Here is a 119,226-nt window from a genome sequence, read left to right as displayed (position 1 = left end):
AGCCAAAAATACAGATCCACGTAAAAGTCTCCTTAGAAACTGAGGGAAAATGCCACAGGGAGAAGAGTGGAGGGTGGTTGCTCAGGCAACACCGACACTATGGGGAGGGTGGGGGATGAGCAGACTTCAAAGATGACTGAGAGGCAAAGGAGGGAGACAGAGAAAAACCTAAACTGATGTGAGGGAAGCCAAAAGATTTTGCAGAAAGGATAGGCAGGGTCAAAGGTCAATGGGTGAAGAAGGTGGTGCCCAGGGCTGTGCAATATGTGGGGGAGGCAGGTACCTGCAATGTCAGGGGCGGGGGTCATGCTTTGGGATGGGAAGGAAAAGGCTTGGCTGCGTCTCTAACCAGAGGAAAGGGTGCAGTGGGAAGAGGGGCGAGGTAGGCATTCAGGAGACAGGGAGAACAAAGGCAGGAGCTTCCCAATGGGAAGGGATTCAGGACACTGGTGGTCGGCAAGGTTATCCCTGGAGATGAAGACAAATCTCTTTCTTCTGACAGAGCAAACAAGGAAGGGTGACTGTGGTGGCAGTAAGCCCTTGAGTGTGGGTAGAAGGAACACAGGCAGTTTATGGGCAGGAGCCCAGACTCCCAAGGGGAAGCCATGTACTCCCGGAGGCAGCAAGCTGCTGGCTGAGCCTGGGATCCTGGTGGTGGGGCCTCCGCACTCTTCCATCTGTGTGCTGGCTCCAAGGATCAGACTCTGAGCACCCTGACCAGGCCTTTCCCGCGTGTTGGCCGCTTCTCCGGTTCTCTTGTGCCTGCTGCACCCCAGGGCCTTGTGCAGACCTCAGGGCCACCCCGCCCCCCTAGGCCTTTGGTAAACGTGCTGGACCTTTCTCTGAGTTTTCACTCTGCCCAGTCCCACTGGCCCCGTCTTCTCTCAGCTCCTGCACTGGGGGAGAGGCTGGTGTCTACCTGTCCCCCAGACCCCGGGGGGATTTCTAAGCACTTACTGGGCCCTCGAGTCCTCAGCTTCTCATCCCCTAGCCGCTCCCCTGTGAGATGGCCAGGCGGTGAGGCAAAGGGAGGGGAGGAGCGGAAGGGACTGGGGCAAGCCGCTGTATAGGTCTGGGTTTTGTCCCACATGCAAATTTGGCTACGTGCAAATCCGAGGGCAGATGTTTTAAATAACCACGCATCCTTAGGTTTCACGTTATGCAAACGTGACACAAAACGAGATCCGAGTGACACTGCACGCCAGCGGGCTCGCCTCCGCTCCGCTCTGCGAGGCGGGCGGGCCGCGGGGCGTAGGGCCAGCGTGCGCGGGGTTGAGGCCCGGCTGCGGTACCCGCGGGGGTGTCCCCGACCACACGGCGGCGGCAGCACCACGCCCGCGCTCCGCAAGGGCTGCGTCAACGTGCGGTAGGCGCGAGTGCCGGCCACGCCGCCCGCGGACATTCCGGCCTCACCTGGCGTGTTCCAGGCGCCGGGAAGGGGAGGCCGGCCTGGGGGGGAGGGGGCCACGGCCTCCGCCCCTCCCCCCGCCTCAGCGCCACCTCTGCGAAGTGGCCCACACGCCCTGCCCTCGGCTTACCTACGGCCGGGCGCCCGCCGCGAGCGGGCTGCTGAGGCTGCGAAGCCGGGCGCAGCTCTCCCGGCACTCCCAGGCCGGCCGTGCAGAACCGCCGCCCCCGCCCCCCGGCCCCTAGGACGCGGCAAAAGCCACTGGAAAGGCCCGGCAAAGTCTGAGGGGCCTTCATCTTCCGGGGCGCGCAAGAGCCACTTCCGGGAGCGACAGCCCGAGCCCACCCACCCTCAGGTGCGAACGTTTTCCCAGCCGCCGGCCAGCCCTCAGTGCGCAGGCGCCGGGGGGGGGGGGGAGGCCGGAAGCACCACCTCCTTGCCGGAAGTCCCGCCCTTCTCCCACCGTGACCGACCGTACTTTCCCTAGTTTACTGCTGTTAGTTGCAGGTGCTGTTTCGGGGTGGCCCGTGGTGGGTGACTAGGGGCACGGATATTAGCCCAGTGGGGTCAGACTGGACCTGGGTCCAGCAACCTCGGTACTTGAGTGCTGGCCAGGAAAAATTCAGAGCCAAGACTCAAAAGGGAACATTTATTTGGAAAATCAGGGAAGTAGTTTGTAGAAGAAATGGTTTAGGAAATAAGTCATAGAGGTAAAGGAAGGGCCCTTGGAGCTGGGGAGTGAGGAAGGTCATGGTAATGTGCCTGGAGGAAGGGGGAGGGGGCAGGAAAGGCGCCGGTGGGCTCTGGGAGGGAGAGCAGCCACTGGATCCTCAATCCTGAGCTTTTAAGGGTGGAGGTTTTAGGGGAGATCCCAGGGGAAGATCTCAGTAGAATATTAATGGTCTTCTAGGTGTGTCCTTTCAGGGTTGGGGCCTCCACTGATTGGTTGTTCCCAGGGCAGGGGGACATTATCCAGTGCAGGTGGTCCAGTCTGGTTTTGCTGCTTTTCTGGGCCTCGAGCTGAAACACAACTGAGGCCAAATGTTATCTCTAGGGAGGAAAGGTCAGGGGTTCAAACTGCCTGACCAGTGATATGCTAGGGGAGGAAAAGTCACACTGAGGACGGTCCCACCCTACATTTGTCCTTTCGGCCCTGGTGACCTTCTGTACCTGCCAAATGGTCCTTGCTCTGCTCATGTCTGTCCAGCTGCCTACCACAGAGATTAATAGCTGCATTTTGTAGTTGCTACTGCTGTGTAATGTCCACATAACTTTGAGTTCTCTTTTACCCCTTTTAGTAATTACTTTTTATTAGAACACAATTCTTCATATTAAATTTTCCCTTAAAATCACTAGTGTGGTATCTGTTTTCTGATTGAATTCTGACCAATACAAAACACATCTCTTATCTCTTAGTCCTATCAAAAAATGCACACCTAAATACAATCATGAAGAGACATCTGACAGACCCCCCAATAACAGACTTTCTACAAAATAAGTGACCCGTAGTTTTCAAAATTTCAAGGTCAAATAAGACTTTTTAAAATGACAACTCATGGCAATGTGTGACTCTGGGTTGGCTTCTTTGGTTGGAGAATGGGAGGTGATTGTAAAGAATATTTACTGGGACAACTGAGGAAATTTTGAATATGGACAATGAATTTGATAATAACATTGTATCAATACTATAGTTCCTAATCTTCATAATTATACTGGGATAATGTAAGAGAATGTCCTTATTCTTAGGAAATAATGTACTTATTGGTAACTAGGAACTTACTCTCAAATTGTTCAAAATAATTGTGTATGTGCACCCACACGCACCTACCACAGGTGGCCTTGAAGGAGGCAGTCACAGAGTTCTCTCTAAAATAAGCTACAAATCTAATTAAATCCCACTAAAAAGTCTAACTGCTTTTTAGAACAGACGAGGTGATTCCAAAGTTCAGAAGGAAAAATAAACAAGCGAGAATAGCTTAGGAAAATTTGAACGAAGAACAGTTATGGTTAGGGGTAAGTAGGAACAAATCCTACAACCTATAAAAAAATGTAACGCTACTACAGTTGAAACACTAGTGCTGCAATGTGTTGAGAACCACGTTCATGGAATGCAATAAGAGGTATCAAGACAAGCCCAGTGTATTAAATAAATTATAGTAATCCATATGACAATATTATGAATACATTTTTTTAATTAAAAATTTTTTTTCTTTATTGATTTTAGAGAAAGGGAGAGGGAGATGGAAACATCAATGAGAGAGAACATCAACTGGCCACCTCCTGCATGCCCCCAACTGGGGATCGGGCACACAACCTGGGCATGTGCCCTGACTGGGAGTCAAACCGGCAACCTCTTGGTGCATGGGTGGATGTTCAACCACTGAGCCACACCGGCCGGGCAGTTTTATCAGTTTTTGCCTCATATGTTTAGATGCCTCATTGTTAGGTACATGCATGTTAAGGATCGGTATGTCTTCTTGGAGAAATGGTCCCTTAATGGGTTTGCTTCTACATGCACAGAACATCCCTGGAAAGACAACAAGAACTGTAAGAGCAGCTCCGGGAGGGAGCTGGATTGTTAGGGGTCCAAGAGGAGACTCTTCACTGTAAACTCATTTATACCTTATGAAGTTCATTTCACAGGAATGTACAACTGTACCCACACTGCAATCTCGAAGTGTTTTCATGCGTATATTCCCTGAGAACTTTAGAGCCAACGTATCTATTCTGGTACCATCTCCTCCGCCCAGCATTCGTGTTTCCTATTGAGAATGGTTTCGACCACTACAGATTATGTTAAGAACATTTGACATGAAACAGAAATACAGATACATAAGCGGGCCCCAGGTATTTCTTCATGGCACTTATTTCCCAGGTCCTGTCGCACATGTCAAAGTACTCAGGGTGCTTGCCGCTTTTTTTTTATTTTTTTTAAACAAGTTGGATCTGTGTGGTGTCCATTTTGGGAACAAAAAAGGCAAAGGGCCCTGGCTGGTTTGGCTTGGCGGTTAGAGCATCAGCCCACGGACCAAAGTCTTGTAGGTTCGATTCCACTTGAGAGCATGCACCTCGGTTGTGGTTTATACCTGGCCCAGGTCCAGGTCGTGCAGGAGGCAACCAGTCGATGTGGCAGTATCACATCGATGTCTCTCTCTCTCTCTCTCTCTCTCTCTCTCTCTCTCTCTCCCCCCCCTCCCTCCCACCCTATCTGAAGATAAATGGAAAAATATCCACAGGTGAGGATTAAAAAAAGAAAAAGCAAAGGAAGCCAAGATCCTGGCAGAATAAGATGTGGCGTGGAACCGAAGAGTTAGCATGTAAACGTGTTGTGGTTACTAACTGGCACTCACTGACTAGCCAGGCACTTAAACCCATTCTCTCAGCTCACATTTGCATCTTCCATGAGGTAGGTAGGCATTATTATACCAAGTCAGCCTTAAAACTGAAGCTCAGAGAGATTACATAACTCTCACTTAACCACTAATCGGTGGAGCTGGAACTTGAAGCCAGGCAGCCCAATTCTCAATTCTGCACTCTCAGCCATGGAGCTGAGCTGCGCAGGCAAGGTGAACGACTTTGGGAGGCTGGGCAGAAAGGCTAGAGACAAATATGTTTGCCGAAACAACTGCTGTGGACCAAGAGCACGGCTGTTGCAGCTGGTATCACCACCGACGAAGGTGGCGGCCTCTGCAGCGGGCCATCGGGGCCCAGCACCCCGGCTGCGGAGACAGAAGGGGCAGGTGAAGAAAACCAGCACCCTCCTGTCTCCCAGGTCGTTGTCAGCAGGGAGGAAAAGCTGTGCTGCCATGAAGCCCTTGATCCTGAGGTTAGGAAGCTGAGGTGGGGGTTCTGTGGGTTTCTGAGAATATCCATCCCAACCATGCCCACCTCCTTTCCAGGGGAGATGCCTGCAGGGTAAGCTCAAGGTTCTGCTGGGCCAGGTGTGACGCCAGAGCTCCCTCCCTCACCTGGCCTCCAGTGAGCCTCCAGTGTGTTGCTGGACCACATGTTGCTGGGTTAGTCCATCTGGGCACCCAATAATCCCCTAAAGCTTGGGGCGTGGTCCAGGTCAGAAGCTGCAGGCCTACTGGGAAAGGCACACAGGGCACCCCGGCACTCAGGATACCAGCTTTCATCAAGGTTTCCCAGCCCGTTCTGCAGGGGCTCTGCTTTGATAAACTGAGTAAAATTTTATCAATCACTTGATGGGTCAAATCTAGAGTAGTGGGTCCCCATGTTGGGGGGGGCTCCCCCCCCCCAGGGAACACTTTTAAATGGCTGGAGACCTATATGGTTGTCACAATGGGGAGCAGGGAGAGGGGTTCTATTGGCACGTGGTGGGTAGAGGTCAGGGTGCTGCTGAACATCCTACAATGCACAGGGCAGTGCCCCTCGCCCCCCACAAAACATTATCCAGCCCAACTGTTGTAGTGCTGAGGCTGAGCAACCCTGTCTAGAGGGTTTCAGCTAGCATGAGAAACTCGGGAACCCTGCTTAAAATGCAAAATCTTATACACACACACACACACACATACAGAAGAAGGGGAGAAACACGCATGGATCAGCTGCCTCCTGCACACCCCACGGGGGATCAAGCCTGCAACCTGGGCATGTGCCTCAACTGGGAATTGGACCCACAACCCTTTGGTGCCCTGGGCAATGCCCAACCAACCACGCCACACCAGTCAGGGTGGAATGCAAAACCTGGAGCCCCAACTATCACATTCTCACCCAGCAGGGTCTGGCGTGGACCCCAGGAATCCGCATTTTCAAGCAGTCAGGTAATTCTAGCACAGGGGCATGTTCCACCTGGCGAAATGCCACTGCCTGATCCTAAAGCTCTGCTCCCTGGCCCTGTGTGGGCCTGATAGCACCCTGAGCGCTTATTAAAAGTCTGGGATCCTCGCTCTACCCCTGGCGATCCCGCCGGTCGACCTGGCCCCAGCACTCCGAGGGCTTGTTTGGCTGAGTGATTCTTATGCAGGTTAGTAACACAGCGTGGGCTGCGAGCGGAGACTTTGGTCATCTGCCCTCACTTTTCTGGTGGTGCTTGTCAACTGACTTTCTTCCTGGAAACCCCAAGGCTTACAAACAAAGGTCACTTTCCACACAGAGGTGATTGTCAGGAGCAGCTATAACCACTCGGCTGATTTCACCCCACTTTTCACGTTCCAGTTGTTATTAATGAATGATCCTATTTCTGTTCCAAACAACCACAGCCCATCAAGGGGCCTCGCTTTAGGGGCTTCATCAAGGAGGGTGCCGCTGCGGCATGCAGTCATCTGTGCGTGCCTCCCTCCCCATCGAGGATCTGGGCTGCTGGGCGGCCCTATGACTGGCTGGGACTGGTCAGACCTCAGGGTGTTGAGGTGGGAGAGGGAAGCCTGGCATCAGAGCATCAAGTTGGCAAGGCACCTGACCTCTTTGCCCTCGTGTCCCCAAGCAGCGCCTGGCACCTGGTTCAGTAAGCACCAGCTGTGGGGGTTGTTGTTCCATATCCTTGAAGGAAATGTCATCCAGGCTGTGGAGTCGTCCGGAGAACTGTCCCTGCTCCCCATAACAGCCACTCTCTAAGGCCACGCCCTGTAACACAACCCTCTCCTGGTGGCAAGGCACCCTGGTCTCGAGGTTCCCATCCTGCGTGCAGGTGCTGCCCTCTGCTGGCCACCCTGTGTGTGCAGCTTAGCTTACCGAACTGCATTGTCTTCTCCAGGGCCCCCGATCCAGAATGGGCTCCATGGATCCCCTCCTCCTCCTCTTCCACCGCCAAAACACTGGTCACCTTAGCTCCTAAGAAGACCTCAAGCCACCCATTGGTCCCCACCACCTCTCACCTGGGGCCCTGTCACCAGGTTCCTGTCCATGATGCATCCTGTAGAGATCATCCTAGAAATCAAATTAGGTCCAGTCCCTCCCAGACTTTCAAACCCTTTGTGGCTTCTCACTGCCCTTCAGATCGACCCATGTTCCGCAGTCAAGGTCAGGCCCTCAGTGGTCTGGTCCCTCCGCTATGCACTCCTCACCCCAAACTCTTGCACTGGCTCCCCTGGCCTTGGAGTGCCAGTTCCTTCTGCTCACTGTCCCCTGCCCCCTGCAGGACGGGGACCCTCACCCAGGCCCTGCATCAAGCAGGCAAATTTGGGCCCCCGGGCATTTGGGAATGAGGCAGGCTACACTCCAGAATTGTGGGGGAGCTCCTTTATTGCACAGCCCGGGAGCTGTTCACTCTGACTGGGGGGCGCAGGGAGGTGGTGGCCCACGTTCCACCTGGGCAAGTCCTTGCTTCCTCCTCCTGCTAGGCCTGCTTCGGGCCGAATCCGGGCCAGCTGCACTCCCTTCAGATCCCAGGGGAGTGTAGTTCTGTGTCCACGGCCCAGGGCTGCAGCTCCAAGCAGCTGCCAGTCTTCTTTCCTGTCCCCCACCCGAGAACATGGGGATCAGGGGCGAGCGGCCAGCAAACTTGACCTCAGCCAGGAATCTGCCACCAAACAGTGATTTCCCACCACTCATAAGTCACTAGACATGGATCGGGTTTTCTGTGCAACCTACACACAACACCCCCTCTCCAGGGGGGCCATGAGGGTTAGGCCAGGAAGGGAGTTTGAAAGGAGGAGGTGGGATGTCATGGGGAGGCCCCCGCCTGAGCTCTAAGCAACAGGCCAAGCCCAGACCAAGAAATCCAGATGAAACACCTCCCATTCTACTGCCGGTCCAAAAATGACACCCACGAAGTGGGAGGAAGTCCAATGAAATAAATAGTCAATAAATACTCGAGATTGGCTTCTCCCTCCAGGGAGGTGATGCAGCAGAGAGGGGACCCCAATTAGCTCTGAGACCGAGGGCAGGTGTCTGAGACCTCAGCCTCAGCTCTCCTGGGAGTGAGGGCATGGGCTGGGGGTCCAAGGAGCCTACTGGTCTGCAGCCTGCTCAGCCAGTAGAGCCGACACCCCTCCATCCCTCGCCCTTAGGAGCCCACAGTGCCTTGTCTACGCGTCTCTCTTCACCCTCCCCAGCTCAGGCGACCTGGATGCTGCTATGAGGGGCTCTGCCCTCTGCCCTCCCTGTGGCCGGGCCAGATGAGGCAGAGTCCAAACCGGGGGCAGAAGCTGCCCTGTTTCTGAGCCTCTGGGGAGGGGGCTTGTCCTGGGAGGGCTGGGCAGGTACGGGAGGAGAGGAGGAGAGTGGAGCAGGATATTCTGAGGAGGCACAACTTTCTGAGCAGGCCAATTAAGTGATGACAACCATAAAGGATGCTCAAACATACAAGTTTCCATCTGGACCCAAATTACTGGGGGTATTTGGTGTGAATGTTTTTTCATTTTCAGAAATTTCACATTTAATGTGTCAAAAAATTAAAGAATTCCAAGGAAGGCCTTTGCCACCCCCAGAGGAGCCCTCTCTGCACTTCGCCGTGAGGACGGCCTGGGGTCGCGCGGCAGGACCGGGGCGGAGCTGGTGGAGCTGGTACTCCGGCTTCCTCCCTGGCCTGGCCCTTCTCCACGGACACAGGCCTTCCCTGGGCTTCCCAGGAGCAGAGGCAGACACCACCGCCTCAGCTCCTGGCCTGGTCCTGCTCGGCGAGGGGCGGGGGGAGTGTGAGGGCGGGCTCTCTCCTGCTCCAGTCTGACTCCGCTCAGGCCAGTTCGGCTGGGGAAGGGGGTACCTCTGGGAACCAGGGTGGCCCTGGGGGAGGGAGCACAGAGGGACCAGGACACAGCTGTGGGGCTGGGGACAAAGGGGTCTTCAGGGACAGTTCCGCCAAGGTCATCCAGAGAGCTGGGGCACCTGAAACACATAGCACATGAAAGGGTCACGTCCTCACCATGGAGACTCCCTTTCTACCCCCCCTCCCTGCCTCTGCCCGTCACTCAGCTCATCCCATCTGTTCCTCTGTCCAGCTACTGCCTCGACACTCCTGGGCCCCAGGCCGTCCTCTCGCAGGGCAGATTCTGTATCCCCGGCCACAGCCTCTGGGAAGCTCCCTGAGGACCGTGGTTTACCATCCATCCTGGTGCCCAGCACAGTGCCAGGCAGGCATCTATCCTGGTGCCCACACTTTTTTTTTTTGGCTGACAAATGAACATCTGAAACCAAATGTGAACTCTTAAGAGAGTGGCCTGCCTGTCCTCTTCCTCCACGCCGGACCCCTTCCCCACCCCCAGCAGAGCCCCAGTACCTGGGCGAGCGGAGCGTTCATTCCCACAGGAAGCGCACGTACCAGATGGTCTCGTTCTTCAGCTGCGGCCCAAACAGGGGGTTTAGCTGGGCCAGGATGGCGATGAGCCAGCTGCCAGGGACAGCACAGTGAGGGTGAGCTCGGACACAGCAGGAATCTCTGGGTGTGCCTCATTCCAGGCTTGTGGCCATAGGACCAACCCAGCCACCAGCCACAGGGCCTGTGTTCCGGCAGGTGAGCTGGGCTTTGTGGGCTTTGGTTTAGGTTAGGTTTGATTTGATGGTCTGTAGGTTTATAAGATCCAGAATTGAGGCTGGACCCTGGGACGAGGGAAATGGTAAGACAGCCTCCCGGGGTGACTCCCAGCTGTGCCCCAGTACATCCCCGGCTGGGCCCCCGAGTCTGCACCTGGGAGCAGGACAGAGCTGTTCTGACGGGAGGCAGGTCAAAATCACTCACTTTTAGGAGCAAGAGGAAGGAACTATCCCATACGAGGAGGTGACGACCAGAACGCCCCACTCCCAGGCTTGCTGGGGATAGGACAGGGCCTGTTCTGCAGGCCAGGGAGCTCTCTAAGGACCCAGCAGGCTGCACATGTGGGGTGGGGGGTAGGGGGTGCCAGGCCCCAAAGAGCCTGGAGGTCCACGACTTGCATGCCTCCAATGACGGCACCAGTGGTGCTCGGCCTGGTTTTGCAGGAGGGACCCAGCTCTTCCCCTTCCGATTCCCCACCGCAGCCAGTCACCTGCCTGACGCCCAGGACGCCGTGGGAAACGGCTGCCTGCTTATCATCGGCATTACCCTGAGTTTATGTTCTGTAGATATAACTTCTAGGTGTGGCCTTTGCTTAAGTGGCCCCACCTTTCTGCCTGTGTGCGTCTGACCTGCAGCCCAGGCTCCCTTCCCATGCTGATCTGGTGTCTGAAATTCCCACATCCTGCCTGTAAGTGCTTGTCTCCCCCACATTCCCAGTCACCATCCTCTGAGCCTTCAAGCCCAGCCTCTCGAGGGCCCCCGCTAGGAGAGATGAAGACATCTGTCAAGCCCTGAAAGACTAAGAACAGTACAGAGAAAGGGCCTTAGAGATGCTCCGTCCAGAGAGAATTCTGAAAAAACGATGCCTCGTGTATTTAAAGTAATATTTGAGAGTTATGATTATTTTTAACAAGTTTTTTTGTTGTTGTTAATAGGAGGCAGAAATATTAACCATTAGGTAAGGTGAAATTAGAATTGACTAATAGGAATAGCTCATGATCTAATAAGATAAAACAGGTTTTAACTATGTAACAGGAACCAAATCTGAAATCAATCATGCACATTTTTAAAAATGTGGGTATTAGCCTATGTATTTGAAAAATGCAGCAGTCCTGAGAAATATTAGTTTCTTTCAAAAGAATCTGTTACCTTGTAAAGAATCAGCATTTCGTGTTACTTGTTCTATCTTGATTGTTCTGATTTCAAACACCCAGCGACACCAAACTTAACCCACAAAAATGGTATATGAGACCCAGGAGGATAGCATAGGCCTCACATGGGTTTAACTGATTATGAGAGAGGCCTCCCTAACACCAGAACATGGACTTACTCCTCGGTTTGGCAGCCAGGATGATTTAAACATGGAACAAGGAAACACGGAAGGACTGGGGATGGATGGAGGGGCGGGCTGTCTTTTTCTGTAGAGGGGAAGGGGCTATCTTGAATGGCAGTTTTAGAAAAAGACCATCTAGACACTGGGGACATAGATATTGATTCCTTCGCACTAACTAGTTTCTCTAATCCCTCACAATGTTTTCCTATGTCCCCTGGGCCCCTTTCCAAGTTTGGAGACTGCCCATGTGGTGGCTCTAACTGGTGGCGTCACAAGCATCCAGGGGCGTGCGTTACAAAGGTGGATTCCCCAGCGTGCAGACCTTGAGCTCTGTGATTTCGTGGGTCGAGGGTGGGCTGTATTTCAGCCTTTCCAGACTCTGATGCCGAGTCAGACATGAAAAATACTGAGCTGGCCCAGTTCGCTCACTTCTCACACATGAGAAAGCAACAGCCTGAGGACATTACAGAGCTTGTCCAGGTGACACATTTAGGACCGGAACCCAGAGTTCATGACTTCCGGCCGATCGCTCTCTGCCATTCCAAACGGACTCCTCTCCTGTGTTTCACAGACCCAGCCTTTCAAGACCTGCACCTGCCACTATGGGGACAGAGGGGAGGGCAGGGCGAGGGAGAGGAGTGGGGAGGGAGGAGAAGGGCACTTGCAGATCTTGAGCTGGGAGAGGTACTTACAAGAGGTAGCAGCAGACAGCCGTGGCTACCAGCATGGTGACGATCACCCTGCAATGGAAGAGGGTGTCAGGTCAGGGCCGTGGATGGCACCCTCAGCGGGCTGGGCCAGGGCTGGAGAAGGAGCTCCTGGTGTCAGCCCCGTTCCAGTTGGTCTTCCCAGTGCCACACAAACACAGAAGGCTGAGTTCTACTCGGATGGAAAATAAAAACGCTAAGTGTCACCTTAAAGGGAAGTCGACCTTGACCACATCCAAGTCACCTTACGATTCCTTCCCTTCATCTCCTTTCTTGGCCGCCCACACCATGCCTGCATCTCAATGCAGTCGTGTTGGGAAAAGTCACTCATCAAGCTGTATCTGCAGCAACCCACTAAGGACGAGTCCAAAATTCGCTGGGCAAGGGGAAGGGAAGCATAAGACCAGAAGACCAGGCAGGGAGCCAGGAGACTGTGAGCCACCTCTGAGGCAGCGTGAGTGGTTAGAAAGAGCACAGGGACTTGCTGCCTTGTGTCCACTCATGGCTGGAGTCAGAAGCTTACAATGCACCATGGGAAACGTCAAGAAAGAACTCCCCAAGGCTTGCAGGCGAGGTGAGACACTAAGAAGGGTTACAAGGTAAAGCTGTCGGTCCTCAGCCCTGTCGACCCTGAAGAACAGAGGCGATACCCGTATGTCCAAGAGGCCTCCGGCCAGACCTAAACCAAATCCAAACCAGGCCCTGTGACCTCTGACCCAAAGCGCCTGAAGTCTTTGCCAAAGAAATTAGCACTTGATCCATTCTTTCAACATTACCAAGCACGGTGGGCCCAGACCTGTGCTGGGCACTGGGGTCTACAGTGGCATCAAGGAACTTGTTGGCATCAAGGGGAGACAGCACTTTACCACTGACAATACCATGAAGCAGAAACTGGTGAATGGGATAACCAGTACAGAAATCTGCTGGGGGGGCCTCCACCGGAGGATACTGGATAAAACGTGCACTGCATAATCCAGTCATGCACCATCGGGAGTTGTATGTGTGTGATTTCGTGTGATCCTCACAGCAGCCTTAAAAGGCAGCCATTGCCCGGGCCAGGGCTCTTGGCTGGAGCATCCTCCTGTGCACAGAAAGGTTGCAGGTTCCACTCCCCATCAGGGCACATACCTAGGTTGCAGGTTCATCCCCAGGCAGGGCGCTATGGACACAATCTATCCCTGTTTCTCTCCCACATGGTGTTTCTTTCTCTCTCTCTCTCTCTCTCTCTCTCTTCCTCTCTCTAGAAATCAATGGAAACATATCCTCGGGTGAGGATTTAAAAACAACAAGGCAGCCATCATCATCATCATCATCATCTCTATTTCACCCATGGAGAAAGGGTGTTCTGAGCGGGTGACATTCGCTCAAGGTCACAGCGGGTGCGGTGGGAACAAACTGCAGCACCAGTGGGAGCCAGGGCGGGACTGGCCGGAGGGGTGGCCCTCGAGCATCTCCGCGTCCGTCGGCTCTCCGCCTTCCCAAGGCCGACCCTCTCCGCCCTGCCCGGCTGAGCGGGGCCGGCGCGGGGCCGGCAGGAGGACTGGGCGCCGGGCGGGCCTCGGGCTGCCGCTCGCGCGACTCGTCCCGGAGGGGTCGCAGGGAGGCTGGGCCCGCGCGCGTCCCTTACCCGCGGTTGGGTCCTTTCGGCACGAACCAGGGCCCGGCGATGCCGATGAGGCCCCAGAACGTGGTGAAGACGATGACCGGGAGGGCGAAGGAGTGCGCCGTCATGGCGGGGCGCGGGACGCCCAGACCGGTGCCGAGCCAGCTGCAGATGCTCGGGGCGCGCGGGCCGCGGCCGGGCAGTGGGCGCCGAGCATGCGCAGTAGGACCGGCCGCCCAGGGGCGCGCTCGGTGGGCCCGATCGGCGCAGGCGCGCGCGCGTCCTCGGCGGAGAGGGCCGGGGCCAGGGGCCGAGCGCGCCCTTTCCCGGGAGCCGGGTCTAGTTAGTTGGACGGGCGTCTCGCTTCCACTTCTGGCTAAGAGAACTTACGGGGCAGAGGCATGTGTGGAAATAAACTCTGCTTTATTCAGAGAAGAAACGCCGAGAATCAGTCGCGGTTTTATACACCGCACCTGCACATCTGCGAAACCAGAAGCGGAGAGGCCATCCCTGCGCCGCCCCCACCGCCCTCGCAGGGTCCTTGGCTGGCAGGCACCTGTGAGGGAGCTGGCCGGTCTTCACCTGGTCCTGCTGAACACGTGGCAGGCCGGGAACCCACCTGAGCTTGGCGAGCAGCAGTCTGGTGTACATCAAGCTCTCTGACGTGTCGGGGGGGGGGGGGGGGGGCGCCAGGGCTGAAGCCCCTTCCTCCCGCCCGGTTTCTATGGCTGTCACCTACATGTCACTTATAATGCTGGCTGCTCAGGTCAGTCACAGGGCGTGGTGGCTGGGGGAACGCCAGGATGGGGGCACGGAGCTGTCCTGAAGAGCACATGAATGAAGGGGGTCGGAGGCTTGGCGGAGCACTTGCTCCTTCTGTTCCCAGTGCCCTTCAGCTTGTTTGCTTGTGAGGCAAAGAGTAGGAAGCGTCTCCAAGGCAGGGGTAGCCAGGCCCTGGGGTCTGAAACAAGGAGCTCGCCCTGCCTGAGGTGCTCATATTTCCGCCCTGGGGTCAGCGTTTCTGGGGCCCAGTTCTCTCTCAGGCTGGCACTGGAGGCTTTCCCGGAGCACAGATGTGGCAAGGCAGGTGTGCGTCCCCACCTGGCCTCCACCTCAGCCACCCGCACCGGAAGTATGTGCATGGAACCCACACAGTGTTGTCCGCAGGACGAGTCTTGCGCTGAGGGTTCTGAGGCTGGAAGGGCCATGGGGAGAGTCCTTACAGGAAAGTCACCTCAATTTGGAGTCCCTATGGACAGGGTGGGGACTACGACCCCTACTTTAGAGACCAGCCCCTGGCCTAGGGCAGATTCCTGAACTCCACATGGAAACTCGTGTGAGCGGGCTCCATCTTGGCTGTGACATACACTACCAGAGCTCCAGGCCTCGGACCCTGACCGCAGGGTGGGGAGAGACATGCCCATGGGTTCAAGGCAGAAAGTGAGAGCAGAATTCCTGGTGCAAAGACTAAGTGCTAAGGGGTCAGAAACCCTGGGAACCAGGGGTTGGCCAGTGAGCCGCTCAGACACCAGCATGGCAGGGGCTCTCCCGAGCACCTCTGGGGGGTGGGAGGGGGAGTCGCAGACTTCTGGCTGAGGGCCAGACAGCCTGGACTTGCAGCACAGAGCAGGGACCGCAGCGGGGCCGGGCAGCAAGGCCCTTCCTGCCCGTCTGGAACAGGGAAAGGCAGGGGCGAGAAAGCCCTTCCCCCAGCCTCCCTGGTTCCCAGCAGGGTTAGGAGGGCAGGACCAGACACGCCATGCCCCGCCAGGGAAGCAGCGCAGGAGCCTGCTGGAAGGAAGCTGCCCTGGAAGGCAAGTGCTTTACTCGGGGACAGAAGGGGAGATGGGCAAGGGCACCGGGACCCTCACAGTGTGGGCCACCCTGTGCGCCTGCAGTGAACCAACGAAGTTCCTGGAGGACCTTGCTGGAAACAGCCAGGCACTGAGCCCCCGTCCTGGGGTCTGAGTGAGCAGGTCTGAGTGGAGCACATGTCACAAGCACCCTAGGGAGCCCCAGGCTGAGTCCCCAGAGCAATGCTGGGAAGAGCGGACTAGACCATCATGCCGATGGCACGTCTAGGCAGCACCTCTTCCCACAGTAAAGACATCGGTGGTGGGGGTGGGGTCGAGGACAAAGGCTGAAAGCCGCTGAGTCCCCTGTGTGCAGTCCGGGGTCTAGGCGGACGTGCTGCCTTTCGTCAGTCCTGTGGCAGGCTCTTGGACTCTGCTGCCCCTTCATGGAGGGGGAACTGAGGCACGGCGACACGGAGGGATTAACTGTGCTTGAATCACTCTGCAGTAGAGCAGGGACTGGACGCCAAGCTCCTGAGGGCCATTTGGTCCAGTTTGCTCCTTAGGAAGGCAGCTGAGCATGACGCGGCCACGCGACCACGTGGGATACATGGGCTGGCTCCAGGGAGACGCTGCCTTTCACTGGCCAGGCTGCAGGAGAAGCGCTCTGGAGCCCCCTGTGCACAGGCTCTGCTTGTCTTGCCCTGAAGAAAGGTCCTGGGAGGAGGCAGAGAGATTCTCTGATGCAAACTTCCCATTTGCAGTTGGGGTGTCCCTGCTTCTGCCATGGAGCCAGGGTGATATCCCAGTCAGGCCAGCTGTCCCTGGAGCCTGGTCATCCTCTGCCCCTCACCCAGTACCTTCCCCAGGCCACTGGGGCTGTGGGCAGCACCCCCCTCCCAGAACACTCCCCAACTTTCCAAGGGGCTGGGATGCCCCTTTAAGTTCCCACCCCTCACAGTCTCTCCCACTTCAGAAAAGTCCTCTTGCATCCAGAACAGGGGGTGAAATCTCTCACGGTGGGATCATTTCCAGAAGCACCTTAAACATGAACTTGAGGTAAGAACCTCTGTGTATTTCAGTGCTCAGTCCCCACGCTGCTCAGAGGGGAACAGGCTGTGCACCCCCTGGTGGCCCTGCCTCTCCGGGTGCGGGCCTTGTCAGTGCCCACTCCTGTGTGAGAGTCCCCAGCAAAGGAAGACCCCAGGGCACAGAGGCTGTCAGCGCAACCACGGGCCGGGCAACACGGGCCTCCAAGGAAATCCTAGGGTTCCTGCTCCTTCCGAGCCGGTGTCACGACAGCACGGCCCCCTGACGTGGGGGTACAGCAGCCTGCCGGGAGGGCCCGGGAGGCAGTCCTTCAGGGTCTCCACCGGTTCCCGCAGGGTGGAGGGGTGGCTTCTGGGTCACGGTCTCCTCCATGTAGAGCGCTCCCACCTTCTCCTTCCTGAGCACCGCCCCTCGGGGGGAGGAAAGAGAAGGCACCATCAGATTCCAGGAAAACAGATTACACGAGAATCCCCTTCCCACTGCCAACCGCACCCCGAGGTATATTTGGTGGCAAAACCATAGCAGCACAGCCTGGAGACAGGACTGGACGGCAGGCTGATCTGTGCCCACCCTGGGACACGGGATCTCGCCCGCGGGCCATTTGCCCTCAATGTCTGAAGACACTTGGTCGCTACAACCAGGAGAATGCTACTGGTATCCAGTGGGTAAAGGCCAGGGAAGCTGCACAGGATGGGCCCCAACAAAGATTTGGCCCAAATGTCAGCAGTGCTGAGGCTGAGGAGACCCGCCTGAGAAGGAGGCCGGGTCGCATTCGCTGTCTGCTTCAGGTGTGCGAGCCCCTTGTCCCCAGGAGAGCAACTGCAGAAGGGCACAGCTGGTAGCATCTGTCTCCTCCTCCCCACAGGGCTGGTGAAGGACTCTCCTCTGCCCAGCTAGAGGTCAGGGCCACCTGCTTCCTATGGAGCCTGTCAACCCCGAGACCATGCACGGTGACGACCCGGCTCAGAGGCAGAAGCGAGAGTGGGAGCGACAGGAAGGAGACCGCTGGGAGACACCAGGGAGCACGCATGGCGCTGTCTCTGGTGAGGAGACCACGAAGGGACTGGGGGACCTCCATGACCAGCATGTTTCCTTGGTTTTCAGTGACTGCCCACAAAGAGGGCACTTTCTGGCTTCAGATGGTCAGTAAGTTGCCTCCCATGTAATGTAACATCCCCCTTAAGCCTTGTCGCTGGCCCGGGCCCCCAGTCCAGGCCAGGGCCCTCAGGACTGCCCCCTGCCTGGACCACCCCGCCTTCTCCACCAGCACCCTCTTCACAGTCCTCTGCCCTGCACTGACCTCCTCCCTCTCCAACCTCCAGTCTGCACAGCCCACTCAGCATGGGATGTCACTGCCCAGCTGGTCCAGTGGTCTAGTTATCGCCAATAGAAGGCACTGTGTGACTGTCACTGTTCTAAGCACTTTACATGCATTAATTCACTTGGCAGATGACAACCAAAGCACAGGATGATTAACTCGCCCAAAGGCACACAGTGGTTGGCGGTCTGGGGGTCCGCGCCCTCAGCACTGCCCGGGCCTGCAGTGAGTGCCTCACCAGCTGGATCAGGAGCGCCCGGAGGACAGGTGTCCTGTCCTGAGCAGCCCCTGGGAGCAAATGGCTGGGCACACCACAGAAGCTCCACGGGTGCCTCGGGCCCGGCCCGCTGTGATGGTGACTGTATCAGACGCTCCCAGACTTCGAGCTCACACGGGACTGGGAAGACGAGATTCCCTCCCTTCGTTTCCCCACATCCAGGAACCCTGCCGTGTGGACTTACTTGTGTGGGCGTGGGGTGACACAGGGGCGCAGGTGTAGACGTGGCTGAAACGCCGGCCCGAGGAGGTTAGGTACCAGTGCTGGATGGCGGGCTGGGGGTCGAACTCGGCAACCGCCACGCCGTTCACCGCCGTCATCATGAGCGTGCTGAGCACCTCGCTGGACAGCTTGGTCCTCTCATCCGTCCTGATCCGGTTCATGGCCCTGAACCCGCGCTCACAGCAGGAGGTGGAGACGGGCACACAGACCGCCACTGCCACCAGCCTGCTCAGCAAGGGGAAGCGGCAGTGCTGGGCCAGGGTGTTCTTGCACAGCATGGACAATGGCAGGTTCCTGGCCATGGCCTTCAGGCCCAGCCACTCCTCCAGGAGGGCTTGCTCGCTATACCCTGGGGGCAGTGAGAGCTCAAAGTACCTGGCAAGGGCAAGGATATCCTTGTTCCCAAAACTGGCCAGCTCGATGCCACTTGGCCAGGTCACGGTGTCAAACACCTCCATGTTCTTGAGCTGTGGGGGACGGTCTGTGTCAAACCTCTGCTGGAGGTACTGAGTCCCCGTCAGGATCACACGCTCCCTGTCTGCCTGGAAACGCTGCTCCGCCATCTCCATTCTGTCCAAGGAGATGCCATGCAGCCGCCCATCCTTGAAGCTGGCGTTGAACTCTTCCTCTCTGGGCCCTGCCTGGTGACGGAGGGTCTCCAGAGCGACGTAGGCCCGTCGCAGTGTGGCGTTCACCTCTGTGATCAGCACCATCTCCTTCTGGCACACCTCAGACACCGGCCTGTAGATGCTCAGGAAGTCCAACAGGAAGTGGCAGAACTTGACGAAATGGAAGTTCTTCATGAGCTTCAGCATGCCTCTGGCCCTGTGCCCAACCTGGCCTCCGGCCTCCGCCACCTTCTGGAGGTGCCTAGCCAGGGCGGGCCAGCTCACGATGAGCGCGTTCAGCGTGCGCCTCCTGCTGGCCACCCACCTGACCGCATGCAAGTCCTTGAGGCAGCCGATTTCCCGCTCCAGGGCGGCTGCACCTTCCTGCAGCTCCGTCAGCCTTTTGTTTGAGGACTGATAGAACTTGAAAACGGTTCGGATGTGCCGGTCACACTTCTTCACCAGGTCGATGCTCCCGCAGGCATCCACCACAGCCAGGTGCAGCTGGTGGGCCACACAGTGGACAGGTAGCAGCTGGGGGATGAGCTCCTGGAACTTCTCCACAAGGCCTCCCCTGCAGCTCAGCACGGTCGAGCCGTCGGTGCCCAGGCCCACCACCCAGCCGGGCTTCCGGAAGGGGATGTCCAGCTCATCCAGGGCGGAGACGATGGTCTCGAAGTATCCATCCACTGTCTCGCTGTGGAGCGGGGCCAGCGTGATGTAAGACTCCTTCACCTCCATGCCCTTGAAGTAGCGGAGGTAGATGCCCACACAGGCCTGGCCGGGGGCGCTGGCGGCGCTGTCCAGCAGCACGCTCACACAGGGGGAGCTGCGGACGTCCGCCAGGATCCCCTGCCTCAGGGTCTCCGAGATGTGCCTGATGAACTGGGTGCACGCGGTGCGGTTCCGGTACTTGCCCAAAATCACGGTCCCGGTGCTCTGGAGGAGTTGCAGGATCTTCTCGAAGTCATTCAGGGGCCTGGAGTGGTAGGCGATGGAGTAGGCTGCGTTGAAGAAGTGCTCCATGTTGGCCATCAGGTCACTGGAAATCTCTGGGGCGAGGGCAGCCTGAGGGGTGTCCTCCTTGACTTCAATAGTGTTGACGCAGAGCTTGTGTGCTTTGCTGACTTCATGGTATTTTAAAGTCTCCACTTTGAAAGGCCCCGTGTAACCTCGGACTAAGCGCGACGACTTGTCATGGAGACTCGGTCTTTCTTTGCAAGCCGAGCAGAAGAGCTTGGTCTCTTCGGCGTCAATGACTAACCATGGGAACTGCCCAAACCATGCCCTCTGAATCGAGCGGGGTCTGTAAGTCCTCTTGCTTTTCCTCGGCCCACCTGCCTCCGGCCCACCTGCGTCCACGGCACAAAGGCTGGGCCCGCGGGAGGAGGCACACGTCTCTGCAGAAGCCGGAAGCAAGGCGGACGGGACAGCCGCGGCCTGCACACCTGCCTCTCCCGCAGCCACCGTCTTCTCCCCTGGGAGCAAATCACACTGTGCTTGGTCTTGCTGCCCCGAATCTGCAGTCTCCCATCAGCTAAGACTCCCAATGCAGTAAGCACCCTGATGCAAAGCAGAGAGGATGAATGCCACCCACCTTTCTAGAACGTCACTGGCCTCCTCATTATTATCTATGGAAGTCAGTCTGGCCCCCTAAGAGTTGTTTGCTAATCCCTGTGGGTTCTTTCGCCAGCTTCCCCCTCTCTATCCACACCGCAGCCCAGGATCACATGACACCAGCTGTTAATAAGCTTAGTTAACCACCTTGGCCATAGGTGCTACCGGATAGACAGGTGGCTTTAACCCCCTTCTGAGGCATCCCCAAGAAATGAGGTTAAACTTCCGTTAAGTCCTCGTGAGCCTTCGAAAGGAGGGAGGCACAGGAGTGTAAACAGCAGCTACTAGGCCTGACATGTGCAAGAGACTAACCCTCGAGACCAGCAGTGCTAGCCGGAGGAGGAGGGGGAAGGGGGCAGGGCTCACAGGCCGGTGGCACCTGGATCCTCAGAACCAGCATCCCCACACCCCTCCTCCCTCAGCTCTGCCACAGGTCCCTATAGCACTTTGCTCATCAGGGCTCCTATTGTTTGCACGCTGTCCTGGTTCCCCAGTATTCTACACTGAGGGCAGGGCTAATTTCTTACTCATCTCCGTCTACCCAGAGGCTCATACAGGGCCTGGTGCTCAGCAGGTTCACACTAAGTATGGCTGAACTCACACTGTGTGACTTGCCACAGCTACGTGGGCCCCTGGACATGCCCTGCAGAACTCAGTAGGTTAAGACTCACCTGAAGAACGACCTTTCCCCCACTTTGTCCCCTTTGGATCCTTGACCCAGGGCGCAGCTCTACGCTCCAGTTTTGAGATCAAGTCTGGTTTGGCAGCCGCAGGTCCTACTGCAAAGACAGAGAGTCATACTGATGTCACTGCTGTGGACCATCGGGTCAAGTAGCTTTTCGTGGTACCTGAAACAGTCGGGATGCCTCTGGGTCTCTCTTAATAGTCTATTCAGCCAGGGGCACGATGGACGCATCCCCACCTAGGTGCCAGTTTATGCTTAAACCCAACCAGCAGCCAAGTTAGGGTGTATCTGGGTAAATCCGGGGCCAGCCACGTGAGCCCCAAGTCAGCCACATGCATCCAGAGTGGAAAGCATGAGGACAGAGGACCTGGGGGGATAAAGTAGGAGAGAAGACAGGCGCGATCAAGAAAGCCAGACGAGAAGGGGCAGAGTGGCCCCAACAACTGCCCCATGCATGTGCCCCTCAGCGACGCCTCTGGTTGCATGGGTTATTTATTGGGGTACCTGAAAGGCCCCTTAAAAGTGGCTACCACCTGCCACGAAACCTGAAATCTGACTAGAAGAGGGTCATGTCTTTGGGTTAAGCAAAGTGCCCTTTATTTAAAATGTGAGTATTTCTCAGGGGTGTGCAAAGAAATCACTTTCTTGATCTAAATAAAGCCCGTTAGTCTCCACTTGCATGCCTGTGTGTCTGTGCGAATGCCTGCACAAACTTTCTCTGGAAGGACATACAGGCACTGGTGACAGTGGGGGCTCCCGGGAGGGACCAGAGAGCGAGGTCAAAGGGAGAAGACGTTCACTGTTCACCTTCTGGACCACTTGAATGTATGTATATTTACTATACGTGCATGTATGTATCCACACATTTACTACTAATAAAACATAACAAAGTATTAAAGTATGGTGGACTGAAGACATATCCTTCTTAAAACAAGGCATAAGTCCAAGAGAAACCCTGGACTAGAAATGTGAATACATTTTTTGAAGAAGGAAAGATAAAAGAGCAAGAAAACTAACAGAGCTGAACACCAAATGCCGGCAGAGGGGGTGCCGGAGAAGGATGTGAATTTGCCCCAGAATCCTTGGAAGGCTTGGGACCTGGGGGCCCAAGGGCAGCAGACAGGGCGGGAAGGGGCGGAGGGCAGGGGGCGGCTCAAAGTCTGCAGAGACCAGCTTCCCCCCAGGTCTCCTCACCTATTCCAGGAAACCACCCCAGGACGGAGAGAGAGAGAGTCTGCAGAAACATAACCAGACAGGCCTGGACCCTAGGATAGTGAGCAGAGTGAAAGAAAGATGAAGGGTCGCAATACAGATGAGAGACGAAGACAGTCCAGATTCTGGAAGGTGCGTCACTCGGCTCCCCGACCACTGGCTCGGCCTATAACCTCCAAGCAGGGGACAGGAAATTTCCTTTGGAGAAACCGAACTGCCCTCCGCACCTTCTCCTTCCCCACCAAAACCTATGCAGACTGATGTCCGTGGGCTCTTCAGTAAGACATCCAGGTTCACAGCCGGTCACCCCACAGTGAAACAACCCCTTACTGAGCCCCAGCCACACACACAGCTTTTCATCCAGTTTTCCAAAAGGCTTTACTCTTAAATATGTATGAACCTAACCGATGTTTATTTAAGACAACCTCTAACATAAAACAAGTAGGAAAAAGGACGGAAGGAAGTAGAGATAATGCAAGGAGCAAAACAGAACTTCAAAGAAAGCAAAGTAGAATAATCATCTCAGAGAGAAAATTTGTAACAGGCACCCACGAAGGAGCAATCAGGCCCAGAGATTTAAAATGTGACAGAAGAAATTTCTTTTACATGAAAAGGAATTGTTAGAAAATAAAATTGAGGAAACCACTAAGAAAGTACTAGAACAAAAAAAGAAGCAGAAAATAGGAGGGAAAAAAATAAAGACAAAATTAGAGGCTTAACTTAGGAAGTCTAGTATCGAACAAGTAGGACTTTTTGGAAGAAAGAAGAGAAAATAATAGGTGGAAAGAAATGATACAAAAACTGTTTTCCCCCAACTGGAAAAGGGAGTTTCCAGAATTCAGAATCCTGGAATAGATCTTAAAACCTTTCAGAGTAGAAAAACGGGCTGTGTTCAAAGACTTAGAAACAAAAAGGCACTTATACTTCTCAATGGCAACTACAAAACCTAAAAGCAATGCTTTCAAAAAATGATGAGGAAAATTACTTCCAACCTGGAATTCTATACCCACCCAAATTATCAATTGTAAGGGCATTTTCAGATATGTAAGAGTCTTAAAAACATTTCTTCCCATGAGCTCTTTCTTAGAAGGTCACTGGAAGATGTGCTCCAACAAAACAAAGATGTAGACCTGAAAGAGGAGGCAGACCCAGAAAACAGGGGCAAAACAAAGGGCAGTGCGGGGCCACAGCTGTGCAGCAGGCCTGAAGGGTCACTACTTCGGACAGAGGCAGAGGTAGACGGAAGACCCAGGTCGGAAGTCTCCAGACCAAGAGTGAAGCCGATAGGTCACCGGAGTTTGACCATGTGGAAAAGACTCTTCGGAGGACCTGTGGAATTTCACTGGAGAGTTTCAGAAGAACGGATGATAGGACAGAAAACTAGCAAAAGAAAAAAATAAGAAAATTCAGTTCCAGGAGAAAATCCTACAACACAGGAAATATCATAATATGCCACTTTGACCAGAAGTAAATCATACATAATCATAAACAGTTTACACTGAATTAACCAAAAAGTGTGGAGTACCTGTTCTGAGAGGATGGAGGGAAGAGAGTGGGGGCCGGGGGTGAGGTAAGAGGGCCACATCTTCATCTTCCACAGTAGGAATCAATAAATAACATCTAAAATCAATAAATCAGGAATAGCAATAAACATATACAACAGGATATTAAAGTGTGATTCTGTGAGGGTGTTTTGGCTGAAGGCCCCCCAAAACAGGAGCCAACTGTCCCTGTTCCAAAGCTAGACACAGAAGCCTGACGGGGAGGGAAGGGGACCCAACACTGGGCCGTAACCCCGGCCCTCGCCTCGACGTGGGAATCAAAGCACTGGGAGTAACGAGGCCAGGGAGCTGGAGGCCAGAGATGTCTCTGGAAAGAGCTGTGGAGTGCACCATAGCCCCTCCCACATACTGCCACGGGGAGGCTGGGGTGGGCTACTTTCCCTTGACCTTAAGCCTAGTGGGAACGCAACCTGACCTGTCTCTCCTGGGGCCGCGAGGCTGCTCATGAATCCAGGCCTGGAAAAGACTAAAGACAGAAGCTGGCTGGCGGGCTCCTCGGTGGTGGCCGTGCTGGGAAGAGCCCTCCCTGCCTTCCAGGGTTTGCTGGAGCAAAGGATGTGTTTCCCACGGTCCCAGCAGACATGGGCCCCACAGGGGGAGAGAAGAGACCTGGGCCACTTAAAGGGGCTCTGCCCGTGACTGTTCACATGAGAGCCAGGCAAAACCTTTCTTGTACCTCTCCTCCCCACCCACCCACCGCCATTCCCACCCCGGATGTGGCAGAAGTCCTGCAACGAGCTGGGGGGTAGGAGAACTCCTTTCTGCCCACTGCAGGATTCAGATTCTAGACCTGAAGCAGGTTCACATGGGAGAGGCAAGACACGTTAGCTTTGAATGAAAAGCACAGGAGGACCGGGCACACTAGTGCTGGCCCGAGGACGGAGGCCACATGGCAAGGACCTGAGAGCAGCCTCTGGGGGCTGAGAAGGACCCCTGGTCAACAGCCGGCAAGAAAACAGGAACCGCAGTCCCACAACCGCAAGGGACTGGATTCTCCGGCTGGAGACCCTAAGCGGAGCACCGGCTGAGCCCAGGTGACTTCTGACTGACACAAGTCTGGGACAATAAGTGGGTGTGTTTAGCCACTAACTTTGTGGTAACCTGTGGGGAACTGAAAACTAACACGTCTTATATAACCGGAGTATAATGATCAAAATCAGAAAATATAACATTGATATCATACTATTATCTAATCCACAGTCCACAACTAAGGGTTATCCAAATGTCCTGTACGGCTACCCCTCTGTCTCCTTTTCCCAGGCCAGCACCGAATCCAGGATCATAAGCTGTACTTAGTTGGCACGTCTCTCGGGTCCCTTTGCTTTGGAACCGTTGGCAGCCTTTCCTGTCTTCATTTACAGGGCACCCTTCTCCTCTGTTTTCCAGGTTTCAGCACACTGCAGAATTTCCTTCCTTTTAAAGGCTAAAATAATACCCATTGTAAGGACAGACCACACGATCTTATCGCTCACCCACTGATGGCTAGTGGCCATCCTGATGGATGTGCGGTGGTATGTTAGTGTAGTTTTTGTGTGTGTGTGTGTTTTTTTATCCTCACCCGAGGACATTTTTGCATTTATCCTCAGACAGAGCGGGAGGGAGAGAGCGGGGAAGACAGAGGGAAACATCGATGTGAGAGAGACACATCGAGTGGTTGCCACCCACATGACCCCAACCGGGGCCGGGGACAAACTGCAACCGAGATACGTGCCCTTAGCGGGAACCAAACCCAGGACTCTCTGGTCCATGGGCCGACACTCTAACCACTGAGCCAAACAGGCCAAGGCAAGCGAGTGTGGTTTTGATCTGCGTTTCCTTAGCAATCTCACTACCCTGAAAAGAATGCAAATTTCTAGCAACCAAGCAAACAAACTGCTTCTAAGCACCCCCCATGCCCCACAAACAGCTTTGACTGCTGAAAGCCCAGCTTTTGCCCGCACTTGGGTTTGAAGTCTCCCTCTCCTTGAATAGTTCCTTTCTTGCTCAGTAGAACGTTCCTATCAAAGGAAGCTCCCGGATTTTCTTTTGACAACCCAGAGGGTGAAAAGGAAAAGGCCCACACAGCTGATTGAAACAGGTGGTGAAGGAAAAGAATGAAACTGTTTTATGAGTACATCCTACAGAATTTCACTCTTTCAAAAATAACGTCTACACGTGGTTCTTAGAAATAACGAGGCAAATTACACTAGAAGAAACAGCGGAAAGGTGTGGGGAGGGCTCAGCAACAGAGAGGCGGGCCAGGGGACTGTAATGTTGTTTCTTACGTCTGACTAGAACTACTGGATTAGAAACACGCGAGTATGAAGAAATCCCTTCAGAAGTGACTGAGAGCACAGGACACTGGAAGCCCCTGGATCTGTCTGCCTCGGTTACGTCCTTGGGGTCGGCCACCTTCCAAGAGCCCCAGCACAGACACACGGGGCTCAGGAATGTGTACCCCGGTCGCACCTCCTTGAAGCCCTTGCTGAGATGTTGCCAGGAACCTTTTTCTTTTTGTTCCCTTCAGAACAAGTGAGACAGAAGGGAATTTCCAAACAGAGCTTTCTGTCTTAGCAATAGAAGAATGACCACGGGGACATAACTACAGTCACACGTCGCTTAACGATGGGGACATGCTCTGAGAACGCGTTGTTAGCGATTTCGGTCCCGTGTGCACCTATGCTCACAAGGCTCCTTACAATGCGTTTATGTTACAAGCATGGAAAATTGTTGAACTTGGAAGAGAATTAAAGGATAACAGCTGGAGACTTGACTAAAGTAACGAAAAGCAATCGTATACCTGCAATTCGGTTTCTAGACTCATGTACCTGTTTCAACATCACAGACACTGACGAGGACAGCCCTGTTCCCATAAAGCCTTCCCTGATTCCTGCCCCAACCCTCAAGCAAAACGAATTACCCTTGCCCTGGCCAGCTGCTCAGTGGTTAGAGCATCGGCCTGTGGACCAGAGAGTCCCGGGTTCGGATCCCGCTAAGGACACGTACCTCGGTTGTTGTTTGTCCCCGGCCCCGGTTGGGGCCGTGTGGGTGGCAACACTCGAGGTGTCTCTCTCACTTCGATGTTTCTCTCTCTCTCTTGCCCCCTCTCTCCCTCCCACTCTGTCTGATTACACTTTTTGTCCATCCAAAAAAAATTTAACCAAGACTGTCCCTTAGTTTCTCCCAGTTAGCTAAGATTTTTCAACCTTTTAATTTATGAATGTTAAAAAGAAAATAATAAAATTCTTAGACCACAAAACTGAAGCACAGGCTGAACAATCTGCATCGGTCACGTGCGGCGCCCTGGTGACCCTCCGCTCCCACCGGAACTTTCCACGGGGTCTGACGGGTAGTGGTATCGCCACTGCTCATCCCTTTAAAGGAAAAGCCAGCTTCTTGCATGTGGGTATGTATTCGAACGTCCCCTCGTTCCCACTGTAGGTGGCAGTGAAGCTCTTTGAAGGTGTGCCCTGCACGGGGCCCTGGGCCTCAGACATGATTATAACGAAATAAACCAGTATTTACACCGCATTATTTACGTGGCGAACAATTATTTCCAAACAATGAGAAAAGTAAGTATATAGGCCAAGAACGTTTAGAAAAGAATCGGTGTCAGCTGCACGCGGAAGGACAGTGTAGACGGGGAGGCCACCACACCGATTAAGTCACAGACAGTCTGACTCCTGATTCTGTAGAGGCTGGAATGCCGAGGCCACACAGCAACCTGTTCTGCAAGGTCTCTGTGACCACGTATGCGAGTAATAAATGAAATAAGTAAACCTTTTATAACATGAAAAGCTGCCTTTCTGTTTTGACGCCTGCGGACCCTGCATGTTTCACAGGAAAGGGAGGCAGAGGGAAGAACAAGAGGCAGATGGAGCGGACGGCATTCTTCCGGGAAGGCAGGAAACACTGTGACCTTCATCCTTCTCCAGGCCCAGTCTAGAGGGCCAAGACCACCAACCTTGCTGGCCCTGGAGAGACAAGGCAGCCTGGGCACAGACAAAGTGCAGGGCACGAGCCACCTGGAGGCCGTTCTCGCCTCCTCACCTTTGCTGTCCCCTCCCTGTCCTGTCTGGATGCCCCTCCTCCTCCCTGTCAGTGGGTTTTCAGCTCAGTGAAAACATTCTGTACTCAGTAAAGACTGCTGATCGCTCTCTGATGCCAGCAAAATCAAGTCCCTCTTCTGCGCAGCCCGGGGATAGTTTTCCTGAACCGCTTTTATGAAGCTTGTGTTACTTTAGCTTCTTATTAAAGGATCTGTCTCTCCACAAACCTGCTAGCCCCTTGAAAGCAGAGACCGTGCTCCGACCTTGAAAGCAGAACACGTCCGGTTCACCGGGCACCTAGCAGGTACTCAGTAAGTTCCTGGTGGAGGATGGGTGGAAAAGGGGTGAAGAGGGGATCGAGTACAGTATCGCAAAGCAGGGGGCGCTCCAGGGTGCAGAAGACAGACTCGCTCTGCCTGCGCACAGGGAAGGGGTGGGAATGGGAAGATGACCACAGACACAGCTGTCCTTCTGGGGGCCCCACGCCAGCTGATGGTGGTGAACAAAGGTCGACGTGAATCTTTACCCAGGGAGGCCAGCAGCTCGTAGTTCATCTGCATCACGTCTCTGTACAGCTCCTTCTGCCGTTCGGCTAGCACGCCCCACTCCTCCCGGGTGAAGTACACTGCCACCTCCTCAAACTCCACCGGGAGCTCCTCCCGCAGCCCCTCTTCAGGAGGACCCTGCAACAGAGAGCAGCCGTCACTGTCACTCGGTGCGCTGACATCAGTCGCCAGCAGGACCAGGTGCCTCTCAAGGCCCGCGTCTCCTGGGAAGCTCATCAAGAGGCCAGATGTACTCTGAGGAACTAATGTATCCCTTGAAAGTCAAAGAAGCAAACTGGTGAGGCCTGAAATTAGTGGGTAAAACCCAAATGAGCCTCAGTGGGATCTGAGGGTCTCCTGGGAGGAAATACAAATGCACTGGAAGAACAGGGGTCTTGGCAGAGCCTCATGGCTGCACCCCGTCTCCTCCAGTCCTGAGGGGTGCCCTATACTCATCCATGACTATAAAGGTGACCTCTGCCTCTAGGATCACCTGCTGAGATTTCCCCCGGGGTGGAAAGGAAGTAGTAGAAAAGAACTAGATATGCTCTATTCGGCAACTTGGTTTACACACGCCTTACTGCTACAGGAATTCAGATTATAAAAAGCTAGGCCTGCTTGTTAGCTTGTAATACTAAAAACTGGAAAAACTATGAACATGAAGAGAAATAAGCCTTGTCACTTTTCTGGATTCTGGAAAAATTCAAGCTTACAAACTTTAGCTGAGCCCTTCCGATGTTAGGTATAAAGAGCATCTGAGCTATCCCCCTTGGCGCTAGAGGGGTTACCCAAAAAGACCTGCAGCAGAATCCTATGGATACGGGATAGTGACAGGTGGGGAAGGTTCTCGCTACTCAAAATTCCAGTTGACACAGTCTCCTCACAGGCCAACTTTCCAAAGACTGAGAAGATTCCAAATAAACCTCAGCTGAGAACCTGTCTCTAGGACCTACGAGAGCTGCAGGGAGTGGAAGGAAGCGCTGGGCGGGCAGCCAAGGCCCGAGGGGGGTCCACCCCGAGAGCCCGAGAGCCCGAGGGCTCCGGATGCACACTCCCAACAAGATGAGTTCCCCCAGACTGCTCCCCCAGCCTCGCAGCAGCACGAAAATCACTCCACGGAAGGACGCTGGTGAAGGGACTTGGCAGTGTTCAAAAGTGCTACGTGATTCCAAAGTTCAAGCTGAAACAAAGATTTTAATTTGCTTATTTAAGCACACTGCAATTGCTCTGTGTTGTGGATTACTGACTGAGTTGAGCTCTGTGGTTGTTTGGGATTCTGGATAAAGACTACTGTTCTGAATCTAGGTGCCTCCCTTCTATCAGAAGGTAGAATGTTCTTTCTGTCCCACTCATTGTTTTGTCATCTGCAAAAAAGAAATGATAATAATAGGGCTACTGTCTTAAATAAACGAGATAATACGTGTATAGCACTTAAAGCAATGGCTAAGACATGACAAGCATGTTAGCTTATGATACCATTAGCAACAGGTGAGCTAACAGGATTTTTCCATCATCATGATGCAACATATGTTGTTCTCAGTATGGAACCCTCCCCTGGAGAATCAGCAACCATTATGAACATATTACCTGGCTACGGGGTTCAGCAGCGGTATCATGCACAACGTTAGAGTCGGAGGAGCGGGAGACGTCATGTGCAGTTTGTTTCTGCCTCAGATGGGAAATGCAGTCTAGATACAAGGCAGGAAGGACTCCATGCCCTTCAGGGTCCTCCAGTTCAGCTCCTGAGCTGGGCAGAAACCGGGCCACGTCACCACAGGCTCCCAGAGGTCCTGGTGGGTACAGGATGGAATCATCTGCAGGGAAGGGGTGCTCTGGGCTGGCATCTCGGATGCTCTGGAAACGGGCTGCCCAGATGGGGTCCCGTGCTGACAAGGCCTCGACGCAGAACAGGTGAGCTTTGCTCTTGGCGTGATATTTGAGAGTCTCCACCTTGAACGGTCCTGTATAACCTTCTACCAGTCTGGACCTTCGGTCCCGGACAGACGGATATTCTCGGCAAGCAGAGCAAAAGAGAGCTGTCTGCTCCTCGTTCACAACCAGCCACGGGAACTGTGCAAACCAGGCCTTCTGGATGGACCGGGGTTTCAAGGGCCGTTTGCTTTTTCTGGTACAATCTTCCTCGATGGTGCCACTCTCGGTACCGAAGTGGGAAAGACAAGCTTTCTTCTGAGGGGACAGGTGTGGTCCAGAGTCTCTGGCTGGCCCGTGCACGTCCATTTCTTCCACGTAGCCCATCTTGTTTTCTCCTTTGGAGAAAAGTGACAAATGGAATTGCCCTGAAGTCCCGTAGTTAGGGCCAGTGCCACTCATGGAGTTTCTCAGATACGTCAACTACGAAAGCTGGAAATCACACGCCCAAGGGACAGCCTCTACTCGCGTCCTCTCCCTTCGCCCCCAGCGCCCCAGGCCCGCCTCACCGTGCCCAGGAGGAAATCCAGCGGGCTTTAAGCAAACTTTTTTTTAATTCAAAGGTCAGACACACCTGGCCAAAAGGAGATGTGTGCAATTTGATCTCTGCAACCTGAGACAGTGGCACGATCTTCAGGGCTTCAAACTTACTTATAGACAAGAAAACGAACTAACAGAACGTAGGGTTAAGAAAGGTAATTAAAGCCAAATACAGGCTCAGAGATCCTGCAGGTTCGGTTCCAGGCCATGGCAAGAAAGCGAACATCACAAGAAAGCCAGCCACAAGGATGATTTGGTTCCCCAGTGCACATAAAAGTTATGTTTGCACTATACTGCAGTCTGTTAAGTGTGCCATAGCATTATGTCTAAAAACGTACACGCCTTAATTAAAGAATACGTTATTGCTAGAAAAACAGCAAGCCAGCCATCACCCGAGCCTGCTGGGAAGAGGGCGCTGAGAGGCCCGCGCGGGGCAGGACTGCTCCGCGCTCAGCGTGCACCCAACCACAGTCCGCCGAGCGCACCGACGCGAGGTTTGCCCGCACGCCACGGCACGCCAGGGGTGCCCTTCCACGGGGCCCTCTGACAAACAGGCACCTGCACTTGGCTCAAGTACCTTTGGGGCAAGAGAATGACCCACCTCCTGGGCAAACAGCTTTAGTCCCAGAGTCTCCTTAAGCTACAATCCATCTTGGTGTAACTCCCACCTTGGGGGCAACTTCAGCCTCAAGAGAAACCAAGTCCATTCCTCTCTCACACAACCCTTGACAGAGGTGGAAACCCTCAAACCTCACAAAGATCTCCCTTCTTCAAGCTAAATTTAGAAGTTTCTTTATTTGCTCTTCAGTTGAAACGCAACTTGGACGCCTCGAACCCCTCTGGAGCCACTTCTGAAACCTCAGTGTGAGTACTGATGCCCAGGGAACAAGAACTCAACAATATTTGCTCCAGGTCACGGGGCCAGTCTACAGAACTGTAGCCAGCCCAGGAGCACAAAGCTGCGAGTCAAGAGTCAGGCATGGAGAACAAAACAAACAGTATCAAGAAGTCTAGGGCTCCTGTGGCCCATGTGAGAGAGCAGGAGGATCACAGGTTCTGTGATTCGATTCACAGAGGAGCCTGTTCCCACCCCCCCTCCTACAGGAGGGCTGGGTTAACTCAGTCTCTTATACAATGACTGGATGTCACCTGGCCTGGCTCTGCTCGAGCCAAGCCAATCCCCGACAGAACAGGCTTATCGGAGGAAGGAAGCAAAGCTAAATCCTTAGAACTTAGTAGATGGCTATTCATCCATCTATCCATTCAGTGATTACCCATTGTGCAACTCCTATGGGCCAGGCATTATTCTTGGCACTGGGAACACAGTAGTAAAGAAGACCAGGTCATACCTTCATGGAACTTATGTCGGGAGAAGTATGCACATTTTAGTTAAGGAAGCTGGAGGAAGAATAGCATTCATGTGTAAGCTGGTCGAGAGCAGGGAGAAGCACAGGCGGAGACAGGGGTCTTCTCTCCAGCTAAGCTCCCCACACCCCGGTGCGGGTCCACACTCACCTGGGTGGTGGCTCAGGAGACTCCTCTGGCCCTGGACCTTGCCTCGCCATGGTCGACACCCTTGCTCAAACTTACAGAACAGCTCTGCGTTAGCAATAGTTGGTCCTGAGTCAGGAAGAGAGAGAAGCACATAAGATCTTGGATCTATATCCAAGGTCATAGATCACATCATTAAAGGTCTGTCTGACATCCACTCGACATTATAGGATAATTGGTTAAGGGGGCAAGTAGAACCCCAATGGTTTAGCATAGTGGCTTAGAAATGCAGGTTATACGTGAGACCCCTAAAAGAACAGGGGACCAGTGAAAGCAATGAGGGGCATAGCAAGGTATGAAAACTGTTGGTTCAGAACAGAGGCTCCAACTCAAAAGGCTGAGAGGGGCCAGACTGACAACACAGCTGAGGACACTGGCCGACCATGATCCAGGACAGCTGCGACTCTGCTCCAGGAGGCCACCATGAGGACGCAGGTCAGCACTGCTGGCTGTCCGCTTCGCAAGAGAAACCGGAAATCTGTAGTTTTATGTGAAAACTCCCGTGAGCTGCTACTTTGCAACTTCTGGTTTAGAAAAAGCAGTGGTTTTCAAAGTGTTTTAGCACAGGAAGGAGACCCAACCCAGCTACAATCCCTCCACCTACAGAGAGTGGAGACTGTCTTTTTCTTTTCTTTTAAAGGTTTTTATTTTATTTATTTTATTTATTATTTTTTTTATCCTCACCCGAGGACATTTTTCCATTTTTTGTTCAGGTAGAGTGGGAGGGGGAGAGAGAGAGAGAGAGAGAGAGAGAGAGAGAGAGAGAGAGAGAAACATCGACGTGAAAGGGACACACTGAGTGGCTACCACCCGCATGACCAAACCAGGGCCGGGAACAAACTGCAACTGAGGTACGTGCCCTTGGGAACCGAACCCCAGTCTCTCTGGACCGCAGGCCTACGCGCTAACCGCTGAGCCAAACCAGCCAGGGCAAGAGACCGTCATTTTCATAACCTTAGACAGGGACCAAGACGAAAAGAAAAAAGGACAGGCAGGCAGACGGCCATCGAGCTGCCATCAGAAGACAGTGCCCCTAGGTAGGCATGCTGACATGGTACAGACAGTCCACCCATAGAAGCAGAGAAAAAACATTCAGAAAACAGAAAAGATGAAAAATACCTACATGGACATACGTTTTAAGTTGTTTTATCTCTATGGCAACCCTGTGAAGAGGGAAATCAAGGCTGAAAAAGGCTGACGGGCTTGGTCATAGCAAAGTCATAGCAATATCACGTGGGACAGCTGGGACGGAGCCCCGATTTCCACACTCTTTCTACCACCGTGCAGCCCAACAGACCACAGGTGGCGCTTCCCACCTGGCAACTGGGATGCCCTGAGGCATCACGGTCTACCCTTTACATGCCCAATTTTCCCCGCTTCTCTTGGCCAATTTCAAGGGCGAAGAGAAAGGGTGGTGAGTGGTCATGAGCAGCGGAGACATTGGAAATGAGACTGAGCAGAAACAAACAGCACAAAGATGCCTGGAAGAAAATGGAAGGGTCCCAGAGCACTCTCAGGTGTGTCACAGTCAGATGCAGCTGGGAACGCCGATCCACTCACTCGGGTGGGGGGAGTGAACAGGAGCCCATACCCAGGGGTGCAACCAGCTCCTCAGAACCACAGATCTCCTGCCGTTGCTGACTCAGCAGCATCCACTCCTCCTGAAGCAAGTACAATGTGATGTCGTCAAACGTCACAGGAGCCTGAAAGGAAAGAAAATGACACCAGCTTAGGACCAACTTTATCCTTAGATCAGTCTTCCGCACCTGTGTTCACGGCTGCCTGAGGGCAACCCTACTCTGGGAGCGTATCAGATTAGGGGAGGGGGCACATCAATCAACATAAAAGGCTACACTGGCCAGTCTTGCTCAGTGGTTAGAGCATCGGCCTGGGTTTGATTCCAGATCAAGGGCACATACCTTGGTTGCAGGTTTGGTCCCTGGCCCCAGGTCTGGGGTCTTACAGGAGGCAACCCGTTGATATGTCGCTCTCACATCAATGTTTCTCTCTCTCTCTCCCTCCCTCTCTAAGAATCAATGGGAAAATATCCTAGGGCGAGGATTAAAAACAAAGACGACACTGCATGTCTCACCACCTGGGTGCAAGCCACAGTGGCAGTGAGGTTCACTCTCCCAGGAAGGGCCACACACTGAAACACGAGTCATAGCGAAGGCAGGATCGGGAGCTCCACGTCCTTTCCCGTGGGCTCTTCATGGGCTTCCCACGGGAGCTGTTACTTAGCCTCGGCGACAACTCGGGCCACATGCTTTTAAAACGTATTTAAATGTACTGATTGATTTGAGAGACGTCAGTGTGTTGTTCCACTTATTTATGCATTCATTGGTTGCTTCTTGTATGTGCCCTGACCGGGGATTGAACCCTCAACCTTGGTGTACTGAGATGATGCTCTAATCAACTGAGCTACCAAGCCAGGGCCTCAGGGCACATTCTTTTGCAAACTTGAACAATGTAAATCTTCCCTGAGGAAGATGTACCTGATTTCTAGAAAGAGTTGAAAGTCATATAGAACTATGTCTGAACGAAGTTGATGAGCAAGACAGGCAAAGCTATGGAGCTGAGAGCCACATCCCAGCTCTGTTCCACCAGAAAGGGTTTCGGGGGGTTCAGGTGATGATTTGGGGAGTTCTGGATTAAGTCGGCAGATTCAACAAGTTTACTGAATTTTGCTTCCTCCCGGTAAATTTAAAAGACACCCCCCCTGTCAAAACCCTCAGAAACAAAAACACCCACTAGGATGGGGAATACGAGGGGACAACAGCAATACGATTTTCTGGGAAGCAGATGGAAGAGCAATAACGGAGCCGATCGCAGAAAATGGAACCTCACCCAGCAGTCGGGAAACTGAGAAGCAACCCAATTTCTACCACTAACTCCTCAGAAGGCTCCGGGTCTGGCGACACTGGGAACCTCTGGCCTGGGAATGAAGGCAGCGAGGCGAGAATCCTAAGAATCTGGGGGACATCTGTTCCCCTCGAGTCCCCTACAAGAGGCAGTAAGGTGACACAGCGGACAAGGCCTCCCTTCCCAGCACTCAGAGCTCCCCCTGCGGAGTGCCAGCCAGCACTGGGCCTCCGGACTTCTGAGGATGGCTCCAACAGGGCAGACAGAGACCAGGAGGGGGGGGAGGGGCACGAGAGGAACCGAAAAAATGGAGGTGAGGCATGGAGGAGAAGTTTACAAAATCAAAACTATCCCTAATCGCATCAGAGAGGCACGATGTCATAGCCATCAAATACGCAGTTATAGAAGAAACCACCTGAAAAGGAAATACTCTGAAAAACTTGCTGTTTATCCTTTTAAATTTTAAATATTTTTTCTTTATTGATTTTAGAGAGAGGAAGGGAGAGGGAGAGAAAGAGAAACGTTGATGAGAGAGAACATCAATTGGCCGCCTCCTGAATGCCCCCCACTGGGGATCGGGCCCAAAACCTGGGCATGTGCCCTGACTGGGAATCAAACCGGCGACCTCTTGGTGCCTGGGTCCATGCTCAACCACTGAGGCACACCGGCTGGGCTATCCTTTTAAATTTTATACGATGAACATTCATCAGTAGTCAAAGAAATAAAAAATAAAATGATCAACAAAAAATAAACTCCCCACCCCCAAAGAAAGAGAGTACTTGGGGAAATAGCATCTTTGGTGTAAGTCCTTCCAAAGTGGTGATTCTGAAGAGGACACCCTCCTTTCCATTTATAACAAGTTCTAATAGGTTTGTTTAAAATTGCCTTGTACAGGGTGGGGGGGCAGGATGGGGAGGAGGGTGTCCAGGGGGAAAAAGGAGAAACATCTGCAACAAAAATAAATTAATAAAAATTGGGGAAAAAATGCCCTGGCCGGTTTGGCTCAGCGGTTAGAGCATCACCCTGCGGTCCTAAGAGACCTGGGTTCGGTTCCGGCTGGGGGCACATACCTCGGTTGCAGTTTGTCCCCGGCCCTGGTTGGGTCGTGCGGATGGCAGCCACTCGATGTGTCCCTTTCACATCGATGTTTCTCACTCTCTCTCACTCTTCCTCTCTCTCCCTCCCACTTTATCTGAACAAAAAAAATGGAAAAATGTCCTCGAGTGAGGATAAAAAAAAAATTGGGGAAAAAAATAAAAATAAATAAAATTGCCTTGTAACTTTATACTCAAATTTCAAGCACATGAAATATCTATTTTAACTTTCAAAGCAGAAGTTTCTTGAGAAAAATCATACAAATAATTCTTATCAGTCACTACTAAATTATATTAAAAAATTATTTTTCTTTATTGATTTTAGAGAGATGAAGGGAGACTGAGATAGAAACATCAATGAGAACATCAATTGGCTGCCTCCTGCATGCCCCCCACTGGGACAGGTTAAAAAAAAAACGTATGGATCAAGGACAGCAGGGCTCCCTGTGCATTCCCACCCACCCTTCCTTCCCAGGGAACAGAGGGGCATAATGAAATGAAAGCCAATCAACCCATCACTTCAGCTTATGAAGAGTAAGGCCAGGACCAAATGTTTAGATAACAAAGTGTCTTGCCTACAAGCGTAATTACCTAACCCTGGTACTCCCTTTTAAGCAATATAATGGCAAGAGCCTTCTGATTCCAGTTGACTGCAATGTAAACACATCTGCTCACATAGTAGGAATCCCTTATCTACATATAGTGCAAACAGTATCTCCAGATGTTCTATTTTAGTGATTCCCACTGTCTGTAGGAAACCGCTCTGACTTCTCAGCCCCTTCAGCTAAACCTAACCGACATTCCTAACCTCAGCTCTATGACCGCCCCACCTGGAGCCTCTACCTCAGCTGTTAGTATAACTGTGATCACTCAACAGACCTTGCAGCTGGCCCCCTTCTACACACCCATCTTTAGATTACCTGACTCAGCCCATTTCCCCCACCTACTACTAAAGTCTACCCCCTCATCAAATTCCCATTCGCGTTAAACCTCTATCATGAGGGAGTTCCCAACCATCTAGCCCAAGCACTGCCCTTCCCCTGAGCCAGAATTCATATGCATCATGGAGCCTGGCACTCAGCACCATATCACACACAAAGTATTTCACAGGCACTGAATTCATTTTTTCATTCAACATACATTTATTGTCTTTATATGCTTGGTACATGGTGATCCTAATTTATGAAAGTCACTCTCTACTGTCAAGATTAAAATCTACCAGGAGGTGACAGACAACTATAAATGCAATAATAGAACTGTGTCCAGAGAAAAATGAGGAGTGATGACTTCTATGAGGAAGTCAGAGGAGGCTAGGAACAAGAAATGTTGAAGGAAGGAATACATACCCAAAGCACCAACAAAACTCTCCCCAAGGGCCCATGAGGTGTCAGACTTCGGGGTTCTTCAGAGCACCCACACCTTGTAGCAAAAGGGCCCCTGTACTAAAGCTATTTTAGAAGCTGTTCATTCAAAAAATACTTTCTGATAACCTATTAAATGCCAGGTACTGCTCCACTGTTCTAGCTGGGGATATAGCGGCGTAAAGTCGGCAAACATGTAAATAAATAAATAAATGTGAGAATTTTGTATAGTGATAAAGGCTGGAAAGAAAATAAAATAGGACAATGGGGAAAAGTCTGACCTTTATCCCTTATTCTGCCAATAAGAGAGGGAAGATACCCCACACCCAATCCTATGGACCAAGATTGCTGTTAATAAATATCTCAAAATAGCCCCAAGGAAGATAACCCTGTTTCCCAGCTTGTGAACCAAAACATTTGGAAATGCAGCTTTGGAATAGGCCTGTTATTGTCACTCGTTTGCAACACATTTTACATTGACAGTTTGTTTTGCAATCACTTTATTTCATCTGTGGATGACTCTGTCATTTCCCAGGTTAGAAAACGGATACACTTGATGGGCATCTTACTGAGATGACCTGCAATCAAGATTAGAGCCAAGAGTAACATTTCCAGCCCCCAGCATTTTCAATTAGTGGTTGGGCCCAAAAAGGCCATCAAATTACTCCTCTACTTCCCAAAATATTTCTACTTCTCTTCTCCCCTTAAAGGCTAAGAAAGCCTACAACTGAACAGAATAGGCTGGAAATCAATCTCAAATCACTAATTCCAGTTCTCGAGGCCAAATGTTTATAACCCTTCTTCCCCTCCTTCAAAATCAGGTACAATTTAAACTAACTAGGGATATTACCTGAAGGTGAGGGCCATTGCCTTTATTTTTCTGGTATCCCCTTAACATGAGGCTGGCACACAGTTCACCTTCAGCCTTTTAGCTGGGTTCTGTTGAGCTTTATTGTCTTGGACTGTTTATTTTGTAGGTTTCATCTGGAAAAGGCATCCCTGTAGCTTGTGGAGGGGAAGGAGTATGGAAGAGAGGAGCTTTAGCAAGGAATAATGTCTTCTGTAATTCAGTGTCCTTCCCAATCTTTCCAGGAAAAACCTACAGCATCAAAATACCCTCCTTATCCTTCTCTCTTTCGTCTGTGGGACACCCCCTCCAGGCCTGTCCAAGTTACTGAAGTGAAAGTCGCAGGAGAGCTCTTGGAGGAAAGTGATCATTTCCTATTTGCACCTGTACTTCCAGCATCCTGCTCAACCTCAATCACAGGTCACAAGCGTTTATTAAAGGAACAACACAAGGTTTTTTAAAGGAAGGGTTCAGCACTCGAAAACGTCTGTCCAGGGGTATTCCCTCTGTGCCAATGAAGAAACAATCTCTAGAATTGGCAGCAAAAAGGCAGCCAGAGAGATCTTAGACCCGAGTGGCTGCCATGGTCCCCAGGTCTTTGCTGACACTCCCTCGGAGCTCCAGCAACCTTGTCAAACTTTGGGGCACTTCCCCCCACCTTTTCTTCCAACTCACAGCCTCCGGCCCAAAGCCTGAAGCAAGTTTATGGAATGTGACTCTGGGCCATGCTCAGGCACCCCATGAGTAGATATTAAGTCAGACACAGACGTCAGGAGGAAATAAGCCAGATGCCTTCTCTTTTACTTTCCAGCACTCTCTTGGGAAGAGATCCGGGCAGATCCCAGCCGCCCTGCCTCAGTGATCTCCATGGCTCGGCTCCCACTGCGTCTCATCCCGCCTCCACGCCTTAAAACAAGCTGGGTGTGTTCAAAACGCCAACGTTGTGGAGAAGCAGAAAGCACTGTTCCGTCAGTGCACTGCGGGACCCCACCCCAGCATCCACCGAGGGCGGGCGGTTCGGCCAGGGGCGACCCAGGGGCACCTGGGGGCTGCGCGGGGCTCGGAGCGGGTGCGGCCGCTGATGCCTGCGCAGTCCGCCCGAAGGCAGCGCCCAAATGCGGAGGAAGAGGCGGCGGGCGGGCGGGCGAGTCCTCCCCTGCAAGGCTGGCTCCTCTGCAGGGGCTCCGCCCTCACCGCCCGCCTCGCCGGAGCCCAGGTCCGGGATCTACGGAAGGGGAGCGGGAGGCCCAGGGCCCTGTCAGGCCTACCTTCCCCGACTCCCTGGGCTCCATGGCCCCGCTTTCGGTGACCTGTGCTGACCCCGCCACTGCTTCCAGGCCGCCCCCTCCCCCCGCGGACTGGCCTGAGCAAGGCGCCGCCGCGGTCACCTTGGGGACCGGGGCCCCGGGACCCCCGGAGGGGCGGGGTCCCCGGCGGGAAGGGAGCGCGAGCCTCTCCCACGTTGTGGGGCGGTAGCCTTCTAGGATCCTGGAGAGGCGCACAGGGGGGACCAGAGTCGTGCTGAGCGAACCACTTTACGGCAGCCGCGTAGCCCGAGAGGCGGGGCATCACGGGAAGCACAGTCCGGCCTCCAGAACTGCTATTGGCTGTCGCAATGCGGGGTCCTGATTGGACGCCGAGCTGCTTGCTGTCGGCCCGTCCCGCCTTCCTCCCGCGTGATGAGAACGAGGTAACGTCCCCAAGATGCGCTCTCGGACCCTGCAGTAAGGGCACAGCGCTCAGATTGGGCTGTGAGATCTCCTGTTCTTGCGCCTGTTTTTCTTGCATTTTTAGGGCCATTGTCACCCTTGAAGGTTCCAAACTGTATTTAATCAAGGAGGGCAATACTTTGTCTTACACTCGTGCAGAAAGCATCACCGGTTGCCTACCATGTGCCAGGGAATACATAGTTAAATGAAACAGAACGCGTAGGCTATTGGGGAAACAGACTAGAAACGTAATTACAAAATAAAGAGACAAGTGCAATGAAAAGGGTAAGCAGAGGACCCAATTAAAGCACAGTGATGGGGAGATATGGGGTGGTCAGTCAAGGATTCCTGAGGAAGAGGTGCCTGAGCTGAATTAAAACGGGGTAGGAATTAGCCAAGTAAAGGAGGTGCTATGAATGGGTTGTGCCAGCTCCCACCATTCATATGTTGAAGGGAGTAGTAATTAAGGTTCAGACTGACAAACTTCAGAGAGGAGGGCGAGGGGGAGGGATGAGATAAACCAAAGAACTTGTAGGCATGTAGGCATAACCAGTGGCCATAGACAACAATGCTTGGGGGCGGGGGATAGGGAGGAGGGTGTCTGGAAGGAAAAAGGAGAAGCATCTGTAACAAAAATAAATTAAAAAGAAAACAGACGTTTAAAGAGGTCATGAGGGTGGGGCTATAATGATGGGATCAGTGCCCTTCTATGAAGAGACACCTGGCAGCTTACTCTGTTCGTCATGTGAGAAAATTGTGGAAAGGCAGCTGTCTGTAAGCCAGGAACAGAGTCCGTCCTAGCCCCTGACAATGCTGGCACCTTGTCCTCAAACTTCCAGCATCCATAACTATGAGAACATTAATTTTTGTTGTTTAAGCCACCTGGTCTATGGATTTTGTTATGGCAGCCTGAGCCAGCTAAGACAGGAGAGGAAGGAAGGTGTGGTTAGGAAGGTCAGTTGGGCATAAGAACAAAGCCAGAGAGGTGAGCAAATGGTGTGTTCATGGACAGTGTGTCAGCCAGGAAGTTATGGGAAATGATGCTGAAGAGATGGGGAGGGGCTGGATGTGGAAGGCATTGTAGTTGCTACCTTAAGAGTTTGAAATGAGTTTTAAACTGGTGAATGGTGTAGGCTAATTTGCAGAGTAGAGGGTGAATTCAAAATGGAAAAGACTAGGAGAGAGAAGACCAAACTCTATAAATGTGTATTTGCTCTCCTTTCTTCTCTCATACTCTTTAAAATTATATAAACTAATAATTATAATGCTCTATTATTTAGTTATATGTATAATAACAGTCAAATAGTGTGCAGTATAGTGCAGAAATCTCAAGTGTACAACTCTATGTATTTTTTTTTTAATAGAGTGGGAGGGAGAGAGAGGAAGAGAGAGAGAAACATTGATGTGAAAGGGACACATCGAGTGGCTGCCACCCGCATGACCCAACCAGGGCCGGGGACAAACTGCAACCGAGGTGCATGCATGCCCTTAGCGAGAATTGAACCTGGGTCTGTCTGAACCACAGGCCAACGCTCTAACCGCTGAGCCAAACCGGCCAAGGCACAACTCTATGTATTTTTACATGTGTACCATGTAGCCACCACACAGATCAGATATAATAAGTTTCCAATACTCCAGAAAGTTCCCTTGTGGCCTTCCCAGTATGTATACACATAGAGGTAAAACAACAGAAAGTAAATAAGTGATTATTATAAAGGTCTCAATAAAATTAACTTTAGGAGGCAGTTGTGGTTGGCAGGGGATAGTGGAGGGTGGGGTGAGAACAGTGTTCTACCTCTAGACCTCGATGGTGGTTACCCAGATGATTGTCTTCCAATTATTTATTAAATTATACATGTATGTCTTATGCAATTATATGTATGTGTGTTTTAAGTGGTACAGTCACTTTGGGAAACAGTTTGGAAGTTTCTTAAAAAGTTAAACATACACTTACCATATGACCCAGCAATTTCCACTCCTATGTATACACCCGAAAGAAATAAAAACATACCCCTACAAAGGAATGTTCGTAATAGACAAAAAGTGAAACCATTCAAATGGCCATCCACTGGCAAACGTGGATTACTATTCAGCATTGAACAAGCTGCTGTACATACTACAATGTGGATGAACCTCAAAAATCGTGCTGACCAAAAGAAGCCAGACATGTACATGAAATGTCTAGAAAAGGCAAATCTACTGATAGACAGCAGTTCAGTGTTCCCTGGAGCTGGAGGCGGAAAGGATTGTAAATGGACTTGAAATGGAACTGGTCTGAAACTGGGCTGTGGGGATGTTTGAGCAACTTCGTATTTTTCTATAAAAGTCACTGAAGCGTACACTTAACATGGGTGAATTTCATAGCATGTCAGTGACACCTCAATACAACTTTTAAACAAGGAGGAGAAGCAGACATCAGCGGGGATGAGTGGAGCTTCATGGAAATGCCCACTTCCACTGCAGCTGAGGTCAGATGGGGCGAGGGATGCTACCAAGGGCACTAGAGATGTCTGACAGAAGAGACCTTCAGACTTTATATTCAGCCTGCCACAAATGAGGACACTGAGGCTCAGATATGGGAGGTAACTTGCCCAAGGTCACCAGCACAGCCAATTCACTGAGGTCCCCAGGGGACAGTCCGGGCCAGGGCGAAGACCAGGTCTTCCTCCCTTTCCCCCAGGATGCAGACTCTGACTCATGCTTGCTGCCAGTGGTCCTTTATTTGGAAAATGCCAGTGCCAGGGCATGGAGTGGACGGGTGGGCATGGGAAGAGGTGTCCGTGTTGCTGAGCCCGGTGATCACGTGCGGGACTGGGCAGCCTCATCCAGGGAGCCCTCAGCGCTCTGAGAAATCACCTCCTGGATGTTAAGTGAGGGGGAGATGTGCCACCCAAAGAGGCAGAGTGCTCAGGCTGCGAGGTAAGGGGCTGGAGACGGAAGCCAGAACAAACCAGCAGAGGAGGAGACACCAGCCACCAGGGAAAAGTGCAGAGTAAAAGCGGGCTCTTGCCCTGTGCTCTACCCAGGTGGTATCGGCGCCATCTGTTTCTCCCCTGCCGCTCAGTGTGGCCTCACGTCATCCGATAGCGGGTACTAAACGAGAACCTGGCACTGCCAGGCCCTTCGCACGCTGGCTCTCACGGAGTCCTCCCAGCCCGGTGATGAGGTCAGGGAGGCTCAGCGAGGACAGAAAGGGATGAGCTGGGAATTGAACCAGGCACCACTGACTCCTGACACCCAAGCTTAGGTATGAGTGGAGAAGAAATCGACGAGGATGCTGAAAAGGTGAATGGTGTGGATAGGAAGAAGTCAAGGAACAAAACCCCAGCTAGCGGCTGTGCTCGGTGAGGGGACCGGCCGTAATGCCCGCCCCCACCCTTCCCCTGCCCAGGGCCAGTCAGGTCCAGGCCCCAGATGACCGCACCCAACTCCCCAGCCCCAGGCCAGGCCCCGCCCCGCCCCCGCTAGGAGCCCGGCCTAGACCCACCCTGGCAGGGGTGCACGGGCAGCTGTGATGACCGGCAGCACCAGGGGCTCGGTGTGGCTGCCTGCACAGCGCAGGCTCAGGATCCGCACAGGGTTCGCTGGGTCCAGGCGGTAGCTACAGCAGGTGCACTGGCTCTGCAGGTATGGCTCCTGGGCGAGACGGGGTGGCTGAGCTGGAGAGGGGCCCCACGGAGTTTGCCCCAACCACCTTCGTTCCCTGCCTTGGCCTTTCCATCCAACAGAGGCTGGGACCCAGGGAGGCCAGAGCCAGTGCCCCTCACCAAGAAGGGCAGCCTACAGGACGGATGTGTCGCCACTAAGCACACCCCCTCCACTCGCGGCCCCACCTGTCAGCACCCAACAGTTTAAAGGAATGTTTTTAACGTGCCCATCCCTGCTCCTGGCAGCAGCAGGGAAAGTCTAGTTGGAGGCAACGACTAATAATATGTGAAACCGCAGGTAACGAAGCGCAAGCTGCACAGTTCTGATCCCAAGTGCAAGTGAGCTCTCACTCCTCGCAGACGCCTCTTGCTCTGTGATTGATTATATAGTAACTCCATACAGGTCCCACGGAACGGCGGATCTAATTGTATAATTCTATTCCGGCTTTATTTTGGCATAGGTAATACAGTCACAATTTACCAGGTTTAAACACTACAAAAGATTTTTTTTTAACTTCAAAGGATTCAGTTTTAAAAAATCTCCTGCCTTGGCCGGTCTGGCTCAGCAGTTAGAGCATAGGGGTTGCGGGTTTGATTCCAGTCGAGGGCATGTTCCTGGGTTGCAGGTTCGATTCCCAGCCCCTCATCTGGGTCATGCAGGAGGCAACCAATCCATGTGTCTCTCTCTCACATTGATGTTTCTCTCTTTCTCTCTCTCTCCTTCTCTCCCTCCCTCCCTTTCACTTTCTCCCTCCCTTCCACTCCCTCTCTCCCTCCCTCCCTTCTGCTCTCTCTCAAAATCAAAGGGGAGACCTGGCCTGTTTGGCTCAGCGGTTAGAGCGTTGGCCTGCTGTCTGGAGAGACCCGGGTTCTCTTCCCACTAAGGGCATGTACCTTGGTTGCAGTTTGTCTCCGGCCCTGGTTGGGCCATGGGTGTAGCAGCCACTCGATGTGTTTCTTTCACGTCGATGTCTCTCTCTCTCTCTCTCTCTCTCTCTCTCTCTCTCTCTCTCTCTCCCCCTCCCTCCCTCTTTCTCCTTCCTCTATCTGAATAAAAAAATGTCCTCGGGTGAGGATTAAAAAAAAATCAGTGGGGAAAACATATCCTCAGGTGAGGGTGAGAATTAACAACAACAATCCAGAATCGATTTGGGAAGGCGTTTCCAGGAGGTGCAGGGGTGACTAGAGGTGCAGGTGGGAGAGCACCTTGGCCTTCCCAGAACAGATGACTCGAGTGGGCCACGGCAGGAGGGAATGGCCCCAGGTGACATGAGGCAGGGCCAGGAGCCAAGGCTCCATTCTGGCTGGGCCCCAGCAGGACAGAGCTGGAGCCACACACAGGTTTCCGGGCTGAGGGTTAGGGGTTGGGGCTGGGCAGAGAGTCCCTGAGAAGGTCTGCACAGGAGCAGGGCTGGCCTTCTGGGTCAAGGAGAGCATGCAAACGCAGAGCTCCGTGCGTCTTCCAGGATGTACTCACACACGCCTGGGACGATGCTGTGTACACAGTCTATCGCTAGGAGCTTTCCCTCGCTGTATGACGGGCTCCAACTTCAAAGCCCACTTAGCCCCTCCGCGCTGTTCTTCACTGGGGTCCTAGCTCGCTTGCCTTGAGGAGCCCAGTGAGCAGAGGAGGGTGCTGGGAACTCCAGGGGGCCACAGCAGGAAAGGCAGAAGGGGACCCCCTGAAGGGGCGGAGGTACACAGCAGGCTCCGGAGCCCCACCCTGACAAGGGTCACTGGCCAAGCAGGAAATGTAGGCCAGACCATGACTCTTTCCACTGTTTCCCCAACAGATCGACCATGTCCCTTGTGTCCCCTGGGCTTTGCTGGGTTCTGTGCTTGGGGGCCAGGGCCGAATGGGCTCCCCTGGGCCTGCACAGCAGCACCCTTGCTGACCTCAGGCATGACGTCAGTGCTGGATGGGCAATGCCCCTGCAGTAGCTCACTTCCACCTGGTCCAGGTAGCAGGGACCCTCGGTGAGGTTTCGCAGCTCAGTGAGGTGCCGGCAGGAAGCTGACTGCTCCTCTGTGGGGCAGGGCAGACAGAGAAGGACGGCTGGGACTCTGTGTGGGGGGGACAGAGCGTGGACCTGAGGGGGCATGTTGAGGCGGGGCTGGCCAGGTGCTATAGCACAGCACTGGGGTCCGCACCCTGCCAATCCCCAGGGTGGGCAGGGTTGGGGAAAGTGGGCCTCCCACAGAGGCATGGGGGAAGTTTGGAGAAGGGCCCAGAGCAGGAGAGGAGCAGCGGGAGGCACCCCAGGTCCCCTCCATGCCGAGTCTCCTGGCAGCAAGTGGGACAGCAGCTCCCTGGCTCCTGGACAGTCACTTGACCCTGCAGAGGGAGTGGCCCTGACCACTCAGGAGGATGGACCCATGCCAGGCATTACCTGCCTGAGGCCCCTAGACCAGCCTCCAGGGACAGAGGCAGGAAGGAGCCCAGGGAGCCACTCTGAGAGGGCCGCAGGGCTGCAGGCAGGCACCTGGGCACCGGTGAGGAGGGGCAGTGCTGGGTGCAGACACACCTCCCACCGAGGCAGCGGCAGCGGCAGCTGTCACAGGCCTCCTGCCATTGGGCTCCAGGCTGGGGAGAGTGGGGGGCATCCTCCTCTCGATCTCCATCTCTTCTCTAATACTACTCCATTCTCAGCCCAGCCCGGGCCTAGCCAGGCAAAGGACTGGGCCTGGAGTCTGCAACAAGAGTTTCAGGGGAGCTGGGCCTTTGGGGCCCAGAGGGTGTCCCATGCTGGGGAGCCACCTGCTGCTCCAGGCCCCGGAACAGGGACAGGAGGGGCCCAGGTTGAGGGGGGTAGGTGGCACAGAGGGGCCGAAGTGTCTCACCGGGTGGGGACGCCCACGGCGCCAGCACTCGCAGAGAGATCTGCAGTCACACAGGGGCCCGCCGGGCTGCGGAAGGGCCCTCGCTGGTACACGCTGCCCGCGGCCTGTCCTACACTGCAGCTGCTCCGAGTCTCCGTCTCTACAACACTGGGCTCCCGGCATGTCCGCTCACAGGGCCCCAGCTCCCCAGCTCCCCGGGGGGCACCTGCTGCCACATTTCTCCAGGGGGGCACTCTAGGGAAGACCACCCATCCCACCACTCTCATCAGCCCTGGCTGGAGCCTCGATTCCCCCCCCACACACACAGTGGGCAACCCTGGCACCCCTTCTTCCCTCCCCAGCACTGTCTACTCAGCTCCAAGAGCCTCCGGACTTCTAGGCCTCCAAACACACCGTATCCACCCTCACAAATACTAGTGAGGCCCCACTCAGGCCTTGCCTCCTCCAGGAAGCCTCCCCTGACCAGTCCTGTCCACCTGACCTCTCCATTTGCAGCACCCATTTCACAGCTTGTGGGTGCTGCTTGCTTGTCAGTGAGCCAGAGACTGTCTCCTGTCTCCATCTGTTCCGGTGGGTGATTCTGCCCTCAGCTGCCAGGCTGGGGTGCCCAGGGCTCCCCTTGCTTGTGTGTCCCTGAATCCAGAGCCCTGTGTGGCAGAGCTGGGCACATGTGGGCCCTTAGCAAAGACAGCACAGGGCAGACACACCACCTGGAGATGCCAAGCTGTTTCAGCTCACCCTCCCACCTGTTATCCTCATCTGCAGGGGAAGGACGCTGCTCTGTCTGCGCCACTCGAGGCCCGGCTCAGTGCGCACACGGTGGACTTGGCCAATGCCCCCAGCCAGGAGGGAGGCCATGCTAAGCATCCAGGAGCACTGGGCAGGGAGGGGTCAGTGTGGACAGGCGGGGGCAGGGGCTTCCTTAAGGAGGTAGCTTTGCCTAGGGTGGGCAGGGCCTTCTCCCCTCCTCAGGGCCAGCCAGGCCTTGGCTTTGGGGGACCAGCGGGCCCGGAAAGCCCACATCTCACCCTGACAGTCAGCGAGGGAGCAGCTGAAGGCTCCACCTTGGCAGATACTGGGAAGACAAAAGCATATGTTCGGAGCCTCCCATGCCCTCCTCCCCACCCTTCACCCCTCCCTATCCCAGCCCCCCACCCAGCCCTCACAGAGCGTCTGCAGTTCTGGGTGAGCACAGTCCCTGAGGGCAGCTCCTGGGCCTGTTCTTCAAGGGTCAAGGTGAGGCCTCAGGGCAGAGAGAGCTGGGTGCAGGGGCACGCAGTGGGGGGCACACATGTGCCATTGTGCAGCAGCTGGGGCAGCAGGATCCAGTTACACTCGGACCCCTGCCTCTGCCCCCCATGTGGGAGTCAGGGCACAGCACACCCACCTACCTGCCCTCCAGGGCAGCCGCAGCCAAGCTGGCATGGATCCTGCACACACAGGGCGCCAGGCCACAGATGCGAGCAGAGGCATGGGCATGAGGTGGCACAGGTGCTGAGCACCTGGCCAGGTGGGCGCTCTGGAGGGAGGGCACAGATGGTGAGGCAGAGACCCAGCCAGGGGCTGCCTCTGGGTCTACCCCCTGCCAGCTGGGGAAGGGGCCTGAGCCTGGCAGACCTGGAGGGAAGGACAGGCCTCCACGGCTCAGGGACTCACTGGAGCGGGGCTGCAGGTTCCGTTCCTGCTGTTGCCCGTGTCCTGGGCCTGGCATGGTGCCCCCCTGGAGCCCTCCTTGCAGCTCCAATGGTGCTCACTGGTGCTCCCACCGCAGGGAGCCAAGCATCGGCTCCAGGCTGACCACGGCCCAAGGACTGGGCACTTGCAGCGTGGGCACACCAGGGACCCGTTGGGCACACCAGGGACCCGCTGACACAGGTGCTGTGGATGGGTGTGCAGAGAGGGCTCCAGCCCCGAGTGCCGGTGAACAGAGCCTGCGCTCCCAGCAATGCCCATAACCCTGACGTGCCCGCCCCAGCCTGCCACCCACAGAGCCCGTCCCCCTGCTTGGCCACCGGTGGGCAGCATACCAGGCTTTGCAGTCCAGCTGCAGCACCTCGGCCAGGGCCAGCACCCAGGAGGCATTGGGGCTGGCGGGCCACCGGGCAGGAGGAGATGGGCACGAGCGCCCGTCCTGTACCAGTTGGCCAGGGGGACAACGGCAGCCTGGGGGAGGGGGAGGACAAGCAAGATTAGGTGCTCGGGCAGGTGCACCTGGCGGACCCCTCTGGTTGCCAGACAGAGTCCAAAGCCTCAGGCCGGCACTGAGCACCCTTCCTCCTGCAGCCCCACGTGACCCCCCACGTGACCCAGTCTCCGCACCATCTCCTACTGCAGTCCTGGCCGCAGCCGTCTCCACCCCGCCTCACTCCAGGCAGGACCCCAGCCAGCTGCTGAACGTGACCTTTGCTGTCCTCGTGATCCAGCAGTCCCCCCTGCCCCCAGGTCACATGTTCTCAGGGAGCAGCAGGGACTGAAGCAGGCCCGGATCCCCAGAGTCCCAGGCCGGGTTGTAGGCATGGCCTGGCCACCTGGGCGGCATGGTCCCTGCAGGCACTGCACTCGGTCCCAGAGGTCAGCACAGCTTCTAGGACACTGGTTGGCACAGCCAAGGGTGGGCACGGTGTCCGGGTCTCGCAGCTCTCCCCTGAGGACCAGAAGGTAGGAATCAGTGTTGGGGAACGTTCTGGGGCCCCCAGGACAGCACTCTGCCTTCTAGGGGACAGAGGCAACACCGCCTTCAGATGCCATCTCGGATGTTGCGGTCCCTGTCCCCTCCTCCAGAGGCTGGGTCAGGGGTTACCTGGGCAGGGCCCCACGTTGCAGCTCAGTCTGAGCCCATGGTCCCCAGCAGCCTCCTCCAGGGGCACCCCCTGCCTCTCTCCTGCGCAGCCGGAACCCCCCACTGCAGGGCATCTGGCAGGGGCTCCAGGGCCCCCAAGGACTCCACTGGCACAAGTCTGGGAAGATAAAATGGAAGTCAGCACCCAGGGCCCACCGCCCCTCTGCCTTCGGCCTCTACCTGAAGGCCCTGAGCTCCCACCTGCAGACACATTGGCATCACCCGAGCCCCTGGGCGGGAGGGTTGGCAGGTCAGCTACTGCCTGGCCACCGAAATGAGTATGGCCCAGCTTGCCTGACTCGGTCCAGGCCCTCCCCCTGTGGGCCTAGCCCCTCCCCATTACCAAAGCAGGCTTCCGGTGGGGCGGAGGTGTTGCTGGCTGAGTGGTGGGGTGCAGAGGTCTGGGCCCCCAGCCCACGGCCTCCTGGTCTCAGGTCCACAGAGGCGGTGGTAGTGCTGCTTCAAGGCCAGCGGGGGCCGAGGCTGAGGAGAGGCCGGCTGGGTCCTGGGGCCACCGCCCCTCTGGGACAGTCCTGGGGGCAGGGGCCAGGATGCTGGGGGGCAGGCAGGGCCCACAGGGCGAGCACTCCAACCAGCCACTTAGAGACAGGAGACCTAGGAGGGGCAGCGTGTGGGTCCTTCCCCGTGACCCTCTTCCACACCCCGAGACCACCCCTGCGGAGGGAGGGAGGGGCTCAGGTCAGGACCAGCCAGGCTGAGGGAGGTGTGTGTGCAGGGAAAGGGACCAGGAGAGGGTGACCAACCATCCTGGTTTGCCTGCACTGAGCACCCTTCCTCCTGCAGCCCCACGTGACCTGAAAGCTCCGGGTCCCAGAAACACCCCCAGTCCTGGGCAAAGGGAGTTGCCTTGGCAGCCCCTGCTGGTGCACTGCAGCTCCCGCACTGGCATCACTGTGGGAGGGGGCGGGCAGGGTGGGCTCTGGGAGTCAGGACCCAGCCCAACGTGGTAGGTGGGGCAGGCGGCTCCTGTAGGGGTAACCTGAGCCCTGCGCTCATCAGGAACCAGAGGAGGCTGGGATGAGCCCCTGGAGCTAAGCGTGGCCTTCTCCCAGGCCCCCCCAACCCCCTCTGTGACCCCAGGCTTCCGAAGTTGCCCCCCATCACTCAGCACTCTTTGCAGCCCAGCTGCAGGCGATCCCCAGGGGCCAAGGTCACCCCGTTCCTCCTCCTGAGACGTGCTCACAGCTACACTGCTGGGGGGGGGGCACAGCCCCCAGCCCGCTCCAGCAGTCCCTATGCAGGAGGGGACGCAGGGACAGGGCTGTTGACAGTCTTCTATGAGTCAACGCCAGCACCATGCCTGGCCCGCGTGTGTAGATGGCAAATGGCCCGAGACAGCTGAACGGCTGTTAAAAGGTACCAAGTATGGAAGGTCTGGAGGGGAGAGGTCCCTGTGGGCATCATAGAGGGGAGAATACGTGGGACTGTGGACAGAGGACCCCCTTCAGGGGCATCTCCCCTAGGTGCACCCCTTACCTCAGGGCAGTAGCAGCCAGGCTGGCAGGGCGGCAGGTCCTGGCAGAGTTCACGGCTCAGGTGTGTGGCACAGAGCCCGGTGCTGGGGGAGCCACAGGCCTGGAATTCAAAGGGAGGTGTGCAGCTGTCCTCTGGGCGGGGAGGCAGACAGGCTGGAGGGGGGCACCCTCCACTCCCCCAAGCCCAGAGCACACAATGCATGGTCCCATCGAGCCCCTTGGAGTCACCTGGTAAGAGCACAAGACTGTCCCCTGCTGCATGTAAGACAGACCACTGTCACCCATCCAGCATCCCTGCCCCTCAGTGCCTCCAGGGAAGGGGCAGGACGGTTGGGCCTTGGAGAGCCCAGATGCTGCAGGGAGGATGGGGCAGTGGGGAGTTAGGGGCCTGGCAGGTGCTCCAGGGGGTGGCAGGTAGGAGACAGAGGGGCAAGGAGGTGGCGGCAGGACCCACTGTGTCCAGGCAAAGCCACAGGTGGGCCAGCAGCTGCAGGGTGGGAAAGTCACAGCAGAGACTGCAGAGTAGAGTGAGGAGGAGCAGCTGTGATGAGAGAGTAGCTGGGGCTGGGGCAGGGGAGTAACTGCGCTCAGGGCTCAGCTCTCTGGCCTCTTGCTCCGGAGGCCTCACCAGAGCAGTTGCGGATGAGGCAAGGCCGGAAGCAGCCATCCTGGTATGTGCAGGGGGCACCCCCCCCCCGGGTTACTCCCCCACACTGGCCTCAGCAGCCCGTAGTGCTGCTGGACCAGCACCTGGCATGAGCATCCGGTCCTGCTGCTCCAGCTGTCCAGCTGCTCCACACCCACTCCTCTAGGGACCAAGGTGGGGGCCACTCAGGGGCCCCTCCCACCTACCCTCCCCCCATCCCAGCCTTGACCAACCCCCTTCGCAGGACAGGGCAAATGGAAGCCAGGAATGCAGAAGGGCCCTGGCTGGGCCCCTGCACTCCGCAGCAGGGTCACATCTAAAGGAAGAATCAGTGGCAAGAGGAAAGAAACTCAAATATGGGAGGAATGAGCACAGACATCCTAGCAGGGGAATAGCCTGGGGGCTGGGAGAATGTGTATTACTCCCGGACTCTCCCCAGGTGGGGAGTGGGAGGGGCTCGCATTGGGTGCACTCTCCTGGGCAGGGGCCCGGGTAGCAGGCCTGGGTGTCCAGGTGCAGGAAGGTGCCGCTGCAGGCGGGTCTGCCTCGGCCAGCGGGCAGGGGCCGGACCCAGAGCCGGAGGCCAGGCCTGGGCCACAGCTTCGAGAACAGGGCCCCCACAGTCCCCAAAAGCAGGCCTCCAGCAGCCCCCCACAAGGCTGCCGCCCACAGCGCTGGGTCTGGGTGTGGGGGCCCAGGCAGGGGGGCCCCCCGTGGGGAGGAGCCGAAGCCACACAGACCCAGGTGCGAACCTGGTTGCCACCTCCACAGGAGACTGGGCAGTCAGAGCAGGGGGACCGTGGCGTCCAGGCCCCAGACACTGGGAGAACACAGGTAAGGCCAGAGGGGTTGGAGGGAGCGGAGGCCCAGAGGGCTGGTGGGGACCTCTGTGGCACAGGGGGTGGCAGCTGGAAATATAGGTGGGAGGGAAATACAGGGCACAGCGCTGGCACATGGGCAGCAAGGCCAGAGGCCTGGGGTGGGGAGAGGCGGGTGGATGGAAGTCCAGACCTGCACACTCAGCCCGCCCTCCCTCCGGGTGCAGGGGCTGGGGAGGAGCCAGACTCAGGGACGCTCTCGCTGTCCCTCAGGCCAGCACAGGCCTCCCTGCCCCTCCCCTGGGCTTACCACTGCTGGCACTGGCCCTGCCTCCAGCTGTCCCCCACGGTGCGGGGGCGGCCACCAGGCAGGCACAGGGGTGGGCAGGGAGGCTGCGGACAGGGCTGGCTCTGGGACACTCGACACTCGGGGGCCCACCAGCCGGATGTGGAGGACCTGGGGGTCCAGGGCAGAGAAGGTGAGAGATGGGCGAGGGCCCTCACCACTCCTATGCCTCCTGGGGAGACACCCCCGGAAAACCCGGGTGAGCAGGGAAGTAGCTAAGGCAAGGAGGGCAAAGGGGACCAGGGACAGAAGCTGGGGCCAGGGCCCTGGGTGGTGCAGTCACCAATGGGAGGCAGGGTCCTCGCTGTGTCAGAGCGGAAGATGACCTCCAAGCAGCAGGAGACTGGGTGGGGAGAGGGGCCACCAGCCAGCCCAGCCCTACACCGGAAGCGGCTCTGCTTCCCCCCGGCCCACACAAGCAGCAAGCACTCCAGGCTGACCAGCGGCTCCAGGCACAGTGGGCAGGTGGCGGGCAGGGCTGAGCCGTGCAGGAGAGCCGCCCAGCCTGGGCGTCCTGGTGCCGGCCCGGGGCCCAGCTGTGGCCCTGGGCATCTGTGCTCTCCCAGTGCCCAGTCGGCAGGCAGCTGCTGTCCTGCTCCAGGGAGCCTGGGGGGGCAGCTCTCCAGAGCTGTGCTGCTTCGGGGCCCCGCCCACCACCCGCTGAGCCCCTGACACACCCTCGGAGCAGCGCCAGCCTGGCAGCCCGGCTGGCAGGCCTGGCCATCCTGACATGGGGTCCCCTCCTGGAGATCCGAGCAGCGTCGGGGACAGCAGGTGGCACAGCTGACCACCTCCGTGCCTGCTGGGCAGCCCTCCCCTGAGCAGAAGGGGAGGACCAGAGTCAAGAGAGCCCTGAGCCCCAGGGACCACCCTTATCTTCCTGAAGCTATGTGCCCGCCCTTCTCCCCATGTGGGGGCCCGTGGAAACATGGGGTCCTGGGGACCCTGGGATTGGGACATTCTGAATGACAGAGAGTTCCCATCACCTAGCCTGGTACCCAATAAACACTTGTTGGGCTGGACTGGATGTGTGCACCTAAAAACCACATTGTCACTTATATGGCTGCTTTAAATGTGTTCATCCGGGAACAGAAGGGAATGTCAGTGTGGGGTGTCCTGGTAGAGATGGTGGGTCCTAGAGAAACCAGGGTCAATGGGGTCAGTGACCAATAACAGACAGAGCTGAAGCTTGGGTGGGGGTTGGGGGTTACAGCCTGTCTGGTTCAGTCCACATCCCAGGTACCAGGTATATGCATGACTGTCACCCCCACGTCCTCCAACAGGAACTGGAGGGTGGGGGTGTGCAGTGGGGCAGGTCCAGCAGCTTATCCTCGGCTCCAGGGAGTCTTCACCCAATGCCCAGATCCTGACCTCTACCCATGTGGGTCTCAGATTCCCCATCCAGGGCACAGTGTCGTGGGGATGAAATTAGAGGTGGGGTGAGGAGAAAGAGCCCTGGCCAGTCGGGCTGTGCTGTCCCCACCACCATACCACAGGGCATAGGGTTACAGAGCCGAGTGTGGTGCCTCTCCCCTGCACAGGGGGCACCCCCGTTCTTGGATGGGGGGCTTGAGCAGCTGCGGCTCCTCAGGGATCGGCCCCCGACAGCTCAGGATCAGGGGCTCCAGCGTGACCAGCCTCCAGGCACTGCGTGGGACAGAGAAGGGCCACATGAGGGGTCTGGCTCTGACAGAGGGGTCCCCCACCATGAACCATGAGCTGGGGGCAGGGTCCTGCACTAACATGAAAGTGCCACAGGGGGCACTGATGCCAGGGAAGGGCATGCCCTGGCCTCCCCAGCCCCCCTCACCTGGGCAAGCTCGAAGGTTGCAGAAGCCGTGCTCCTGGTAAGCCATGAGGATGTCGGGGACCAGTGCCCACCGGGCCCTGGGGAATGGTACGCCCGCAGGGCTGGAGCACAGGGGCAGCTCTGTGGGACGGAACAAAGCTGAGCTGGGGCCAGCCCCTCTGTCTGCCCCAGCTCAAGTACAGACCTCCTCCTCCTCAGGGCCAGCCATGGCCTCATCCAGGCCCTCGTTCTCCTTCCCATCCTGCAGCTTTGACCACGGGGTCTCCGTTCCCCTTTCTCGTGGAGGACAGCAGTGCCGGAGTGACAGGGTTTGGGTGGGACCTTGGGGGCAGCTGTTCAGTACACACGAGAGGATTTGCTGGAAGTTGGCAGGGCTCCCAACAGCTGCTGGGGTTGGCAAAGGGCCAGGGTCCGGGTGAGACACGGATTCGTGATCAGAAGCCAGGCTGAGAGCTCGGCATTCGCTTGAGGGATCTGAGACGCTGGGTCTTGGGGTGGACATTGGCTGGGGGTTAGAAGTTGTTCACGGGCCTTTGTTGGTGTTAGAAGGGATGGTCAGGGTTCAGAGGTGGGTCAGGGTCAGAGGCCGAGACTGGAGGCGCACCTGTGCAGGAGGGCGAGTTGCAAGGGCGCTCCTGAGAAGCACCCCACCCCCCACTGCAGGCAGAGGTGGGCACGGCTGCGCCAAGCAGGGTGAGCAGGGTCTGTACAGCTTCGGGAGCAGAAGGACCACGGGGACCACAGGCCCCAGCCACCTAGGGGAAGAGAGAAAGGGGGCTCCTGATGAGTCAGCCCTGGGCTCCTGGCCGCCCAGGAAGGAGGGATGGAGACGGAGGAGACCCTGAGTTTGTTTGCCCCAAAGGGAAGGGCACAGGGAGTGTGGGGTCGGGGTCCCAAGGAGTCAGGGCTACTTGCGAGGCCTGTCAGTGGCTCCACCGTGGACCCTGCAGCTCCTGTGCCAAAGGAAAACCCTGCTCAGAAATGTTCCCCAGCCTTCCGTGCACCAGGGGCAAGCCCGAGGCTGGTGGCTGAGCCCCAAACCTGTCAACATCCAGGCTGGTGGCTGAGTCCCAAACCTGTCAACATCGGGTTCAGCCCTCCCCTCAGCTTGGTCTGCCACGGACACTCCAGGCCCCAGCACAGCCCTTCCTCGTGGTAGCAAGGCCCTTGCTCAAGCTGTTCCTGCCACCTGGCATTCCTCCCCCTCCAATGCTTGTCAAAGTCCTCTCCCTTCCTCGAACCCCCTTAGGCATGGCCTCCTCCAGGAAGCCCTCCTGGACTGTCTCTCTAGGAGAATTCTCAACCTCCCAATCTTCTACAGCACATGCACTCTCCTACAGGGCTCACCACATGCTAATATGGGTTATCTAAGTGCCGGGATTCCAAGGTCAGCGTCCGCAACTGCCACCTGCCCTGACACACACACACACAGTATGTCAGGGTCCTCAAACCCCCCCACACACAGTATGTCAGGGTCCTCAAACCCCCCACACACACACAGTATGTCAGGGTCCTCAACCCCCCCACACACAGTATGTCAGGGCCCTCAAACCCCCCCCCCCACACACACAGTATGTCAGGTCCTCAAACCCCCCACACACACACACAGTATGTCAGGGTCCTCAAACCCCCCCCCCACACACACACAGCATGTCAGGGTCCTCAAACCCCCCACACACACACACAGTATGTCAGGGTCCTCAAACCCCCCCCACACACACACAGTATGTCAGGGTCCTCAAACCCCCCCCACACACACACAGCATGTCAGGGTCCTCAAACCCCCACACACACACACACAGTATGTCAGGGTCCTCACTCCCCCCCCCACACACACAGTATGTCAGGTCCTCAAACCCCCCCACACACACACACAGTATGTCAGGTCCTCAAACCCCCCCCACACACACACACACAGCATGTCAGGGTCCTCAACCCCCCCCCCACACACACAGTATGTCAGGGTCCTCAAACACCCCCCACACACACACACAGCATGTCAGGGTCCTCAAACCCCCCCACACACACAGTATGTCAGGGTCCTCAAACACCCCCCCACACACACACACAGCATGTCAGGGTCCTCAACCCCCCCCCCACACACACACACACACAGTATGGTGCACTGGTAAGAGCTGTGGAAATGCTGGTGAGTAAACCTGAACAGAAAGGAGCACAGAGCCAGAAGGCGAGAGGAGGAGAGATCCGGAGGCAGAAGAGGGCTGGACAGACAGGGCGGACGAAGAGCCAGCTGAGGTCGATTCGGCCAGTCAGCCTGCCCAGCCCCTCTCATGTCCCTCACCTGGGCAGTCGGCTGGAGCAATACTCCAGGTCCTGGACGGGCCCGAGGCAGCCCTGGCCGCCAGGAGTGGGCAAGGGGTGCGCACAGTGGCGGCTTCACATTCGGGTGTCCAGCCCACCACAGGAGCGGGAGCAGGGGCCCCAAGGATCCCAGGGACCATAGCCACCACCAGCCTTGGAGCAGTCACTCATGGAGCAAGCCAGCTCCCCATGCGCGCAGGAACTGGGGAGAGGGCGTGGGGGTGAATGGCAGGGCAGGATGGACACTGGGAAAAAGGGGCGTGAACAAAGGTCTCAGGCCAGAGGGCCAGGAGACTGAGCCAGAGTTAGCCCAGGCCAGGTGGGGGGCAGGGCATCCCAGTGTTCCCCCTCCCTTGACCCTAAATCTCCCCCGTTACTGTCCCCCTCACCAGTTGCGCAGCCTGTGTGAAGAGTCTGGCCTGAGCCCAACTCGTCTCCAGGCCCAAGGGGCTGAGCCCCTTCTCCCAGAACGGGTGGGTGATCCTGGGGTAGTGCTGGCAACCCCCAGCCCCTGCAGTAGAGAGACAGTCCTGGGGTGGGCAGAGGAGACAGCGTGATGTCACCGGCGCAGCCACCTGGCTGGTGCCAGCCCCCTGCACCTCTGCACACCCTCCGAGGGGCAGGTGAGGCTCGGGGGTGGCCTGGGCCCCAGGAGCAGGTGGGACTGTTCACCAGTGGCAGGTGAGAGGTGCATGGCCAGAGACAGCCAGCCCGCTTGGCTGCTCACTGCACTTAGCTAGGACACAGGCAGGGTCAGCAGAGGCCCTTCCGAGGACAAGGACGGGACCTGGGGGAGTGTGGAGGTGGATGGAAGGAGCCTCAGCCAGGAACCAGGACACCGGCTCGCTTCCAGCCCTGGCCATGGCGTCTGCGTGCTGTGCTGTGTCCCTGCCCTTCCCTGGGGCTCAGTGTCATCTGCTCTGAGTCAGGAGGTGGGACCGGCAGGCTGCTCCGGTCCCTTCAGACCACAGCATCTGGAACTCTGGCTGGGGGGGGGGCACTGGACACCAGCATCAGGATTCGGGTTCAGAGCTGGGGGAGGAGCCCGTGTGCCTGTAGGGCTTGCAGAGCAGACGGGCCCCTGGACCCACTGCAGGAGCTGGGGAGCCTAGGACCAGCAGAGAGAAGTGGGGGGGATGCTCACCCCACAGGGTGTGGAAGGGAACAGGGGACGGTGAGGACCCTCCATTCCCTGCTGTGGCCTGAATGACATGGCAGCCACTGGGACCTGGCAGAACACGCCTTCCCTGCCAGGAGCTGGACGCCAAGGAGCCAGAGGTGACCCCGGCCACGTCTCCATCAGGGGATGCTCCATTTGGGAGCCAGGGAGACGCAGGGGCCCAGGCAACAGTCCTGTTCCCCAGAATGGCCCTGAAGGACAGACTCAGGCAGCAGAGGCCTCAGACAGCTTAGGGTCACAGGAGGAAGAGGCCGAGCCCTCCAGAGACCACAGCTGAGGAGGAGGGGAATGGGGGAGGGGAAGGGGAGGAGAGGACTCTGGGCTCCTGGCTGGGTGGCTTCTGACCTGCACACAGGCCAAGCGGTGCTGGAAGGTGCCTCCGGGCAGTGACAACCCTCCTCGCAGCCAGTGGAGAAGCAGGCCACCTGCCCGGCGACCTGGGCACAGGGGAAGGGGCACACCTTGCCGGGCAGGCACTCCCGGTACAGACGCCCAGCCGAGCAGCCTGCCTCTAAGGCAACACCCAAGTCAGTGCCCAGCTCCAGCCCTTGCTGCCCACATCCTTGCCCCCCTTACTTATCACAGTGCCCATCCCCCACCCCCACCCCTGGTGTGCAGACAACATGGTCTCTGGGCTGAGCCCCTCGGGGCGATGACACACACCCTCCCACAGGCTCCCTGCTCTTGGCACAGCCGAATCTGGGTTCCCTCCTCCACTTGCCCGCCCCCCCGTAAGGGACAGCATGTGGGGGTGCGATGGGAGAGGTCCAAAGGCTCCCTGGAGTCAGTGTCAAAGGCCAAGATGGGAACCACACCTGAGTCAGAGTGTCAGAGCAGTGTGGGCTGGGCTCACCTCCGCAGACTGGGTGTGGCAGGGGCGGCTCCGGTGGGCAGGCCCTGCCCCCCCCCCACAGCCCGGGTGTGCCCCTCCCCCGCATGAAACACTGCAGGCTTCCCAGGGGCCCCACACCCCAGGGCCTGGGCAGTCGGGCACCTCCTGGCACTGAAGGATGCCCGCCACACAGGTGCTGGGAACAAGGGAGGAACTTCAGAAGACAGGGCCCACCAGCTCCCTCCCCCAGGGTCCCTCTGCCCTGCTGACACCTGCCCCCTCCCTGCGGCACTTCCCTGGGCTCACAGCTGTCACATGGCCCAGTCACCACCTCTCCAGGTTCCAAGGTCTCCCAGGAGCTGAGCTCAGACCCCACTGACTGGCTCTGGTTCTCAGGGATCCCTGAGGGCACAGGAGTGGGGGTGAGACCCCAGACAGCTCAGCACACCCCAATCCCTCCTCCCACGCCACTGTCTCCCACCTACGTCCCCATCAGCCTCCACCCAAGGGCCCTGAGTCCCGGACCAGCCCTGGGATGTGGGGGTGTGGGAGAATAGGGCCTGCAGTGTTGGGGAAGCCAGGTGGCCCATTCCTGCCCAGAGGGCCCAGTGGGCAGAGGGGCAGGGCAGGCCAGCCCTGCAGTGTCAAGGAGCCTGTGGTCAAGGGTGACGGTGGGATTGGCCCATGGCTCCAGGCTGGTACTGGCGGCAGCAGTGGTGGTGGCTACACAGAGGCCGTCCTGGGACCACTGGCCAGGGGGACACCCGCAGCTGGACTGGCGGCCTGTGGAGCCCGGATGACACACACTCCCCAGCGACACACACTCCCTCCCGGCGGGCGACAGGTCCCGGCAGGAGCGGGGGCAGGGCTTCCCACAGGGGAAGAGAGCCTGGCCGGCCCCACAGTCTGTGGCAGGACGGAAGCAGAGAGGGTACTGAGGGCTCCCCCTGAGGGGTCCGGACACTCGTGATGAGCCCTCTTGCCATGCCCACCGCCTGCTCAGACCTTCCACCTTGCCCCAGGCCCACGGGGTGAGCAACCTGCCCCTCAAAGAGAATGACATGCATGTGTGTGGACGGGGTCAAAGTCAGAGTCAGCGTCTTCCCAGCCTTACAAGGGACCCTCCCAGACATCTCAAAAGGCCTCCCCTGTGCACAGTGTGCATTGTCCTGGCAGGGGCGGCTCTGCCTGTGGCCCCCAGGGCAGGGGCTGCCTCCTTCAGGGGCGGGGGGCCAGCTACATGCCGGCTCCGATGGGACTGCCCCAGGCACACGTCACAGGGAGACCACGGTGCTCCTGGGCCCCAGGCTCCATCCACTGTGCCAGGAAGACAGAATCCTCGGCCTCAGGAGGCCCAGGAGCGCCCGCTGGTTGGGACGGGAGGAAACTAATGGCAGCATTTCACCTGGGCACGTGCCTGGACTGGAGCAGGGCTCCCTCTGATGCTGGGCCCCCGACTGCCCAGCCTCCACAGGGCACGGGGACCCTCCATGCTGAGGAGCAGGACAGACACAGGCCCTGGCGCGGGTCCTCGTCTGACCTCTGCAGGGCTGGGAGCACGCCGTCCATTCCGACCACGCACCGGGCACCGGGCACTGTGGGGGAAACAATGGGCACAGCCATCTCTTCCCCAGTCCCAGCGTCTCTGAGCTTCTCACCTCCCTCTGAGCTGGGTACATACCTGGGCAACGCAGGTCCGTGCAGTTCTGCCTCCCCTCCGAGCAGGTGCTGGGGACATGTGGGCACAGGGGTGGACAGTGGCACCTCAGTGCAGCCGTGACCTCCCTACGCACCTCTCCTGTGCTGCCTCTTCTCTTCCCTCCCCTCTGAGCTCCTGTTTCCCTCTGAGGTCTCAGGTCCCCCTCCCCGTTCTCCACAGCCTGTTCCCTGTTCCACTCAGGACCCTTCTGGGTGTCCGCTGGGCTCCCTGCCGGTCACTGGCTGGTGTGTCCTGCTGGAGAATGACCTCACGTAGTCCGCTGCCAGCTGGGGACAGTGTAGAAAACACCACGCCTGTCCGCTCCCCTCGGAGCACATCCCCAGCCTTCCGTGGCTGCCTCGGTCTCCCCACCTGTGAGACGGGAGTTGGGGGCCAGCCAATATCTTCTCAGGGATTTTGGGAGTCTAACCCGCATCAGCTGAGACCTGGGAGAGCTCAGGGGCACCCCGCCCTCACCCCTGCCCACGTGCCCTGCTTCCTGCCCCGTACCAGTAGTTACAGCCGTCGGGCCTCGCCAGCTGAGCGCTGCACCCCAGGCAGCAGGTCCAGGCAGCTGCAGTGGCCAGGCTGCAGGCAGAGGGCCCGTCCGCACTCAGCACCTGGCCCCGGGGCAGTAGCAGCCGGGCTGGCAGTGCCACACACAGTGCTGGGAACAAGGGGTCTCTGGTCAGCCACAGGGGGCTGGAGGGGCGGGCAGAGGGCCCCCCGGGAGCCAGCGCATGGGTGCAGGAGCGGATGTGAAGTGAGGGAGCAGGCTGGGTGTGCAGAGGGCAAGTGCACGGCCAGTGCAGTCCTCCTGCCCTCAGCTCAGCTCACGCCTGGGTTTCTGTCGGAGCTTCTGCCTTTCCCCCTCCGGGGAGGGGAGGAGAGGAGAGCCTGGGAGGAGCTCCTCTGCTGGGGAGGCCTCCCAAGGTGAGCCCCGTGGAGAGCTCAGTGGGGAACTTGGGTCAACGCCTGGGAACTGAGGCATCTCCCACACTTCCTCAGAACGTAGGGAGCAGCAGCCTGTTGGGAAGGAGCTGGGACCCTCTGGAGCCAGGCACCGCCTCTTCCTCCTCCTCCCTGCCGGTGTGGGGGCCCCTGCACCTCCCTAGACAGGCCCACCACCCCTTCTCCACAGGGCTGCTGCCTGCCCCCCACGCAGGCTCCAGGGACAGGGGCCTTCTGCGCTTACCTCTGCCCCTCTCCATGGTCCTGGCCAGGCACTCAGGCAAGTCACACACGCACGCACACACATGCATGATCTGTGCACCAAAATGCTCCCGCTGCTTCAGATGACATCATGGGGTGACTCCCACGTATTTATGCTGGTTTTGTAATACAATGTTTAAATTGAGCCCTGGCCGGTTTGGTTCAGCGGTTAGAGCGTCGGCCTGCGGTCCGACCCGGGTTCGGTTCCCGCTGAGGGCGCATACCTCGGTTGCAGTTTGTCCCCAGCCCTGCTCGGTTGTGCGGGTGGCAGCCACTTGATGAGTTCCTTTCACATCGATGTTTCTCTCTCTCTCTCTGTTCCTCTCTCTCCCTCCCACTCTACCTGAACAAAAAATGGAAAAATGTCCTCGGGTGAGGATAAAAATAAATAAATAAATTGAGAAGCGTTTGCTGTAAGGAAGACAAGGCTATGGGGTGAGGCTCGCTCCGACACTGTCCTGGAACAAGGGGGACCTACCGGATGGGTGCTGACCCCACCCCCACCCCCACTGCTGGGCTGCCCCACCCTGGCCTCCTGCAGAGTTACCACTGGGGTCAGCGGGCAGGTGGGTGTGCCAAGGGGCCCAGACTCACCACGAGGTCATCACAGGAGCGAGGACAGGGAGGGCCACAGGGGCTACACTCGGCCCCTTGGATGAAGGTGCAGTTGGTCACTGTGGGTGAAGGGACAGGATGGACTGAGATCCGTGTGGGTCACAGAGCTGGCCCGTCTCCCCATAAAGCCTCCTGCAGCTTTTCCACCTCTGTTCCTTGCTCCCAGCCCCCACCCCTGGCAGGTACCTGGGCATGGCAGGGCCTGGCAGGCCGCCCCCTGGGCCTGAGGCCCCTCGCAGTAATCCCCCCCGGCCCTGGGGTGGGGGCTGGTCACAGGCTCCGCAGGCCTCCCCCACAGCTCCGGCTCCAGCTGGACCAGGGCCCCCAAGGACCCCAGCCCCCAGCTCCTGGGAGGCCAGCAGAGGAAGGAAGGTGGGGTGTGGCTGGGCTGGGGCTCAAGGCAGCAGGTGGGAGGCAGCAGGAATGCACAGGACTTGGAGGGACCATCCTGGGCTCCAAGGGACTCACGATCACACGCTGGCAGGGTGCAGGGCTCCTCCTCAGCCTCAGGGCCCGAGCAAAGAGGCCTGGGCGAGGCCCGAGGGGCAGCAGCACCATGCTGGACAGCGCCACACCAGGGGTCCTGGTGCAGAAGCAGTGCGGTGGCGCTGGGCAGGGCCACAGGAGGCCGAGCGTTCACTCCATGGGGTCCAGGGCGACCTCGTGGGCTGACCTGGGGTGCACAGGAGGGATAGGCAGAGAGAGGATGAAGGGAGCCCCCGTCCCCTGCCCCCCACCTGTCATGAGGGCTTTCCTTCCCAGCCCCAGCACGGGCCACTTCCGCGGTAGGAATTAAGCTGGGGGCGAGGTCAGGAATGGGCCCCTTTCTCACCCTCCTCACAGGGCCAGGGGGTGCAGTCGGTGATGAGCCCAGAGACACAGGAGCTGGAGGAAGAGCAGCAGGGGGTCAGGGTGCGGCTCCAGGCTGCTCTGTGTCCCCTCCAAATTCATATGCTGAAGCCCTAACCCCAGAGTGGGACCTACTTGGAGATAGGGTCTTTGCAGATGTCATCAAGTTAAAATGAGGTCATCAGGGCGGGCCCTAGTCCAACGTGACAGGTGTCCTGATACAGAGGGGGCGTTTACGCACTCAGACAGGTGTGCACAGAGGATGACGCGGAGACCCAGGGAGGGACGGCCATGTGCTCCAGCCAAGGAGCGCCAAGGAGGGCCAGCAAACGCGGGAGCGGGGGAGGCCTGGAACAGGCCCTCGCAGCCCTCGGGGGAAACCGCCCGCAGACTATCGATCTTAGATTTCTAGTCTCCAGAGGGTGAGAAGGTACATTCGGTTGTTTAAGCCGCCCAGGGGTGGCCCCCGCACAGCGAGACAGGTAGGAAGAGAGGCTGGTGGGGAGAGCGTGAGTGAGGGGTGCAAGCAGGCCTGGTCCCAGGGAGCTGGGCACTGTGCCTGTAGGGGAAAGATGTCCCCAGGGTTTACTGGAGCCAGTGTCCCCTGCTGCCGAGGAAGGACAGCAGGGCCTTAGAGGCTACCGGCCATTGCATGAGGAGGGGTCTCACCAGCTCTCACAGGGATGAAGCACAGTGCTGCCGGGGGGGCGCCCCCCGTGGGCGCAGGGCAGGCCGGGTAGGCACACACATTGTTCTGGAATCAAAACCCCTGCGTCACCTTCTAGTTGCTGGCCTGGGCTGCTTCCCCCACCCCCATCAGAGCTCAGCACCCCCTTCTCAGACCCCCACCCTCAAACATCATCCACACTCCTTCCACAGACAGCTGTTCCTTCCCACTCCTGCACCGGGGACGGGCATGCACCCCCAATACCTGGGAGGAAAGACCATCTGAAGTGGCCGGACAGGACACTGCGCGAGCAGATCCCGTGAAGTCAGATGACGGAGAATGAAAGGTCCGGTCCGTATGGCCGCCCCCTCGCTTTCATCAGCAAAACAGAACCAGACAAACTCTGCGCACAGGGACTCCGGGCGGAAGCCACGAGTCTCCAATCTTTGAGAAAACGGCCATCCAGAAGCAGAGTTCAACGTCAGACAGGACGAGGTGTGCAGGCCCCGGGGAAAAGTCACGGTCTCAGGGACGCCAATGACTGGATACATTACTACCCTAAGTCCACAAGAGAAGAAACTGAGGCATGAGCAGGCTCAGCATAAGGTCACACAGCTGCCCAGGGAAGAGCCTCATCTGAACCCAGAGCTCACTGGAGTCTGCCCTTTAACCACACCCACGGTCCGTCAGCATCTCCGTAAATCCTTCCCACGTTCCTGCCCCCCACAAGCCTTCGTCCAAACTCCACCGCCCCTGCTGCATTTCCCAGCCCTGCCCTCCCCCGGGAGTAGCTGCCTCTCTGCTCTCCACACCCTTCAATCTTTTGATGGCAAGGCAGGACCACCTCCTCTGGGAAGCCCATCATGACTGACCCCGTCCCTGCGAGTCTGCACCCCTCATTCTATGGCTTGCTAAGCTTACTTCCTGCGTCTGGAGGGTTCTGTCTTCACTCTCCGGGCTTTGTAGCTGCTCCCCCTAGACTGGAGGCTTTGTGAGGGGAGCCCCTGCTCTTCCCCACAACACAGCCCAAGGCTGAGCATGCAGTAGGTGCTCAATAAATAAGAGAAAAGAGTGCTAAGCAGGCATGAATCATAAAGATGTTCTAGACCTATGACCATTTCACAGATGGGAAAACAGAGGCCAGGGAAACATGAAAGTAGTCGCCCAAGTCACCTGCTGGTGGCTGGCAGAGCTGAGCTACCACCCAAATTCAGTGCTCTCTCCTCCAAGGCAGTTGTGCTGAAGACCCTCTGCCGGTGTCCCTGTCTCCCGCCCCACACCCTTGGCTCTGCCCCTGCCCACCCTCGCCTGTCTCTTCCCTGCCAGGCACAGTCCCCAGTCCCCTACCAGGTCAGGCAGGGAGGCTGCGTGCCAGCGGAGGATCCCAGGGGGGCAGTGGCAGCCAGGCAGGCAGGTCTGGTTAGTCCCTCCGGAGGCGCTGAGCTCTGCACAGGAGGCAGGGCCCTGGCCACCGTCCAGCCACTGCTTGTGTCTGGGACACACGCCAGGCACCGGCCCTGGGGACACAGAAACTGACAGCCCAGCCCAGACTCGCTCAACTCTCCCGCCGGCTGTCAGCCCCGGAGAGGCATCAGCCAGGAGGCCATGGGGCTGCACAGGAGCTCAGGGAGAGGGGTCCCTGGGGTGACAGGGCGGGGCTAACAGGGCCCTGGGCCAGGTGGGGATGAGAACTGAAGACAGGGGTGTGGTGGAGAGGTGAGTCCCCAGGGAAGCCCTCACCTGCTCAGGGCTGCAGGCCACAGATGGAGAAGTCCACGGGGCTGTTTGGGCCACTGCCTCGGGTGCGGTTCCGGAAGCCACCACCGCAGGGCACTGAGCATGGAGACCTGGGGCCCCACTCCCCACCGACACCTGGAGCAGCTCCTGGTCACTGCAGGCCCTGCCCTCCAACACCCAGCCCACCCTCTCCTCCTCCCTCACATCGGGGCACTTTCTCCCCCTGAGTCCCAAACACCATAGGGCACCCTCTCCCTTCCCACATCCCACCCCAGGAGACCTCACCCCTTCGCCAGAGGCTCTGGGATTCAGCCTAGAGCAAGGCTGGCCTCCAGCTCCCCACTCCCCCAGCGCTCCCTGGGGACCACATCTTTGAGGCACCTCTTAGGAAAGGCCCTTGTACCTCTTTTGGGGTGCACAGTGGGAGGGGCAGGAATTTGACTGGGAGCGTTCTTGGCTCCTCTCTGGAGGGCTCTGGGACCTCGGTCCCAGCACTCACCTTGACATGGCCGAAGGCAGCAGAATCCGGCCTCCATATTGGGGCCCTGGCACGCAGCACCCCCAAAGGCAGCTGGGGGCGCAGTGCCTGCCCAGAAACGCTGCCAGATCCCCACATTGCAGCTGCAGCTGCAGGGGCTCCAGCCACAGGCCACTGCCAAGGTTGGAGAGGGGGGGAGGGGCACAGTAGATGTGAAGTGGGGGAGGAGCCCTCTGCTGGCAGGACCTGGACCCCCACTCCCCAGGGCACCACTGAAGAACGCCAGGGTTGATCTCTGAATGGGGCCAGCACCCCCCAACCCCGTCCCTGGAGCCCTGGGGGTACCTGGGCAGGGCTCTGAGGTGCACACCATCTGACATTTTTTATTCCATTTGTGTGTATGAACCACTGTTTGGAAATGACTTTGAGTGGCTCCAGGCCCAGGCAGGAGCGATTTGGAGAGAGTAGGTTCCTACTTGAGTCTCCTGGGGAGGAAAACCGTGTCCTTTTACTTTTCTCCAAATGTTTTAGGGCCCGCTTGTCAAAGAAAAATAATCTGAAAGAAAAAAACAAAAGAGAAAGGGGTGGGGGGGGGTGGAGAGGATGAAGGAGAGAATTGGGGGAGGAGCCAGGTGATAAGAAATAAAAAGGGAAACGAAGCAACATTGAAGGAGAGAAAAGAAAAAAGAGGGAACGGGTTAGCGCGCCCTCTGCTGGCAGGACCTGGTGTCAGCTTTGAATACTGGGCGCTTCCAGGTTTCTGAGCCCAAATTAGTGGATCCCGGGTCACTATACTCAGAAAAGAAAAGCGGAGGTAATGAAAAGACAGACAAGTGAGAAGCCCCTCCCCAGGCTCTAGTTACATCAAAAATCACTTCACTTATCTGAGCCTCAGTTTCCCCATAAGTCAAATGGGCAAATTCCTTACAGTATCTCATTCACTCCGATATATACAGGGCTCAGGCATGGCACCAGGGAGGCATGCTGAACACACCCCCCCACCCCAACACACCTGCCCATCTCTGGAGCCACCCTCCCACCCTGTCCTGACACCGGTGGCCTACCAGTTGTTGCAGGAGTCCAGCTGGGCCCCTTCTGGTTCACAGACATGCCCATGCACCTGGCAGGGCACTGAGCTCGGGGTAGGCAGCTGGCATCGTGCAGGAAGAGGCCAGGGGACAGGCGCAGCCAGGGGCACAGAAGCTGGTACATTCTACCCCAGGGCCCTGTGCCAGGCACAGCCCAGAGCACGGACCCCCCTCTTGGCGGCACTGTTCGGCTGAGGGGAACAGCATGTCCCCTGGGCACTGGGCTGGATGGGAAGACAGAGCTGGTCTCAGGAGGGGGGAAGGGGAGGGCAGGAGATGGAGTGGGGGGTCCTATATCAGGTGACTGGTGACAGCCGGTCGACAGGATTAAGAAGCTGAAGGGCCCTCTCCCTCGGGCCACAGTGGGTACCTGGTCTCCAGTGAGTGGGCGCTGGGCACCACAGGAAACCCAGCGAAGTCTCTCTTAGCTGAAGGCCTTGCCTGTCCCGGGCTGAGGCCAGGATGTGTGCAGGAGGGGCCGAGGATAGGGGCTGTGGGGGACAGGGAACGGGTCGGGGGTTCAGCACCTGTGCAGGGTTGTATGTTACAGTTCCTGGTCTGGCTGTCGGGATGGGTTGGGGGTTCGGCACCTGTGCAGGGTTTCGATCTGGCTGTGGGGGACAGGTTGGGGGTTCAGCACCCGGTTCAGGGTTGCATGCTGCAGTCCCCGGTCTGTCTGTGGAGGACCGGGGACGGGTGGGGGGTTTAGCACCCGGTGCAGGGTTGCATGCTGCAGTCCCAGGTCTGGCTGTGGGGGACGGGGAACGAATGAGGGGCTCGGCACCTGGTGCAGGGTTGCATGCTGCAGTCCCCGGTCTGGCTGTGGGCTCCCTGGCACTCAGCGTCCCCAGCGACCGAGCCAGAGCGGCTGCGCCCACACATCTGGATGCCTCCATCACAGGGCGCTGAGCAGGGGGACCAGAAGGTCCACAGGCCCCCAGAAGGTCCACAGGCCCCAGGTGCTTGTCACTGCCAGGAAGAGCCAAGTCCACTGTCAGGCAGAGATGTGGCAGGGCATGGAGCAGGGAGGGTGGGGCTGTGTGGTATGCAGGGTCCTAACGGGAGCTTCAGCCCCCAAACCCCCCACATTGCCAAGGCTGCCCAACACCCTTCAGCCCCCACAACCCCCCACACTGCCAAGGCTGCCCCCCAACATACCTCAGCCCCACAGCCCCCCACACTGCCAACGCTGCCCCAAACACACCTCAGGCCCCACAGCCCCCCACACTGCCAAGGCTGCCCCAAACACACCTCAGGCCCACAACCCTCCACACTGCCAAGGCTGCCCCAAACACACCTCAGGCCCACAACCCCCCACACTGCCAAGGCTGCCCCAAACACACCTCAGGCCCACAACCCTCCACACTGCCAACGCTGCCCAACACCCTTCAGGCCCACAGCCCCCCACACTGCCACGGCTGCCCCAACACCCTTCAGCCCCACAGCCCCCCACACTGCCAAGGCTGCCCCAAACACACCTCAGGCCCACGCTGTTCCCCTCACGCTGACCTTTCGGGGTGGCACTTCGGGACACACACCAGGTCTGCCCCTTCACGCCCCAGGTGTTTAGACCCACCCAAGGGGTCATTCGTCTCCTTTGCTCCTCACCCCACCCTGGCGCCCAGGCTACCCCAGGACTGGACGGGGTATACCTGGGCACACGGGGGGACTGCAGGGCTCCTCCTGAGTGGCCTCTCCTGGGCAGGACGTGTTCCCCAGCAGGGGCAGAGCCTGGGCTCCTCCAGGGGCGAGGCAGGGCTGGGAGCAGGCCGACCAGGGTGCCCCGGACGTCCGGCCGGGCCTCTTGGGGAGAAGGCAGGCCTGTGCAGAGGTCCTGGCAGGGCTGGGAGGCTTGGGGACCTGGGTCGGGTCTGAGAAGCTACAAGGCCAGGCAAAGCCTGCTCCTCTGGCCCCCCATGTCTGCGACCCATCCCCATATTTCCCCAGAGCCTTCCAGACCTTGTCCTTCGTTCAGCCTCAGTGCCGGAACCTGCAGAGACCCCACGACCTCAGCCCACCAGCAGCCACGTGCCACCACCCCTCCTCCCGCTCCTGCTGCGAAAGCCTGGCCCAAACCCCCGGACCTGCACCTGCCCCCAACTCCCCTGCCCTCTCCTCTGCCCCCTCCGCCCTGCTCACCAGTGACACAGACCTCCACTGGCCCAGCTCTGCCTGGGGGCCCCTAGAACCTCCGCCTGGGCTCCATGTGCTCCTGGCCGCCTCCCCCAGCCTGACGCCCACAGCTGTAGGGTTCGGCCTCACCCCCACGCCCTGCTGCCCCCAGGCCAGCCTGCTCAGGGCACCTGGGCTGTCTGTGCGGCAGGAGGTCACCGCTGGGCCCCCGGCCTCCCCCTAAAGCCATTACGTTCCGGGCTGCCTCCGGGATGGATGGGGAGCCTCCACGGATGCGTGTCAATCCCGCGTGTTCCCAGGGCAGGAGGTGGGAGGAGGAAGGCAGGCATGGGGGGGTGCCCCTGACCTACCTGTCCCGCACTCTGTGTGGCAGGCCTGCAGCCCCTGCATGTCGCCCTCACAAGGGGCACCCCCAGAAGCAGCCGGAGGGTTGGAGGGAGACCTGGGGAGAGGGCCAGGCTGGGCAGCTGCTCCTCCCCTGGGCCCCACTCCTGCCTGCTTCATCTGTGCACCTGTCTTCCAGTCACCACCCTCTCCCCTTCAGGGGTCCCGCCACCACAGGCCCTGCCCAGACGGCCGCCCCTCCCCCACACCCCTGCCCTTCCTTCTCTCGTTTTCCTCGCTCTGACCTGCACACCTGAACCTGGCCCTCACTCCGGAGCCAGGAGCATTGCAGGGCCCCCGGGAGGACCACGCTGACCAGCCGCAGGCACGGGCAGCCCCCTGGTTCGCTCAGCAGCACCCCCCTCTCACACATGCTGCAGGGGAGCGAGGCCACGGAGGCCTGGGCTGGGCAGGGTGGGCTGGGGAGGAGACCGGCCCCTAACCCGGGCCCTCCCCAGGGAGCAGCGCCCTCACCGTCACTGCCGCTGTCCAGGAGGAAGGGAAGGCCGGGAGCGTCAGCTCTCCGCCACCTGGGAGAGGGGCAGGCAGCCTGCGTCATGGAGCAGGAGCCCAGGGGGACAGTGGCGTCCTGGGGTGTGGGGAGGGGGCATTCAGTTCCCTGTGGGGAGGCTGGAGACTGAGGGTAAGTGGGTGTGGGTCGGGGCCCCACACTCTCCCTGAGGGTTCTGTCCACCGCACCCCTGCTTGCTGGGTGCTCCTCGCCCTCCAGACAGTGCTCACTGCAGCTTCTGTCGGCCTCAGGATCCAGACAGGAGGGTGGGCACAGGGGCACCAGCCCCTCCTGGCACAGTGCAGCAGTGACATGCACCCGGCCCAGCCTGCAGCCTGGTGGGAGACGGGCACCAGGTGGGGTGGGCACCAGGAGGCCCAGAGACACCCCAACGACCCCACCCCACAGGGTCCCACCCTCTGACCACCCCCAGCTCCCCTTACCTGTGTCCCCTGTGCAGGGCTGCAAGCCGCAGGGTGTCCTTTCTTGGGAGCCCCTTGGGCAGGGGGCACCACCATTCTTGGGCGGGGGGTCCACACAGCTCCTCTGGCGACTCCGATGACCACCCCCACAAGAGACGCTGCGGGGTCCCCAGGCTTCCCACTCAGTGCATGCCCCAGCCACTGCAGGGAAGGAAGAGTGGGGATAGACCAGCCCAGCCCAAGGGACAGTGCTACAGAGAGCAGGTGGCCCAGCAGAGAGGAACTTGGACAGCACCAGCGGGCAGCTCAGGGCAGCACCCTGGGGACTCCACTGCTTCCTCTCCTGCCCCAGGAAACCTTCCCTGGGTGGGGCCCCTGGGCAAAGATCTCGAGGTGTCTCAGGAGATAGTCTCTGGTCCCTGGCAAGGAGCTGGGATGGGGCTGGCGCAGGGCGCCCCTGGTGGTGGCAGCCGGAAGCCGGTATCGGAGGCCAGAGGTGGGGGCTGAAGAGATGCCCGTTGGAAGCAATGTGTGGCAGGGGGGATCCACAGAACAGAAGGGCTCCAAGGTCTGGGCATAGAGCCCAGGACCCGTGGCTCAGCCTGGTACCCTCACTCAGGGGGGAGCTCCTGGTACCTAGTTCCCACACTCGGGCGTGTCAGGGCCACTGGGTGGGGGTGGGGGGCAGGCTTCCTGACAAGCCCTCGGGAGGCGAGAGGCTGTGACACCAGAGGAGCTGTCCTCCTAGAGTCTTGGAGAGGGGCCTGGACGCTGAGGTCCCAGAGAGCAGCAGGGACATTTCCCTGGTGCGGGTCTCTGATGGGAATCCACCCCGGCGTCCCTGCTGAGGGCTGGGCACTGCCTACCTGGGCAGGCCTGCACAGGGGAGGCCGCAGCCGTTCCCGGCGCTGGAAGGTGGTGCCCAGGCTGCAAGGGCTCCGGCCAGACCAGGGCGCCAGCCTACAGACCACCACAGGGGACAGGTGGGCTAGGCTCAGAGGGGCTCACTCTGGAGGGGGGCCCTCAGGAGTGCCCCCCGGCCTGGCACACACCACAGCCTTCCTCACCTGAGCCGCCCTGGCAGTGAGGCGCAGGTCACCACGCCGCTCCGTGGGCAGGCGCTCCCCACTGCCGCAGGTCAGCTGCCTCGGGGAGCAGAGGGCTCTGGAGGCGGGCAACCCAGGCAGGGCCACGGTGGGCACCGTGCAGGGCACAGTGCTCGCTGCCCATGGTGGGGAGGAGAGCGGGAAAGGAGAAGTGATTCTGGCTGGACGATAAACTGAGTCCCTCCAACCTCCGGCAAGGGCAGAACAGAGCTGGTTGGCCAAGGCCCTGGCCTCCCTCCTCCTGAGCCCCTCACACCTGGCACAGGCCTCCCTCTGCGTTGTGGGGTCTGCAAGGCCCTCACAGTCTCCAGAGGAGCCACAGTGTCTAAAGCAGCAGTTCACTTCCTCGGGTACCCCCTTCCTGAATGGGTGCTCCCTGGGGGGCTCCTTCCTGTGACTGGCTAACACTTGGTCTCTCTTCTGACTGGAAGACTAGGCTTTGAGTATAGTGATCTACTTTCAATGGATGGATGATGGATGGATGGGTGGATGATGGATGGATGATGGATGGATGGATGGATGGATGGATGGGTGATGGATGGATGGATGGATGGATGGGTGATGGATGGATGGATGGGTGATGGATGGATGGATGATGGATGGATGGATGGATGGATGGATGGATGGATGATGGATAGATGATGGATGGACGGATGATGGATGGATGGATGGATGATGGATGGATGGATGGATGGATGATGGATGGATGGATGGGTGATGAATAGATGGATGAATGGACAGATGATGGATGGATGGATGGATGGATGGATGGATGGGTGATGGATGGATGGATGGATGGATGATGGATGGATGGATGGGTGATGGATGGATGGATGGGTGGATGGATGGATGGATGGATGAGTGGGTAGGTGGATGGGTGAAATGAATGAATAGATGGATGGATGGGTAAATGGATGCATGGGTGGATGGGTGGGTAGATGGTTAGACAAATGGATGGATAATAAATGCACGGATGATAGATTCATTCCCATATGAGCTAAAAGTAAGGGGCAGAGATCTCCCCAAACCTAAAGCGCTCTTGCCACCATAGCCCACAGTACACCAGACCCTCCAGGGAGCCATGCACACCCCAAGCTCACCAAGCGCCTCTCGTCGGAGCTGCCCAGACAGTCCTTTCTTCCGTCACAGCTGCTCCCGCTCCACGGAGCCCAGCACCGCGCCTGGGCTGCACCGCGTGGGCGGGAAAGGCCCTGGGGCAACGCTCTGGCCTGTGGGCACCACCACGGCCAGCCGACCAGACAGGCCCACCCTGTCCTCCCTCCGAGTCACCTCTCTCCCCGACATCCGGTGTGCCCCACTCCCTGCCTCGCTCAGGAGAGTGGAGAAGTAGTGAGCGTGTCCAGAGGCTTGAGTCCTGGTCCTGGTCCTGGTCCTAGTCCTGGGCCTACAAAAACCCTGACCTCACCTAGAGCTGTGCGACCTTGGCCAAAGCGGCCAGCCTCCCAGGGCCTCGGTCCCCCACAAGGAAGCTGCAGGGAGGCTCTGGCTTTGTGGGCAGAAGGCCGAGATCTTACTGGCAGAGGCCACTGGAGTCATCGGGGGGCGGGGGCACTGTCGGAGCTGCCAGTCCTGGGCGCAGGGCTGTGGCCTCAGGCTGGAATGTGGGGGTGACAGTTGCTGTCTGCACGGACTCCCCAGGACTCGGGTGAGGTGCCCCAGAGGCTGGCACACACCTCTCTGGCCCCTTCCCTGTGGGTGCAGGACGGGGAGGGGTGAGGTCTGCAGGCTCCGGGTACCCCAGGCTTTGGAGCGGTGCCGCCACCTCTGCTTTTCCCCGAATCTTGGCCACCCTCCTCCCCTTGGGGCTCCTCTGCCACCCCCAGACCCACTCACCAGGCAGGGCACAGTGGCAACACGACTCCCCCGTTCCCTCTACCAGGATCCGGTCCTGTGGGCACAAGAGACGGGCTGGGGGTGCCGAGCTGGCCACCTGCTGATCTCTGTTTCCGACCAGGTCCATCAGCTGCCCCTACCCTGGTCTTCACACTCCCCTCCGCTCCCATCCCCACCCCCTTCCCTGCCCTGCTGCCAGCCCCCCGCCCCTCACCTGGGGACAGCTGCCCAGGGGACAACGGGGAAGAGCGTGCTGTGCCATTGTGCAGACACGGGCAGACCCTGCAGGGACCTGGTGGGCCAGGCCCAGCTGTTCACGGCCCCCTCAGGGCTCGGTCCGGCACCTGGGAAGGGAGGGCCATCCTGTCACCTGAACCCCACCCCTGCACCTGAAAAGCTGCAACTGGCCAGTGGGACCCGTCCCACAGCGGGCTGGGCAGGAGGGTATGGCTACACCCACAAACCCCACCCAGGTCCTTCCAGAGGCTCAGGATGCAAACCAGAGGACCTAGACCTACCCCTAGGCCCCTGGACTTGCCCGGCTGCATCTGGGGGCTCCTGACATCCCCTTTGGGACCTAGAGGGCCTCCAACTGAGGTAGAAGAACGGGGCTCCCCAAAGACGTGCCGGAACTCCTGGGCTTTAGACTAGCGGGCGCTCCTCATGTGGGGTCTGTGGCGAACGTGGATGCTCCTGGCCCAACAAAGGGCACCAGGCAGCTTCCTTAGGGGTCCGGTCCCCGCACATGCGGTGGGTGTGGAGTACCTGCGGGCTTTGCGGTGGAGGCTTCGGCACTGCCCGGGCCACACACGCTGCCCCTCACCGCCCAGCACCTGCCCTTTGGGGCACAGCAGCCTAGGGAAGGTGCAGGGTGAGGCGACCCTGCAGAGAGCTCCACTCGGAAGGCTGCCTGCCACTCCCTGAGCCCACAGCCCCACCTGGGCTGCTGCAGGGCCAGCCGGCGGGGCACACCAGCTGACCCGGGGCGTCATCACAGGCCAGAGGGCAGGGGGTACCGGGCCAGAGCACTAGCTCCCCAGAGCAGGTGGCTTTGGGGCAGCCATCCTGAGGGCAAGGCCCTAAGAAAGCAAGAACCAGAGGTTGGGGAGGTGAGACCCCTCCAGCCCTCCACACTCCCCACACCCGCCTCCTCCCTTCCACTCAGGGCTCTGGCGGGTGCTGGGAGGGCACCCAGGCAGCCTGCTGCAGGCCTGGCCCCCATTCTTGGGTGGGTGGCACTGTCGTGGCCTGGTCATGGTGCCCCTGCATGGCTCACCGTCCACTATGAGGAGGGGCCGAACAGACAGGGGCACCATGAGGCTGGGTAGGAGCCCGGTGGCCTTCCTCACCCGTCTCTCTGGGCCCGCCAGCCCCCCTGCCCTCCCAGGTGCCCAGCCCCTCACCTGGGCAGGCAGCCGTGAAGCAGGCCTGAGTCTGGGCTCAGGGCCCAGGCAGAGCTGCAGCACCCGGAGCCTGGGCGGGGAGCAGCGGCGGCTCTGGCCCTGCACCCCAGCCCGCAGGTGCGACTGCACGGCCCCCACCGGCTCCAGGTCCCCCAGGCCCGCCAGCCCTGGGGAGAGCTCGGCATCTCCCACCAGGTCACAGTCAGGCTTCCCTGAGCACACCTGGGGAGGGACCGGGTTGTGTGGCTCTGCCCCCTGCACTACCACTCCCCTCACCAGCTGGAAACCAATGCAGAGGCCGGCTGGGAGGAGTATTGTGGGCAGGGAACCCCTGTCCTGTTGGGGCCTCCCAGGACTGGCAGCCCCTCTGAGGGGAAGAGGAGAAAAAACATAGTCAGGTGGGGAGTGAGAATCACCTCCTGCCCTGCCTCCCCCCTCCCCCAGCCTTGGCCTCCATCAGGGAAACCAAGTTCCATACCACAGGGCAGCTCATCCTTGCCCTGGGGATCCGGTCACAGAGCCGCTCAAGGCTCAGGCACAGCTGGGGAGCCAAAGGACAAGGGAAGAGGTCCCGGCATGGGGACCACTGGGTGGAGCCTGTGGCCATGAGTAGTACCCTGCTGTGCTCCTGTGCCCCTAACCCGCTGGCCCTCTCCATGGGAGGGGCTGGCAGGGGGGTCCAGAGGCACTGAAGGGGGGGGAGGCAGAGCCCACGTGGGACCCACATCTCAGAGATGCTTTAGGGAGGGGTCCAGGAGGGGCAGTCAGGCGAGGTGTGAACAGTCACCTCCCCTCCGCAGGGAGGGGGCTGGACGTGAAGGGGCGCAAAGGGACTCCCCAAGTCTGGTAGGGAGGAGCCAGGGGTAGCCCTCCAAACAGGCCCACTCCCCCTGCCCGGAAAGCCGCCCCCTCTTTGTTCTTTCTTGCCCAAATGTAGGCAAAGACAAAAGCCCTTTTCTTCTCTCCCTTGGGCCTGGGCTGAAGGGCAAGAGTTTTCAGAGAGTTTCATGAAGATCAAAGGAGACTCTGATGCCCCAAACCTAAGTCGCTCTCTAGCTGGCACGCCAGCCCAGCCGCAGGAGCGAAGGCGGGGCTCACCGCAGGCGTCGGGGCCCTCGTCCGCGCCGTGGGGCAGTGGGGCACACACGCCGTTGCACAGCCGCGCGGGGGCCACGCAGTGCGAGCCGCTGGCACAGGGCACGTGGGGGCGCGCACAAGGCACAGGGCCCACCGCAGCCGCGCTCGCCGCTGCCCCACGGGAATTCCAAGGGGCCGCAAGGGGGCGCTGCAGCGGGCACCGCGCTGGACTTCGCCGATAGACAGGGCTCCCGAGCTGGCCTGGCCCTTCCTTCTCCACCACCCGCTCCGCTCCGCTCCGGCTCCAGGCCCCCCTGTCCCTGACCCGACCCCCCCTCCCCAGGCCCCCAGGCCCTGACCCAACCCCCCCCTAAAAATCCGACCTCCGACCCCTCCCCAAGTCCATTCACTCCCGCATTTTGCTGCCCTATTGGTTTTCCAAAAGGTAGCCCACCTCGTCCAGAAATTTCCATTAGCCTCCCCTCAGCTCAGGGGGGGCCTTGAATACCAGGAAATAAGGTTTGGACTCTTTCAACGCCCCCCATCCCCCCACACACCTCAAACACCTTCACTTCTTTCATTCTGGTGTCTTCAGGAGGCTGGGTCAGTGCCCTGCTCCGGCCCCAGCCCCTGCTCCAAATCCTCCCTCAGAGATGCCCCTGCCCCCCACACACACTCCACCCACCCCCAGACTCACCAGGGCTGGTGCTGGCCAGGGGAGTTGGTGCCGGCCCCCAGGAGCCCACAGAGGGGCTGGGAAAGGTGCGGGGTGGGGTGGGGGGGCAGTGAGGGGACAGGGCAGTGCCCAGGCCCCTCATCTGCTCCATCTGGGCAGTCCCAGATTCCATCACACAGCTGAATGGCCCCCACGCAGGTGCCATCACACAGGACACCTCCCCAGGGTGCAGCCTGCCCTGCAGCCAGAGAAAGGAGGAGCTGGCCCCAGGGCACTGCACCTTGTTCTTTCTGTTTGGGGTGCCCCCACTCACGCACCCACAGGTGCCAACTTCCCAGTGGGAGCCTGGATTGGGGAAGGAGAGGAGGCAGGCAGTTTGGGGGTCACAAGATGGGCCCTGTGGGAGTGGGCACCACCCACCCAGACAGGATTCCTCGTCAGCAGCGTCCGGACAGCCAGGGGGTCCATCACAGAGCAGGGCCAGGGGCAGGCAGTGGCCGGAGCTGCACGACATCTGCCCCTCCCTGCAGCTGGAGTGGCACAGCCTGGCGTGGGGCAGGTAGGCAGGCTCAGGACACCAACAAAGGGTGCCAGAGAAGTCCCTCACCCCAGAAAGACCAGAACACCCCTGCCTACAGTCATAGCTGCTGGTGATGGGAGCAGCAGTGTGGAAAGCTGCCCTAGGACACACAGGAGGACTGACGGACTGTCACTCAGCCAGGACACTCAGCCTCCTCATCTGAGCCATCGCCACAGTCGTCCTGGTTGTCACAGAGCCACTCATTAGGTACACAGTGCCCACTCTCCTGGCTCGGGGCTCTCCCTCTGCACAGCCAGGCACAGGCTCCTCACAGCGGGTACTGTCCCCCCCACAAAGCCACTGACGTTCCTGGCACGTGCTGAACACAGCATGTCCTGGGATCAACCACAGCTCTGGGCCAGCCCAGGAGAATGGGGCTCCCCAAGGCCCCCCGCTCACCAGTTCCCACCATCCTGCCACAGCACTGCTCCTGGTGGGAAGAAGCTGCCCCGGACTCAGGGGCAGAGAGCCGGCTCCAAGCAGACTCCCCCTGAGGTCACAGAGGGCAGGGCTTGGAGCAAAGGGAACAGCAGCCCTCACCCCAGCCCTGTCACTGTGGCCTTGTGGCCCTTCCCTGTCCCAGTGCCCACTCCCTTCTGCCCATTCTGACCCTACCCACCATGCAGCAGAGTCCCGTCAGGGCAGAAGCAGCCCTCCACACAGGCGACAGCCTGGCAATGCCACCCGGCTTCAGGACTACGGTCATGGCAGGTGGGGGGACACGTGGGGCCACAGGCCTCATACACCTGGCCTCCTTCACATTGCAGAGCTGCGTGGAGAGGAGAGGGGCTTGGGTCACCAAGGTGCAAGGCCATCAGGACGCCAAAGCAGCAAGTGAGCCAGCCCAAGGTGACATTTCTGAAGGTCGCCGGCACATGGTGGAGATCCTGCTGAGCCCCTCTCAAGGCTGTTTGCAGTGTGAATCAGGGCAGCAAACTGGGCATGTTTGGCAGAGTGTGGTGGGACTGGGCCTCAGGGACCGAGGGCAGGGCACACTCACGGCAGAGTTCCTGGCTGCGCCGGCGCACATGGAGCCCGTGCCGGGAACATTTGTCTGCGTAGGTGGCAATGGCAGAGCAGAGACACTCACGGTAGCCTCGGGAATCACAGCTGTGGGAGAGGACAGTCAGCCTCAGCAGCCCCTCACCGCTGCCACACACCCGTCCCACCCTGTCCCCAGGCCTGCCCTCTCACCCGCAGGCATCGCACACACACCCCTCATAGTGCCGCTGCGGGGGCGCCTCCGTGTGGCATTGGGCAGAGTGGCTGCAGCAGCACCCCGCAGCGGGAGTGAGCCCCGGCGGCCCGGTGGGCATTCACCTGTAGGCACAGCACCGTGCACCAGCCAGATCCCTCCACAGCACCCAGCCTCCGTACCCCCAGGGGTCTACAGCTGCCCCCCCCAATCCCGTTCCCATTTCCTGCCCTTGCTCACGGTGCAGGGATGTGGCAGGTCCCCTGGCTCAGGGCAGAGAGGATGAGGCGCCAGGAGTGGGCGGCCAGCTCAGCAATGGGCTCCAGGACCCCCTGGCGGCTCCGCAGGTCATTCCTGGCATCTCGATCAAAGTCTCCACAAAGCCCAGCCACCCGGCCGCGGAACTGCGGGCACAGCTGCACCAGGACCCGGGTGCCTGCAGAGAGGGCAGCAGGGGGCCGACTGTGTGACCAAATGCCCCGCTGGCCTTTGTCAGGGCCCAGAGCAGAGAGAAGACCAAGGCCGCTGTTGTGTGGGCCGCCACCCAACAGGGGGAGCTAGTTCACTCTTTTTTTGGTTGGGGCGGATGGTTGGTGGTGATGGAAGAAAAGTGGGGCTAACAGTAGGAGTGGGAGCCTACACCCCTAACTAAACCCAGGTTGGGGACAGGGAAATTTTCCAACCAGCTGGATTTCAGTCGGGAACCGGGCTCCAGGACAGAATGACACTCACCAGCCCCAGGGGTCTCAGTGGCCAGAGGCTCAGACGGCAGCCCAGCTGTGCTGACCACTGCGGGGGGCTGGGTTCCAATTTCTCAGTAACAGTCACTTCTAAAACACTAACTGCTTGGTTTGGGTGGTGGGATGTTAGGACGTTTATTTTCATTTCTTCTCTCTGAAACATGGTATTTTCTGTGTCTTCGGGGAGGAGGTACTGGTTTCGCAATGAACAGAAACACTGGTGGAAATTCTGACCACTAGTAGGGAGGAGGAACCTGGGGGAGTAAGACCCCTGGGTAAGGCAGGTGAGGGTCAGAGGGGTAGGGGTGGGGCCTGACCCCCGTCCCAGAGCAGGGTGAGGCCCAGGCGGGTGGTGAGCAGCAGGAAGAGGCCAGCACTGCGCAGGCTCAGCCCGGGGCGTGTAGACCTTGGGGGGGTGTTACCTGGGGCCCGCCCGTGTAGTCCTTGGGGGGCGTTACACTCACCCCTTTCACCATTACTGCCCGGCCTGTGGAGGAAGAGGGAGACCATCAGACTTGGCCTTGGGGTAGACAGCCTCCCAGATCCCCATGGGGTCCTCCCAGCCTCCCCTCCAACCATCCTTTTGCTTCTCTGGCTACGTGACCTTGGGCAAACCATTAGACCTCTCTGCGCCCTAACTTCTAGAGCCTTGCAGAACGCTGATTCCCAGCCAAGAGAGGGCGCACTGGGTCATGGCACGGGGACAAGCAGGGGGAGACATGGAGAACCTGGGCCCCGGCCACCCCGGCAGAACTGTGAGGCTATCCTGGGTGCCCCCCACCCTGGCAATGCCACCCTTCAGTGTCACAGTCACCTCTGAGCATGTGCACAACGGTGCTCTGCAGTCACACGGTCAGCGCCTTGGTGCAGGTGAGGCCGCTGGCCCCGCAGGGCAGGTTCTGGGCAGAGGCCGTGAACTGGCCGCTGGCCTCTCACACCAGCAGGTGTTCGCAGGCCCCGGGGAAGGTGAGGGCCAACCCATCGAACGTCACATCGTGGGGCGCGCCCGATGCCTGGCACCGTCCACTGCACTGCCGGCCCTGGCACACGCGGTGGGCAAGGGGGGGGCGGACAGAGTCACGAGGACAGGGACCCGGAGCTGCGTCCAGGAGAGGCAACGGGCAGGTTCCAAGCAGCTCCAGAGAGACCCTCAGCGTAGGGGATCCCGGAGAGTTCCCACAGTCCAGGCCGTCTTGTTCTCCCACCCTACCCACCACCCCAGCCCCAAGCCAGGGGTCAGCAGGTCAAAGGTTACAGGCCACAGGGCTGGGCAGACCAGATATTGCAGTCCTCATGGATGGTAGCATTGGGTGGATACCACCGCCCGCCATGGCGGCAGGGACAGAGCTCAGGAGGCACACAGCGCTCATCCTGGGCAGAGGCCAAGGACAAGGGGCACCTTAGAGGACAACCCAATGCCCTGCGCACTGTTTCAAATAGCCAGGGGAGGAGGGCAGTGCCCTATGCAGCCCCCTCCCAGACGCACCAGCCACACAGCCGCCCGGGGCACAGGGGTGGCTGGCACCAGGACTGTCACAGGTGAGGAGGCAGGCACCAGGGACGTAGACAAGCTCATGGGGGCAGGATGCCCGCTGGGGGCCCAGCGGCGAGCAGTGCAGCTCCAGAGGCCCCTGTCCTGGCAGACACTGCAGACATGGGAGGGAGGTGAGAGGCAGGTTCGAGGCCGGCCTCACCTCCAGGGGCTCGGTCGGAGCCAGGAGAGGCTCAGGAACCCAGGCACCCCAAGCCCCAAATGCCCACTCCCCCAATACCCCAGTCGTTACCAGCACAGGGATTGGGGCTGTTCCCAGTATGTAGCCACAACTGGGGAGGACATTGTCCCCCTTTCCTGCCCCAGCCCCAATGGGGCCATTCGTTGGGCTCTGGGTGGGGGGGCAGAGACAATGAACCACCCACTCCCAGTCCACGCAGGAGGGGAATCGCTGAAAGCTCACATTCACCCACCAAGCCCTGGCTCCACCTCTGTAGGTATATTTCTGTCTGTACTTCTCCCTGACCCTTGGAAGAGCCTCTGGACCACATCAACTGGAGTCCAGAGGCCTGGGTTCTAGACCTTCATTACTAACAAGCTGTGATTCTACAAGCCATTCAGCCTATCTGAGCCTCAGTTTCCTCATCTGCAAAATAGGAACACTTCTTCCACTTCCTGCTTCACCAGGCTGCAAGGACCAAGGGATTAAACCAGACGGTGCACAGGAAAGTGCTCCACAGCCAGGGAGGGTCATCAGGGCTTGTCACCCCCACGTGGGTGCCAAGTCCTTTCCTCTAAGTTCCACCTCCTCACCCAGGCCCTTGCCGCCCCTGAAGGCTGCTGTCCTCACCAGCGGTTGCAGTCCTTCACGGTGGCACTGCCAGGGGCATAACGATGGGCTCCAAGCTGGCAGGGGCACAAACTGGGGGGCACACACCGGCCCTCGGGGTCCCACAGCAGCCCTGAGGGGTTGTAACTGTGTGGCAGTTACAACCGGCCACACAGCCGCCCAGCTCCCCACAGCCCTCTGGCTCTCCACAGTTTCGACCGCACACTGGGGCACACTCCTGGTACTCCTGGTACTTCTGGCCCCCAGGGCACGGGACAGCTGGGCACAGAGACACAAGCAGGTCACAGGCATAACCACTGCCACTCTGCCCACCCCTCTGGACCACCCCATCACCTCCTGTGCCTCAAAGAGAGGAAAGCCAGCATCTTCCAAGGTCAGAGGTCCTCTAGGGGACCCTCGCCCACACCTGCAAAGTTCTTGGATCCCTCCCAGCTGGGAAGAGGAGACTGGAAATCGGGGGCTAGCTGAGCTGACTTCATGGCAGAGGATCTGGTTCCTCCAGGCAGATGGGGCATCCTCCTGGGCACAGCGGTGAGCATGGGCAGCGAGCGCTGGGCACAGGCAGTCCCTGCCGAGGGCACAGCCACACATGGCTGCCAAGCAGGGCAGGTGGAAGGGAGCCCTGTCCACCAGCCTGTGGCATTCCTTGAGGGAAGAAGAGGAAATGGACCAGCTCCTCCCCCATGGATTCCCGTCCCCTCCTGTCCCCACTGCCACCGCCCTGTGCTCAGAAGCCCCGCCACGGCAGGGAGCAGGGCCTTCCCAACAGCCCAGGAGAAGGGCAGGGCAGTACTGACCCCACCTGACAGGTGTGAACAGAAGTGCCCCCATCCAGCTACCTGGAAGGTTGGGCCATGCAGGATGGCACAGGCTGTCTCCGCGAAAACATGGTGCTGAGGGTGGGTGCTGCAGGGGAAAGCGGGGTGCTGTCCTCTGGGGGCACCTTCCCTCGCCTGCCAGCTGGAACCTGCTAGTGAAGGCAGCAGTGCTGGTCTCACGTCGCCGGCAGGTGTCAGGAAGTCGTCCTGCTGGTTCCAGGTGAAGGTGCCACATAGCCCCCGTACCTGGGCCACCAGAGTGGACACAGAATGGTCAAATCCGGGCCCACGTGGCCTTACCCAGCCCCTCACCTACCCCTGGCACACCTGGTGGGCATGGCGGGGTCCAGGGGAATGTAGGCTGCAGGGTCAGACACCCCCCAGAGGACCTGGGCTCCAGGCCAACGCAGCAGCAGGAAGAGGGAGGAGGCCTGGGAGATGCTGAGGCCCTCGGGGGCTCCAGGGCAGGCCCACATCCTGCCCGTGGCCCAGACAGCTCCTGGAATAGGGGCCTGCGAGGGAGCTGTCCACAGGGCTGGGCAGGGCTGATGCGGGAGGGAGGCAGCACAGGCGGGATGGGGCTGCAAGAAGGAGAGGACGGGGCAGGAGGTGGGAGGCCTGTGTCACAGTGGTGTGTGCCCATGGAGTGAGGGGCACCAGCGTGAGCCCTGGGAGGCTACCCAGTCCCCCTGGGCACCCCCATGTGCACTAAGGGCCACCCTGAGCACTCACTTTGCCTCGGAGTTGGTGCACAGGAGGAGCAGATGCGGGAAGAGAGGTGGAGGGATGTGGGAGGGGAGGGGCCTGCCTGGCCTGGTGTCCGACTTCTCAGAACTTGTACCCGCCCCCGCCCCCCTCCGATCCCCAAGGATGGCACAGTTTGCCTTGGAAGATTTCCAAAGGTCTGCGTGTCTGCTTCAGAGGTGGGAGGTCCGGGGAAATGGAGGCAGCAAGTTTGGTTTGGGGAGTCTGAGGGGAGGTTTGGGACTCAGAGAGCCCCGGGCAGTGTGGACAGAAGGTGCTGGAACAAGCCAGAGTCTGTAGGGAGAGGACCTGTAATGGCAGCTGCCAGGGCTTAGCCACCGTCCGAGGGCTGCCGGACAGAAGGCCTGGTAGGTGTACCCTGAGAGATGAGGCTACCTGAGTCCCTGAGCTGGACGTGGGTGTCCCCCAGGATGACAGAGATGGTGTGGAGGCAGCTCCCAGAGTCACAGGCCCCATGCTCCAGCACGGTCAACAGCTGCCCCTTGGCCAAGTCCTGGGGCAAATAGTGAGGAATGTGGGGCAGACCCGAGAACAGGTGTTCTACAGGACACCTGGAGCACACACCTGGAGGCAGCTCCCACCACTGTGTGCTGACCACCTTCCGGCCAGCCAGACTCACACATGCATTGGCACGTGTGAATGCGTGTGTGCATACATGTGAACATATACTTCTGAGTGTTGGGGCAAGATGGCTCCCCCCTTCCCTCCCCCCTGGGTATGTATGCTCATGTCTATGTTTGTGCGTATACACATGCTAAATCTACATGAGCATATGCCGTCTGTGTGTCTGCGTGTGTTAGAACATGCCTAGGCCTAGGCCTGAACTTGGGATGTCACCTAGGAACAGAGAAGGCCCCTTATTGGCCCTGGGGTTATTTTGCATGAAGTAGCCTGTGACAACTCCAACTTGTCCGGTCTGTGAGGACGGTGAGGATGGACTGCTTTGTGGCCCTGGGTTGGGGGGGCAATGACAGCAGGGCTTTCATGAGAACCTAAGGAGGTGGGAACCCTAAGGGGAGACTCCGGCCTGCCCCAGCCATCCACCCTCAGGGTCCTCCTCCCCCAGCTCTCCCCTGGACGCTGTGGGTGCTTTGTCCTCTTATTTAGTTATTTATTTATGTATCCTTTCCCAAGGACATTTTTGCATTTATCTTCAGGTACAGTGGGAGGAAGAGAGGGAGAGAAAGAGGGAGAAACATCGATGTGAGAGAGACACATTGAGTGATTGCCACCCACGTGGCCCCATTGGGGCGGAGACACACTGCAACCGAGGTAGGTGCCCTTAGCGGAACCCAACCGGGACTGTCGGGTGGCAGCCACGCTCTAACCGCTGAACCAAACGGCCAGGGCTATTCTTTACCGCTATTTCTCTCCCAGGGCAACCTTACCAGGGGCCTCTTAGGGTGGGGAACCTTTTCTCTGCCAAGGGCCATTTGGATACTTATAATATCATTGGAGGGCCACGCAAAATTATCAACTTAAAAATTGGCCTGCTATATTTGGTCAGGCTAACTTGGTGAGACTGTGAAGTTAGCTGGTATTGATCCCCACCCCGCCCCGCCCACGCGCCCTCCCCCTTTTCCCCTCCCCCCGCAGTCAGTCCTCTGCTCACCTGCACCAGGATGGAGCTGCCTGGGCTGCCACGGGAGGAGAAGCTCCGCCCATCAAAGGTGTGGTAGTGCCCGTCCCCTCCCACCGAGCGCTCCGAGGGGCAGGGCGCTGCGCGCAGAGCCAGCGGGGGTCCTGGCACGCGTGGGCACACAGGGTGGGAGAGCGCCCTCTGGACCAGCCTCCCTCGATCGGCCCCCCTGGGGAGAAGGATGCTGAACTAGAGACGACCTCCCTCGCCCAGCACCCGCTCCTCCCGTTAGAGTTAAAGGTCAGCTGGTGGAGGTTACCTGCTAGGTCTTTAATCGGGGCCACCAATTATGCCATGCGAGGTCACAGGTCACTCGTGAGGGGTCCCCAGAAGGGAAGGTAGGTTGAGGAGATAGCATAAGGAGGGATCAGAGTGGAGCAGGCGGTCTCCCACCCTCGAGAAAGGCCCAGCAAGGCCCGCGGACCCAGCTCGGCTGGCGCACGGTGTCCCCAGAGGCGTAGCGCTGGCGTCGTGGTAGCAGGGGCAGCGGGTGGCAGGCACACAGAGGGCGCCCTCCCAGCAGAGGCCGGGGGGTCGCTCACGGGAGCTCACGCATTCTTCTCCGCCAGACCCCTCCCCTCCCTCGCCCACCGAGGTGCAGCCCGAGCACAGCTGGTCTCCGGGGCACGGGCGCTCTGCAGGCCCAGGAGTGGGCTGTGAGGAGCCTGGGGGCCACGCTGGGGCTCAGCGGGTGCCAGAGCACTCCGAAGTAGGAGTCACAGGAGTCAATGGAGGGCCCTCCCTCCATTCCCCGTCCTGCAGGGTGGGAGGCCAGGAGGCACAGGCAGGAGCCCAACCCCAGAAGCCAGGCTTCCTCCAGGGCACGTGGATGTGCTGCCTGGCACAGCCCTGGGCGTCGCTGGCCAAGGTGTCACACCAGCCTCCCCGCGGCCCTCTCTCCCGCTGCCTGCTGGGGCCCCAGCACAGTAGGCAAAGAGGCAGGCCTCCTGGGACTCAGCAGGGGGAACCTTCCAAGAAAGGGCAGCTCCTCAGCCAACCAGCCTCCTCTTGCTTCTATCCCACCCTGATTTATAACCAAACAGAGGAGGGCTGGAAGGGACCTCAGAGATCCTACACAAAAGCCTTCTCATTTCCCAGAGATAAAACCCAGGACACAGAGGAGGATGACTTGAACAATGATCCAAAACAATCTAGTGGCAGAACCAGGTTCCCCGTTTGGCCCCTTCTTAGCACGCCCTCTTTTCGGCCTCTCTGGTGCCAGACACCCCCCCAATCTCCCCCCCCCATTCTCTGAATGGACGTCCAGCAGCTGGTGCACACATCCTGGGCTTCAGCCCGCAGCTGGCCAGCCTCCATGCCCCCCTCTGTGCCCCTCAGAGACTCTTCACAACCCTGGGCTGCCTCCACCGCATCCAGACACCCAGGCTGGGGACAGTTGGGAGTCAGGCCAGGGGTCAGGGTGAGGCACATTAACAAGGACACCAGGAAAAGAGTCACTGCCTTCCTGGCTGCTCCAAAGCTCCACTGTCATGACTAGCAGCCCAGACATCACCCCGGGGCTGGGGAGGCAGGGAAGCAGCAAAGTGGCAAGCCCAGGGGAGCTGGGGTCACTGTCAACCCACAGGCAGAGGGTTTGATGACTAGCTAAGGAAAACTGGCTGGTGACCAGGTCAGGGAATATGTGTTCTGGGTGGTCAGTTCAGGCAGGCAGCTGGAGCTGTGGGCAGCACCTGACCCTGAGCTGCCATGGCACCCCGAGCCTGCCTCTCCTTCCCTGAGGACCCCGAGAGCCCCAGGAACTGTCACTTGCAGGAGACAGAACAGGCTTGGAGGTGTCAGGGAAGCTAGCTGTGGGTGGGCCGGGGGGGAGCAAGGGAGCCCAGGCTTCCTAAGGGCTGCCTCTCACCTCTGAGTCAGGAAGCCTCCAGGAATTCCCAAAGGTACAGCCAGCCCCCCTCCTGGCTCCAAGAAGTCATCTGGGGGAGGAGGAGGGAGGTGCTATGTCTGAAGTCTCAGGTCTCCCCTTCCCTACTCCACCACCAACAATATCTCACCCCACTTACCCTCATGCTGACCACTGTAGACCCCACAGAGGCCTGGAGTCTGTCCCTGGAGCTCGTGGTCCACAGAAACTGAGACCTGTCCAGCCGCACAACGACCCCCAGACCCCCTGACAGCACCAGCCAGTCCCCTCACCACTGCAAGCTCAGCCCTGGGCAGGGGAAGTGGGGGTCACACTCCCCACCCCTCCCACCATCGCCCTAGGGCTCAGACTGCCCAAGGAAGAGAGGAGAGGGAAGGCTTTTCAGTTGTAGAGAGCCCTGCGCTTCCTGCCCTTCATACATCGCGCCCTCCGCCCTCCGTGAGAGGTTCACTGCCGCTGGACAGATGGAAAGAGCGATGCCCACGCACACAGACCCCCCTCCCACCTCACTCCTTGGACCCCAACCAGGACAGAAGCTCTGGTAGGAGAGTGCCCCATCTACCAGCACCGAAGCCTTCCTCACAGCGCTGAGAGGCAGGTGGGGGGAACTGAGGCTCAGAGGTTGAGTGGTTAAGTAGAGGGACTTTCCTAAGGTCACCTTGTGAGGGGGCTGGTGGGGGCGGGCGGCAGGGGACTAGGTCCTCTGCTGGCTCCCTCATTTCCAAATGCCTCCCAGCAGCAGTGGGGGTGGGGAGGCAGCAGCAAGCTCAGAGTCCCCCGCTGCCCCTTCTGCTGCCCTTCTGAGCCCCATAGGCAGACTGTCCCTCACCAGGGAGCAGCTGAGACTCCCCATCAGGTACCAGCTGCCCATTCACAGAGACGTTTCCACCCGGAATCAGCACTTCCCCTGGTCCCATCAACCCCCGGGCCTGGGAGAGACCGGTAAGGCAGGAGGTGGTCAGTGTCTCTCTTCCACCCAGATCCAGCTCCTCCCTGTCTCCATCCCCATCTCCCTCCTCACCAGCTGACAGCGCCCAGGCTGGGGACAATGATCCCTGGGCCTGAGGTGGACAGCCCAGGAGGAGTCAGCAGCACCGGCCCAGGAAGTGGTAGTGGCACCCATCAAAGGTGCGGTAGTGGAAACCAGACCAGGTGGCACAGTGGCCGAGGGACGCTGGCTATGGCTCCAGAGTTGGGCCACGGCCCCTGCCAGGGGCTGCAGGAGGGCTGGAGAGGGGGTGCTGCCTGGGGGAGATGCACCACCGTGAGCCTCCGAATGTGGGGGAGGAGGGCAGAGGAAGCAGGAGGCAGGTGGACAGTCATGGTCACTCTGGCGGGCAGGATATGAGAGGTGACTCATCTGAGACAACGGGAATGGGCACTGGCCCTGTGGAAAGGCCCAGGCTCAAGAACTCCACATGGGAGTGCCTAGGGGGACAGCAGGGGACAGCTGGGACTGTGCCTATTGGCAGTCTGGGGACACACCTGGGAGTTGTTGTCCGGAGCAGCTGAGGCAGGCCGGGGAGTGGTCATCCTGCCAGCTGTGTCCCCGAGGCTGGGCACAGCACTCCTCCAGACCCTGCAGAAGCATTAGCTGAGCCTGCCCGAGGCTGGCACTGCCATGTGGCAAAGCAGTGGCCCTGGGGGCTGGAGGCTATGTTGGGTACAGAGAGAGAATGGGGCGGACCCAGTCAGTCAGCCTGGACCCAGTTTCCCTCCCCAGGCAGCCCGCTACCTTTATGACAGAGCAGATCTGGGCTCATCTCAGGCACTTACCTGGTGTGCACTGGGGCCCCCCAGCCTGGGCAGCAGGCCCTCACTGTCCTGTTCCCTGCATCAGGCCGTGTTTCCGGGGGCCTGGGTCCACGGCGCAGGTGGAAGGGAGAAGATGTTAGTGTTCAGCCCAGCCCCAGCCCTGGAAATGGCCTGGGACGGGCATTCAATCTGGTCACCTACTCTCTGAGTGACTTTATCATGTAATTTCCCTCCTTGGACTTCATTTCCCCATGAGATCATCTTGGGGGGGGGGGGGCTGACTGGAGAGTAGGCATAGGCAGGAGGCATCAAGCATCTCCATGGGCTGTTCTCAGGGGTGCCCACTCATCCATCAGCCCCATCCCACATGCTCTGCCCTTTGAGAGCCTACCCCGACCTACGTCTCTCCTGCCGGGCAGCCAGCCCAGACTCTGCCCCTCACTCACTTGTAAATGGCACAGAGCCCTGCACGTCCACTCCAGGCAGGTCCAGCCACCAGCCCAGGCGCAGGTAATGATAGAGGCTGGTGCAGGGCACCAGGTCCTCCTGACGGGGTCACTTCCTCCTCCACCAGGATGGTCTCCATCTGCCTGCCCCTGGATGGAAAATGAGAACTGCTTCCACTATCCCCTGTCACCAAGAACCCTGTCCTATGACCCCTGCTCCTGAAAGAGCCAATTCCCAGGGAAGTTAGTGAACTGCAGAGGAGGCTGAGGTCGGGAGGGTGGTCTGACTGCCCAGGAGGGTCCCAGTCATGGGGCAGAAGGAAAAGGATCTTAGTTAGAGAGTCCCCAGTAAGTGCCCATGGCATCCCAAAAAGCAAGGCAGGGAGCAGCATGGTGCCCCCACAGGCCACCTTTGAGGGACTTCAAGGCTTGGGGGAGGCAATGTGTGAGAGGAGCAGCCAGCCGTACTGGCCACCCCCAGGGGCAGTCTACTCAGCCCCGCCTGAGTGTCCAGGCAGCCTCAGAGCACTGGGCCTGGCTTTATCTCAGCCACATGCCCGGGCACCAGCTGCTGGGAACTGGATTGGACCTGCCTGCCCATCACACAGTCCCCTCAGAGGCTCCCTCTCCCTGGAAATAGCCCCCTTCCTGCCCCTGGTGTGTGTGTGTGTGTGTGTGTGTGTGTGTGTGTGTGTGTGGTGGGGGGAGTCCAGGCCACTGCCAGACATTCTGAGCCTCTGATATTTCCACACTCTCAGGCCTTATGATAAATTAACATGAACTGTGGGCAAGCCACCTTCCCTCTCTGGGCCTTGATTTCCCCACCAGTAAAAATACCAGGGTCTCCCAAGGATGCACGGGTGGGATTCAGGGGTTCCATGAATACCATGAAATCTTGTGTGTGCACATTTTTCGGAAGACAGTTTCTTAACTTTTATTAGATTCTCAGGGGGGCCATGACCCCGCAAAATGTTGGAATCATGGGACCAAATGATGGATGTGATCTCTAACCCTAAAATTCTGACTTCACGATTGTCTCCTGCTCCATTTCCTGCCTCCTCTTGCCCCTCTCTTCCCCCAGGCACTCTGGAAGTGAGGATCATGGGCAGGAGGATCCTCTTCCAGGGAGGTCTGACTGTGTGGAGACAGAGGAATGACCTGTGCCCTTTCCTTTGTGGTCCCACTTCTTACTGGGGATGATTATGTATGGCTGCCTGGGTCCACTCTGGTCTCCCCCAGAGACAGTCTCCTAGGGTTCTTGAGGTCCAGAACCAGGAAGCCCAGGTCAGGGAGTGAGAGCGAGCCTCAGGGAAGAGAGTGGGGGTGGTTGTGGCAGAAGACAGAGGGGCCTTGGGGGCAAGGCAGCCGGATGGGATAATCCCAGCATCCGTCTGGTTGGGAGGGGACAGCAGCAGGTGCCCCAGGGAAATCCTGGTTACATCCTGGTTACCAGCTCCGAGGACACCCAGGCTGGAATGTGGCCTGGGTCTCCTATTCCATAACCCTCCACTCCCTAAACCTGATGTCCCTTCCAGCACCCCACATGGTCACCCCTCCTGGGGAATGATGCTATGGGGAACTGGAGCCTCACTAGGCATTTCTTCTGGGCCCACTGCTGGTCCTGGGACCAACAGAGGGTGTGGGTGCAGTGGGTTTCTCGGGGAGCTCTCCAGTGGGGTCCCGGACAGTCCCAGTCTCACACGCGCACCCAGACACTCCCTCACACCTCACACACACCCACTCCCACTGCAGGACTCACGAGGTGACACAGGCGCTGCCACCCCCACCCCCCCCCAGCACACAATGACACTCTGCTCCCAAGACCATGAGAAGGCTGGGCCCCAACTCCCTGAAACAGCCCATCAGGGAGGCAGAAAGGCTTTTCACAGCTGAGTGCTAAGGACACCAGTCCCCTCTTCCAGGTACCACCTGCGCCAGCGCCTCTCCCCCCATCCTAAACATCAGCAAATATTGGTGTCATCCCTGCTGTGTGCTGCTCTGTCCCCTGTGATGAGGCAGGAAAGGGCTCCTTGCTCCTTGCTCCGAGGGCCATCCACCTGCCTGCCCCCTCCCCTGACCCCCCAGCTCTGGATTCCAACCACTGCTGATAAGGCAGCACTTGAACTGGGAGAAACCGGAGTCACGGGCGCCCTTTCCCCTAAACGGGGCGGGAGGGAGGAAGCTGGACCCATGGGGAGATTGGAGGAAGAGATTAAGAATGGGGCGGGGCGGGGGGGCTGCAATAACCAGGCCACAATTCAGCTCAGGACAGCATGTGAGGAGTTCTCAGGAGTCTAGGTGCCCAGGTGGTAAGGCGGAAGGGAAATAGCATAACCCCGGACAGGGAGAGCGAGAAGCCGGACCTGAGGGCTGAGGGCAACCCCGTACACCTGACCGGGAGCTGTAGGCCCCGCCCCCGCCCCGCCCAGGGAACTCCCCTCCCGCAGCCCCTCACCTGGACACCGCCCTCCGAGGCTCCGCCCAGCCCGACTCCAGCCTGCCCCCGTGCCTCCCCTCCAGCCCTGCCTCCTCTCTGGTGACCCGGTCCAAAGCCCCTACCCAATTTGTACCGCGAAGGGCGCATTCTCGGCAGGCACAGGGGCCCAGCCCTGACTCCTTTAGTCTCGCCTCACAGCCCCGAGGGACCGGCTCCGGAGGCAGGTCTCAGACTCAGGGCCGGAGGGTGCGAGTCAGGGTGGATTCGGGTGGGATCAAGGTTGAGAGCCGGACGGGGCAGGAGTTTCCCAGACCGACCCCACCGCCCGAGCTGGGAGAGTGGACCCCACAGACGCTCCCGCCGGCACTCGCGATTCAAAGACGGCAGTGCAGACCCTGGCTCTCCTACCCAAGCAAGCCACCTCCTCGTCCCCCCAACTCCTCACCCCCCTGCCCCGCGCTCCACCTTTCCGCTGGCTCCTCCCTCGGCGCTGCGAGCACCCTCCCTCGCAGCCCGAGTGCCCGTCCTCCCTGCCTCCTCTCCCTCCTCCACCTCCCCTCCACTCCTCCCTTCCCTCCCCCTCCCCTTCCCCTCTTCTTAGCTCCCACTTCCCATCACCTACTCCGGCCGTCGTCCCTCCAGACCGTCACCTGCCCGCCTGCCCCGCTGTACGCCGGCCTCCGACCCCACTCCAGGACACCCCTGCCTCTCCCACCGGCGCCCCGCTGCGCCCCGCCAGCGTCCTCGCTCCCCTCCCCCTGCCGGGCGCCTTTCCCCGCTCCCGCTCCCCCCGCGTCTTTTCCTCTCCCCTCCCCGCGAAGTTTCGGGGCTGTCAATCTGTCAGTCTCTCGGGCAGCCGAGCTGCGGGCAGCGGGCGCCATTGCGAGCAGAGCCCTCCGGGACCGGAGGCCCGGACGCCAGGGTCCGGCAGCAGCGGGGAGACCCGGCCGGCCGCCCGCCAGGTACCAGCCCTGGAGGCGCCCAGCGGCCAGCGGCTCCGCCCGCTCCCCCCTCCACACCGGCACTGAGTCGCTGCCCGCTCTGCGCAGGTGACAGCCCCGGGTGGGGGCGCACAGGGGGTGGGGAGAGGTGGAGGGAATGAAAGGGCTGGGGAGCGGCGCGGGCTGGAAGAGGGAGGACACGGAGGGGGGAGTCAGGGTTGTCGAGAGAAGTGACTGGGAGCTGGAGGGAAGGGCCGGGGCCGGGGAGAGGGAGAAGGAGGGGGTACTCCAGTGGGAAAGGGGTGCAAGGCTCCGAGGGGAGGGAGTGAGGAGGCTCCTGAGAGGGGAGAGGGAGTGTGGGAGGGGGCAGGGGAAGGAAAACCTGGCTCAGGGACCGGGCGGCTGGGGGGTGGAGAGAAGGGTGCTGACAGGTGAGCCCGAGAGCCGGGGAGGGGCCGGGACGTGGAGTGAGGTCGGGCGCAGAGGGGGACGAACGGCGGCGGGGTGGTGGGACGAGAGGGATCTGGTCGAGAGAGAAACTTGGGAGGGGGGTGCAGAAGTCACTGGGGAACAGAAACAGGGAAGGGAGCCACTGATGGGAGGGGAGGGGAAACGGAGGTGTATTGGAGGCAGCGGGGGACAGGGCAGGGCGAGGAGAGGATCCGGAGTGCGCGGCTAGAGGGCCGGGGACCGCGGGGCGAGCTTGGGGAGCGGACTGGAAGGGGGAGGGGAAGAGCGGTTCTGGGGACTGGGGACCCGGAGGGAGGGGAAGCGAGATCCTGCTGGGGAGGCAGAGGGGGAAGGGAGCCGGGGGCCTCGGAGGGGAAGGAGAGCTGCAGGAGGGAGGAGGGGAAGGAGGGAGGAGGGTGGTGGGGGAGAGGGTAAGGAGGGCTGGGGAGACGGGAGGAGGGAGGGAGCTGAGGTGAAGAGAGGAGAGGAGAAGGAAGGGAAACCAGAGTGGGGGAGGAGAGGGAGGAGGAGGGGTGAGCGGAGTGGGGGAGAACAGCGGGGAGGAGACGGGCAGTGTAGGGAGGAAGGAAAAGAGGAGGGGGAAGGAAGGGAGAGGGTGTGCACCGGGGAGGGGGATGGAGTCGGGGAGAACCGGAGGGAAGGGATAGGCGGCCCGAGGAGGGGGAGGGGAGCGCTGCGGCGGAGAGGACCCAGAGCGGAGGGTCGGGGGGCGGAGGAGGGGGCGGGGAGGGGTTGGCCCACAGGCTGCGGGCAGGGGGAGGAGCCGGAGGGGCGAGGCAGGGGGCGGAGCTGGGGAGCCAGCCAGATTCAGTGGGGAGAGAGGGCGGAAGGCAGAGGGAACAGGAGAAGGGAGGGCAGAGGGACCGCTGCCAGAAAGATTTGGGGGGGAGGGGAGTCTGCTGGGAGGGGGCAGGGCGCCCATTGGAGGAGGAGAGGCGCAGGGGGCACAACGGCGAGGTGGCCCAGTCGGGGAAACCCCGCAAGGTAGGGGGAGGCGATGGTGTCGAGGTAGGGTTTGGGGGAGAGGAAGCAAGAGCCATTTCCTTCCTTCAGCGAGGACCCTCCTCTGAGGACTTTCCCCATTAGTTGCCCAACAGTGACACTCACCTCCGCCCCTCCGCTGGCTCCTATTTCACCAGCTCCTGCAGAGACAGCTGGAGGGCCTAGGTGGTGATGATGTTGCTCCTTAGATTGGTCTCCCACCCTCTGCCCTCTCCCCGGGGAATCGATTTATCCCTGATATCGGCCCCCCTCCCCCAGCAGGATCACTGAGGGGCTGAGGCTGGTTCTGAGAAACCCACCAGGTGAGGGGGTGCTGCTGACCAGGAGTTGGCCAGAGCTTGCAGAAAGGGCTTCAAGATCTTCTCCTTGGGCCACCTGTAAAGATCTCTTTGCTGTCCAAAATCTACCTTCTCTCTTTTCCCTCACCTGTACCTGAGAGCATCACCTTGGAGCTCCTGGAGATTGCTGATGGGGAGAGGTTGGGCAGGGCCAGTTGGAAGCTGTCAGGGAAGAATTTGAGCAATGATGTATTTCCTCCTTAGGGCCTGCGGCCTGATCCCCGGGGGAAGCTACCTGGGATTGCCATGAGAGAGACTTTGGAGGCCTTCAGCTCCCTGGGTGAGCCAGCAGAACCGAAGGAACCTGGGGTGGGGGTGGGGATTCAGGGGCCTGCTGAGCTTGTTGCTTCTCTACAATAAAGAAGGCAGAGCCATTCTCAGAAACTGCAACCCGAAGACTCCTGGGACCCCTGGAACCTTTAGGGCAATCAAACCCGGACTTCTCAGTCCATGGAACTGATGCTCAATCCACTGAGCCACACCGGCCGGGGGAGCATCAAGATATTTAATCCACTCCATCCTTCTTTCTCTGTCCTTGATTCAACGCAAAGGGGCTGAGGTTGACACCTGGCCAGACTGCTGGGGAGCCTGGCTGTCCCTTGTCCATGCTGGCTAGAGACCCTCCTTCCTGAGCAGGTTGGGAAAAGCCCCTTGGGTGGGCTGGGAAGGGGGAAAGCCCCTGCCTTTGCTCACCTCTTCTGTACTGGATGCTTTACTTCCACCCATCCTTCTATCTGTAACAGGATTTTCTGTGGGCCAGCCAGAGATGGCCCCCCAAAGTGAGCCTGGGGAAGGGTCCCATAATGCCCAGGAGCAGATGTGCCCTCCCAGGGAAGAGAGAGCGCTGGGCTCCTGTTTGAATGCGGGTGAGTGAGGACCCTGGATGGTGGCTCAGGGCAGTCATCTGTCCTTTCTTTATCAAGTATTTATGGAGCACCTACCTGCTAAGTGCCAAGTGCCATTCTGGATATTTGGCATAGCTCAGTGATCAAATAGACAAAGACCTCTACCTTCCAGAAGCTCAATCCTAGTGCGGACAGGGAGTCAACAACCAACCAATGTAAAAAATAAGTACATTTGCAAACCCTGATAGAAGAGGACACATGCTGGGGGTGGGGGTATAAAACAGGGTGAGGGGGTTTGAGACTGCTATAGATGGGGGTGGAGCAGAGAAAGCCTAAATAGGGTGGTGAGAGTAGGCCTCATCGGGAGGCTAAGATTTGAAACAGGGAAATGGCTAAACAAATACCAGGAGAAGATACCCAAGGAAGGGATGAGCCTGCCTTCTTGACATCCCGATCTTCTCCAATGATTTGCCATGGAACTGGGGTGCCTCTGGTGGCGGGGAGGTGCCCAGCCCTCCTCCGAGGAGAGGAGCCTCATGTAAACCTCAGAGCTGGGCCTATCCTTGCTCACACACACACAGGTCAGCAACTCCTCAGAGCTGTGGCTTTAGCAACCATGCGGGCCTACACTCCTGCCCGGCTTGAAGTAGCCCGAGGCTGCCCCTGCGGGTATGACCTGGGCTGGGTACAGTCCCTGCCTGTGGGGCTGGGACTGGGGTTTCAAACTCCCCTGCCTCCTGGCACCAGCGGGACCCTCTTTCCATCTTCAATGTTTGCGGTAGCTTGAGGTGGCCTGTTCTCTGCCAGGGCACGAGGCCCCCAGACTGGAGGAAGGCGCCCACCCTGAACAGGCTGAGGCTCCCTGCCGAGGAAGCCAGGCACCCACACCACAGAAGGCTGAGCCTTCGGGCTCCTGCTCAGGTGAGTCTTCCCATTTCTCCATCCCACCAGGGGACCAGGCGGAGGGAACAGGGCCCTGCAGCCTCCAGAGCTGCTATCTGATGCGGCTGCCACTCCAGGCCCTTCCAACACCAGATGAATCAGGCCCTGGCACCTTTCTGCTCATAGAGCTTCATCACCCAGGGGGAATTCTGCATCCATAGACAACGGGAATCGGAGAGGCTGGCCCAAGAGAAACACAGCATCATGTCAACGTCCTCTAGAAGGCCTAACTTCTCTCCCAGTTTACGTATAGACTTGTCGATGGCTTGAATTACAATCCCCATATGAAGACATATGGCGCGTTGATCAACCTTTTTATTTTCTCTCCCCAGACTTGCTCCCTCCCCCACATCTCCACTTATCTCAGTGGTACCCAAATGCTCTGAATCTGCTGTGTTTCACTCATCTCCCCCATACCCAGGGCAACGGAAGAGTCGATTCTCTCTCCACAATCCCGCCATCACTTCCTTCCACTACCTTCAACCTCATCATCTTTTGCCCCAGTGATGTCATTTATCCCACAAGGATTTATTTAGTGCCTACTAGGTCCAGGTCGTTAGGTAGAGTGGAAAGAGATGGGCTCTAAAGCAACACAGACGTGTTTGAATCCTTGTTCTATACTCCCTGGCTGAGTGAGCTTGGATCAGCCACGTCGCCTCCAGGAACCGTTTATTCACCTGTAAACAGGGTGACTCATGCTTGTTGTGAAGTCTTGTGAGAACGTGTGCACAGTACATCATCTATAGTTGGCACTCAATGAATGGTGGCCATCCTCATTTAAATTTTTTTTTCTTTTTATTGATTTTTCGAGAGAGAGGAAGAGAGAGATAGAAACATCAATGAGAGAGAACGTCGACTGGCCGCCTCCAGCATGACCCCCCCTGGGGATCGGGCCCACAACCTGGGCATGTGTCCTGACTGGGAATCGAACCAGTGACCTCTTCGTACATGGGTCAATGCTCAATCACTGAGCCACACCGGCCGGGCCATCCTCATTTTTATTAGACACATAAAGGTATATTTTTATTAGGTTGCACTGGGTTGGGGTGCACTTCTGATGCAGCTAGAGCTTCCTTTATCCTGTTGATAGGGAGCTGCTGGTGGTTCTTGGGTAGAACAGTGGCACAATGAAAATGAAAGCAGTATCTCAACAGCGTGAATAGTGTTTGGCTGTGATGGGTCGGTGAAAGAGATGGGAATGAATGTCGCTGTGGCCGTCCGTGTGTGATGGAACCAGGGCTCGGGCTATCACAGACTTTCAGAGCCAGACAGGAACTCAGAGCATCTGGTTCGATGGTTCTCAAACAGGAACCACTTTGGGAGCTTTAAATAAAGAGACAGATGCATGTGCCCTGCTCCCATAGGTGCATTTTGTAACAGGAGAGTATGATGTGGCACTAGGTTTAGGAACCATGAGCTAGTCCCAACCCTTACACCTGAGCAAACTAACAAACTTGGCTCAAAGAGGCAGCAAAGAGGTAAGTTAACCAAGGTCACACTGCTGGTTAGTGGCAGAGAAGAACCCAAGTGGACACTCTGGGTCTAGGCCTTCAGCTTCTTCCTCTTGACTGGGCCATTCCAGGGCCCAAGAGGGGCCAAGCTCCAGGAAAACCCACTTCGAACCTGCTCGCCCAGAGGCCCTCTCTTCTTCTCGAGGACCACTCTTTGGTTCCCTACACACAATCCTCCTCTTTCCAAACTGGGACTCGCCACCTGACTGGAGAAGCAAGAATGAAGGCAGTTGGAGGGGAAGGGGCTTGAGAGATGGCAGGAAGGGATACAAAGTCCACTGGGGACAGTCTGAGAGCAGGGACGCTCAAAGGTGAGAGTCAAGGGTCCAAGGTTCTGAGCCCAGCAACTGGGAGAAGGAGGTTGCAGTGGTCACATTCAAGGAAGTGGGTAGGTCTGGAAAGCGGAGGTGTTTGGTGATGATAAGCCTGCTGAGCTACAGCTGATTTTCAGGATTCGGGAAGGGGGCTGCTCAGCTGAAGATGAGAGACTGTGTTTCCAGAAAGGAGCTTGCTAGACAGGAAGATCTGGGGTGGCTGCGGGGGGTGTATGAACCCAGAGTGAAGCCTGAGGGCTGAACCTTGAGCAGCATTCATGTTTAGAGGCAGGGAAGGTGCTCTTCGTTCTTAGCGCTCTTACAGACCAGCGCAAGACCGGGAGAAGCCCCTGCAGATTGGTCCACCAGCATCCTGTCTGCAGACGGGGAAGGAGGAAGGCTGAGCGGTGATCTTCGGATTCGGTCATTCCCAGGAACCTTCCCTTAAGCAAACAGAGCAAAAGCCAGACTGCAGGGCCCCAGGGAGTGGTGGTCTATTGGTAAATAAACGTTGCATAAATAAACGTGGGGCTTAGTGGACTTGTCTTGCTTTGACTTTTCAGGAGACGAGTGGATGATTCGAAAGGTGAAAGTGGAGGAGGAGGACCAGGAGGCAGAAGAGGAAGTCGAATGGCCCCAGCATCTGTCATTACTCCCTGGCCCCTTTCCCGCACCTGACCTGGGGCCTCTGGCCACCGCGTATAAGTTGGAGCCCGGGGCCCCAGGGGCACTGGGTGGGCTCGCGCTGGCCGGGTGGACTCCTGCCTCAGAGAAGCCCTATGGCTGCGGGGAGTGCGAGCGGCGGTTCAGGGACCAGCTGACCTTGAGGCTGCATCAGAGGCTGCACCGCGGCGAGGGCCCCTGCGCCTGCCCGGACTGCGGCCGCAGCTTCACGCAGCGCGCTCACATGCTGCTGCACCAGCGCAGCCACCGCGGCGAGCGGCCGTTCCCGTGCTCCGAGTGCGACAAGCGCTTCAGCAAGAAAGCGCACCTGACCCGCCACCTGCGCACGCACACAGGCGAGCGGCCCTACCCGTGCGCAGAGTGTGGCAAGCGCTTCAGCCAGAAGATACACCTGGGCTCTCACCAGAAGACGCACACGGGCGAGCGTCCCTTCCCCTGCACTGAGTGCGAGAAGCGCTTTCGCAAAAAGACGCACCTTATCCGCCACCAGCGCATCCACACGGGCGAGAGGCCCTACCAGTGCGCGCAGTGCGCACGCAGCTTCACGCACAAGCAGCACTTGGTGCGGCACCAAAGGGTGCACGAAGCGGCCTGCCGCGCCCCGCGGTCTGCCGACCCCCCCGCCTCTCCCGGGTCCCCTGCTCCGTCCCCGACCCCGTCCCCTCCCGGACCTAAGCCTTTCGCCTGCTCCGACTGCGGCGTGTGCTTCGGCTGGAAGAAGAACCTCGCCACGCACCAGCGTCTGCACCGCAGCGAAGGGCGCCCCTTTGAATGCGACGACTGTGCACTGGGTGCCACCTTGGACCCCACCACCGCCGAGCCCCTGGCCTGCGCGCACCGAAGCGCACAGGCGCCCCAAGGCGCTCCGGATAGCGAGCGGTCCTTCTTCTGCCCGGACTGCGGACGCGGCTTCGCCCACGGGCAGCACCTGGCACGGCATCGGCGGGTGCACACGGGCGAACGGCCCTTCGCCTGCGCGCAGTGTGGCCGCCGCTTCGGCTCCAGGCCCAATCTGGTCGCGCATTCTAGAGCCCACAGCGGCGCCAGGCCTTTCGCCTGTGCGCAGTGCGGCCGCCGCTTCAGCCGCAAGTCTCACCTGGGCCGCCACCAGGCGGTGCACACGGGCAGTCGGCCCCACGCTTGTACCCTCTGCGCCCGCAGCTTCAGCTCCAAAACCAACCTGGTCCGCCATCAGGCCATCCACACGGGCTCACGCCCCTTCTCCTGCCCGCAGTGCGGGAAGAGCTTCAGCCGCAAGACTCACCTCGTGCGGCACCAGCGCATCCATGGCGAGGCGGCCCACCTGGCCTCCGACGCTGACCTCCCGACCCCAGCCTGGCCAACTCCCACGGAAGTGGCAGCACCCCCACTCTTCTTCTGAGCTTCCTCTCGTCCGGACCCTTCGTTGCCTTCTCTTGCTCCCTGGTTGGAGACACCCAGGTCCAAGCCGGCGAGCAGGGGCAGGACGGCCTAGGCCCCTGCCGGCTGTTTTCCTCTCCTCTCCATCTTGCTGGGGAGAAGTCTGGAAAGATAACCAGCTGTGACATTCTGTGACAAAGACAGTGCTGAGTGAACCCTTGCTGGGACTAGTTCAGGCCTGAGTCCGTGGAAGGCTCCCACCAAGAGGACCCCTGGAAAGCTGACGTTTTGTGTACCACCCTGGCCAAGTCAGGAACCTCTACAGGGAGAGGGGAAGAATGGTTATCTGTGTACTGCCAGTGTTATTAAAATTAAAATCCGAAGGTTCTAGGGCTGTTTAATTATTCTAATCCACACACAAAGGACCTGTCCCTTCCTTTCCGGGGTGAGTTCCACTCAGCCAGCTGCTGGTAATCACTCTTCCAACTCAAAATATAATACAGCTAATTGCCAAACCACTCCCCTGCTCCCCGCTTCTAGCTCAGAAATCGGATGAGGAAGAAACATTAGCATACATTTCTCATGCCAGGTGTTAAAGGCTGCAACTGTGGGGAATGCACAGAGAGGGGGCAGGTGTCCTTTGGCTGTTCCCATGGAGATATATGACACCATGACACAGAGGGCTCCCGAGCTCTAGAGCTTCTGCCTCTGTCTGCAGCTCTCCCAAGGGGACCTCAGAAATGCAGTGCCACTTGCCTCCCTGCCTGGCACCATGAGGAAGGACATTAATAGTATATGGGGTTCCTTTTCCAGCATAGTTTCCCATACGTTCCATCTTTATGATGGATGCTTAATCCAGACTTCTCTGTCGCTGCGCCTCCCCAGCCTAGGCAGCTGGGAGAGCTGGCTGGCTGGCAGTGAAGGGTGGGGTGGGGTGATGGGGAACAAGTTGAACCTGGAGTGAGAAGTTTTGGGTTTGACCCCTCCTGAGCCTCCTGTAGGACTTGGAGCAGGGCATTCATTTTCCGGGGGCCCTGCTTTCTCACAATGAGATTGCTGGCGATGAGGGGTACGGGCGGAGGAAGGGGTGTGTGAATGCACTGAGTTTTAAGTTTCTTGGACGCAAATGAGTAGGTAGTTCCAGTGAATACGGCAGTGTGGCTATAAACAGGGGCCATTGTGTGGCCCCAGCAGCATTTAAAAAACTTGGATATTTCACATAAAAGTCTGAACTTCGAGCTTCTCTTGTGAAAAGTCAGAGGGCCTGGCAGCTTGTGGCTGGGGCTGAGCAGAAGTTGGTCTTGTGAGACTAAGGGGTAGGAGGACATTGCCCACAGCCCTCACCACTCTGCTCTCTCTGAAGGTGCCCACCTGACCTCTTTGGCACTCAGTTTGTGATCCAGCTTAAAGGGTCATCTTTCAGACGATTGAAATCAAACACATGAAAGCAACATTTATGAGGGTTCTAGCAATGTTTCTATTTTTCTAAACATGCTGGAATTCTTGTGTAAGAACAGTGCTTGGATCCTGCAGCATATTCCAAGAGACCTACCATGTGTCAGCCATTTCCAGGATTTCACATTGTCTTGAATATTTACAACAATTCCTGGACATAGTAGGTGCTTAATAAATGTTAGCTGTCATTGTTGTTGCTTTACCACTTCTCACTGCAGGAATCATGGAGGAGGTACCAACTTTGGACTTTGCTACTACATGGACTTGGCCAAATAAAATGTGAAAATTGAGGAAGGGCAAATTTCTGGTAGGGGGAACAGCAAGGAAAAATGCATGGGCTCAGATAGACCTAGGAGTAGCAAGAAGTTCAGCCTGGCTGAAATAAGCTCTGTGAGAGAAAGCAATGTGTGGTGAGGTTGTTCATCTAGGTCAAGGCCAGGCCATCGAAGGCTCTGGATGCTAGGGTCAGTGGGCACCTCCGAAGGATGCTTCTCCCACTCCCCTCCCCACAGCAGGGGTAAGCAGGACCAAGCTCCACTTCAGGAAGAGAAATCTGGCAGTAGACATGTATGTGCTCATCCCTTATCCAGGAACCACCCGCAGAGTGAAGTCAGGTGCAAGGCAGTGGACGATCCTTAAAGACCTTCGAGGAAGTCCTTAAAGTGGTGTTTAAGAATAGGAGACACATTCATGACCTCTCAGCTTTCCTTTCTGCCCCGGTAAGATGCCAGTTGCAGCTTTGATCTGTAACTGCTGGTCCTCCCCTGCTTATGGCACCCAGGCCAGAACCAAAGCCCCTTTCTTCTACCAGATCCCGGCTCTTCCCTCCTACATCAGAATTCGAGAAATGCAGCTTCCTGCCACTCTGCCTAAATCTTGAGAGAAAGTGGTTCTCAAGCGATTTGATGGGCGATAAGAGGCACCCCAGACCAAGGAGAGCCGCCTTTTCTGCTTAGGGGAGCCTGAAAAGTCTATTGACATTTTCTGGCAAAATGCAAAGATTTCTTGTGATGATTCTCAGCTAGGAGCACTGACCTCCAACTGGAGGGGCTTCCACCCCACACCCCACATTCCCTCCCCTGAGATCCCACCTGTCTCTAGAGGTCTGTGGTCCCTCTCCTATGGTGAACTTTTGTTACCTGGTGAAGGTGCATGAGCCCACCTGGGGCTCCCAGACAGGAATGATACTCTCTCAGTTTGGAATGAAATAAATACATGCGATGTTGTAGGTCTCGGGTCAATGCAGAAGCTCTTTATGGTAAGTAGGGAGAAAGGCTGAAGGTAAACCATGGGAAAGGCCCAAAGATAAACTTTGATTGTTCTACAGTTTTGCTAACAAGAGTGGTTCTCAACACATTAGAACCTCCTGGAAACTTAAAAATATACCAATGGATATGTGCACGTTTCTGTATATTTGTTATATTCCAATAGAGTTTATATATGACTAAATAGATATATATAAAGATGGATGGATGGACAGATAGCTGGATAGACATACACAATGCTCACCACACTTGACACCAATTGAATTAGAATCTGCATAAATGGGGCCTGAACCTGATTTTCAAAACTTTTCCCAAGTGACCCAAATGTGCACCCAGGGATGAGGACCACTGTTCGAGGGTCTTGCCCTTTATCACCTGAAAGTCCAAATCCAGGTCACCACCAAGCCACAAACATTTAAACATTTTAAATGGAGAGGATGGAGTGTCTGAGGATGTGCTGGGCAGACACCAATCCTCCAGGACTAAGAAAGAATACTTCCCTAACTTCCTTTCTGGAATGTCTGAGCATCCTGTTAGCCCAAGGGAAACAGGCACAGCGCGGAGCCCCAGGTGTCGATGGTGAGCTCTTCCATTTCGATGAGAATCTGAGGGTTCTATGAACAATTTCAATACATTTATTCCAACACCCTCCCTCTCTGGTGTCAAACCCAAACAAATGCACCATTCACCCAGATGCTCAGTTCGTGTTTATTGAACCCCCACTCTGTCCCTGACTGTGCTGGTGCACAGATACAATAGGTGTCTACTCACAGAGTTCACAAGTAGTTGTTGCAGGGAAGTACTTTTTATTTATTATTTTTTTAATCCTCACCTGAGGATATTTTTTTACATCTATCTTCAGACAGAGTGGGAGAGAGAGAGAAAGACATGGATGTGAGAGAGACACATCGACTGGTTGCCTCCCACACAACCCCAACCAGGGCTGGGGACGAACCGCGCCCGAGGTACATCCCCTTGGCTGGAGTCAAACCCGGGTCTCTTTGCTCTAACTACTGAGCCACATCGAACAGGGCACAGGTAATTTTTAAATTAATCTATTTTTTTTTCTGCCTCAGACTGCACAAACCTAGGCTTAGGGTGCAGCTTCAGTGTGCTTTTGCTCTGCATGTTTTAGGGCCCCACTTTGCTCTGAAGCCAATTACCCCAGTTCCAAGTGCAGTTCAATCCCCTACTGGCTGTGTGACCTGGAGCAAGCTTATTACCCTCTCTGTGCTGCTTTCCTCATCTGTAAAATAAGGATGATAATAATAGTATTAACATCTACCTTAATTGTTATGAGAAATAAGGCAGGAAGAAAATGATCAAAAAGTGCTCAATGTCCAGTTGATGTGGTTCAGTGGTTGAGCATTGACCCATGTCAGTTTGATTCTCAGTCAGGACACAAGCCCAGGTTGTGGGCCCAATTCCCAGTGTGAGGCATGCCGGAGGCAGTCAATCGATGTTCTCTCTCATCGATGTTTCTATCTCTCTCTCCCTTTCAATTCTTCTCTCTCTAAAATCAATGAAGGGAAAAAAAAAGTGCTCAAGCCCTGGCCGGCTTTGCTCCGTGGTCAGCGCATCAGCCCACAGACCAAAGAGTTGTGGGTTCGATCCCGGTCAAGGGCACGTACCTCGGTTGTGGTTCGATCCCCAACCCCGGTCAGGGTCGTGCAGAAGGAAGCGTCAATGTGTCCCTCCCACATCGATGTTGCTCTCTCTCTCCCCCTCCCATTCTGCCTGAGAATAAATGGAAAACTATTTTCGGTTGAGGATTTAAAAAAAAGCACTCAATAGTTTCCTCTATATAGTTTCTTGTTTATTCCTAGATTCTAGAACTTTTTTAAGCACAAATAAAATTTTTTAATTAAAAATTTTTATGATTATAGATTCCTTTCAATTGTCTATGTGAACAGTCATATCACTTGTAATGACTCCTTTGTTCCTTTTTTGGATTCTCATGCCTCCTTTTCCGCTTGCTTTACTGTCCTGGCCAGAACCTCTACTATAATGCTGAATAGTAGTGTGAGGGAGTGGACTTCCTTTCCTTGTTCCTGATCTGAAGAAACATGCAATGTATCACCATTAAGTATCATGTTTGCTCCACGTAATATTTTGGGTACATGATCTCTACCAAATTAAGCAATTCTCTTTCTCACCCTAATTTAGCATATTTATGGATGCTGGCTCTTATCAAATCATCTTTCTGCAGCTATTGAGATGATCAGATGACTTTTCTCCTTTATTATTGTGGTGGGTGACCACTAGTGGTTTTCAAATGTTAAAACCAGCCTTGAATCTCTGAGATAAACCCAACTTGGTCATGATGGTTTATTTCTCTGTATAAATTGCCGGATTGTTTGAAAATGCTTGTTTAGGATTTTTGCTTCTTTGCACATTTTTGGATTATTGGCCTCTGAGTGTCTTCTTGTACTGTCTTTCTCAACCTTTCGTTTCAAGGTTATATTAGTCTCATAATATTCCATATTTTCCTGTTCTTTAGAGCAGTTTGTGTATTCCTGAAATGACCCTTCTCCTTAAATGTGAGACTGAACTTACCAGGGAAGCTGTCAGTCTGCAGTTTCCTTTTTGGGAAGATGTTTGATCTGATGCAAATTTTTTCAATTGTATGACTATTTACTATTATTTTTGAGTCTGTTTTGTTAAGTTGTATTCTTGTGGGAGTTGTATAATCAAATCTTCAAATTTTTAAGTTGCTTGAAATATCTTTTCACTTTTATATGGTCTCTAGTGGCATCTACAGCGATGTCACCTTCATTCTGGAGATTATTTGTGCCTTTTCCCACACTTGATCTTAGCCAAAGGTCAAGCAGCAATGTGTGCCTTTTTTTATTGATGAATTACACAAGCTGGTCGATTTCATTCTTCGTTAAAGGAACACTTTTTGGCTTTCTTGATTTATCTAATATATGAATGCCATCTCACACACTTTGCTCTTACCATTATGTGTCCTCAAGTTTTTTCTGGATTTCCTTTGCTGTCCTGTTTTCACGTCTTTGTAGATTCTCAGCCTTTTCCCTTCACATAGTCATGTATGCCCACGCACTTCCGAGTACTGATTTAGCTCTATCCTCCAAGTTTGGTATGTGGCACTTTCTTATAGTTTAGTTCAAAATATTCTTTCATCGATGCATGGATTATTTAGGAGCCTTCTTATTTTTCTAGTATACAAGAATTTCTCACTTTTTATTGGTTTCTAGCTTAAAAGCACAGTATGGTCAAAGAACATATTCAGTATACTTCCAGATTTGTTTGCTCTTGCTCCAGGGTTTACTATATAGTCAGTTGTGACTGTCCTGCATGCACTTGAAAAGAATACATATTCTGCAGTCCTGTGGTGCTGTGTTCTATACATTCATCAACAGAGCCAAGTTTGTTAGTCGACTTATTCAAATCTCCCGTATCTTCCTGATTTATTATTTTAGTAACTTTCTGGAAAAGGCGTGCTAAAATCTCCCAAATATGACTGTAAATTTGAATGTTTTCCTTTTAGCTCTTTAAATGCTGAGGCCAGCGGAGGGAAAGTGGAATGTATAGAGACAAACAAAACCCACAACATCGTCAATACAAAAGAAAGCAGGGAGGGAGACCCCCGGCACAAGCGAGGCAAACAAAAGCAGGAGATAAGATGGGATATTCAAATCCAAACATGTCGGTAATTTTATTACATGGAAATGGTTTCAGGGCTCCAAGGAACAAAAAACTTTGTCGAGCTGGATTAAAAAATAAAATCCAACTACAGGCTGTTTACAGAAGCCACATCTCAGACAGACACAGAAGACTAAGTCAGGTCTGGCCCGCCAATAAAGCAAACTCCTTTTGGAGGCAGCCGTGACACCATGGGGTGTCCTAGGCAGCAGACTGTGGTCCCTGCACCCCCACCCCATTGTGGCCTCTTCCACTGGACCCCCCTGGGGTGACCTGGAGCCCATGGGGATCCTGCTGATTGAAGCGGGACCTTCCCGTTCCGCCGGACAGTGGCCGGGGGCTGGCGAGTGGCTGATGGAGGGAAGGCCATGCCCAGGTCAGCCAGGAGTCACCCTCCAGGGCGCTTGCCAGGATGGTGACAGGCAGAGCTGCAGCCTTCTGTGCCCCTACCTCCAGACTCCTGGAATTCCTGAGTTCAAAAAGGCCCCCCAGTTTCTCCCACCAAAGCGACATTTCCTCATGAAGTAGGTGAAGTGTTGAACACACTCCCAAAGTCCTAAACTGCACAGATTCTTCACCAAAACGATGACCCCGGAGGCTTTCCAGGAACAACCGTGCAAGTTCCTGTTGCGTGGCAGTGGCCCTGTGGGATGGATGGAGCACAGGTCATGAAGCCCCTACCATCCGTTTTATTACTCATTTTCCACATTCTTTAAAAAAAGATGGGAACTTCCTGCAGTCTGATTGGACCTTGACCACCTAGGCTGCACTGGCCACAGGTGTCCTTGTCCGCCAAGCCCACTTGTCCCAGTACTGGCACCACACCAGCCTGTCATGCCTTGCTGTGGAGCCACCGAGCCCTTTCTGTAGGCACCTTCCCTTTGCAAGTTTCAGAATCCACACGGTGACTCTGACTCAGACCAAGGAGGGGAGTCCTCCCCAAGTGAAGTCTGCCTGTACCGAGCGGGAGGCGAGAGCCACTGCCTTCTCAGCTCGAAGCAGGCCGAACAGGTGTTAGGAAGAGGGGCTCTCCCGGCTCCCCTGCAGCCACTTGAAGCCCCCCCAGGTACACGTGCTGTGCACAGGTATGTTCACCACCACCTGCCTCTGAACTCTGGCAGTTCTGGTTGCAAAGATGGGGAAGGGAACATCTGAATGAACCTAAGCCAAGGAGGACAGAGGTATGGCTAAGGGATGCACCCCAAGTGGGAGCCCCCCAAGCAAACACGTCCTGGACTCTGGGGTGGTCAGGCCAAGGGGCACGCCCAGCCCTTCACAGCCCAGAAATGGGGAAGGTTTGGCTGGAGTGGCGTGCGGGAGCCGGCTGGCCCCTAGGAGAGGCGACCGGGGGCAGGGCACCCTCAGGGCTGAGCTGATGAAGAAGGCGGTTAGGGGAACCCCACCTCGGGTCCCTGTGTTCTCCACCCCACAGTTCCTCCTCGAGGGCTCTCTGGACTCCCACCAGCAGGCTGTTTGTGTCCTTGGGCCAGTTTCGGGGTCTAGTTGGTGCAGCTGCAGCAGCCGGCAGCTCTGCGTCCGCGCTGGTGGCAGGAGAGGCCATCTGGGGGGGGAAGGCAGCAGGCACCGAAGGGGCAGGGGCGCTCTGAGGGCCCCCGGTGTGTCCGGGCGGGGGGTGCACAGTGAGCACAGCACGGCTGCATGCTGAGGATGGCGGCTGCTGGGCCGGGCTGGAGCTGGTCCCAGGAGGTTCTGCCCGGGGGGCCTCTGGAGGCAGAGGCGGCACTGGGGGGAGCGTCCCATGGGAGGGGCCTGAGGCGTCGCCAGCCCTGCAGCCTTCCACCTGGCCCCGCAGGAGCTTTGGCTTTGGCCTGGTGGGGCCCCTCTGTCTCCAGTAGGGCAGGTGTCTGTGAGCAGGGCCATGAATCCAGTGAGGTCGCCGGGGGTGGCCCCACGGCCAGGAAGCCTGGCCCTTTAGCCCAGGGCCCTGAGGGCGCCTCCCTAGTCGATCCACTTGGGTCCTCATGGTGGCCACTTCCTGGGACAGGCCTGCCAGGGCTGTGGCGAGCCGATCCAGCTTCTCCGAGAGGGTGGCGCTGAGGCTGCGCAGCTCCTGCTGCAGGGCACTCCCGCAGGGACACGGTGGCGGCTGCGGGGAGGCCGGCGGCAAGGCGGGAGGGACGGTGGCCACGGGGGGCGGCTCAGGAAGGCCTCTGGGAAGTGGCCTCCTGTCGGTCCTGGCTGAAAGCAGAGCAGGGGTGCGGGGTGAGAGTTCTCAGTGTCTCAGGGCCTTTCTCTCCCACCCGGGGTCCCCTGGATTAACGTACGCAGCGTCCTGCCCACTAAGGCCGACTGCAGGCGGAAGGGAGTGACTCAGGCTGGAGAACATCAATGACAATGCTCATGACATCCCCACACCTCCCAGCTGTCCCCCCAATTCATGAACAGGATAAACCACAGATTGGGTCCCCATGGTAACTAACATTTCTTAGGACATAGGACTTTCTAGGAAAAGGATCAATAGGTTCTCGTACCATCTCCATCTTTGGGAATAAATGGCACCTGAGGGCACCTAACCGTGCCCTAGGGAGTCAGTGGGCCTGGAGAGGCCTCAGCAGACAGCAAGAGGCCAATGGGTAGCATCTGGAAGAAGACCCAGGAGGGCCAGTGGGATGACCAAGGGTCCACGTCATACCCCGTGTGACCGGTCATAAGCAACCCACCAGGGATCCTCCAACCCCAACTTTTGTCCTTCCTATTCAGAAATTACAGATTCAGTGGGGCTCGAGTCTCTTTTTTAAATCACCTAATCCGCCCTGGCCAGTTTGGCTCTGCGGACCAGAGAGTCCTGGGTTCGGTTCCCGCTAGGGGCACATACCAAAAAAAAACAAATAAATAAATCACCTAATCCTTCACCCTACGTTCCCTGGGGCCTGATCTCCGCCTCAGGCAAATGTTACAAGAAAGCCCTGCTGCTCCCCTGCCCTTGAGCCCCAGCCGGGCTCCTTCCTCCAGAGCTTCAATCAGAGGAAAGAGAGGCTGGAGGAGCGGCAGGGACCCATCGCCACCTGGTCAAGTTCCAGAAGGATCTGAGCTAAGGGCAAGCAACCTCGATGCTGTGGCAGGTGCACGCCCCTCCGAGGGAGAGGTACAGGCCTGCCAGCCTCAGGCCAGCGCAGCACTCGCAATAAAACAGCCACACCTGCCCTGGCCGGTGTGGGTCAGTGGTTAGAGCGTTGGCCTGCGCACCCAAGGATCACAGGTTTGATTCCTGGTCAAGGGCACGTACCTGGATTTCAGGTTCAACCCTGGCCCCAGCCGGAGCTTGTGAGGGAAGCAACTAATCAATGTGTCTCTTTCACATCGATGTTTCTCTCTCCCCCTACCTCTCCCACTTCCTCTCTCTAAAAATTAACGGAAAAAAAATCCTCAGGTGAGGATTAACAAAACACACGCACACAAAAACAGCCTGACCTACAAGCCAGCGACAGAGCCACCGAGGGCCACACTGGAGTCCTGTGTGAGGATCTCCACGCGTGTCCCAGAGTGAACCCGGAGACCCAGCCCGTGTCTCTAACGGGCTTCAGGGAGGAGCCTCCTCCAGGCGAGATGTGGACCACCTGGCACCTCTTGAGCTGCCTCCGCCAGATCACATTCCCCCTCTCTTCTCTAGGGCCCCTCACACTCCAAACTGATTCTGGGCGTGTCTATTCTGGCACAAGTCTCAATTTCTGTTTTGCCTCTGAAAGGTATGAAATCTATGCTTTTACAAAAAAGCCAGCTGATTCTGTAAGAAAATACTGAAATGAAATGAGCAACCTGAAGTGAGTTCAAGGTGAGACATTTGCCCCTGGTGACCCAAATAATCCTGAAGAGTGTTAAGAAAAGCTTTCTCCCAGCTGGGCCCCTGCAGGAGGGAGCTGGGCAGCGGGAAGCGGGGTGCAGGGCTGTGCAGATGCTGACCCCTGCCCACCCCCGTGCCCAGGGCTCCTAATGAATCGAGGGGACAGGGAGGCCACCAGTTCACCTGCAACACTTGGTCCTCTGTGTCCAGGCCCCAGGCCCCCGGATTCTTCACTAACCCTGAGCTTCCAGGACAGGGGCTGAGCGGCTGGCCCGGGAGGCTGGCAGGGCCCTGGCCCAGGCCTTTTCTCAGGCCGAGGGGCAGGGCAGGGACTCCCGGCTGGCCCTGCAGAGAGCACAGAACACGCGGGCAGTGCACATGTATCGTTCTGACAGTCACTCTAACATGGGAACACACCGACACGGCCTAAGATAATCGTACTTGCAACTCTCAAATAACAACTAAGTGAGATGCAAGATGGACACACTGGACCCATCAGGGAGCCCAGCTCTGGTTCAGTGGCTTGCTGGGCCTTTGTGACAGGGGATAGGGACTGGACTATCTGGGGTCCTCTGCAGCTCGAGCACAGCACCCCCAGCTCTACCAGGGGAAGGGGCCGGGGAGCAGCTGCAGAGGGCCACGACCTGCGGTGAGACGCCACCAGGGACGCCAGGGCACCCCGCGGGCCACGAAGACGGTATGGCTCATGCCCAGCCCGCTGTGCTTTCCCGCCAGCCCCACTGGGCAGTGAGGAACGTGGGTACAGCCTAGGCCTGCAGAGAGGCCAAGGACTGTGTGGGGCCACCAGTCTGAATTCGAAGGGAGCCCCCTTCTGTGACCGATCCCCACTCCCGTACCTCCTCGGGTGCTGCCCGGGGGGCCAGGCGGGCCCGGGGCCTCCAAGCACACTTCTGTCCTGGGCACCAGGGACCTGCCTCCCATCTTCTCCTCTGCTCCTCCTGCTGGGCCAAACACTGCGTCAGGCTCGGGCCGAGGAGCGCGGGGGCCTGGGGTGGTAGGCAGGGGTCCGGCTTTGACAGGACAACCTCTCAGTTCTCCTAGCCTCACGCTAACACTTTTATATTTATTGCCAAATCTTTAAAAAACTGTATATTATTTACATGTAGTGTAAGTCCCTGACATTAACTTAAGCCTTGGCTTGCCGAGGTGTCCATTTTGGAAGACGTCCATCTCGGAAGACATAGTGCCAGAGGTAGGACAGCTCCCGGCCAGCAGCCAGGTAAGAAGCCAGGCTGCCCCACCCCCAGGAAGGCCCCATTTTCGGAAGGCTCTGGGTGACCTGGATAACCGACCATTTGAGTGACCCTTCTCCCTTCCTGTGTCCCGATTCCTGCTCCTGGGCTTTAAATTGGCCAATAAAGATGAGCCCACCAAACCCTAGACACCCCACCATGATGGTGACAGAGCCCCAGGCCCCCGCACTCTCTCTCTGCTGTGACCTGTGAGTGATACATCCTGTTCCTCAAAGCTGTATGATGGTTTTTGCCGAACCGTGTCCTATGATTATGATAAAAAGCACAGGGCAGTCCAGCCAGAACACTGGCCCCAGTGTGGGGATGTCTGCGGGGTTCGCACTGAGAAACGGGGCCGGTGAGGGCCTCAGGCAGTCCCAGCTGAGGGCATCGCTGTCCACAGGCTGGCCCGCACAGCAGCACACACACACACACACACACACGCACGCATTAAGCGTGCACAGTGCGTATACGATATATATATAAATGTGTGTGTGTGTGTGTAACATTGTAACCTACATACACTAAGTTCATTGCCAGGCTTTCCAGCGAAACACGCTCAGCTGACACTCCTGGAACCCTGAGCGCCTCCACAGCCCCACGTCTCTCTCCGACACGACTCATCTTACGGGGAACTCACGTGTGACCAAAGTAGAGAACTTTCTGGCAAGAGTCAGACAAAGTGACAGGTGGGACTCAGAGAACTCAGCCTCTGGGCTGTGGCCCTCCTGGGACATGGCCCTCAGGGGACCCCAGGCTCACCTGAGCTGAGAACCAAGTGGTCCCTGGGCTCTGCTCTCCTTGGGCCTGTCCCAGTGCTGCCGCCGGTCGGGGGGCCGCTGGAGCTGGCGGTCAGAGGGCCAGGACTCTTGCTGCTGGGAAGAGGGTCCCTGTCTGCATCACAAAGCTGGTATCAGGGTGGCGCCCCGGCCTGGGCACAGCTCCCCGCCTCTTCTCCCCCCACAAGCGCACCCTGCAGGAGCGACTGCCAGGGCTCAGGCTCCAGCCTGGGGTCTTCTCCTTCTGAGCTGCTGAAGCTGGAGCTGGAGCTGGAGCTGGGGCCGGGGCTGGGGCCGGGGCCGGGGCCGGCCAAGCAGGTGAAGCGCAGGGGCCTCCCAGGCAAGATCCCCTTCAGGGAGCTCTCCAGGCAGTGGAGTGGGGAGGGCGTGGTGACTGCCCCTGGGCAAACGACAGGTAGGAGGCCCCTCTGCCTGAGTGAGCAGGCACAGAGCCCAGCCAACCAACCCAGACAATCTCGGGGGGACCCGAACACCCTCTCTGCCATGATGGTGGGGAGAAGCGAAGCCAGAGCCCCTACTCCTCTGGAAAGACAGCTGGGGAACTTTCCACTGGTCACTGGTTCCAGCCAGGCCCTGGCTCCTCCTACTCCACTTCCTCAGACCAGCCGCCCAACAGCAGACTCTGACGCCCACAGGGGACCCCCAGAGCCAGCTCCTGCCAAGCCCCAGCCCGCCAGCCCTCAGGCAGGTCCGGGATGGAGCTCTGCTGCGAGCTAAACGAGGGGCCACGGCGCAGAGGGAGCCCCTGCACCCGCACGTGCCGGGCGGCAGGCTGGGGAAGAGCAGAGGAACAGAGGGAAGGGAAATCGATCCCCTCATCAAACACGGTTTGGAGGGAAAACGTGCCAGGAAGTGCTGGGGGCAGACGTCAGCTCACCCTCCTGGAGCCACCTCCATGGCCCTGGCCTGGTGGCCGCATGGCTTCTGAGCCCTCGCTGGCAGCAGGCAGGGACACTGCTGGAGGCGAGTGCCTGCGGGCTGGCTGGCCGCAGGCTCCGGGTGGGCACGTCCCCGCTGGGGCGGACTGGCTCGCTCGCCTCGCTCCTCAGTCCTGTTTGAACGAGAGGCCCGTCAGTCCCTCAGGGCGGTGTCGCGCCAAGGAAGGAAGTTAGCGGACAGAGAAGGTGCTACCATCGCTGGATCCTCAGGCACAGGAGCTGCAGGAGCGGGACACACCAGCCCTCAGGTGCTCCCAGGGGCCGCCCAAATCCTGCAGGACCTCCTAAGACCCCGCCACCTGGACTCCTGGGGGCCCACAGCTCCAAGACTATGCCCAACACCAAGGCATGTGGGCCACGACCAAGACAGTCCTCTACGGCCAGGCTCAGGCCTGGACTCGGCAGCGACGGCCCTGCCGACTGCACCCCCTCGCAGGGGGCATCACTCTGGCTTTCTGGGTTCACACTAGCCTCTGCCTGGGGCGTTCCCAGAGCTTCTTTCCATCTTGGGGACGGAAGTGGGCCCACCGGCTGCTGGGGGACAGCGCCCGGGGAGCCAGCACAGAACACCTTTTCCTGCCCCCAGACCCCCAAGCAACCACGCTTTACCTTCCTTGTCTGCTGTCCAGGCCTTGGGCTCCACTCTCCGTGGTTCTCTGTCCCCTGCTGAGGACCAGGACCAGGTGGGCTGTGACCTGGGCACAGGTATTTCTCGGAGACAGTTCTCCAGGCCCTGGAGTGGAGCACTTCCGACTGGGGTTCCTGTGAAAACCCAAATCTGCAGCATGAGGCAGTCAGCTCGGCCTCTGGGAACCCTGGGGCCTTGCCTGCGCCGTGCCCAGGGCAGCTGGGCCCCCGGGAGAAGGCACAGAGCACTGGACCTGTTACGGCCGGGCTGGGCCACCCTGTCTCAGCCACCGACTTGGAAGCCAGGTCAGGGGGCTGTGATGCGGGAGACTGGCCACAGGCACAGGGTCAGGACACCCAGCTCTAGCTCTGAGAGAGATGCCGCCACCCAGCCTCGTCCACAGGACAGCCCTCGGGACCGGACGTCACCGGGCTGCCCTCTCTACTCACAGAGGGGAAACGCCAAAGGCGCCCTCTGGGGTATGATGGGGTAGGTCAGGAAGACCAACACTAATGCAGTTCAGTTAGGAAACAGAACCAAATAAACTGCAAAAATCCCACGTGACAGAGAGAGTGGACGGTAACTAGACGAGCCGCAATCCTGGAGGGACGAGCCCTCCCTACGGGAGCTGGCCTCTCTGGCCATGTCCTCTCCTGGAGGCATTTGCAGCAGCCAGGACAGGCCAAGTGCAGGGAGAGAGATCACGCTGGCGTGTGGGGCTGGAATGGCCAGGTGTCGATGAGAAGAACCCCGAATGCGGTCTTTCCCATGAGGCACTGCTGAGTCCCGGGCAACAGGCAGAGCTGGGGAGAGGGGCTGGGAGCTCCTTGCAGTTTGGGTTTCGCAGAGACAAGGGCCGTCACCAGAGGGGGCCCAGGGAAGAAAGGTGCTGCGCCCTGCGAGGGAAGGCCTGCAGCTATGGAAACGCGCGGGTGCTGCAGGTGCCGCGGAGTCCACGGAGCACCAAGGCGGCGCACAGGGAGGCGGCAGAGCTCACCGCCACACAGAAAGCAGGGGGGCATCTGCGCAGCAAGGGGCCTGGGCGCGGGAGGAAGCCTGGGGAAGGTGAGAAGGAGCACTGGCGGCAGGAGCGCCACCACGGGTGCTGGGGGGCGGGGAGGGAGGGAGACATCACCTTCCCCGCATGACGTGCTGGGCTTCTGAACAGACCACGTGACTGTACTACCTATTTAGAACTAAACATTAAAAAGGAAAGTCAGCTGTGTTTTGGGAGGAAAACGCCCCCATGCACAAGGTGCTGACCCCTGGTAGGCTGCATGGACACTGGAGGGCCCTAGTACTGTCCTCTGGGCCTCGACTGGCCTGACTCAGAGTCCTGGGTGGGCCCAGGCCTTGGCACTGACAATGGACGGGGCTGGAGGCTGTGAATACGGCAGACCGAGGTCGGTGTTATTTTTGTGGGGGAAAAGAGTCAAGAGGGGACACTGGAGAGTCTTGTAAGATTCTAAAGAGGTAAACAGCTCACCATGGATGCTTCTAGGCAAGGGACCTGGGGAGACGCAAGTCACCAAGTACACTTTCAATGTTTTTACAGGGACCTCATGATCTTCTTTTCCTAAGTCAGAGGTCAGTCTGATACCACAGGCACTTCTTGTGACTGGGATAAGGAGGAATTCACTAAAAAAGACCCCTCTTTATCTTTTTTAAATCCTCACCCAAGGAAAGTTTCACTGATTTTTAAGGGGTGGGGAGAGAAAGAGAGACTAAGTGAGAGAGTGAGTGAGAGAGAGAAACTCGATCGGTTGCCTCCCATGTGTGCCCTGACCAAACCTGCAACCTAGGTGTGCGCCCTGACTAGGAATCGAACCTGCGACCTTTCAGTGTATGGGACCTTTCACCACCTGGCCAGGGTGACCCCTTTTTATCTTTCTTTTTTTTAATCCTCACCTGAGGACATTTTTCCATTTTTTGTTCAGATAGAGTATGAGGGAGAGAAATGAAGAGAGAGAGAGAAACATCGACATGAAAGGGACACATCGAATGGCTGCCACCCGCACGACCCCAACCAGAGCCTGGGACAAACTGCAACCGAGATACATGCCCTTAGCGGGAACTGAACCCGGGTCTCTCTGGATCATGGGCCTATGCTCTAACCGCTGAGCCAAACGGGCCAGGGCTTCTTTTACGAAATCTCAGATGTTGTCCTGACCCTTGTGAGCCAAGCTGCTAAAACAGACACGCCCACCCAAAACAAGTCCTGTGTCTCTGCTGTCTGGGCACCAACTCTGCTGCCAGCACTGGGCACAGGGCCCTAACCAGGGAGGACAGTCACCACAGTGGGCTGGGCGCCTCCCACCCTTTCCCAGGGTCAACCCTGAGCCTCAGGACAGCCAGCTCACCTTTGCCAGGCCTACGCCCTTGGCTGCCCTCGGAGATCTGGAAATCCAGGTCCCCATCAGTACTGCTGGATGAGGAGAAGCTGGTGGGGGTGCCGCGGGGACCTGGGGGCAGGGCAGGGCCATCCCTGACGAAGCCCTGCAGGCCCAAAGCCAGAAGAGGCCCCACAGTCACGCCTGCAGGAAACAGCACAGGGGGCATCACGGAAAAGCCCCAGAAAAGAGGTCCCCGTGCCCTGAGCTGTGGGAGGTGCCCAGGAGACCTGCCCTACAGGATCTTCTGCCGGGGTCTCCCCTTTGGTTGGTTAGGGCGCTCACAGCGCTGGTTAAAATACTGCAGAGCGTTAACCCAGCCACTGGTCTCACGGGGCTGGAGAGCAAGCCGAGCTCTTAGGGAAGGTCGTGGGCAGGGACAGCCATATTGGCCTCCACCCAGTCCAGGAGCTGTTTGGGGACAGCATGAAAGGGGGCAGGGGGTAGAAGGGGAGAAGGACCTGCACTTTCAGAGGCCCAGGATGAGGAGGAGACATGACGGGGTCCTCGGCATCCCCCCGCAATGCCTGCACAAGGACAAACACCACCCCCACTCATGGCCAAGTCTACCTTGATTGTGTGATCCTCGGGGCTGTAGCTCGGGCCTTTGAGACCCAGGGTCTCCTGGCTGGGGGCTCCGGAACCAAGAGGTGGCTGGCGGCTGGGGAGGTAACGACCCACTCAAGGGAATGCCCTTCAGACAGGCCTCCAGGGCTTCCAGAGGTGAGCTCGAGGCACTGCTGGCTGGGACAGGGGAGATGGCCTTATCACCATCTCTGGCAGGTCCCCTGGCCTGGCCCCAGGCTGGCTGCCCCGCCCACCTTCTGTTGGGATGACAAGTCCTGCACCAGGGTGGGAGCCTGCCAGGCAGGACAGGACACCTCCTGCAGGGACTTGGATCTGCTCTCTGTTCACAGGGGGAATGACAGACTGTGCCCCAGGCCCCGGGGCAGGCGGGAGATCCACAGGTATGAGTGGCCAGCTCCTGACACTCAGGAAGTCTCTGCAAGTGAAGGTCCTTACAAGGAGGGCTCCCGGGCAAGGGCTAGAGTCAGGAGGGCGTGTGTTAAGTCAGCACTAACTGCTGGAGGTGGGCAGCCGGGCTCTTCCCCTGGACTGGTCCTGCTCCTTCCCCTGTGAGCAGGCAGAACTTTGTTGGGAGGCTGAGAACCCCATCAGGTCCCAAGCAGACAACCCAGGCCTCACCTTGAGCTGTGGAGCCCCAGCTGGGCACGCGGACCCCACTGGTGTCTCTGTCGCCCGCTGGGCTGCTGGTGGCACCGGGGGCGTGGGTCCGCTTGCGGAGCTGACAGGACGCAGGCACTGGGGGGCTTGGAGCCCAGCCGTCCTCCGTCTTCACAGGGAGCACGAGGCCGGCACCGGGGCAGGGAGGAGGGGTCTGCAGGGGTCTGGGCCCTGTGGGAAGCCCTCCATGAGGCCTCAGGGGTTAGGACGGGATCTGAGGCCCCTGGCCTGCACTGCAGTCTCCCCTCGGAGGCAGTCACCACGCAGTCACCAGCAGACGGACCAACGCATACTCCCTGCCCCCACCAGGCTCCCCCACGCCCCAGGCGCCTCCAGAGGTTTCTACACAGAGCAGTCAGTCCTCCCGAGACAGCACACACAGCATCTTCCCTCCACGGCCAGCAGAGCGTCTCAATTCCACTTTCTCAACCTCCGCAGGAGCTGCCGAGCACGGGTGGGCTGCAGTGCGTGGGAATCCCACGCAGCCCACGCCGACAGGACGAGAACCCCCATCCAAGTGATGCCCCTCATGCCTACTGGGCTGGAGCTGTCTTCTGCTCTGTCTCCCCACGTCTTCACCACACCCTCCCTCCTGGAATTCCGGCCCCTACTCTGAGTTGATCTGGAAAATGGTCAGACTGCTGCGTGATCAGCTCTACTTCTGGTGACAAACCCAACAGCTGGCCTCTCCGACCAACACACAGAAGTGATGCCTGTGTGTCGTACTACGAAGCGTCACCCACAGCCCTGCTTGGAGCAGCAGCAGGAATGGCTGACGTGCGGGTCCTGAGCCCAGTCAGTGGCCGTTACCTCCACAATTCCTTTTCCAGGACCCCGGATCCTCTTGCAGCTGCGGGTGCCCCACTCCCGAAGGGCTGCGGTGCACGTCCTGGGCCACCGGGATCTCCTTCAGACAGTTCAGCAGACCCTGGAGGGGACAATCCCCGGACGCTGCCTCTGTTTTCACTGCAGGAAAAGAAACACATTTTCACCCAGAGCCTGGTGTCCTCCGTCTTGGTGACAAGCAGGTAGGAGTTCAGGGCAGAGATCTGGAGATGTGGGTCATCTGTCGCCTGGCAGCAGGCCTGAAAGAGCTGCCCCACACCTCCCGGAACTGGGCAGAAGAGGGAAGGTAGCCACAGAGCTGGTGCGACTCCGAGCGCAGAGGGAGGAGAAGGCCGACAGGCTGCCGTGCAGACCGTCCTCCGGGCCCTGAACAGGACTTACACAGAGGCCACGCCTCACACAAACACACACGCACACACACACACGCATATCACTGCACCTAAGCCTCACACAACCCTCTTAGGCGAGAACTATGACCTCCTTTTACAGAGGGGGAAACTGAGGCTCAAAGGCCTCGGGAGCCTTCGGTATGCACAGCTGACAGGGGCTGTGCTCCAAGACAGGCGTCCCTGCCCCCACCACCCTGACCCCCAAGTCCACGCTGAGTGTCCCACTCAGTGTCCGGGTGCAGTGACACTCAGCACCTTCTCCTCCGAGGTCCCACATCGGGGCGAATAAAGACCACGGAAGGACCCAAGGTCTGCTTCCGAGCTTTCTCCCACGTGCTGCCCAGAGGCTGTTCTGAGAAAGCCATCGACTCCAGCAGTGTGACCCTGGCGACACCGCAGCAGCCAAGTGAGAGCGATCCTTCGGGAAGACGCTTGGTTACCAGGAAATAGCTGCAGAAAACCAATCCGAGTTTTAGGGGCTTCGGAAACCTCGGCCTGAGACAGGTCCCTAGGACTCACCTGCCCAGGGAGGGCCCCCAGGCCCCGGCTCCACCCTGGTT

At 58.0% G+C, this 119,226-nt stretch overlaps 4 protein-coding genes and 1 pseudogene across 5 annotated transcripts in view; 1 reads left to right on the top strand and 4 right to left on the bottom strand.

The window, feature by feature from the left end:
* Nucleotides 1-8,578: 8,578 nt before the first annotated feature.
* ATP6V0E2 (ATPase H+ transporting V0 subunit e2) lies at nucleotides 8,579-13,671 on the bottom strand. Its single transcript, XM_036246932.1, has 4 exons — nucleotides 13,507-13,671; nucleotides 11,865-11,912; nucleotides 9,585-9,695; nucleotides 8,579-9,193 (listed from the first exon to the last, which is right to left on the bottom strand). Exons 1-3 carry the CDS (start codon nucleotides 13,608-13,610, stop codon nucleotides 9,602-9,604), a joined length of 246 nt encoding a protein of 81 aa, XP_036102825.1. The 5' UTR covers nucleotides 13,611-13,671; the 3' UTR covers nucleotides 8,579-9,193; nucleotides 9,585-9,601.
* A 269-nt stretch (nucleotides 13,672-13,940) lies between these two features.
* ZNF862 (zinc finger protein 862) lies at nucleotides 13,941-40,015 on the bottom strand. Of its 2 annotated transcripts, XM_036247291.1 has the most exons (8): nucleotides 39,852-40,015; nucleotides 34,011-34,122; nucleotides 32,384-32,488; nucleotides 29,987-30,666; nucleotides 28,381-28,537; nucleotides 21,039-21,146; nucleotides 18,105-20,228; nucleotides 13,941-16,735 (listed from the first exon to the last, which is right to left on the bottom strand). In XM_036247291.1, exons 1-8 carry the CDS (start codon nucleotides 39,873-39,875, stop codon nucleotides 16,569-16,571), a joined length of 3,477 nt encoding a protein of 1,158 aa, XP_036103184.1. In that variant the 5' UTR covers nucleotides 39,876-40,015; the 3' UTR covers nucleotides 13,941-16,568. The 2 variants fall into 2 exon arrangements, with proteins under 2 accessions (XP_036103184.1, XP_036103185.1); XM_036247292.1 differs by lacking the exons at nucleotides 28,381-28,537; nucleotides 29,987-30,666.
* Nucleotides 40,016-43,091: 3,076 nt separating this feature from the next.
* Nucleotides 43,092-89,537, bottom strand: LOC118619734 (annotated as a pseudogene).
* A 3,059-nt stretch (nucleotides 89,538-92,596) lies between these two features.
* Nucleotides 92,597-100,364, top strand: ZNF467 (zinc finger protein 467). The gene is made up of 5 exons (XM_036247119.1): nucleotides 92,597-92,631; nucleotides 94,539-94,614; nucleotides 95,078-95,200; nucleotides 95,987-96,100; nucleotides 98,510-100,364. The coding sequence occupies exons 2-5, from the start codon at nucleotides 94,581-94,583 to the stop codon at nucleotides 100,009-100,011; spliced, it is 1,773 nt and encodes a 590-aa protein (XP_036103012.1). The 5' UTR covers nucleotides 92,597-92,631; nucleotides 94,539-94,580; the 3' UTR covers nucleotides 100,012-100,364.
* Nucleotides 100,365-107,548: 7,184 nt separating this feature from the next.
* The window catches only part of KRBA1 (KRAB-A domain containing 1), a 19,873-nt gene continuing 8,195 nt past the window's right edge, over nucleotides 107,549-119,226 (bottom strand). The window contains exons 7-18 of the mRNA XM_036246361.1: nucleotides 118,242-118,397; nucleotides 117,393-117,602; nucleotides 116,757-116,930; nucleotides 116,157-116,330; nucleotides 113,778-113,930; nucleotides 113,697-113,699; nucleotides 113,108-113,281; nucleotides 112,403-112,609; nucleotides 112,193-112,324; nucleotides 111,035-111,136; nucleotides 110,361-110,522; nucleotides 107,549-108,574 (exon numbers count right to left, since the gene is read on the bottom strand). Of these exons, the coding sequence (XP_036102254.1) occupies nucleotides 107,649-108,574; nucleotides 110,361-110,522; nucleotides 111,035-111,136; nucleotides 112,193-112,324; nucleotides 112,403-112,609; nucleotides 113,108-113,281; nucleotides 113,697-113,699; nucleotides 113,778-113,930; nucleotides 116,157-116,330; nucleotides 116,757-116,930; nucleotides 117,393-117,602; nucleotides 118,242-118,397 (2,573 nt within the window). The 3' untranslated portion in view covers nucleotides 107,549-107,648. The remainder of the gene's footprint in view (nucleotides 108,575-110,360; nucleotides 110,523-111,034; nucleotides 111,137-112,192; nucleotides 112,325-112,402; nucleotides 112,610-113,107; nucleotides 113,282-113,696; nucleotides 113,700-113,777; nucleotides 113,931-116,156; nucleotides 116,331-116,756; nucleotides 116,931-117,392; nucleotides 117,603-118,241; nucleotides 118,398-119,226) is intronic.

This window comes from Molossus molossus, unplaced genomic scaffold (assembly GCF_014108415.1).
Source record: "Molossus molossus isolate mMolMol1 unplaced genomic scaffold, mMolMol1.p scaffold_m16_p_7, whole genome shotgun sequence".
NCBI classification, from domain to species: domain Eukaryota; kingdom Metazoa; phylum Chordata; class Mammalia; order Chiroptera; family Molossidae; genus Molossus; species Molossus molossus.
The sequence above is the reverse complement of the archived record's forward strand: the minus strand, read 5'-3'. Positions and strand labels throughout refer to the sequence as shown.

Excerpts from the sequence above, each read along its gene's own strand:
- ATP6V0E2 (XM_036246932.1), bottom strand. The coding sequence starts at position 13,610 with ATGACGGCGCACTCCTTCGCCCTCCCGGTCATCGTCTTCACCACGTTC. Across the intron at positions 11,913-13,506 it reads CCGAAAGGACCCAACCGCGG|GGTGATCGTCACCATGCTGG; the intron begins GTAAGGGACGCG and ends CTTCCATTGCAG. Across the intron at positions 9,696-11,864 it reads GCTGTCTGCTGCTACCTCTT|CTGGCTCATCGCCATCCTGG; the intron begins GTAAGTACCTCT and ends TGTCCCTGGCAG.
- ZNF862 (XM_036247291.1), bottom strand. The coding sequence starts at position 39,875 with ATGGAGCCCAGGGAGTCGGGGAAG. Across the intron at positions 20,229-21,038 it reads GGGGAAAGGTCGTTCTTCAG|GGGAGAAGACGGTGGCTGCG; the intron begins GTGAGTCTTAAC and ends ATTTGCTCCCAG. Across the intron at positions 16,736-18,104 it reads GTCACCCCACGCCCACACAA|GGGCGGTGCTCAGGAAGGAG; the intron begins GTAAGTCCACAC and ends CCTCCCCCCGAG.
- ZNF467 (XM_036247119.1), top strand. The coding sequence starts at position 94,581 with ATGAGAGAGACTTTGGAGGCCTTCAGCTCCCTGG. Across the intron at positions 94,615-95,077 it reads GGAGGCCTTCAGCTCCCTGG|GATTTTCTGTGGGCCAGCCA; the intron begins GTGAGCCAGCAG and ends TATCTGTAACAG. Across the intron at positions 96,101-98,509 it reads GCCTTCGGGCTCCTGCTCAG|GAGACGAGTGGATGATTCGA; the intron begins GTGAGTCTTCCC and ends TTGACTTTTCAG.